This window comes from Carcharhinus amblyrhynchos, chromosome 28 (assembly GCF_965287045.1).
Source record: "Carcharhinus amblyrhynchos chromosome 28, sCarAmb.v2.hapA, whole genome shotgun sequence".
Lineage (NCBI taxonomy): Eukaryota > Metazoa > Chordata > Chondrichthyes > Carcharhiniformes > Carcharhinidae > Carcharhinus > Carcharhinus amblyrhynchos.
In genome coordinates, this window is record NC_137351.1 from 35,372,508 (window position 1) to 35,508,706 (window position 136,199).

General features: G+C 44.8%; 3 protein-coding genes across 3 annotated transcripts; all 3 read right to left on the reverse strand.

Moving 5' to 3' along the window:
• Positions 1-1,228: 1,228 nt before the first annotated feature.
• On the reverse strand, positions 1,229-40,871 carry chsy1 (chondroitin sulfate synthase 1). Its single transcript, XM_080214096.1, has 2 exons — positions 40,098-40,871; positions 1,229-6,881 (listed from the first exon to the last, which is right to left on the reverse strand). The coding sequence occupies exons 1-2, from the start codon at positions 40,830-40,832 to the stop codon at positions 5,289-5,291; spliced, it is 2,328 nt and encodes a 775-aa protein (XP_080070222.1). The 5' UTR covers positions 40,833-40,871; the 3' UTR covers positions 1,229-5,288.
• Positions 40,872-46,929: 6,058 nt separating this feature from the next.
• On the reverse strand, positions 46,930-66,034 carry selenos (selenoprotein S). Its single transcript, XM_080214309.1, has 6 exons — positions 65,954-66,034; positions 61,191-61,334; positions 58,243-58,349; positions 54,550-54,639; positions 54,363-54,426; positions 46,930-47,475 (listed from the first exon to the last, which is right to left on the reverse strand). Exons 1-6 carry the CDS (start codon positions 65,994-65,996, stop codon positions 47,396-47,398), a joined length of 528 nt encoding a protein of 175 aa, XP_080070435.1. The 5' UTR covers positions 65,997-66,034; the 3' UTR covers positions 46,930-47,395.
• Positions 66,035-76,648: 10,614 nt separating this feature from the next.
• On the reverse strand, positions 76,649-117,064 carry snrpa1 (small nuclear ribonucleoprotein polypeptide A'). Its single transcript, XM_080213988.1, has 9 exons — positions 116,965-117,064; positions 114,048-114,195; positions 113,883-113,961; positions 103,533-103,579; positions 95,564-95,666; positions 92,961-93,040; positions 92,555-92,630; positions 88,336-88,429; positions 76,649-77,055 (listed from the first exon to the last, which is right to left on the reverse strand). The coding sequence occupies exons 1-9, from the start codon at positions 117,044-117,046 to the stop codon at positions 76,994-76,996; spliced, it is 771 nt and encodes a 256-aa protein (XP_080070114.1). The 5' UTR covers positions 117,047-117,064; the 3' UTR covers positions 76,649-76,993.
• Between the last annotated feature and the right edge of the window lie 19,135 nt (positions 117,065-136,199).

Genomic DNA, 136,199 nt, shown 5'->3' on the forward strand with positions numbered 1-136,199 from the left:
AACCTCTAACGAGTACAAGCCTAGTTTATTCAGCCTCTCCTCATAGCTCAATCCCCTCAACTCTGGTATCAGCCTAGTAAACCTCCTCTGCACTCCCTCCAGGGCCAAAATATCCTTGCGCAGGTGCGGCGCCCAAAACTGCACACAGTACTCCAGCTGCGGCCTCACCAATGCCCTATACAGCTGCAGCAAGACCTCCCTACTTTTATATTCAATCCCCCTCGCAATGAAGGCCAGCATCCCATTCGCCTTCCTGACCACCTGCTGCACCTGCAAGCTGGGTTTTTGCGACTCATGCACAAGGACCCCGAGGTCCCTCTGCACCGTCGCCTGCTGCAGGAATGTATCCCCTCTTGCCTACATCCTTCAGCCATGCGTTCACCTCCTTAATCTTCTTATCCCTTTTCCAATCTGCACTTGTAATAATCCAAAAATTATAAGTTGTTCTTTAATTTAGCTCCTGACTGCTTTTCAAACAGGACATCTTCCCTGCATTAATAATCCCAACAGGAGATCACAATGACTGGATCTTCCTCCTTTCTCTCTGAGCTCAGTTTGAGTTCCTGCCCTTTGGAGAAAGTCAAGTACCCACAAATATTAAGGTCCCTGACTTGGTCACCTTGCCATTGCGTCTCTACAGTAGTCATCAGTTTATATATATTTATTTCTATTTGTACTGATAATTAATCCAGTTTGTTATGACTGCTACACACATTCAGATATTGGGCCTTTAGTTCTGGCTATACTATTTTTGCAGAGTATCTGCTGGTGCACTCACTCTCGTATACTCTGTCCTTTCTTGTCGTGGCTTGATCAAAATTTCACATCCAGCCTAACTCGTCATCCTGCACATATTTTGTGGCTCCGTATGTTTACCTGGGTTATTCCTTTCATTCTTTTGAACAATTCCATTCAACCCCTTTCAACTGGCACTGGGGAATCTGAGCTTAGCAGTAAATATTCTCCAGTGTTGTAATAGCTCTCCGATAAACATGGAACACAAATCTGCATGTGGTATCCCTGAGAAAGTAAACTTTCAATCACCATTTTTAAAAACTCGTGCTCTTTCAAGATCTTCTACACCACTCTTATGTTTTGGCACTTCTCTGCATTGCGAAATACGTCTTAATTGCAAAATTAGTTATTTTTGTCTTGTTTATCTGCCATCCTGTTTTATTCTTTAAGCTCCCAGCTTCTACTTTAACTTATAATGAAATCACAAAAGCAATAAAGTTTATCCATTTTTAATAAACAGTATGTACACCAATCCGTACACAGAAACTTTCAGAACTTTATCAGTTAGAAGATGGAAAACAATTAACTGATAGTTGCTAAATTGCAACTTTCCTTAAAAAAAAATCAGTCTGTCAAACAAATCATTCCCGAAGGTGTGAATGATATGAAGAAAGCCCAGCCTCTGGCTGCTGCACAATATGGATCTCTCTGCAGTTCTGAAGATAGTTCAATTACATCAACCAGCAATAGTCATCCTATTGCAAAATTACAAACACATCCAATCTGAACTTGCAGAATCCCTATCACACAGACCCGCACAAATCTGTATTCTCACAGCTGCTTTTCAACTGCAAGTATGGCAGTATACATTCAGAACAAAAATTTGGTTCAAAAATGTTCTCCTTAAATCTTTTTAAAGCATTTTGTGGCAGGTTTACAATTAGTTCAATGGATGAGAAGAAATCTCACTAATATTCTCAATTACGAGCCTGTAAACATCAAATGACAAGACACTGCTGTGCGCGTGCAGCATTCTTCAACATGCAGGAAGCAATGGCAAAATAAAATACAACATCCATCACTTTGTGATTAGCTGGATAGATGTTGTCCTGTCTGTTTTTGCATTCTTTTCATAAGATATGGGCATTGCTGGCAAAGCCAATATTTGTTGCCCATCCCTAATTGCCCTTGAACTAAGTGGTTTACTGGGCTATTTCAGAGATAAATTAAGAATCAACCACATTGCTATGGCTCTGGAATGATGTGTAGACCAGACCAGGCAAGGATGGCAGATTTCCTTCCCTAAAGGGCATTAGCGACCAGATGGGTTTTTCCAACAATCATGGTCACCATCACTAAGAGTAACTTTCAAGCTCAGATTTTATTAAGTTCAAATCTCACCAGCTATCAGAATGGGATCTGAATCCAGGTCTCCAGAATATTAGTCTTGGCCTACAGGTTAGTTCAGTGACTGTATCACTACGCCACAACCTTTTCTTAATAATATAAACATAATTTGGTTGTTCAAAAATATTTGTGTTTCTAACATGTAAACACATGGTCCAAAACTGAGGGGTCAGTTGAAGGATTTGGAGAGCATTAAGAACAAGGAAACAGAGATCTTGGCACTCAGCAGACAATGGGAAATTCAGTAGTGTGTAGGTGCACTAATACAGGTTTCTGTATTCATCACACAATATCACCATCAAGAATTATAGAATAGTTACTAAGCACAGAAATGCTTATTCTGTGCATGCAACTGAAATCTTCTCTCATTTGTTACTAAACATTTAACATATGGCCATGAGGATTGGATTCTGCCAGGTCCAGGGAAACTAGTTACCAAAGAACAAGGATCTAATTCCATTGCAGTGAGTAGTAGAGGACATCTTACGAGGGATCGGGGGGTGGATAAATGGTGTACAACTTGCACCAAAAAGTTGCTCAATAGTTTCATTAATTCACTGCATGTTTCTTCCTCACCGGTTGTCTGAAAACAAAAACACAAAACATGTACACATACCAAACACAAGTACCACACCATTGCAGGGAGTGGTTGAAAATGTAAATAATATTTGACAAACCATACAGCACTGGGTTAACTGGCTTTGTGCTGTTTTGGCAGCAGAGATGCTAGCACCTTGCCAATTATCAAAGAACTAGGCTCGAGCAGAATGTAACACTGCTTTACAGTAAACGGATCAGTCTTACAGACACACACAATCCACATAAGACTCCTTGCACATTGTGCAAGTTAGATACAAAACCAAACTGCATCCTGTGAAAATTTTAAGTGTACTTCCCACATTCAACAAAGGGCTAGCTTACATTCCCATCCACATTTAAAGAAAGAATGCAGTTCTTTGAAAAGGCTTTAAAAAATACACAAAAATAATTTAAATCTCAAAACTAGATTTTTTTCCCATTGTTTATATAAAGTGTTTTTAATGTTCAGGAATTGTCTCCTCATCTCTCTATAATGCTTCCAACAACTGCTGCTCCATCCAACATCAGCGAATGTGCTGTTGGGCCAAACCAATTTCTGTTCACCTTCAACAATATTCCTTAAAATAGGAGCTGCAATGAAGTCTATTCAAAAATAAATGACTGTTGGTTTGAGCTGGAGGCTCTCAAGGAAAGGAGTTGATTGAATCTTTAGAAAGGAGTGGAGCTGCTGCAGGGGGAGCTGGCAGCCAGGGAGGGAATTCTAAAGGTTCAACAGATGTGGAAGGACCAGTCATGGCAGAGAATATTGCCGTGACCATCTGTGCATAAATTATCACCCAGCAATGATCTAGAGAACAATCAGAGGACAGTCTCTGTGAGTAATACCACAAATAGAAAAGGTCTGTGACTGGTGAGTATTGACCTGGTCTAGAATGGTGTACACTACACACGGCTCTGGCACTTTAGATGGCCCATAGCACAAAACCTACTTTCAAGGAGTTAAGGGTTATGGTGAGCGGGCAGGTAAGTGGAGCTGAAAAGATCAACCATGATCTTATTGAATGGTGGAGCAGGCTCGAGTGGCCAGATGGCCAACTCCTGCGCATGGTTCTTATGTTAAAGGCATGTGGATGGGTGGAGTGATGAAAGGCATTCTCACTCCTTCTCCAGTGCTGGAGAATCTGAGTCTTAAAGAATGTTCAGTTACTAGATGGAACTTATACATTGTAAAAATTAGGAAATGTTATAGTAAAAGAAATTTGTTCTAAACTAAAGCCACATCTTAAATGCTACTCTATTGTAACTGCTGGAAATTATTTTTGAGGGGGCAGGGGCAAAGGGATGATGATGGAAGTAACAGCCGTCAGCAGGTGTAGAGCTGGGAGAAGATGCAAGTAGAGTGGGCCAGAGACACAATTATTGTTATTATTAGTGTGTACAATCATTAACAAGCCAATCAATAGCTTCCGCTGTGGCTAAACGGAGCTTTTCTGAGCCCTTGCTGATTGTTGTCAGGGGGCAGTCTTCAGTGACTGAGGTGCACCATAGCCACAGTCAGGGTTCTCTGCAAAGACTTTGGCCAGTGTGGAAATGGGTGAGGTGCGTCCAATGTTGGATGGCAGGGTGAAGCCAGGTGGGCGAGCTGTGGGAGACATGAGAAAGTAATTTTTAATGGTGGTGTGTTGGTTCCATTCCTGCTGCCATTGGGCCTCTGCTGCTATTCCTTGGCACAGCAGTTGTAGCAATACAGATTGGCATGATGGGAGGGGAACAGCGGCTGAATTAGTCAGGTCCCCGTGTAGCAGCAGGCAGGAATCTTTTCCAGGAATTTTCTTGTTGCAATATCACTCCTTACTTGAGGGAGTGGGATGTTGCTGGGATTGGGAGCCAGGGGAATTGAGTTGACCAGAGGATACCCAAAATGACGCACATTGTTGTGCTGAGCTGGGTATCTATAAGACACAATAGCAATCTTGGACCATCAGAAGAACATATTGAATCAGATGCCAATAAGGAAATGGAAATGACAATATAAATCCTTGGAAAACATGGTCACTGTATAAAACGCCACAAACACTGGTAAACATCCAGGAGACTTGTTAAAGTCAGCACTTGATGCAATTTTGTAACTCAGTATATTCTGACTGAGAAAAGGAATGAAGTGAACAAGTCCTGACTGCTTATCTGCAAATCAGAGGGTAAAAGTGATGGAGCCACAACACTGCAATCTCCAGCTGTTAGAAATGGCCAGTTGTTTCAGAAATTTAAATATCAAATTTATTCACATTATAGGTTAGATTCAGAAAGTTGAGCAGACATTCTCCTCTCATTGAGGTTGGTGACCCCAGTTACCTCCCTGCTCTTCTAACTGGAGACAGTCACGTGCGATCATCTGTTTCTCCATTCTGGTCCAGCCACCCTGCACAGTTAAACAGGGTTAGTGTGGCCAGAAATGCTGATGTGAACACTCACAGTTTGTTTTAGTTCAAAGTAAAATGTCCTTTTGCTTGTAAGACACATTTATATACAATACATCCCAACTGCTTTAATCAAACAATAGAAACATTAAAAAAATAAATTATAGAGTTCTCCAGCCTAGCTGGATGTTAGGCTGTCCTCTTTACATCACCATGTTTGCTGCTATTGCTCAGACCAAGTCTGTGTTTCTCCAGCCACAGCTCTGCCAACTGCTGTGTAGAGCCATAGGTTGAGGCTTTGGAGGCCACACACATCTTAAGTTGTTTGGATTCCAGATTTGGGTCACAATAGATTGAATGGTAAATATGGACAATTCCAACTTCTTGACTCCTGAATGGCTTTAAACCAACTTGAATGAATTTGTTGAAGAGATCGACATCCTCCATGCCCCAGCCCTGGATAGAGACATCAAAGCCACCAGCAAGCAGAAGGTCACTCTTGTAAACACATGCAATCCCAAACCCATAGTGTCTCCAAAACCCGGTCTGTATTGTGAAGACGTAATTGTCATCATTGGAGACTTTGCCTGTGTGTACAATCTTTGGGTCATACTGGGTGAAGATAATGGGAAAGTATGCTCCTTTCCCTTGCTCAGTATTATGTCTACAACGCTGCAGAAAATCCACTGTAAAAATCAAGTCAACATCACAAAACAGAAGCAGAGAATCATTACTAAATTGGGCAGAGCCAAGTTGGAGAGCAAGAGCTCTGGAAAACTCCCCCACCACAGGGAGCAGCTGTACGTCTGCTTTGGGATATTTCACCCGATAGTCTCTCATTAGTTCCACTTGTTTAGTTTTGTCTGGATTAGAATCTGAATTGAACAGTAAAATAACCAATTTGACATTTTGATTTGAAATCAGGCAAGTCCTTTCAAAGTTTTCCATGAATCTGACAAACATTTCAAAGCGGCCAGACAATGGGACCAAGATATTGATTTTCTCATCTTTGGGCTCCTTGGGCCCAACATTTGTGGCTCCAACTTGGAAAGGGACAAATATCTGGAGAGGATTCAGGAGAAAGGAGAGAGATCTGGCGTTCTTATTTATTTTATTGGCCAAACCTTTGGCATCAATCTCTTCATGTTCAGCAAACTGGACCTTGCTGAAGGTTTGCTGCAGGTAAGCGTGTCTTCTCACTGGGACAGTCATCTTTTTGCCCTTGTGCTTTTTATAGAGAAGTAGGAGATCAAGTACATATTCTGCTCCATACATAGGGTTAACCCTTCGGTAACCATACTGAATCTCTTTGAAGTCAATAATCCGGCCTCTGGTCTTGGCATTTGCGTTGATCATTTCCATCACCTGCATGATAATGTCATCTAAAGCTTCTTTCTGAGAGGCATCTATCCCTCTCCGTGGAGGCTGTCCATCAAAAGCTGAATAAAGATGTTTTCCTGTCAGGAACTCCCACTCCAGCACCTCTCCCCTGTGATGTGGTTGGAATCTCATGAATGAAGGTGGGATTCCCAACTGAAGGTCATCTTTACGAAGCTCTGAGTTGCTATATCTGCCCATCAGCACAACCTCACGGTGAAGCTGGATAGTGCGGTGACGAAGCTCCGCAATCTTGCGGCTCAGCATGTAGCTGTGGAGCCGGTACTGATATTCAGGACTCTTGTTGGGGTGTAGCGTGATTGCCCGCTGGATCTTGCTGTTATGTAGATCTTGGATGTAGCCTTTTTTATTTTGTTCATAGTTTTCATAAAACAACTGCTGCATCTGTATAAGTAAAAGGAACAAAATACTCAGGATACAGATATCACACAATGTGTTTTCTCTCCTAGCCCCAAGATGCTAACTCTTGCCTCAATGTGGATCTAGTAATCACATACCAATGCCTACCTCCCATGGTCATTGTTTGATTATTTAAGCATTGATGCTGGGTGCTGCAAGCTTTTCGGCAGTGGGAATGGAGAACCTGGGGCAGGGAAGAGTTGGGGGTGCAGAAGGCTGGGGGGGGTCCTCATAATCAAGCACAATCCTGGGTTAATTTTTGGTCACATCCCAGGACAGGTGGGAGGTTCACTCAGAATGGAACCCACAGCTTAAACTGTCAAATGGAACAAGTGGAAGTGTTAGCTCAGCCAAAGACAACCATGGCTCAATCGGAGTCTCCTTCTGCTCAGGAGCAGATCAGAGGTGCAGCAAACTGAATTCGAGAAGTCAATGTTCAAAGCTGGTGCACTCACTGTCAATGTTGATTTATCAAGGTGCTAAAACGGCTTCTTATTAACATTTTGAACCAAGATGTAGAGTGTAAACACAGGTTGTGATTGTACACAGAGCAAGGAGCACAGCATTTGGTGAGGGGGAGGAGGAGGAGGAGGAAGTGTTCAGTCTTGTTTTTGACACTAGCAATTGCTATTAAAGCTCAGAACCTGTAAGTAAAACTAATAATTTAAACTATGTAAATTATCTAAATAAGCCACAATTAAATGACTTTAAATTTCAGTAGATTGAAAACATGGGACAAAGTTACAATGAAATGATAGTGCTGGAGTTTCATTGATCTGCATATGGGAATTTATGGAGGTGAGCATTCAGTTCAGAGTAGTCAAGCTGGAACTAGAGATGCAAATATTGATGAATCAGGGTGGGGTGACTGCCTCCTAGGTCAGAATATCCAGTCACACACCTAGGGCTATGTAGTGGTTTAAATTTGATTGGTGGTCAGGTACAGGAGGGTTTAACTGTGACTGGAGTGGGTTAAAGCTTCATTAGAACCTGGTTCCAAACATGGCCAAAAGAGCTGAATATCAGGGCAGAGGACAGAGTGCAATGGACCATGCAGCATCAAGGAGCCCTAATAAAACTGAAGTCTATGGGAATCAAGAGGAAAACTCTCCACTGACTGAAATCATTCCTAGCACAAAGGAGAATGGCTGTGATTAGAAGTCAATCATCTCAGGCCTAGGAAATCTCTCAAAGAGCTCCTCAGGACAGAGTCCTAGGCACAACCACTTCCAGCTGCTCCATGAATGAGCTCCCTTCCATCACAAAGGTCAGAAGTGGAGATGTTCGCACAATGTTCAGCACCATTCCTGACAGTGAAGCAGTCCATGTCCAGATGCATCAAGATCTGGTCAACAAACCTGTCATGCAAGCTCCAAGAGAGAATTCAACGGCATTACCATCACTGAACTGCACACTACCAACTCAACAATCTTCAAATTCCCCTCCAATCCACACACAACCCTGGCTTGGAAATGTATCGCTGTTCCTTCAGTGTTGCTGGATAAAAGTTCTGGAACTCCCTCCCCAACATCACTGGGGGTACACCTAGACCACAGGGACTGCAGTGGTTAAAGCAGCAGCTCCTCACTACCTTCTCAAGGGTAATTAGGAATGGGTAATAAAAATGCTGGCCTAGCCAGCAATGCCTGTAAACCATTTAAAGGATAAAAAGAAATGGAAATAGAAAAGTTGGATATGAACAACAGGAAGGAAATGTAGAAACTTGATGCTAAATTGATGAAATGCTGGAATAAAAGATAGTGAGGGAAGAGAACAGGATTGATACAAAAAAATGTTCACATTTCCCACAAAAAGTTGAGGACAGTGGCCAAGCTTCAATACTAAACTGATCATAGTTGTAAAGTTTTTAACTTAAAAACAAAGTCAACCTCATTTGGTGATCTCGAGGCAAATACTCTGCTGGATATTTCACAGAATGGAATAGATGCTGATCAGGTGCATGGATTACCATATACCCAACGTTTATTTTAATTTGCACTATTTGAAGGTGTCACTAATTGAGGCCATTTCACAGATGGATATACAACTGGTGTTGGACATTGAGTAACCTGGGAGTGATCCAGATTGAACAGAGTACATACTACCCATTCAGCAGCTTCATGATGTTTTGCTGAATTGAATAGAGGACTACAGCTCACAAAAGTTATATTTTAATGGAAGTTATCATGAACACCTAGACGCATGCACTGGCCATCTCTCTAAGGACTGCAGCCGTATTTTAAACCCTCATGGTGTCGATTTTGGTGCGATATATGGTGACAACCATTATGGAATCTGGGACATTAAAACAATACTTACACATCAACACAGTAAATGTGTGAAATGAAAAGTGTCTGTCACCAGGTGAGAGGTGAGATTGCTCACTCCAGTGAAACTGGAGAATGTGGATATAGACGGCGAGCATAGCAGTCTTTTCCCATTCTTCAGTTGCACATCTTTCAAACAGGCCTGCTGGCCTCAACCATTACACAATGAAATACTCACTCTCTCTCAGGTATCGGTGATGATAGCTGTAATCATTGCTCCTGAAGGGAAGAGTCATCTCTGGGTCTTACTTTGTAAATTCTATACACAAAGAGCTAGGGATATGGATAATCGAGTTGTGGATTAGTACTAGGCGCCGTGACTGGGTAAACTCTGCATCACAAGATGAAGTTACACCTTTTGAAATTAGATTTTGTTACATGTTGAGAGAATAAAGCTTTTTTTTCAATATTTTACACCAGGGCTTGTGAAAATTTAGAAGTCTTGGCCTGAAAGAAGCTCCAGAGCCTGGGATCGTTTGCAAGCAAAAATCTACTGACTTTCAATTACGAAGGGATTAAAGGCATACACCTGGAGTTAAGATGCAGACCAGCCAGTCAGATAGGGGAAAGTGGGAAGCAAGAAGTTGAAATGAGTAAAGCAAGAGAGAGAATGATGAAAGGCAAGGGAGCAATGTAGGGAAGCAAGAGCCATTTTTCAGGAATGTCACCAGGGGCTTTGTAATAGAACTGCATTCTAATGATTAAAGTTGAAGAGAAAGAATACATTTAATATTGGGATTTGAGCCATCAGGTGATGCATGTTTTACTGCCATCGATGCCAATCAGTGACAGGCATCACACAGTTACAGGAGTTACTGGATAAACATCAACACTGACAAAACTTAATCAGAAGTTGCAATATGCTTGAGATGGAATGATGCCACCCATTTAAGATATCTAAATATTTTATGTATACGCTCTCTGACCCCCACCCACCCCCAATTCACCAAGTGCAACTGAAGTTCTATCTAATTAAACAGCTACAAAGTAATTCCGTATTTCCATTACAATTTGTGTGTCCACGTTTAAAATGGAAGCTCAGCAGTCATTTCATTGGCTTTGTTGTACTGCTCCAGCACTCCATTGTGACAAACTGGTACTGGCATTATAAACACTGAAGGGAACTTTTTTTTAGTGTAAATGCCACAAGTGTGTAGATTATGTGATTACATGTGGCTCAGGTGGATTACATGTGGATTACATGTGGCACACTCACCTCAATCACAGGTTTGACTATATAATCCAGGCTGACAATGCAGTACTGAGCACTGTCTGAGGAATTTATTCTGCTCAAATTTTCTACAACAGTAAAAACGTGTGTGTTTCAAAATATTGTCATCATTAATTACTCTGAAATATCTCGAGGTCATGAATTGAATTATATAAATGCAAATTCATTTTCAACAAATCCTGGAAGTGGTGATTAATAGCAAAAACTAGATTTTTGTATAACAGAAAGCTGAAGTACTTGGGAATTTTTCTGAAGACAATTTGATTCAGACAGATCATTATTAGTCCACACGTTCTTAGGTTTTGCTGACAAGATAGGTGGCAGGGTAGTTAGCACTGCTACCTCACAGCAATAGGGACTCCGGTTCAATTCTGGCCTCAGGTGGCTGTCTGGAGTTTGCACATTCTCCCTGTGTTTGTGGGGCTTCCTTTGGGTGCTCCGGTTTCCTCCCACAGTCCAAAGATATGCAGGTTAGGTGGATTGGCCATGCTAAACTGCCCCTTTGTATAAGGGGGTATTAACAGGGTAAATATGTGGGACTACACAGATAGGGGCTGAGTGGGACTGTTTTTGTTGCAGGCTCAAAGGGCTAAATGGCCTCCTCCTGCACTGTAGGGACCCTATGATTGAAGACAGACATTTACATTTTCACAGTAACTTCATTGTAGTGTTAATGTAAGCCTACTTGTGACACTAATAAATAAGCTTCAACTTTAAAACTACCCATAACAAAAATAGTGCATTGCTGAACTTCTGCTGCCCACATGAAGGTGCTCGGGTACTCAGGAGAGACAGCTCAAAAATTCAGTGACTCAATTGCAAAAACAAGGGTTGTTTGACCTTTCAAACAATGTTACATTGCCAATTAACACACGTCTAAAGCAATTATACAGTTCAGAGTATGCTGGCTGAGAATAAGTATCTGATAAAACTTTTAAAATTGCAACACATTCCCCTTATGTGACCTCAGGTTACATAAAAATGCTGGAAAAATTACTGCCCTGCAAAGAAATACATATTTCAGCAATTGCACATGTCTGGGTTCAAAGAGGAAATGGTTAATTATTGGGGACAACCGTTGAGAAATTATGTCACTGAAAAGCTGTAGGACCTGATTTTGTAAATAAACCCTCAAATTAAACCAGTCCGACCAAACAGGAAAAGCAAACAGAAAGCATCCAAGAACAACATGCAACGTGACAAAGAGCCGGATGCTGGAGGGCCACCCCCGAGTACAGACACGCCTCACACAATATGGTCTCCGGCAATCCCACTAATAATTGGCAACCTTCAACCCGGAAGTGCTTCCTTGGAGATGAGGTTCAGCTGCAAATTCTTAGAATTCATTATAAAGTAGATCACAGGCTCATTTCATTGGATTTGTTGTAGTGTTCCAGCACTCCATGGTGACAGGCTGATAAACAAATATTTAAAGGAACTCCCCCCACCCCTGGAACCAGTGGTACATGTATGTAGATTATGTAACGACATGTGGCTCAGTTAGGATAATGCATTTAGCTCCATCACAGAATTGGAGCATATAATCCAGGCTGACACTAGTGCAGTGCTAAATTGGTGCTGTTTGAGGGATTTACTCTGCTCAAATTGCACTGTCCACAACAGTGAAAACATGTATCCAACATACCGCCATCAATTATTTTGAGATATCCCGAGTGTTTCCAAACTTCACTGGATTTGTTGCAGTGCTCCATTGTGACAAACTGATCCAGGCATTATAAACTGGTGAGTGCGCTATTATGTATATTTGCGCCGACTGTTTCCACTAAAAAACGTTCCCTCTAATGCCTGTCCCAGTGGAGAGCTGGAGCACCAAAACAAATCCATAAGGAAAAGGGCAGAAGATTGAGTGTGAAATCGTGAAGGGTGTTGCAATCCTGTGTGGGTTACTGGCTTTGTGGATTATGACCAGGGCCGTACAACAAACCCACAGGGGAGTTTCCCAGAAGATTGGAGAATAGCCAATGTTGTTCCTTTGTTTAAGAATGTACGACAATCTGCCTCAGTAACCTAAACCCCCTTTTCCCTGCTTACACAACCATGAACTAGGCTATGTGCCTTAAAGAATAAAGAAAATTACAGCACAGGAACAGCCATTCGGCCCTCCAAGCCTGCACCAACCATGTTGCCCATCTGAACTAAAACCTCTCCAATCCTTCCAGGGACCATATCCTTTTATTCCCATCCTATTCACGTATTTGTCAAGACACCCCTTAAAAGTCACTATCGTACCCATTTCCATTACCTCTCCTGGCAGCAAGTTCCAGTCACCCACCATCCTCTGCGTAAAAAATTTGCCTTGTACATCTCCTTTAAACCTTGCCCCTCGCATCTTAAACCTATGTCCCCTAGTAGACTCTCTCACCCTGGGAATAAGCTTCTGACTATCCATTCTGTCCATGCTCCTCAATCTTGGTAGACTTCTACAGGTTGCCCCTCAACCTCCATCATTCCAGTGAGAATAAACCCACATTTCTCCGACAACTCACAGCTAATGCCCTCCATACCAGGCAACATCCCGGTAAATCTTTCCTGTACCCTCTTCAAAGCCTCCACATCCCGCTGGAAGTGTGGCAACCAGAATTGAGCACTATATTGCAAGCATGCCTAACTAAGGTTCTATAAAGCTGCAACATGACTTGCCAATTTTTAAACTCAATGCCCCGGCTGAGGCAAGCATGTCGTATGCCTTCTTGACTACCTTCTCCATCTGCATTGCCACTTTCAGTGATCTGTATACCTGTACACCCAGATCCCTTTGCCTATCAATACTCTTAAGGGTTCTGCCATTTACTGTATATCTCCCATCTGTATTAGACTTTCCAATCTGTACTAGACTTCACATTTGTTCAGATTAAGCTTCATAGAACATAACAGCGCAGAACAGGCCCTTCGGCCCACGATGTTGCGCCGACCAGTTTTTTTAAAAAAAACACTGACCCACTAATCTAAACCAATCCCTTTTCGTCCATAAACCTATCCACGGATCTCTTAAACGCCCCCAAACTAGGCGCATTTACAACCGCAGCAGGCAGGGCATTCCAATCCCTCACCACCCTCTGGGTAAAGAACCTACCCCTGACATCCGTCCTATAACTACCCCCCCTTAATTTAAAGCCATGCCCCCTCGTGCTAGCTTTCTCCATCCGAGGAAAAAGGCTATCACTATCCACCCTATCTAAACCTCTAATCATCTTATATGTTTCAATAAGATCCCCTCTTAGCCTCCTTCTTTCCAGCGAAAACAACCCCAAATCCCTCAGTCTCTCCTCATAGGACCTCCCCTCCATACCAGGCAACATCCTGGTAAACCTCCTCTGCACCCTCTCCAAAGCCTCCACGTCCTTCCTGTAATGTGGGGACCAGAACTGCACACAGTACTCCAAGTGCGGCCGCACCAGAGTTGTGTTCATCTGCTACCTCTCCGCCAAGTCTCCAACCGAGTCCTCATCGCTATCCGCAATTCCACCAACCTTTGTGTCATCCGCAAATCAAATCAGTTACATTTTCCTCCAAATCATTTATATCTATTACAAATAGTAAAAGGTCCCAGCACTGATCCATGAGGAACACCACTAATCACAGCCTTCCATTCAGAAATGCACACTTCCACTGCTACCGTGTCTACTTTGACTGAGCCAGTTTTGCATCCATCTTGTCAGCCCACTTCTGATCCTGTGCGACTTCACCTTCTGTACCAGTCTGCCATGAGGGACCTTGTCAAAGGCCTTACTGACGTCCATGTAGACAACATCCACTGCCCTACCCTGATCAATCATTCACTTCCTCAAAAAACCCGATCAAGTTCGTGAGACACAACCTCCCATTCAGAAAAACCATGTTGCCTATCACTAATACGTTCATTTATTTCCAAGTGGGAGTAAATCCTGTCTCAAAGAATCCTCTCCAATAATTTCCCTACCACTGACGTAAGACCTGTAATTACCTGGATTATTCTTGCTACCCTTCTTAAACAAAGGAACAACATTGGCTTTTCTCCAATCTTCTGGGAACTCCCCTGTAGCCAGTGAGGATACAAAGATTTCTCTCAAGGCCCCAGCAATTTCCTCCCTTGCCTCTCGGTATTCTGGGGTATATCCCAGATTCTATGTCAGTTATTATAGGGTTCTACTCTGATGATCCTTGTTCCCATATGAACCACAATAAGACAAACTATAAGTCGTAAGTATTTACTACTTTTCTGACCTTATTCACTACTTACCAATCAGCTCTCTCGGACCCTCTATTGCTGCAGAAGGACAAGGCCATTCTTGATGTAAGAAGTTGGAAAGCAAAAGAGAAAAACAATCAAACAGCTCTTCTTTCTCTTCCGCAATAAGTTCTCAATGTATTCCAAATTCCAGATACCCGCACTGACTCTGGCTGTCTCTCATTCAGGGCGTTTACCCACCCACTGCTCGTGTGCCAAACTCACTGATCCTGCACTTCCAATTGCCACCTTTCTTACTCACAGCTGAGAATACACATACACTAGTTAAGATTCAGTAGGAATCACCACCTACTGGCCATAATCTTCCAATTCTTAGAAATGATGTTCATGTGTTATGCCCTTGTTCAAGAAAGGGTGCAAGGATAAACACTGTAACCATACCTGTTTAACCTGAGTGTAAAAGCTTTTAGATAAAATAATCTGGGTTAAATTGTTACTTGGACTAGTGTAGGTTAAGGAACACAGTTAAACACAATTTGCAATAACAAGATTTAGTGCTTTTTGATGGGACAGAGAGTAATGAGATATGTATAAAATATAGAAAACCACACACACTCACTTGGCCCAACTAGTCTGTGCTTGTCTCTATATTACAAGAGACTCCTCCCATTGCTCTACTTCATCAGCCTACCCTTTTATTCCCTTTCTCCTATTTAGTATACAGTATTAAACTCGTTAGGAATAATCTAAATTATTTGCCTCAACCATCTCCTGTCCTAGCAAATTCCACATTTCAATGTCCAGGTAACAACTTCTAATTTTCCTACTGGATTTATTAATGATCTTGTATTTGCAGTCCTGACTTTTAGATTCTCTTACAAATGGAAACACTCTCACCACAATTACCAAAACCAGTCCCCAATTTTAATGAATTCCATTAAGTTTCTCCAAGTCTTTTTTTTGAAGAAAAGCACCTGTGCAATATCACAATAACTGTAATCTGTCTTTAAAATCCCAGTCTCTGTACCTTTGCTTCAGTGTTCTGATCTTTATATTACAATGTGTGGCTAGACCAGTGTCCTACACAAGGTGACAACAGGTTTGTTTAAGAAGTTGAGGCTCATGGAATAAAAGGCAGCACAGTGATACAGCACTGCTGCCTCACAATGCCAGGAATCCGGGTTCAATTCCTGACTTGGGTCACTGTCTATGTGGGGTCTGCACGTCCTCTCCTTGTCTGTGTGGGTTTCCCCAGGCTGCTCTGGTTTCCTGCCACAATCCAAAAGATGTTCTAGTTAGATGTATTGGCCATGTTAAATTCTCCCTCAGTATACAGGCGCCGAAGTGTGGCAACTAGGGGATTTTCACAGTAACTTCATTGAAATGTTAATGTAAGGCTACTTGTAACACTAATAAATATACTTCTAACTTAAAAAAAAGGGTCAGTATGGATATGAAGTTAGTTGGCTGATTGACAGGGGAGACAGTGTAGTGTTGAGCGATTGATTCAGACTGGAGGAATTCATAGAGTGGGGTGCCCCAGGGACATCTGCTTTTCTAGATTATGTCACCCTGGCCTTGGGTGTACAGGGCAGAATTTCAAAACTGGCAGATTACACAAAACTGAATCAAGGAGGAAAGTGTTGGACTCCAAGAGGGCATAAGACAGGCTGGCAGAATGGCCAGACATGAGCAAATGGCCTCCTTCTGTGCAGTAGCCATTCTACATCAAGGAAGACAGGATGGTCAGGAGCAATGTTAGCCCCTTGAAAACTGACAATGGTAATGTTATCAATGAACATCAGGAAATGGTGGACACCCCAAACAATTACTTTGCATCAGTATTGACAGCAGAGGGAATAGTCAGCTTGTGAGACATCCAAAGGAATCTAGTACTGAATCAGATTCAAAGAGCGACAAATTCCCCAGGACCAAAATTCATCCTGGACCTTAAATTAAGTAAGGTGAGAAATTGAGGTTATAGTTGGGATGTATATAAACTTCTCAATTTGAGGGCTTTTCCTTTAAGTTTGGAGATTGCACACGAGTTTGTTATTAAGAGACATCGCAAAACCAGAGAATCAGACAGTTAACCCAGCATCTGTTGTTGAGAGATTACTGGAGTTTATAATTGTGAGAACTTTTAGTTGATTATAGAAGGCCAGCATTGATTTGTAAAGGTTAGGTCATGTCTCTCTCTAGCTTCTACACCATCGCTACTTATGCCGTCAGACTCACTTTGTCCACAAAACCCAACCTTTGTGCTCTCTTGATCTCATTCTCACTGATGAACCAATCACTTAACTTCCTTTCCTAGTCCCCATGTTAGCTGGCAGTGTAAACAGTTCCTTCACTTTGGCACAGTTCACCTCGCCAGTTATAAATGGGCATTCCATTTCCAAATTCTCCAGTCCTTGAACCTATTGCTGCCTCTCAACGCCATGCTTGAACCCTTCAGTCTGTTGCCTCTCTCTGCCTCTACTATCCAGGTGTAGCTAGAGAATTTTCCATAACAGCTCTAAATCCTGCATCATTGTCTCAAGAGTTATCCTGAATCTATCCCAAGGCCCATCCTGTTTTCATCAACTTGCAATGCTTTGTCATCATCTACAGACAAAACTGTAGATATGTTCTTTATCCATGATGATGCTCAGCTCCACTGCTTGTCTTATTAGCTATCTGCTTCAACCTCCTGTAATTAAACGTGGGAAATCAAAGCTATAACTGGTGCCTACACCATCAACCCCATTTGCTTGTCCATTCCACTGCGCTGCAATTAAATAAACGACAACCTCAATGTTACTCACCTTCGCCCCACTTCAACCCATCTGCTGTTGAAACCCTCATCTATGCCTCCAGACATGACTATTTGAATCAGCTGTGGGTCAGCATTCCATCTCCACCCAAAGAAAATTTCAGCTCACCCAAAATCCCAACCCCAACCTCACCAAGTACTACTCACACATCGCACATGCATGCCGGCATTATTTTTAAACTCTTTCAAAGCATGTGTACATCAGTGACAAGGCCAGTAGCTGTCACCCTTCACTGAAGCTAATCCACCCAGTGCAAGTACAGCCACAGTACCAGGTGTTTGACCCAACAACAGTGAAGGAACATTGATATAGTTCCAAGTCAGGATAAGGTGGTTTTGATTTGATTTATTATTGTCACATGTATTAACATAGTGAAAAGTATTATTTCTTGTGCGCTATACAGCCAAAACATACCATTCATAGAGAAGGAAACAAGAGAATGCAGAATGTAGTGTTACAGTCATAGCCAGGGTTTAGAGGAAGATCAACTTAATGCACAGCAAGTTTATTCAAAAGTCTGACAGCAGCAGGGAAGAAGCTATTCGAGTCAGTTGGTGCGTGTCCTCAGACTTCTGTATCTTTTTCCTGACGGAAGAAGGTGGAAGAAAGAATGTCCAGGGTGCGTGGGGTTCTTAATTATGCTGGCTGCTTTGCTGAGGCGGTGGGAAGTGTAGACAGAGTCAATGGATGGGAGACTGGTTTGCATGATGGATTGGGCGACATTCACAATCTTTTGTAGTTCCTTGGTATGGGCTCCTGCTCCTGGACAGAGTAGGAGACATACCAAACTGATACAACCAGAAAGAATGCTTTCTATGGTACATAAAAGTTGGATAGTTATGGCTGACACACCAAATTTCCTTAGTCTTCAGAGAAAGTAGGGCTATTAGTGGGCTTTCTTAAATATAGTGTCATCATGGGGGGACCAGCACAGGTTATTGGTGATCTGGACACCTAAAACCTTGAAGCTCTCGACCCTTTCTAGTTCGCTTCATTGATGTAGACAGGGGCATGCTCTCCTTTACGCTTCCTGAAGTTGATGACAATCTCCTTCGTTTTGTTGACATTGAGGGAGAGGTGCATGGGAGGGGCTCCCATGCATACGCTGCCCTTGCCCAACTAGGAAGTAGAGGTCATGGGTTTGAAAGGTGATATCAAAGGCACCAGTGCTGGAGGGAGTGAAATGTTGAAGGTGGGTGAGTTGCTGACCAAAGAGGCTGCTTGGCATGGTTAAGATCATAGAACCCTACAGTGCAGAAACAGGTCCATCGAGTCTGCACCGAACACAATCTCACCCAGGCCCTATCCCCATATCTTTATATATCGTACCCAATAATCCCTCTAACCTCTGCTACCCTGGACACTAAGGGGCAATTTCTTAGCGTGGCCAATCAACCTAACCAGCACATCTCTGGACTGTGGGAGGAAACACACGCAGACACAAGGAGAACGTGCAAACTCCACACAGAGTGACCCGAGCCGAGAATCGAACCCAGGCCCCTGGAGCTGTGAAGCAACAGTGCTAACCACTGTGTTACCATGCCGCCCCAAGTCTTCTGCAAGTCTTGTGGGAGCTACACTCAGCCAAGCAGGCGGAGTTGTATTATATCAAACTCCCAATTTGTGCCCTGCGGATAGACTTTGGGAGCAGATGTGCTGCAGAAATCCTAACCTCTGGCCTACACTTGTAGCCACAGTATTTATATGGCTGACCCAGTTAAATTTCTGGTCATTGGTTACCACAGGACTCAGTGATGGAGACACTGCTAAAATTTCAAAGGGAGAGGATTGGATCCCTGTCTGCTACCTTTATGATGTGAATATTACTTGCCACTTATCAGTCTATGCCTGAATGTTGTCCAAGTCTTGCCACGTACAGATACAGGTTGCTTCAGTATAAGGAACTGCTAAAAGTGCCAAATACTGCAAATCTCATTCAGGATTGTATAATGGAGGAAAGGTCCTTGGTGGAAGCAGTTGAAGATGGTTGGGCTTCAGACACAACTGGGGAACTCCTGGAGTGATGCCAGGAGGCTGAGACGACTGGTCTCCAACAACGGCAACCTGAGTGCTAGGTATGACTCCAATCAATGCAAGAGTTTTGCCTCATTCTCTGGCTTCAGTTTTGCTAGTGCTTCTTGATGTCACACTTGGTCAAATGTTGCCCTGATGTCCAAAGGATCTCACACTCATCTCATCCTTGATTATTTTGTCCATTCTGTGCAGGAGGTCATTCGGCCCATCGAGTCTGCACAAAGTGAGCATCTTATCCAGGCCCAACCCCTGCCCTATCACCTAAGCAACAAATTTACCTCACTAATCCCCCTAACCTACCGATCTTAGGACATTAAGAGGTAATTTAGCACAGCCAATCCACCTAACCTTCGCGTAGAATCATCACAGGAATCACAGAATCCCTACATTTCAGAAAGAAGCCATTCCGCCATCGAGTCTACACTGACAACAATTCCACCCAGGCCTTATCCCTGTAATCCAGCGTATTTAATACACTAATCCCTCTAACCTACACATTCTGAGACACTAAGGAGCAACGCACCTAACCCATATATCTTTGGACTGTGGGAGGAAGTCCGCACAAACATGAGGAGAATGTACAAACTTCACACAGACAGTGCCCCAGCTGCGAATTGAACCCTGGTGCCTGGCACAGTGAGGCAGCAGTGCTAACCACCGTGCCACTGTAATGCCCTTTGGACTGTTTGTGGAAACCCATGCAGACACAGAAAAAATGACCAAACTCCACAGTCACCCAAGACCGGAGCCAAACCTCGCTACTGATAGGCAGCAATGCCAACCACTGTGCCCACTGGTACCAGAAAGATTGGCATTCTGGGATGGGCAGCCAGAGCCAAGTCTGTGTCACCATTGGTGGCCTAGATGTACAAGGTGACAGGAGAAAGACAGGCAAAGCAATAACGGATGAAGAAGTGACTGAACGCTGCAGAGCACTCAGAGGAAAAGGGGAAACCGCCAATATAGTTCATTTGAGTACCAACATGGGTGGGAAAAGTGGAATAAGGTCCTGCAGACAGACTTTAGGCACCTAGGAAGGCAACTAGAAAGTAGGACCTCAGAAGGTAGGACTTTCTGGATCACTCCCAATCACACACCAAGTATAGAAATAGATAGCGGCAGCAGGCACGAGAGTTTTCAGTTTCTGGAGAAGTTGGATAACAGAGCCAAGACCAATGTCCTCAAGGGATGGCTTGCTAGTGCTTTTGGGAGGACTTGCGGGAACATACAGAGCATGGCAAATGATGAGCTATGGGCCAAAATGACCATACAAAACAATGATGTTGTGGTGAGAAAGGGGATTGTCTCAAAAATAAAGGCAGAACTGGGTACCAAATATTCCTAATGCAAGATGCTCAGCAAAGGTAGGAAAAGAGGGGAAGGAGTGGATAAAAGCAAATTACTGCAGATGCAGGAATCTGAAACTAGAAGAGAAAATGCTGGAAAATCTCAACAGGTCTGGCAGCATCTGTGAGAAAAGAGCTGACATTTCGAGGAGAAAATTACAGTTGGTAGCGACAGGACATCCTAAAAGCATCAAGGATCTATTTGGTTAGAGTCAAGATGCAATAGAGATTCCATTACGTAGCTGGGTGTATTCCATAGAGATTGGTGCTGGGGGAAGACCCAAGTCTATGGCACCATTCATGGTTTAGGTGGACAAGGCAGCAGCAGAGAAGAGGCCAAGAAATACTGATAGGAGTTTCTATAATTAAAGGAACTGATGGGATTTCTGCAGCTGCAGGCATGAACCCGATACTTGGTATGCGCTCTCCCTAGATCAAGGAGGTCACTCAACAGCAGCAGAGCACTCAGAGGGTGGTGGGTGAGTGGGCGGATCACTGATATGGTTCACTTCAGTACCAACATGATTAGAAAATAGGAAAACTAAAAGGAAAAATATAGAGATGCACAACATTACTAAGCAGCTTCATATTAAGTTTGAAAGGGTGCAGGAAAGAGTGTTTCTGAAGTGTGTTCTGGACAATTTTCTTGACCTCACCCAATGAAGGAGACCTGAATTTAGGGAATGAGATGGTCAAGTGGATTTTTTTTATTCATCTGTGGGACATGGATGTTGGTTAAGTGGCAGCAGGTGACATTTGTAGTAAACAGTAATCACAGGATAAAAATTAGGTTAGATTATAAATGAAAATGGGCAAAGGATAATCAACAATAAAAATACTTAGGATGGACAATTTCAGTGAGGCAAGAATAGACCTGGTCCAAGTAAATCCAAATCGAAGATTAGCAGATAAAACTGTAATAGAATAATGGACCATTTTAAAAGAGAGTTCGGATACAATCAGAATCCATTTCCACAAAGAGGAAATAACACCAGAGCTTCCTAGACAGATGACAAGAGATAAAGGGCTGGATTTTGTAAAAAAAGACAATGGGTGGCCTTCCCACCTGACCCAAAACTGTTGGGTATTTTAAAGGAAGCATCAAAAATTTTGAGTGGCCATTAAGTGGGGATAGGCACATCAAACAGCAGATCCAGCATCTTTAGGGGGTGTCAGGCAAGTGGGTGGACTGATCACATGTGCCCATTAGAGGCATACCCTCCTCAAGGTCATGCTTCCCCCTTTACCCTCTCAAACTCAGCCTCCCACTCCCCTCATCAGAGCCCACCTGTGTGACCCTGGTGATGCTATGGACTTATCTCCAAGTTCAGGTCCTCTTTACCAGATCTGGTTCTAATTCCAATAGTGGTCATTGCTTCTGCTGCTGGGATTATCATCTGATTGGCAGGCAGGTCCCCAAAATAGGGTGGAAGTCTCACCTTAAAGCAATTAATACTATTATGGATCAAAGAGGATCATGAGAAGCGGCCTTTCCCAAAAATGGAATTAGCAGACATCCAGACAATGTCAGATGTAAATAACTATCATCTGGAAACAGCTTACCTAGATGATAGATGCTAACTTTGAGTAATGGAGTGAGAGATTTGCAGACAAGATACAATTGCTAGCACCTGCAGAAGCAAGCAGGCTAGTTTAATCTCTCAGGCAAGAGGACAGTTTAACATCTCACAGGAGATTAGCCTGAAGATGATGGTACGGCAGGGCAGTGTATGTTGAAAAAGTGCACAAAAAAAAAAATCAAGATACGCTCACTGTCATGGGAGAAGTGGTTATACCAAATTTGAATGTTGGCAGTCTTAGGAATAAACTTTCAGCAGAGGAAAGCTATATTATCACAGCAACCTAATTCAACAGTAGTATAAGTAGAAATATGCATTACTACAGACCAAGAAAAATGTGGGAGTTGTCTTTTCACATGAAAGTAAATGTAGAGGGACAGACGCAGAAAGCTGGAAATAGTTAGAATGAGACAAAGGAAGCGGTAGACATCTGACACTGAAACTAGGAGGAGGAAATAGACAGAGTACCTTGGGGTGAAAAGGAAGCTGGTTAGGAATACAAAGCTCATTATCACATTCCAAGATGCTTACGAATGAAGATGGACATTCAGCCCTTAATATAACCCTACAAATACCTCTTTCTTAACGATCCCATGATTTGCACCTCCCCAATCTGTTAAATCCATTTCAATGTGGTGAGATGATGTTACCAAATGTTCTATCTGACTTAGCTTAAACTTGCATTCCTTCCCCATGCCATTTCATACATCATTCTACGGACATCATTTCTCACACAAAGACTGGTTCTTTCTCTTTAACTCAGACCCGTGATTCTTCGCTATTCTACCTTCAGCACTTAAATGTCTCAGTAGCCAGAGTGCCTAACAGTTTGATCAAAGCTTCCTCTGACTTGCAAAGTTTTGATTATGAAGTTCACCATGCTGTTGGGGCCCTGTTCATATTGACAGCAGCACAGAGCGGATGCAAAGGAACATCCAGGTGATGGTTGAATAGAGCAGTCGGAGGCTACAACTTGGGACTAAAAACCATTGGAATACAAGCCATTCTGCCTTTTAATTAGACCACAGTAATCTGTACCAAATGCCTTCTACTCACCTTGGCTCCATGGCCCTTAATATGTTTTCTCCAAACTCAGTCAATCTCAATTATGAATTTTTCAATCAAGTCCCAGCCACAATCGGGGAGCAACTTACAGATTTCTATTGCCTACTGTGTGAAGTACTTCCTGACATAAACCTCCAAAAGGTCTACTCCTAGAATAACTTACATTTATAGAAGAAGATTTAACATATCAAAGCATACCCCAAGGCAGTTATGAGTGAGAGCAAGAGATCAGAACAGATTACCAAAAACTTGGTTAAAGAGGTAGGTTTTAAGGAGCATCTAAGAGCAGAGGGACAGCAACAGAAGTTTGGGGGAATTCCAGAGGTTGTCAAAGCAGTTGAAAGATCTAAAGGTTGGGCTTGTTTGATCTGAATATCCTGCAGCTTAAGAGGAATAGTTTCCATCCACCTTCTATAACCATCATAAAAACTTCAATTAGACCATCCTTTAATCTTCTATACTCAAGAGGATAAAAACCTAATCTATGCAATCTGTCCTCAATTATGTCTAGTAACATTCTGGTTATTCTGTACTGCATTATTCCCAATGCCAATATACCCTTCCTGGGGTGTGCTGCCCACAACTGAATATAGTACTTCAGACGGAAGTCTAATCAGAGTTTTGGTTAATGTGGCAAGAGACAAAGCTCAATAGAAACATTTAACTTTCATGGAGGTAGACCAAGTGTGTCTACCAGGCTGAGCTAGTGAAATTAAGCTGGACTGCTGTATTAGAGCAGGAGGAAAGAGTTTAGGATTCCTATACAGAACATGACACAATAAATACCAGCCATTTTAGAAAGAGGGAGACTGTTCATTACAACAATAAAGGGAAGGGATGCGACATGACAAGAGAAAGAAATGACCGAGAAATGAGAGCAAAATAGAAATCAAAGATAAAAATGCGAAGAATTTCTATAAATATACTGACAGGAAGCAGGTGAAAAATAGTGGATGATCCTACCCTGGAAGAATAAATACACAAAACTGAATTGTTTGTACTGTTCAAACCATGGACATCCTCCCAAATAAGTTATATTGCCAACAGAGGAAGAAAGCTCAAAAAAACAAATCTCAGATCAGAGAGTCATCTAAAAGGATTAAACATGAAATGAAAGCACAGCAGGCTGAAATGGAATTCACATGGGGGCTGAGGAAAGGGAGCTAAGCCGCCCAATGATCCTGACTGCTGCTATTAAAGGAATCAGAATCACGCACAACACTGCCTTAGGTTTGGAAAAGAAGCCCACTGCCCTCCACCCCAAATTACTGCCCATCAGGTGGTGGTTTAGAGCTGCTTTCTTGAACAACTGCAGTCCTCGTCATATAGGTACATCCACAGTGTTGTTAGGGAATGAGTTCCAGGATTGTGACCAAGTGGCTATCCTGCTGCTAAGTGACGTTCTAGTTCAATGTGTCAGGTCAAACCAAGTTCAAAAAGTATTCCAATGACTTCAACTGCTTGCTTTTTCAGCTGATTGTTCAAAGTTCAGCTTCTTACTTTCCATTGGCTTAACTAAATTTTTTTTTGTTGGGAATTTTGGGGATTGTACGAAATCATCAGGGCGAACACGGTTAAAAAGGTGAAGGATAAGCAGAACATATTCCTGAAACAGCAAGTCACACGGACAGGGAGAGGGTGTGGTAAATCAAGGGCGTTTGAAAACAGTCAATCAGCAAACTTCTACCAATGTAGCGACTGATGAATTACAATATTTCTTTGAGAAAGTCCTTCACACTGCTAGAATCTGAAGACCACTGCACTAAAATGATGTTTCAATAAAAATATATTTCGTAACAATCAGGAAATGTATCCTTATTACCCATTCTCCAGTAATATTTCCTCAGAGTTGGTGGAGGTAGGAGACTGCAACCATACCTTTCACTCCTTGGGGCAGAAACTGGGGCTTCATAAGCAGCTGTCAACCTGACAGGACTTTAGGTGTGCCCATTTAGACCCTTTCCCAACTAAGCAGAACTTCAAAGGGACAGGACACAGGTTTCATCTTAAAGTGATCTGTATAGCAAAACTCCATGGCCAACAGCAACCAGATATTCAGATCCCACAACCAGCTGAGTGATTCTTCTACAATTCCTTACAATAGTCTATTCTCTGACTCATTGTGAGTAATGCTGAATATACCAGCGTTCATTCTCTCAAGGTCAGTAATACTGAACGAGAGAGTAGTTGGAAATAAGACCAGCTAAAGTCAATGTGATTCGAAAGCAATGCTGTGTATATGGCAAATATATTTTATGATTAGATGATTGTATGGTGGTGAGCTAAAGCGAGAAAGGCTGGATGAGAGGCAGACATTAAGCACAGAGTTTAACTGCCTAGTTTAGCACCTCAGTGTATGGTGCTTCTCACTGGGAAACTGTTCCGTACTAACCGACAGCAGAGTGCAAAGGATCCCCATTCCCAGCTTGAAGTCAAATTAATCCCAAAACTTCCACTTACCGTCTCGTGTTGAGAGGCTAGGCATTAAGATTTCATCCCCATTGGATGGGCATAACAGTCATAGGACCCAGCCAGCCAATGAGCATCACCATGGAACTGACTGCTGTTGGCAATGACCTCGAATAACAGTGAGCACTCAATCTGTCCGTTTATTGTATGATATTGGACACATATTAGTGTCTGCTGGGACACAAATATTGGGGATTAAAATCATACTAGAGGAAAATATCTCATGGAGTTCTGAGAGCTGTACTCCAGCGCCATTAAAGGTCCGATTTTAATGAATGCTCAGTTTAAAAAAGTTCAAACAAATAATAGCCTTAACCATCCAAAAATTACCATGTGTCAGAATGTTGTTTGGAACGAGGGGTGGTGAGTGATATTTCTACACAGCTAGAAAAAAAAAATCAAACCAAATATAAACTGCATCGTAGCAATGAGATGCAATTTACAATGAAGAATATTACCAAACATGTTGTGCCAAATTGTAACAGTGGTGATTAAAAAACTTAGTGCAAACCCAAAATTATAACAATTAGCCCCAGAGTCAGAGAACGCAATACAAACCTAGCAGTGTGATAAAATTGAGGCACTTCTCAACAGCTACTTCTGTTTTCATTGTAAATATTAGTGTCCCAACACCCCAGAGATTGTCCTGGCCTCCCCCATTCCCACAAAAGGCTCTTTTCAAGCAAGTTTCAAACTGAGTTACTTGATTACTCCCCTTGAGCAAAGAAAACAGAATCTACTCAGGTGGGAGTAGGCCAGAATTAGCAGTTTACTACGTTCAGTATCAGGAGTATGCGTACAGAAAGTACCTTGTTTTTTTGGTTGAAGTGTACAAGGTCTGTTTGTGCCAAGTACAGAACACAGAGGCTCCAGCGCCCCATGCCTCAATTAGTGCAGCTCACTTTTCTAGGTACATTTGGAGCGTTTCAGAGAATGCGAACACTTTGGGGATTTTTCTTCATGACTCACTAAATAAGTGAATTGAGAAGCATGAAGGAACAGACTGCACTGCAAGGTCCAGCCACTAGAGAGTCCCAGAGGCTTTACAAAGTGCCAGATTTAATGAAGAGTTGGCAACAATGATACAAATCAGTTAAAGCCTCAATAAACGATGATTGTAGAAAGGATAGAAGAATTCCACTGATCTGTGAAGCTAACAGCAACTTGAAGTTGTTCTATGACATGAGGCTGCAAGTAACTGCTTAGACCTTTTTGGTCATTATAAAAAGCATGAATAAATGACCTAGGTTTTATCAGAAATGAGTAGTCTGTACCCATTGCTACTATAGACAGAACTTAAGTATGTAACAGTACCATGGTTCTTTCTGGCTCATCACTTCAAACCTGTCCCTCCAATCTGGCTCCTTCTATTTTCATAAAGTCTCCCACGTCAGACCTAACCCATCATTTTTAAAAAAGGGCCTGTACCAGGGTCCACTTTTCAAAAGATCCCCTTCATCCCTGCCTAATGAGGAAGGGTACATCTGCATACAGAAAGTATTATTAAAGTCTGATTATTAAAGTATTATTAGAGTCTACAGAAGGATCTAGATAGGCTGGGCGAATGGGCCAGGAACTGGCAAATGGAATTTAATGTTGGCAAGTGTGAGGTTGTCCACTTTGGTAGGAATAATGGTAGGAAGGACTATTACTTACGGGGTGAAAAACTGCAGCATGCGACGGTGCAGAGGGACCTCGGGGTCCTTGTGCATGCGTCGCAAAAGCCCAGCCTACAGGTGCAGCAGGTGGTCAGAAAGGCAAATGGGATGCTGGCCTTCATAGCGAGGGGGATTGAATATAAAAGTAGGGAGGTCTTGCTGCAGCTGTATAGGGCACTGGTGAGGCCGCAGCTGGAGTACTGTGCGCAGTTTTGGTCGCCGCACTTACGCAAGGATATTTTGGCCTTGGAGGGAGTGCAGAGGAGGTTTACTAGGCTGATTCCGGAGTTGAGGGGGTTGAACTATGAGGAGAGGCTGAATAAACTAGGCTTGTACTCGTTGGAGTTTAGAAGAATGAGGGGAGATCTCATTGAGACATATAAGATGATGAATGGGATGGATAGGATCGAGGTGCAGAGGCTCTTCCCGCTCAGAAAGGACAGTAGAACTAGAGGGCACAGCCTCAAGATAAAGGCGGGGGGGGGGGGGTTTAGAATGGAGTTGAGGAGGAACTTCTTCACTCAAAGGGTGGTGAATCTCTGGAATTCTCTGCCTGTTGGAGTGGTGGAGGCTGCCTCGCTAAATATTTTTAAGACGCGGGTTGATAGGTTTTTGATAGGCAAGGGGATTAAGAGTTATGGGGAGAGGGCAGGAATGTGGAACTGAGCCACGACAGATCAGCCATGATCTTATTGAATGGCGGGGCAGGCTCGAGGGGCTAGATGGCCTACTCCTGCTCTTATTTCTTATGTTCTTAAAGCTTTGAAAACAAATAGTGTAAAATTGATATCCTTGCATCAGAGCCAGGTGGCATACTGGTTAGCACTGCAGCCTCACAGCACCAAAGACCCGAGTTCAATTTCCAGCTTAGGTCACTACCTGTGTGGAGTTTGCACATTCTCCATGTCTGCGTGATTTCCTCCTGGTGTTCCAGTTTCCTCCCACACTCCAAAAGATGTGCAAGTTAGGATTGGTCTTGCTAAATTGTCTCAGTGTCAGAGGTTAGCTAGGACAAATACATGGGGTTATGAGGATAGGGTCTGGGTGGGATTGGGTCAGTGCAGGCTTGATGGGCTAAATGGCCTTGTCCTCCTGTACTCTAGGATTGTACGATATACAAAGGACTATTTTCTCATGTAAGCTTACTAAAGCATCAAATTTTATGTACTTTCTCAACACTAGATTGACTTATTCTCAGGGACTAGATTTAAGACGCTGAGGCCAGCTACCCAAACCATGCCTTTGATTTTGGATACAAAACTGGCTCGGTCGAAGAAGATAGGGTAGGACTGAAAGGGTGCATTTCTGAATGAAGGGCTGTGACAAGAGGGGTTCCTCAGGGAGCAGTGCTGGGGCCTTTGCTGTTTGTAATATATATATATATATATATATATACACATACATATATAAATGATTTGCAGGAAAATGTAACTAGAATGATTAGTACATTTGCTGATGACACAGACTGATGGATTTGTCGACAGCGATGAGGACCATCAGAGGATACAGCAGGATATAGATCAGTTGGAGACTTGGGAGGAGAGATGGCAGATGGAGTTTAATCCGGACAAACGTGAAGTAATGCATTTTGGAAGGTCTAATACAGACAGGAAATATACAGTAAATGGCAGAACCCTTAAAAGTATTGATAGGCAAAGGCATCTGGGTGTACAGGTACACAGGTCACTGAAAGTGGCAATGCAGATGGAGAAGGTAGTCAAGAAGGCATACGGCATGCTTGCCTTCATTAGCTGGGGTACTGAGTTTAAAAATTGGCAAGTCATGTTGCCACTTTACAGAACCTTAGTTAGGCCGCACTTGGAATATAGTGTTCAATTCTGGTCACCACACTGCCAGAAAGATGACTTTGGAGAGGGTACAGAAAAGATCTACCAGGATGTTGCCTGGTATGGAGGGCATTAGCTATGAGGAGAGGTTGGAGAAATTTGATTTGTTCTCACTGGAGCAACAGAGGTTGAGAGGAGACATGATAGAAATCTACAAGATTATGCGGGGCATGGACAGAGTGGATAGTCAGAAGCTTTCTCCCAAGGTAGAAGAGTCAATTACTAGGGGTCATAGGTTTAAGGTGCAAGGGGCAAGTTTTAAAAGAGATGTACGAGGCAGATTTTTGTTTTACACACAGCGGTGGGTGCCTGGAACTCGTGCCGGGGGAGGTAGTGGAAGCGGATATGGTAGTGATTTTTAAGGGGCATCTTGACAAGTACATGAATGAGATGGAATAGAGGGATGTGGTCCCCAGAAGCATAGGGGGTTTTAATTAAGTCACAGCAGAATGGTTGGTGCAGACTTGGAGGGCCGAAGGGCCTGTTCCTGTGCTATAATTATCTTGCTCTTTACTCTAAATAAACCTAATCAACACATCTCCACAACTCAGACTAAACTTGCCAAATGCTGCTAAGCTGATTTGCTTCCACGTTATTTAAAGAATGGGGCTTAAGAAAACAAATCTTAGAACAACCAAGTGTGATAGGAGTTTTCCAGAACACACAAACGCATCACATTTCCTCCCCTAGAACCAGAGGGCACAATCTCAGGCTAAAGGGGAAATTTCTTCAGCCGAAGAGTGGTGAATCTGTGGAACTCTGCCGCAGAAGACTGTGGAGGCCACGTCATTGAGTGTCTTTAAGACAGAGAGAGATAGGTTCTTGATCAATAAGAGGATCAGGGTTTATGGGGAAAAGGCAGGAGAACAAGGATGAGAAAAAATACCAGCCATGATTGAATGGCTGAGCAGACTTGATGGGCTGAGTGGCCTAATTCTGCTCCTATGTCTTATGGTCTTCCCCAGTGTCAACTAAACAATATCCATAACACACAAGTTCTGTAGACAGGAAACATATGATTAATGCTACAACTTGTTTTTACTATTTTATTTGCGCTTAGGGAGTTTTCACAGTAACTGACAGAGGCACTGCCATGAAGAATGCACCAGGGGATTGTTAACTGCCAAGTTTTTGTTCAAATTCAAACCACACAGATTGATGAATTGATCAAGGCATTGTCATGGGGAATGAAGCAGGAAATGACTGTCCTCCAAGCTTTTTGTTTAATTGAAAATGCACAATGCGTGGACATGCTCCTTCTGTTTGCAAAGGACAGGGGCTGGCCAGCTTTTAGTATGCACATGTATTGCAAGCCTAACTAATATTCTTAAAGTAGTAGCCAGTGTAATTCTTCGCACAATCAGGATTGTTCAGCAAGTGCTGTCCAATTGCAGATCACATCTAACGCTGGACACGATGTCTGAGATTTGCAAACATGGACTGATTGCAACGGGCAAAATACTGACTATACCCAAACAGCTGAAGGGATGTGTGGTTTGATATGCTGCTAGTCAGTGGCACCACATCAACGTAAATTCATATACCATTTGAGAGAAGCGCAAATGTCTTTTTGGCTTGATGGCAGCATCCTGTTGGGAGAGAATATCACTGTATTACTGCCGCATAGCAACAGCTCAAAACAGCTAGCTTCACCTGTTGCTCCAATTTTTGAGACACCTTACCCTTTCAGGATAATGAGGTAGACTGAACACTTTTCAGGACTGAAAGTGGCAATCTTAGGCCTATGTGTTTGTACAATACATAGTGCGCAACGAGCTGATAAGGGCAATCATTATATCCTATAGAATAACTTTCAAATCAAGCTCACATGGTAAACAAATAGCTTTGGCCCCATTCTGTCCAATAATGCTGAGTAAATAGCTTTTCGCTACCTTGATTTAAGCTGAACTGCTAATTCGAACACTGATCCAACGATCAGTGCTCAAGTCAGCAACCTTCCTTTAAATATTACTTTCTGCAGGACACCCACATCCCGTGAAAGAATAGAAAAATCTGTCAACACGGGTCACAGTACCTTTCAGGGGATCACAGGAACAACAAGAGGCCAGCAAGCCACTTAATGGCTGATCTGTACCTTAATTCCATTTACCCCACTTTATTATCGCTCGGTCTTCAGAGTCTCATCCGAATTCCAGCATGCAGCTTCTCATGGGAAATTTCCAGTACCCTTTGTGTGAAAAGTGCTTCCTGATTTCTCTACCAGTGTTAATTTTAAAGATCATCTCTCTTCTTTCTGGATTTCCCCCAGAGAAGGTAGCTCCCTAATTTGCTCTATAGAATCCTTTAATCATTTTGAAACACTCTGGTCAGATTATTTAATCTTCCAGCTTGTGCGCTTTGTATTCATCACTGTTACTATCACAATTAGAATGAAGTTATTTCGTTCCCCACAATAACGTTTATTTGCTTAAATAAAGACTCAAATACAGTGAAAGCAAATTTAAAAAGTGTAGTTTTTCACTGAGAAATAAGTTCATTACTCATGTTTGTAAATTTAAATAAGTCAAATTTAAGCACTGGAATAAAGTTAAAATATAAACATGCAGTACAAGTTGAACTGCCTCAAGACAGAGTGTCTTTCACTCCTATCCACATCGAGGAACTGCACTGCATACTCAGACCGTGCAGAATGTTTTCACTGGGTTCCAAAACAAACAGCAGGCTAATTTCACAAGCTCATTAATGAAGGAACTCACATACACAGGATTAATCATGCTTTGAAATTTAGAAGATGAGAAATTTGTAATTTTCTGAAGTTACAAATTTCAGTTAGGAATGGAAAAGCACAAGACAAAGGATTGATTTTCAAAATCAATTAATATGTAAATTGCCAAATGGTCTTTATATTACCCAATCAGTAACAGTAATTTGGAGCAATGGTATGAGTAATTTGACAAGTATTCCATGAATGGTAGCACACTGGGAAATTCTGTGGAAGAAAGGGACCTTGATGAGTTTGTCCACAGATCTCTGAAGATAGAAGCGCATGTTAGTGGAGTGGTGAAAAGGCATGTGGGACACGTGCCTTTATCAATCGAGGCATAGATTAAAAAGCAAGGAAGTCATGTTGCAGTTTAATGGGACTTTAGTAAGGCCACAGCTAGCACACTGTGTGCAGTTCTGATTGCCACATTGTAGGAAGGATGTGATTGCACTGGAGGGAGTGCAGAGGAGATTCACCAGGATGTTGTTGGGATGGAACATTTAAGTAGGTTTGAGTTGTTTTCATTGGAGCAAAGAGTGTGGGCAACCTGATCGAGGTGTACAAGATTATGAGGGGCATCAGCAGAGTGGATAAGCTGTTCCCCTTAGTTGAAAGGTCAGTTATGAAGGGACGTAGGTTGAAAGTAAGGAGCAGGTGGTTTTTTTTGGTGGGGGGGGGTGGAAACGTGAGGAAAAACTTTTTTACCCAGAGGGTGGTGGTGATCTGGAATGCACGGCCTGGAGGGCGGTATGAGGTGAGCTGCCTCACATTCTTTAATTTCTAGATGAAATTTGGCACATTTTGGCCTTGGAGGGAGTGCAGAGGAGGTTTACTAGGCTGATTCCGGAGTTGAGGGGGTTGAACTATGAGGAGAGGCTGAATAAACTAGGCTTGTACTCGTTAGAGTTTAGAAGAATGAGGGGAGATCTCATTGAGACATATAAGATGACGAATGGGATGGATAGGATAGAGGTGGAGAGGCTGTTCCTGCTCAGAAAGGACAGTAGGACTAGGGGGCACAGCCTCAAGATGGGGGGGGGTGGTTAGAACGGAGTTGAGGAGGAACTTCTTCACTCAAAGGGTGGTGAATCTCTGGAATTCTCTGCCCGTTGAAGTGGTGGAGGCTACCTCGCTAAATATATTTAAGATGCAGGTTGATGGGTTTTTGATAAGCGAGGGGATTAAGGGTTATGGGGAGAGGGCGGGAATGTGGAACTGAGGCACGACAGATCAGCCATGATCTTATTGAATGGCGGGGCAGGCTCGATGGGCTAGATGGCCTACTCCTGCTCCTATTTCTTATATTCTTACACCATAACATTCAGCGGCATGGGCCAAGTGCTGGCAAATGGGATTAGGTGTCAGTCAGGTGTTTTTCAAGTGTAGATGCAGACTCGATGGGCTGAAGGGCCGCTTCTGCGCTATAAGATTTTATGGAGTCAATTTGCTTGATGTGGAATTAATTGTCTATCGTCCAGTCAAGCACAAATTGCTGGATAAATTCTAACTGGTTTAGTATAAATTTAATAACTAGCAGGCTGAATTTTAATTTCTAAAATGGGGATACATGAATTACATGCCACAGACTGCTCACACAGATATACTCATTTATTTTAAAGATCAAAATATAATTCCTGTTACAGCACAAAACAGAACAAAGTATTTGAGTCAATCCAAAGAGCAGGCGTTGAAAAACATACAAGTCAAAAGTAGCATAGCTGAGAAACAATCACAAACATAGAAACAAGGAGCAGGTCATTCAATCCTTCAAACCTGAACTGCCACCATTCAATATGATCATGGCTGACCCTCGATCTTGATGCCATATTCTCATTATATTCAGTAACTTGGCCTACCAGTTCTCCAAAGTAGAAAATTTCACATGTTCACTACCTTGAGCGAAGGAATGTTTCCTCATCTCACTCCCAAATGGTACCCCATACCCTGGGAATGCATCCCCTGATTCTAGATTCCCAAACATTCTCCGTGCATCTAGTTTGCCCAGTTGTTTGAAATGTATACATTTCAATCAGATTTCTTTCATCTTTCCAAACTCCAGTGAATATAGGCCCAGTCAAACAAATCTCTTCTCACGGACAGTCCGCCAACCCCACTGCTCTCCTTCTGTGGCAAGTATATCCTTTTGTAGGAAAGGAAATCAGAACCTCCTGAGTTACTGCAGTAAGACATCTCTACTTGTGAATGCAAATCCTTGTGCATGAATGCCGACAGGCTGCACCTGCCTCTTCACTTCCACTGACTGGTGTACAGGGACACCCAGATCCCTTCGTACAAGCACATGTCTTACATTATCACCATACAAATAATATTCTTCCTTCTCAGCTTTCACACCAAAGTGTATAACTTCACATTTTATGGCATCTGCCATTGTTTTCCCACTCACTCAATCTAAATCACCTTGAAGCCTCCTTGCACCTTCCCCACAACTCTCGATGCCGCCCAGTTTTGTCTTATCTGCAAACTTGGAAATGTTACATTTGGTTCCTCAGCCAGATTCTTTATATATTGTGAAGATCTGGGGACTAAACACTGATCCCAGTGATATTCCACTGACTGTCACTCACAAAAAGACTCATTTATTCCCACTGTCAGTCAACCAGTTTTTGATCTATGCCAATACATTACCCACAATCCCATGCGAAAACAGCCCATCAGTCAGAACATATCACATCAGGTTCTTGTTTCTAATGTTCAAATCAAGGCTTCAAATGCATTTCACAACTAATGCAAAATGCTGGGAAATCTGAAATAGAAAAGAAAAAGCTGGAAATATTCAGCAGGTCAGGCAGTATCTGTGGAGAGAAACAAAATTAATGTTGTGGATTGGTGACATTCCTAATGGTCCCACCCAAAAGTCCCCCCGTTGGATCAGAGCATTAGTTCTGCGTGCGCCCTTGAGGCACATGTTGCCAGGATGCCTCAGTTCAATTTAATAAAGGACTGGCACAACTTTATGGTCATTTGGGTGAGGGCTTTCAGCACAGCCCCTGAAACAGGTATCGACTGAGATGCTGTACTTCCAGCTACAATTGATCACTTTGATTTGACGCTCAGTTTTCCTCTTCAGCTACTAGAAGTATCATATGATGGTTTCTGAAAACGAATTAAAGAAAAGCCTTCACGTAATGGGTTTCCATCAGCAGTCCAGATGCTTTGCAGTAGCCTTTGGCTTTGCTCGTTGGACAGATTGTCCTCAAAAAGAGGATGTGAAATATTCGGTTTCACATCTCAAACGACTGATGCACAGGAGAAACAGAGAATCACTCCCAGTGCTATTTAAAATCGTTTAAGCTTCCCTATACTTACAACAGCTTGGAAACATTCTATCGATCCTGAGTTTGATTTAAATTCACTTCACCCAAAATGGAAATTGAGATCAGGAGTCAAACATATAGGAAGAATAATCAACTGGGGCAAGTGCTAAATTTGCCTCTGAATGTTTACCTGCACAAAAGGAACCACAAGGGAGGCTGACTTATGTATATAATGTGAAGCTGAAAATTTATTGCTGAAAAGAAAAAATTACATATTTGTTAATAACCAGATTACAGAGTTCTGGACTGGGTCAGTAACCTACATGGTTTACTGGCCAGCGCAAACACAATGGAATGGGGGTTTAAATTAGAGTCTGAAATGAACGTTCTACAGCTTTCTGCTTCAATATTTTTGAGTGGCTGTGTCCTCAACTGCACAACAAGCAGAGGGGGTGGAGCGGGGGGAGAATTTTTAAAAATGGTTCATAGAGGACAAGAACACAGCAGCACATGAACTGGAATGTCCAGTCTACTGGAAGCGCTTAGCAAATTTTGTGATACCTAATCCTGAACACCAAATCTTCCTAAATAATGTGTGGTAAATGCTAAACATCAACCATTCTACAGCTAATACACACAATGGTTAGATAAACTCTGGCTGTTCTTTGTGCTGCATCTAACCCGCACTCAAATAAATATCTTTAGAAACTGGGTGCCAAAAATCAAAGAGTAATTACATTAATTCAGCAACAAGTTCAAGACAATTAGAACTTAGAATAAATAGAAATTACTGTGGACTACAGCCCACATACACATGTATGCTGGAGGAGGTCAGATCAGAATCCCAGCTATCACATCACTGCTCAGAGAGTTGAAGTCTGCCTGCTCCTCTTCTGTCCTAAATGACTGTCACGGCCACACCCACTACATAAAGTGAGCAAGATAAAGGACCCTGGATGAGATGCAGTATTGCAAACAGGCATTTCGGCACCAATTATCTGTTAACTTGCACAGTTTACCTGACTGAAAAACAACTCAACTTTCAGGCAGCTGTCTAAACCCCAGTACACGTGAAGATTTATCGCCAATAACTGATCTTTTCACTGTTGGTAAAAGTGGCGTTATGCGTCAGTGCAGGACTTGCACATGTCCCCAGCCTGAGGATAAAACCTTTCAAATTTGTAAAAGTCCAAGCTCCTGATGGAATGACTGGTCACAAATTTAAAAGGAAGGTTTTACTTGCATGTCTATTCGTTGTTCTTTCTCTCTGCTCCTAGCTACAGACCCTGGCTGTAGTTTGATTTGCTCACACTGACATCTTTTGAAATATACACTCCACTGTCTATCATTTCTGTTCCTGGCAGAGGACTGTAAATGTAGCCCAGACCGTCACACAAACCAGCCTCTCATCAATTAACTCTGTCTACACTTCCCGCTGCCTCGGAAAAGCAGCCAGCATAATCAAGAACCCCACGCACCCTGGACATTCTCTCTTCCAACTTCTTGCGCCAGGAAAAAAAAATACAAAAGTCTGGAGTCACATACCAACCAACTCAAAAACAGCTTCTTCTCTACTGCCATCAGACTTTGGAATGGACCTATATTAAGTTGATCTTCCTCTGCATCTTAGCTAAGACTAACACTACGTTCCGCACCCTCCCATTTCCTTCTTCCCTATGTACTCTATGAACAGTATGTTCTGTCTGTATAGTGTGCAAAAAATAATATTGTATACCAATACATGTGACAATAAGAAATCAAATCAAATGACAGTTACATATCCACACTCCACATGTCAGTATATGATCCCACCCCCCCAGCTAGACCTGACAGAATCACCGGGCTCCACAGACTATATCAACATAGTAAATAATCAAGCATTTGTATACCTCCAAAAGAGTCGGAACCATAAACAGATACAGCAGTTCAGGATCCAACCTCAAGGCTGAACACTCAACTCCAAAAAAAAATCAGCTGACAACAACCCCTAGCCCAACATTTCATTGCAGCCTCTAGCCTGAACCTACCTCACACCCCATCCAATATCCCTCACACTGCATAACTGCCAAGTCATTGTCACCCACTGTAGCCAGATCACCAGCCCCCCCCCACTCAAGAAGGTGACTACAAACCAAAGATGGTGGGAAGGAGTAAGTATAAAGAAGGAGCAAAGACAACAAGGAAGGGTGAGCAGAAACGAGAATGACCGGTGTGCAGACTGTGCTGGTTTAGGAGGCTCAGTTCATCTGTACACCAATGGCCGATTTTGCATCCCGACACTGCTATGCATTTTAATCAGACAATCAGATGACTGCAACTAGTTCAGCTATACTTAATTTACTGACCATTGAATACTTGTACTGTGCAGTGGCTTGCCGCAATTCAAAGAGGATTCTCATGTTTCAGACTAAGCACTTCAATAAAAACTAACAGTCAATTCAAACAGCACGCTGAAGTGAAGTTTAGTATGGCAATGATGAACAGCAACCAGGTTTTCAGTCACAGGCAAGTCTAAGCCAACTTCCCCAGACATTTATACTGAAAAGCTACTGCAACACCAGAGAGTAGACCAGAGAGTAAATCTGCAATTTGCTGAAGAGAAATCCTCTCCTCAATCTGCCAGGTTTACCACAAACAAATTTTAGCCTTTTATTAAGACATCCAACGGAACGAATGTGATATTTCCAAGCTTCAGACACTGCAAACAGCAGGGAAACAACCAGCTTGTTAGACCAGCGTGATCATCCTAAACCCTCAGCAGGTTCATGGGAACAAAAGAACAAAGAAGAAAAAAAAACTAAAGCTGAGCAACACAAGTCAATCGAAATTTTATACATCCAAATGCAACACTGTGTAACTCAGCCAAAAAGTGACAAAGCCTCAAATACACCAGCATGCATTGTAAATGGGGAATCCGTAACCCCAGGGACTGCAGACTTGGGGTTAAATTGTACACATCCACCAGTGTGGCTGCTGTGGGGCCAGTCAGTGGATGTGACTGATTACGTGAGAAAGGAAATCAGCTGTTTAACGCCAATGTGATCGTAGCTGTTAGATGACACCAACTCCATTTATCCGCCATTTAATTAACAGAAATCAAATTATTCTGACATGTTCAGGAGGGTTTCCTGACACAGTACATGGATAAGCCTACAAGAGAAGCTGTACTCGATCTGGTACTGGTTAATGAACCTGGACAGGTGTCGGATCTCTCAGTGGGGGAACATCTTGGGGATAGTGATCATAACTCTATCTCCTTTACACTAGCATTAGAGAGAGACAGGATCAGGCAAGTTAGGCAAGTGTCTATCTGGTGTAAGGGGAAATATGAAGCCATCAGGAAGGAAATTAGACATGTAAACTGGAAAGAGGTACTCTCGGGAAGAAGTACCGAAGTAAGGTGGCAGATTTTCAAGGAATATTTGTCTAGAGTTCTGCACGACAACGTTCCGATGAGACAGAGGTTTTGGTAGGTTATGGGAACCGTGGTGCATGAACGTTGTAATTAACCTAGTCAAAAAGAAAAGTAAAGCGTACAAAAGGTTCAGAGAGCTAGGAGATGTTAGGGATCTAGAGGAGTATACGGCTTGTAGGAAGGAACTTAAGAAGGGAATTAGGAGAGCCAGAAGGGGTCGTGAGAAGACCTTGGCAGGTAAGATTAAGGAGAACCCGAAGGCATTCTACAAATATGTGAAGAGTAAAAGAATGAAATGTGAAGGAACAGGGATTATAAAACGCAAAGGGGAAAAGTTTCCTCAGTATTCACGGTGGAAAAAGATCTGGGCAGTTGTACTGCAGGCTTGCGGCGGACCAAAAAGATCGAGTACGTGGACATTAAGAAAGAGGATGTGTTGGAAGTTTTGAAATAGCATCAAGATAGATAAATCGGTCCATAGCTGTAGTTTGTGCTTGTGCTGTAGTTTTTCTATGTTGAAATTAACCCACAAAGAAATAGTTTCACATAGTCCCCCCAACATGTTGGGATTAGCCCCACGAAATACATTCATGCACAATCTTTGTAATTTAACTCTTGGAACACTTTTAGTAAATGCATGTTGCACCAAGACCAATATGTCCCTCACGATGCTCACAGCACTCCAGGTATGCTATCACCAAGGCACTGTGTAACTGAAGCACAACTTCTACCCACTTGTATTCTCAACTTAGAATCCCTATAGCGTAGGAGGCCACCGACAACAATTCCCCCCCAGACCTTATCCCATAGGCCTACAGATTTTACCCCCTAATCCCACAGATTTTATCTCCTATCCTTGTAACCTACGTATTTCAGGACACGAAAGGGAAATTTAGCATGGCCAATCAGCCAAACTCACTTGGACTTTTAGAAATAAACCTCCCCCCCTCTCCCCTGCAATTCTCAATATATTTGCGTCCATTCCCCCCATCCATCTCCCCTTACACCCCTCTCCCCCCCACCCCCCCTGTAATTCTCAATATATTTGTATCCATTCCCCCCCGCCCCCCTCCTACCTCCCCCATAGCCCCCCCAACTCACCTCCCCCTTAGCCCCCCCCACTCACCTCCCCCATAGCACCCCCCCCCCACTCACCTCCCCTTTAGCCCCCCCACGAAATTCTCCATATATTTGAGTCTATTCCCCCCACTCACCTCCCCTTACCTCATATGACCATACACACTGGACCCCGGTGAACCTGCGGACACAGCGGCCCACCTCCAGGTCCTCATGGGTGGTGTACATCTCCCGCAGGCACTGCCCGATGTGAGGCAGCACCCGGCGCAGCAGCTCCCGGCTCAGGATGACGCCCGGGCCGCCCATACAGAAGTTGTCCCCGGGCTCGAGTGCCAGCTTGCCGAGCTCGGCGGGGGTGCCCAGGCCGGTCTGGCCCAGGTACAGCGGCTGGCTGCTGTTGAGGCCTCGGAGGAAGCGCTCGAGTCTCTCGCCGCGGATGTAGGTGTCGTCGTCGGCGCGCACGAACCACTCGAAGTGCTGGAGGTGGCGCTCCGCCATATACTTCAGCATCAGGAAGGATTTCTTCTGCGGCGGGTACGAGTCATCCACCCCGGGCAGGGCGACCAGCGGCAGCGGCAGGCTCAGGTCCGAGCCCTCGCTGGAGAAGAACTCCACCCGGCCGGGGATGTGGCGGGCCCAGGTCCGCTGTGCGGCCAGCGCCCGGCTCCTCAGGTACTTCTGAGCGCTCATCACCCCCACGTAGAGGAAGCGCGAGTGCGAGGCCTCAGCCTCGGCCTGTCCCTGCCCGGCCCCCGGCTGCCCGCAGCCTCCTCCCCGCCGCCGGCGGCCGGCCCCGGGTGGCAGCAGCCGGGAGGCCAGAGCGAAGCCCAGCGCCAGGCCCAGCAGGAGGCCGAGCCAGGAGCGCCGGCAGCGGCCCGCCATTGCCGCCTCAGGCAGCGGGAGGAACGCCGCTCCGCCGCCGCAGCCAGCCCGCCATTGTCTCCGCTCCCGCCGCCGCCGCGCTGCCCGCCCGCCAGAGCCACCCGCCGCCGCCGCTTAAATAACCACGGCCGGCCCATACCCTCCTCTCATTGGCTGCTGCCCCGTGGCCCCGCCTCTTAAAGGAACCGTCACCCCCAAAGGAACAGTCTCTTAAAGGGACAACCACTTGACAGCCGCTCATAGAATCCTACAGTGCAGGAGTCTGTATCCATCTCCATGGAGTCAATACAGACCACAATCCTACCCAGGCCCTATCCCCGTAACACCGTACGTTTATCCTAGCTATTCCCCCTCACTAAACCCACACAGACATGGGGAGAATGTGCAAACTCCAAACAGTGACCCAAGCCAGGAATTGAACCCTGGCACTGTGAGGCAGCAGTACTAACCACTGTGTCACTGTGCCACCCAGGCTCTAACCAGACAGATTGAATTGCGTTGACGTAGCACCTTTCTCAGCATCTCCTGCAACTTCTGATGGTGACTGAGAAATAATTCTTCAATAGGGTAAGATAAAAGCAAATTACTCTGGATGCAGGAATCTGAAACAAAAACAGAAAATGCTAGATCTGCTGAGATTTTCCAATATTTTCTGTTTTTGTACCAAGATAACTCCCCTGCTCTTCTTCACGGTGTAGCTGAGGTTGTAGACAGGGTCTCAGTTAATATCTCATTGGAAAGACAGCACCTGCTACAGTGCAGCTCCCCCTCAGTACTGCATTGCTGCACTTGAATCAGCAACATTCAGGCACAAAGGTGGGTGTACGACTGAACCAAGACTAATGTCTGGGGAGGGCGGGAGTTTAAAACCTACACACCTTATCCACCTCCCCAAGGATTTTAAACCTCCACACGCTCATCTGTAAGAGTGATTGATCCGGGGACAAGGCTCATTGTTATCGTAACAGGAGGCTGCATAGGGGGCTCGCTTCCTGAACCCAACATTGCACCATTGACTCAAATATACCATTTTGATGATTCTGCAGGTCACCATAGTAACTTCAAAGTGACACTGGAGGATTAGGTTGAAATGCAGGATTTTCTAGTGCACGATGCTTTTCACACATTTTGACTGACCTCCCTTATTAATCTCTGATAGTCGTTAGTCTATCCATCCTACTAACCTCCACCTTCTCCTCACATTAACTAACCTGCTGCTCTGGTTCCCATTAACTATTATACTACCTGTAGTTTTACCCTATCCTTCTCCCTTGTTAAAGGAGGCTCACCGATGGTGCACACCATCGAACAGAGAAGCTTGGTAAAATTTACAATCCAAAGTCAGTTGTTTTTTGAAATCATCGTAGTGAGTTTGTTCAATCTAAACTGACAATTTAACTCCTCCAATCTCATTCTCACACAGGAAACCGAAGATTATCAGTTCCTTTTGATTAAACTGATACGCTTTGTTGGTTGCCCACGTGCCTATCCAATAACTGCTCGAAAGTTCCTAAAGTGTCCAACTCCAGTATCACAGCAGGCAGTGCGTTCCACACCCCAACCGCTACTTGCCACGAATAACTAAAAGGAACAGTCCTCTGAACTCTTTCATTTGAACTTTGAAAGTTTGATAAATGTTAACTAATGTTTGAGTGACCCTCTTGTTTCATGGATGTTTCTATTTTATCTGGAATGTCCTTATTTAAATTTCAAATATTTTGCTGAAACTTCACTCTCTGTTGCGCCTTTGGCTCAAAAATTGTTATTTTTATTCTGAAAGGAACTAATTCTTTACAAACTTTAAATTATTTTGAGTTATGTTGAAAAGCCAAGGCCTGATTCAAGAATGATTCGATCAGCCTATTGCCAGGTCACCACAACCATTATTTTTAAATCTGTGTGCTAGAGATATGAAAACTGGCTGCAATGCAAGAATAATTACTCAAACTGTTTACAGGAGAATGGGTCAGAAACCCCAGCAAAATGGGGCTGTTAATGGTGCAAGTCCCTTACTTCATCATGTTCTTCATGCTATTCAAGTCTCCTGAAACTATTCTTATGTTATTACGATACAAGTCCCTGGGAAGATTTTGCCAGAGTCTGAACTTGATGCATCTAATTCTAACATTGCATCAGCTTTTTATTAAGATAATCATGGAGCCAGAGTTCTAAGTCAAACTCCATTCCATATGATTCCTGTTAAAGAACACTGATTCTTTTTAAATGTGTCATCCCTACACGTTTCCCCTTTTAATTATGTTGATTACATCCAAACTAAGGTTACAAATAGTCACGTGTAACTTTTTTCGGTATAATTTTGATTTTGTTTTTAAAAGCATGAAGCTGAAATCTATAATTTCATGAACAGCATATTCATTCCAAATATACCCCCCTCCCCCCAGGGCTAAGTCAGCTGTGGGGGTTGGTGTGGTTCACAGCCGTTCTGCGTGGCAGTGCAGAATAGAGTTTTGCCATGTATTTACTGCCGAATGTATAAAAATAGCAATCTTTCAATTAGTTCTGCCTCCCCTTTAAATAGTGTGGCAGGCCTCAAACAGCAGTATAAACTCCAAGGGGCCCTCAATCATACATTTAAAGGAGCCAATACTAGCAAAACTGCTTGAACCAAGTTCAGTTTTGTCCTCACTAATCAGACAAGCCATGGAACCATTCAACTCATTGTCTCTCTGCTTGTGCAATGTAAACCTGATCACAGTGACCTCTTCTCTCTCTGTCTTTCCTCACAGCTCTTATTCAAATGTTTATCCAATTTTTCCTTAAAAGATGTGATTTCAGTCTCAGCCACTCCCTATGAAGAATTCCAAACTTCAAACTGCACGTAAAGACTATTCTAACTTCTCTCCTCATTCATTTCCTGACAGTTTAAACTTGGTGTTCCCTCATCAGTGCCTTACCAAAGGGTTGAGGAGATTGAGAGATGATCTGGTGGAGGGCTTTACAATGATAAAGGGATTTGATTGTGTAGACATAGAGAAATAATTTCTCATGGTGGGGAATCTATAGTGGGGACACAATGTTACATTTAAGCTATGCCATTAAATCAGGAAAAACATTTTCACTCAAAGGACTACCTGGAATCCTCCCTCCAAAAGACCTTGGGTGCTGGGGTTGAATTTGTAGACTCAAACTGACAGCTTTTTGTTGATTAAGGACATAGCGTTAGGGAACCAGAGAATGGTGTTAAGATATTGATCAGTCACCAAGCCAAGTTTTTTTGAATCGATGTGACCATTGATTGCAATCATTGTGCACCAACTGTGAAAATTTCCTGATGGAGAGAGGACATTAAGTAGTAAAGGCAGAGTCAGTAATCCCAGTACCAGACAGATCAGACTAAAGCAAGACAGACAGCAAGGGAAGTCCAGAGTAAACTGCATGCATTTCAATGCAAGAGGCCTGATGGGAAAGGCAGATGAACTCAGGGCATGGATGGGTACATGGGACTGGGATATTATAGCTATTACTGAGACATGGCTGAGGGAGAGACGGACTGAATGTTCCGGGTTACAGACGCTATAGGCAACATAGAACAGGATGAGAGAGAGAAAGGGAGATTGCACTTTTGATTAGGGAAACATCACGACAGTGGTGATGGGGGATTTATCCAAGAGTTCAGCCATTGACTCTATATGGGTAAAACTGAGAAACAAAAATTTGTTAGGATTGTACTACAGGCCCCCAAATAATCAGCAAGAAATTGAGGAGCAAATATGTGAGGAGATTACAGATAGCTCCAAGAAAAACAGGGTGGTAATAGTCGGGAATTTTAACCTTCCCAACATTGACTGGGACAGGCATAGCATCCGGGACTTGGATGGAGAGAAATTTGCTGAGTGTATTCAGGACAAATTTCTCATTCAGTATGTGGATGGTCCGACTAGAGAGGGAGCAAAACCTGACCTCCTCTTGGGAAATAAGGAAGGGCAAGTGACAGAAGTGTTAGTGAGGGATCACTTTGGGACAGTGACTATAATTCTGCTAGTTTTAAGATAGCTATGGAGAATGATAGGTCTGGCCCAAAAATTAAAATTTTAAATTGGGGCAAGGCCAATTTTGATGGTAACAGGCAGGAACTTTCAAAAGTTAATTGGGGGAGTCTGTGAGAAGGCAAAGGGATGTCTGGTAAGTGGCAGGCTTTCAAAAGTGTGTTAACTAGGGTACAGGGTAAACACATTCCTGTTAGGGTGAAGGACAAGGCTGGTAGAAGTGGGGAACTCTGGATGACTTGGGATATTGAGGCCCTGGTCAAGGACGTGGTACATGACACACATAGACATGTGGATCCCTTGAAGGAAATAGAGGGTGTAGGAGTAAAGAGAGAAATCAGGAGGGCAAAAAGGTGACACAAGATTGTTTTGGCAGATAAGGCAAAGGAGAATCCAAAGAGCTTCTACAAATACATAAAGACCAAAAGAGTAACTAGGGAGAGATCGTCTTAAGGATCGACAAGGTCATCTATGTGCAGATCTACAAGAGATGGGTGAGATCCTAAATGAATATTTCTCATCAGTATTTCCTGTTGAGAAAAGCATGGATGTTATGGAACATGGGGAAATAAATAGTGATGTCTTGAGCGGTGTACATATTACAGAGGTGGTGGTACTGGAAGTCTTAAAGTGCATCAAAGTAAATAAATCCCAGGACATTGTGGGAGGTTAGGGAGGAAATTACAGGTCCCTAGTAGAGATATTGTATCGACAGCCACAGGTGAGGTGCCTGAAAATTGGAGAGTGACAAATGTTGTGCCTTTAAGGGCTGCAGGGAAAAGCCTGGGAATTACAGGCCGGTGAGACGAACATCCGTAGTGGGTAAGTTGTCAGAAAATATTCTGAGAGACAGGATCTACAGGCATTTAGAGATGCAAGGGCTGATTAAGGACAGTCAGCATGGCTTTGAGAGTGGAAAATCATGTCTCATTAATTTGACTGAGTTTTTTTGAAGGGGTAACCAAGAAGGTCGATGAGGGCAGTGCAGTTGATGTTGTCTACATGGACTTTAGCAAGGCCTTTGACAAGATACCGCATGGTAGGTTGTTGCATAAGGTTAAATCTCATGGGATCCAGGGTGAAGTAGCTAATGGGCACAAAATCGGCTTGATGACAGAAGCCAGAGGGTGATTGTAGAGGGTCGTTTTGTAAACCGGAGGCCTGTGACCAGTGGTGTGCCTCAGGGATCAGTGCTGGGCCCACTGTTATTTGTCATTTATATTAATGATTTGGATGAGAATTTAGGAGACATGGTTAGTACGTTTGCAGATGACACCATTGGTGGCATAGTGGACAGTGAAGGTTATCTAGGATTGCTACAGGATCTTGAACAATTGGGCCAGTGGGCTGACGAATGGCAGATACAAGTTTTATTTAGATAAATGCAAGATGATGCATCTTGGTAGACTGAACCAGGGCAGGACTTACTCAGTTAATGGTAGGGCACTGGGGAGAGCTACAGAACAAAGATCTAAGGGTACAAGTTCATAGCTCCTCACACACACCTACACTGGCTTGTGCACACCCATCGACAAGAGCACCTGACAAAACATGGACATCTACTAAAAGACACACAAGCACCACACGAGGTTTCTAAACAATAAAGGAAATAAGTTGTGTTTTAACAGTTTGTTCCAACAGGGAGAACATGGGATCACCATTTTAAGTTATATAAAGCTGATCTAGATCAGATGTCAAGAGACAGTTCTTTCCCCAAATATAGTGAAGGTCAGAATAGGCTTGTGAGATTTGCTGAATTATTTCAACTCGGGTTGGACATGGGCTGGTCATCACCTCATTCAAAGTGGCTTTTACAGGGATTTCAGGGCCAGAGTGACTTGCTGGACCAATATCGATTGGTGAGATGGACAATCATTTCTCCTCCAAATGAGCCTGTGCTTTTATCTGGTTTTTCACCTCTCGCAAGAGATCACAGGGTTTTAGAAGGAGTGAGCTATGTGTATTGTGTGTGGCAGGCATTGTGGATCAGAGGGTTCTTGACATTGTTCATGCATACTCACAGGTGTCTTCAATATACATTGTCTGACGTAGAGACATCTTTTCCTATAAAGGTATGACTGCTTCATCAAAACAGGACGTTGTACATTTATTATATATCAAGATGAAGAAAATAAATACATTTTAGTCATTTCACAGCCAGAATCTCAAACATATTTAAAGCTTTTAATCTTTCGCCAAAATAAAATAAACTCAGACATTTTGATATTTAAAAGCAAGGAATGTTCACGTTACACAACTATTTACTGCCACTATCCATGTCCATTCTCAGACATCCTCATTGGCTGGGCTGCCATTTATAAGGATGGCATCATTCATAGCTGTCAACTTCATCAAGTTTTAGTTAAAATCAAAATAATAATTTTGAGAGATCTGATTCTTTTCATTAATAAAAAGTGAATCCTGAAAATCAGGTGTGCCTAAAGATTAATCAAAGCAGAATAAAATCACAACTTGACCAGCTTCGGTAACAGGATAGTGCATCGCCAACTGTGGTCAGTGCTGACTCTAGGAGTGGCCATTGACCGACCTTTAACCTCATGCCCCAGAAGATGGTCCCCTCCGACCTGGTCTCCAGCTACAAGAACCTCCACCATCTCCCGTCAGAGGATTAAAACCTACAAAATCCAACAAACCATCTTTGTTATTTCAACATTTTAATCAGAAAAGCACATTCTGTAATTCATCCATTTGACTCGTTCACCAGGAGGACCTGTTGTCCAAACTGGTAGATATTGGTCCTGCTCCTTGGAGAGATCCTACATTTAAAGGAGGGATGCAGAGATAAACCAGGGAGCTGACCAGCGAGTCTCATGTCAATGGCAGGGAAACTAGTAGAGAAACCTCTGAAGGAGAGCATCCATCTCCAATTGATTAGGGATAGTCAGCATGGCTTTGTTAGAGAGAGGGTAATGCCTAACAAAGGAGCTGACTAGGTGTGTAGACAAGGATAGTAGAGTCGGTGTAGTTTATATGGATTTCAGCAAAGCCTTTGACAAGATCCCACATGGGAGAGTTGTAAAGAAGTTAAATTCACATTGGATACAGGGTAATTTGATAATGTGGATTCAAAATTGGCTCAGCTACAGGAGGCAGAGGGTGATAAAATGCTGCTTTAATGACTGGAAGCCAGTGTCCAGTGGTGTACCACAGGGATCTGTGTTGGGCTCCCTATTATTCTTCATTTATATAAATGACATTGATAACCATGTGATGGGCAGAATTAGTAAGTTTGCAGATGACACAAAGATTGGCTGGGTAGCTAAGTGAGGTGGAGTGTCTAGGGCTACGAGAGAGATAGAATAGTCAAATGGGCAGATAAATAGCACATGGAATTTTACCCTGAAAAGTGTGAGGTAATACACTTTGGAAGGAATACTCTGACCAGAAGGTATTCAATGAATGCTAAGACATGAGGAAGTTCTGTGGAACAAAAGGACTGTGGCGTGTTTGTCCACAGATCTCAGACACAGGGCGTGTTAGTAGGCTGATGAAAAGACATATGGGGGTGCAGAGCAGATTCACCAGGGTGCTGCCTAGGATGGAAAATTTAAATGATGAAAAGAGGTTATACAAGCTCGGATTGTTTTCGTTGGAGCAGAGAAGACTGAGGGGCGACATGATCGAGGTGACCTCAATCTCTGCACACACAGACCCGCCCGCACACACACAGACCCGCCCGCTCACAGTCTCCGCACACACACAGACCCGCCCGCTCACAGTCTCCGCACACACACAGACCCGCCCGCTCACAGTCTCCGCACACACACAGACCCGCCCGCTCACAGTCTCCGCACACACACAGACCCGCCCGCTCACAGTCTCCGCACACACACAGACCCGCCCGCTCACAGTCTCAGCACACACACAGACCCGCCCGCTCACAGTCTCCGCACACACACAGACCCGCCCGCTCACAGTCTCCGCACACACACAGACCCGCCCGCTCACAGTCTCCGCACACACACAGACCCGCCCGCTCACAGTCTCCACACACACACAGACCCGCCCGCTCACAGTCTCCGCACACACACAGACCCGCCCGCTCACAGTCTCCGCACGGAGAGACCCGCCCGCTCACAGTCTCCGCACACACACAGACCCGCCCGCTCACAGTCTCCGCACGGAGAGACCCGCCCGCTCACAGTCTCCGCACGGAGAGACCCGCCCGCTCACAGTCTCCGCACACACACAGACCCGCCCGCTCACAGTCTCCGCACACACACAGACCCGCCCGCTCAGTCTCCGCACACACACAGACCCGCCCGCTCACAGTCTCCGCGCACACACAGACCCGCCCGCTCACATTCTCCGCACACACACAGACCCGCCCGCTCACAGTCTCCGCACACACACAGACCCGCCCGCTCAGTCTCCGCACACACACAGACCCGCCCGCTCACAGTCTCCGCGCACACACAGACCCGCCCGCTCACAGTCTCCGCACACACAGACCCGCCCGCTCACAGTCTCCGCACACACAGACCCGCCCGCTCACAGTCTCCGCACACACACAGACCCGCCCGCTCACAGTCTCCGCGCACACACAGACCCGCCCGCTCACAGTCTCCGCACACACAGACCCGCCCGCTCACAGTCTCCGCGCACACACAGACCCGCCCGCTCACATTCTCCGCACACACACAGACCCGCCCGCTCACAGTCTCCGCACAGAGAGACCCGCCCGCTCACAGTCTCCGCACACACACAGACCCGCCCGCTCAGTCTCCGCACACACACAGACCCGCCCGCTCACAGTCTCCGCACACACACAGACCCGCCCGCTCACAGTCTCCGCACACACACAGACCCGCCCGCTCACAGTCTCCGCACACACACAGACCCGCCCGCTCACAGTCTCCGCACACACACAGACCCGCCCGCTCACAGTCTCCGCACACACACAGACCCGCCCGCTCACAGTCTCCGCACACACACAGACCCGCCCGCTCAGTCTCCGCACACACACAGACCCGCCCGCTCACATTCTCCGCACAGAGAGACCCGCCCGCTCAGTCTCCGCACACACACAGACCCGCCCACTCAGTCTCCGCACACACACAGACCCGCCCGCTCACAGTCTCCGCACACACAGACCCGCCCGCTCACAGTCTCCGCACACACACAGACCCGCCCGCTCAGTCTCCGCACACACACAGACCCGCCCACTCAGTCTCCGCACACACACAGACCCGCCCACTCAGTCTCCGCACACACACAGACCCGCCCGCTCACAGTCTCCGCACACACAGACCCGCCCGCTCACAGTCTCCGCACACACACAGACTCGCCCGCTCACAGTCTCCGCACACACACAGACCCGCCCGCTCACAGTCTCCGCACACACAGACCCGCCCGCTCACAGTCTCCGCACACACAGACCCGCCCGCTCACAGTCTCCGCACACACACAGACCCGCCCGCTCACAGTCTCCGCACACACAGACCCGCCCGCTCACAGTCTCCGCACACACACAGACCCGCCCGCTCACAGTCTCCGCACACACAGACCCGCCCGCTCAGTCTCCGCGCACACAGACCCGCCCGCTCACAGTCTCCGCACACACACAGACCCGCCCGCTCACAGTCTCCGCACACACACAGACCCGCCCGCTCACAGTCTCCGCACACACACAGACCCGCCCGCTCACAGTCTCCGCGCACACACAGACCCGCCCGCTCACAGTCTCCGCACACACACAGACCCGCCCGCTCACAGTCTCCGCACACACACAGACCCGCCCGCTCAGTCTCCGCGCACACAGACCCGCCCGCTCACAGTCTCCGCACACACACAGACCCGCCCGCTCACAGTCTCCGCACACACACAGACCCGCCCGCTCACAGTCTCCGCACACACACAGACCCGCCCGCTCACAGTCTCCGCACACACACAGACCCGCCCGCTCACAGTCTCCGCGCACACACAGACCCGCCCGCTCACAGTCTCCGCACACACACAGACCCGCCCGCTCACAGTCTCCGCACACACACAGACCCGCCCGCTCACAGTCTCCGCACACACACAGACCCGCCCGCTCAGTCTCCGCGCACACAGACCCGCCCGCTCACAGTCTCCGCACACACACAGACCCGCCCGCTCACAGTCTCCGCACACACACAGACCCGCCCGCTCACAGTCTCCGCACACACAGACCCGCCCGCTCACAGTCTCCGCACACACAGACCCGTCCGCTCACAGTCTCCGCACACACACAGACCCGCCCGCTCACAGTCTCCGCACACACACAGACCCGCCCGCTCACAGTCTCCGCACACACACAGACCCGCCCGCTCAGTCTCCGCGCACACAGACCCGCCCGCTCACAGTCTCCGCACACACACAGACCCGCCCGCTCACAGTCTCCGCACACACACAGACCCGCCCGCTCACAGTCTCCGCACACACAGACCCGCCCGCTCACAGTCTCCGCACACACAGACCCGTCCGCTCACAGTCTCCGCACACACACAGACCCGCCCGCTCACAGTCTCCGCACACACACAGACCCGCCCGCTCACAGTCTCCGCACACACACAGACCCGCCCGCTCACATTCTCCGCACACACAGACCCGCCCGCTCACAGTCTCCGCACACACACAGACCCGCCCGCTCACAGTCTCCGCACACACACAGACCCGCCCGCTCAGTCTCCGCGCACACAGACCCGCCCGCTCACAGTCTCCGCACACACACAGACCCGCCCGCTCACAGTCTCCGCACACACACAGACCCGCCCGCTCAGTCTCCGCACACACACAGACCCGCCCGCTCACAGTCTCCGCACACACACAGACCCGCCCGCTCACAGTCTCCGCGCACACACAGACCCGCCCGCTCACAGTCTCCGCACACACACAGACCCGCCCGCTCACAGTCTCCGCACACACACAGACCCGCCCGCTCACAGTCTCCGCACACACACAGACCCGCCCGCTCACAGTCTCCGCACACACACAGACCCGCCCGCTCAGTCTCCGCGCACACAGACCCGCCCGCTCACAGTCTCCGCACACACACAGACCCGCCCGCTCACAGTCTCCGCACACACACAGACCCGCCCGCTCACATTCTCCGCACACACACAGACCCGCCCGCTCACATTCTCCGCACACACAGACCCGCCCGCTCACAGTCTCCGCACACACACAGACCCGCCCGCTCACAGTCTCCGCACACACACAGACCCGCCCGCTCAGTCTCCGCGCACACAGACCCGCCCGCTCACAGTCTCCGCACACACACAGACCCGCCCGCTCACAGTCTCCGCACACACACAGACCCGCCCGCTCACAGTCTCCGCACACACACAGACCCGCCCGCTCACAGTCTCCGCACACACACAGACCCGCCCGCTCACAGTCTCCGCACACACACAGACCCGCCCGCTCACAGTCTCCGCACACACACAGACCCGCCCGCTCACAGTCTCCGCACACACACAGACCCGCCCGCTCACATTCTCCGCACAGAGAGACCCGCCCGCTCACATTCTCCGCGCACACACAGACCCGCCCGCTCAGTCTCCGCGCACACAGACCCGCCCGCTCACAGTCTCCGCACACACAGACCCGCCCGCTCACAGTCTCCGCACACACACAGACCCGCCCGCTCACAGTCTCCGCACACACACAGACCCGCCCGCTCACAGTCTCCGCACACACACAGACCCGCCCGCTCAGTCTCCGCGCACACAGACCCGCCCGCTCACAGTCTCCGCACACACAGACCCGCCCGCTCAGTCTCCGCACACACACAGACCCGCCCGCTCACAGTCTCCGCACACACACAGACCCGCCCGCTCACAGTCTCCGCACACACACAGACCCGCCCGCTCACAGTCTCCGCACACACACAGACCCGCCCGCTCACAGTCTCCGCACACACACAGACCCGCCCGCTCACAGTCTCCGCACGGAGAGACCCGCCCGCTCACAGTCTCCGCACACACACAGACCCGCCCGCTCACAGTCTCCGCACGGACTCGCCCGCTCACAGTCTCCGCACACACACAGACCCGCCCGCTCACAGTCTCCGCACACACACAGACCCGCCCGCTCACAGTCTCCGCACACACACAGACCCGCCCGCTCACAGTCTCCGCACACACACAGACCCGCCCGCTCACAGTCTCCGCACACACACAGACCCGCCCGCTCACAGTCTCCGCACACACACAGACCCGCCCGCTCACAGTCTCCGCACACACACAGACCCGCCCGCTCACAGTCTCCGCACGGAGAGACCCGCCCGCGCACACACAGACTCGCCCGCTCACAGTCTCCGCACACACACAGACCCGCCCGCTCACAGTCTCCGCACAGAGAGACCCACCCGCTCCGTCTCCGCACACACACAGACCCGCCCGCTCACAGTCTCCGCACGGACTCGCCCGCTCACAGTCTCCGCACACACACAGACCCGCCCGCTCACAGTCTCCGCACACACACAGACCCGCCCGCTCACAGTCTCCGCACACACAGACCCGCCCGCTCACAGTCTCCGCGCACACACAGACCCGCCCGCTCACAGTCTCCGCGCACACACAGACCCGCCCGCTCACAGTCTCCGCACACACAGACCCGCCCGCTCAGTCTCCGCACACACACAGACCCGCCCACTCACAGTCTCCGCACAGAGAGACCCGCCCGCTCAGTCTCCGCACACACACAGACCCGCCCGCTCAGTCTCCGCACACACACAGACCCGCCCGCTCACAGTCTCCGCACACACACAGACCCGCCCGCTCACAGTCTCCGCACACACACAGACCCGCCCGCTCACAGTCTCCGCACACACACAGACCCGCCCGCTCACAGTCTCCGCACGGAGAGACCCGCCCGCTCACAGTCTCCGCACACACACAGACCCGCCCGCTCACAGTCTCCGCACGGAGAGACCCGCCCGCTCACAGTCTCCGCACACACACAGACCCGCCCGCTCAGTCTCCGCACACACACAGACCCGCCCGCTCACAGTCTCCGCACACACACAGACCCGCCCGCTCACAGTCTCCGCACACACACAGACCCGCCCGCTCACAGTCTCCGCACACACACAGACCCGCCCGCTCACAGTCTCCGCACACACACAGACCCGCCCGCTCACAGTCTCCGCACACACAGACCCGCCCGCTCACAGTCTCCGCACACACACAGACCCGCCCGCTCACAGTCTCCGCACACACAGACCCGCCCGCTCAGTCTCCGCACACACACAGACCCGCCCGCTCGTTCCTCTGTACAGGAACATTGATCTTCGAAGCTGAATCAGAATCAGACTCCATTCCTGCTGATCCACATCATCACCTGGAGATAACTGTTCTCCCATTGCCTGCTGATGTAATAATTGTTATTCACAACTTGGCAGCTTTTACGCAGCTCTATGCCAATTTAAACGGATATGTTAGAAATATTTTGTTTCATTTCAGCAGCTTTAAAATATTGGTGTGTGTATTTTTCCTGAATAGAGTGTCTAATGTGAACAATGACCGTCAGCACTTACCAGCTCGCAGAGGCTTCTTCTCAGACTTGGGCTTTGCTGTACTCATTGTGGTGAATTCTGACTCCTGATTTAAACAAAAATAAAGAAATTAGTGCTGTTATATTAGCACTGCCAATCCAGATTAGAAAGCAGCCATTATAAACATCTGACTCATAAATAATGACAAAACATAACAAGATCACATTACAGGATGTGGGCCTGTCCTCTTCCGGGAGCTTTTCCCTTCTTGCATATTTTCCCAAGCTTCAATTTTCTCTCTCCTTTTCTCTTCTTCAATCTGCAACGTAATAACAAGAACGTCACACAACAACCATTGCACCACAATTGTTTATTCTTCATTTCTTCCTTACTCTCATACTCTATTCATAAAACCTTAGTATAGGGGCATAACTATAAGGTTCATGGTGGGAGATACAGGAGGGATGTCCAAGGTAGATTCTTCACTCAGAGAGTGGTTGGGGTGTGGAATGCACTGCCTGCTGTGATAGTGGAGTTGGACACTTTAGGAACTTTCAAGCGGTTATTGGATAGGCACATGGAGCACTCCAGAATGATAGGGAGTGGGACAGCTTGATCTTGGGCTTGGACATAGCTCGGCACAACATTGAGGGCCGAAGGGCCTGTACTGTGCTGTAATGTTCTATGTTCGAAAAGCCAAATTGTGATTATAACACCAGTACTGATCTGTGCACTGACCGAGTCCTTCAGTTTCTCCGCCTTTTCCGTTGCCTTTGCAATTTTAAACCAGTTGCAATTTTAGACCAGTTAGTTTTACTTCAGTGAGGGGCAAGATATAAGAATCAATCCTGAGAAACTGGATAAACTGTCACTGACATGAACTAACCAGCAATAATCAGCATGGCTTTGTTAAGGGAAGGTCATGCTTTACAAATTTGATTGAATTCTTTAACTGACAGGGTGGATCAATAAAAGTAGTGCAGTGGATGTTGTCTACATGGATTTTAGCAAGGCCTCTGACAAGGTTCCACATGGCAAACTGGTCAAAAGAAGTAAAAGCTTATGGGATACAGGGTAAGGTGGTGAATTTGACCCAAAGTTTGCTTAGTAACAGGAAATAAAGGGTAACAGTCGATGGCTGCCCTTGCAATTGGAAAGCTGTTTCAAGTGGTGTTCTGCAGGAATTGGTGTTTGCACACTTGCTGTTTTATATATTAATGATTTGAATTTGAACCTGGAGGCACAATTTCAAAATTTGTAGATGACAAAACATGGCCATTTAGTGGATAATGTATTTGATTTGTCACATGTATTAGTATTGTGAAAAGCATTGCTTTTTTGCATGCTAGACAAAGCATAACCATACATAGGGAAGGAAAGAGTGTGTAGGATGTGGTGTTACAGTCATTGCTGGGGTGTTGAGAAAAATCAACTTAATGCAAAGTAAGTGCATTCAAAAGCCTGATGGCAGCAGAGAAGAAACTATTCTTGAGTCAGTTGGTACATGTCCTCAGACTTTTGTATCTTTTTCCCAACTGAAGAAAGCGAGAGAATGTCCAGGGTGCGTGGGGTCCTCGATCATGCTGGCTGCTTGGCCGAGGCAGCGGGAAGTGTAGACAGAGTCAATGGATGGGAGGATGGTTTGAGTGATAGACTGAGCTTCATTCACAACCCTTTGTAGTTTATTGCAGTCTTGGGCAGAACAGGAGCCAGATCAGGCTGTGATACAACCAGAAAGAATGCTTTTGATGGTGTATCTGTAAAAGTTGGTGAGAGTTGTAGCGGACATACTAAATTTCCTCAGTCTCCTGAGAAAGTAGATGCATTAGTGGGCTTTCTTAACTCCTCATGGAGGGACCAGGACAGGTTGATGATGATCTGGACACAAAGACTTGAAGCTCTCGACCATTTCTACTTCATCCCATTGATGTGGAGAGGGGACATGTTCTCCACTACGCTTCCTGAAGTTGGTGACTTTTTTTTTGTTGACATTGAGGGAGAGATTATTGTCATCACACCAGTTCACCAGGTTCTCTATCTCATTCCTGAACTGTGTATCGTCACTGTTTAAGATCTGACTCACAACAGCAAACTTGAAAATCGAGTTGGAGGGGAATTTGGCCGCACAGGCATGAGTGTAGCAGGGGGCTGAGGACACAGCCTTGTGGGGCACTGGTGTGGAGGTGATCCTGTTGCCTATCCTTACTGATTGTGATCTGTGGGTTAGAAGTCTAGGATCCAGTTACAGAGAGAGGAGTTGAGCCCAGGCCATGGAGATGAGTTTCGTGGTGTTGAAGGCTGAGCTGTAGTCAATAAATAGGAGTCTGGCATAAATATCTTTTGTTATCTAGGTGTTCCAGGGTGCAGTGCAGAGCCAGGGAGATCTGCTGTGGACCTGTTGTGGCGGTTGGTGAACTGTGGTAGATCCAGGCAGTCTGGTAGGCAGGAATTGCTTCGTGCCACTGACAAACCTTTTGAAGCACTTCATAATGATGGCCGTCAGAGCCACCAGACAATAGTCATTAAGGCTGACTTTTCTTCAGTACTGGGACGATGGCCGTCATCTTGAAGCAGGTAGGGACCTCAGACTGGAGTAGAGAGAGAGGTTAAAGATGTCCCCGGACATCTGGACCAGTCGCTTTCTGTAGGTTGACTTCTGAGAAGGCCACTCCAATATCAGCAATGGTGACCTCAGATACAGATTCGTACAAACTTTCGGGATGGAGGGCATGCTCTCGCTGACCTCTTGCTCAAAACAGGCACGGGATGCACTGAGCTCATCGGGGAGGGGGTGCAGCAGAGCTGGTGATTTTCCCTGCCTTCACCTTGTAAAGGAAAGCTGGAAGCTCCGAGCTGATGTAATTGGGTTGGTGGAGTGGGCATGAAAGTGGCAGATGGGCGTTCAACTCTGGTAAGTGTGAAGTAATGCATTTGGAGAGTTCAAACAGTAAAAGGGAATATACTGAGAGGGACAGAAAAAGTGAGAAATCTTGGTGTGTAAATGACAGGTCCCTAAAGGTAACAGTGCAGGCAGACAAAGTTGTAAAGAGCGCATATGGAATGTTCTCCTTCACTGGCAGGAGTATATAACGGTGAAACTGTAAAGTCACTGGTGAGGCCACAACTGGACTAATGCAGTTTGGTCACCGTATTACAGGAAGGGTGTAATTGCTCTGGAGAAAGTGCAGAGGAGATTTACTAGAAAGTTGCCAGGGCTGGAGAACTGTAGCTACGAGGAGAGATCGGAACAGAGAAGGCTGAGGGGTGACACAATCCAGGTGTGCAAAATTGTGAGGGGAGAGTAGACCTGCTTCCCTTGGCAGGAAGTCCAAAAACCAGGGGACATAGATTCAGATAAGTGGCAGCACATGTAGAGGGGACATGAGGAAAAACATTTTAACACAGTGGTGTTTGTCTGGAATTCGCTGCCTGAGTTGGTGGTGGAGGCAGAGACTCTAAACTTTGTTTGAAAAGTATTTGGAACTGCATCTTAAATGCTGTAAACTACAGGGCTGTGGGCTGGGTGCAGGGAGATGGGATTAGAAAGGGCACGGGGGTGTATTTGGGTCAGCATGGACAGGATGGGACAAATAGCCCCCTTCTATGCTATATCAGTTCTATGGCTTTATCCATCAAAGTCCATTTCAAAAGCCAGAATTGACTTTGCTGACACTAGTCTTTCAGTCTGTGTTCTCCAACATGGCCAAGCACAACAACTCACTGTTAAACCAAACTTTCTCCTCAGCTCCCCCACTACCCCCCCCCCCCCTCTCTCTCTCTCTCAGGACCTTCCTGCTAACCAAAACATTTTTGTGTCTTTGGTAAATTTTGAAAATGTGTTTCCTTGTACTGAAAGGATCAGCCACCTGTACCGGGTCAATCACTTCACCAGCAGTTTCTCAGTGATTCTCGGCACCCTTACCTCTCTCTGCTTTTCTCGGTATTTAGCTGCCTGTGCATCCAGCTCCTGTTGCATCCGTTTACGAGCAGCATCCATCGCTTCCTGCCGTCTCAGAATTAATGATGGTTCTAATCTCAAACACAATCAAACAGTTCAATATGCTGTATACGTGAAGCAATTTATTCAAAAATGTACTTCCAGCTTTAATTCAGTAACAGGTTTTCTGACTGTCAATGTTACTCAAAGAACAAAACAGCCCGGGAAACAGGCCCTTCGGCCCAACGAGCCCACGCCGTCATTTTAACATCACCAGTCCCCCCCCCGCTCCACCCATGACCCTTATCTATGCTTACAGCATTCCACATTGAGGGAAACTAATTTAGGGACAATTTATTACCTCCAATCAGCCTAAGAGCACATCTTTGGGGTGTGGGAGGAAACCGGAGCACCCGGAGAAAACCCACGCAAGCACGGGGAGAATGCACAAACTCCCACAGACACCGGCCCAAATCCATGTGTCTGCACAGCAAACAGCGATAGTCACTGAGCTGTCATGTAGTCTACTGTACAAATAGCAAACACTCATAGCACAGGTAATCTCTGCCTTCTTTGAACTCGGTCAAAGATAATTAAAACTCAGGAATTAAGATGACTTTTGATTCAACCACCCAAAAAGATTTTAAAGCCTCCCTCTTCACCCTAAATCCAATTGGTTCAGGAACTCTCTGCTGTATTGGTCACTCTATCATCCATCATAAAATGCAAGGCCAATTGCTAAAAAACAAAAAAAATCTGAAGACAGAAAATGGGGTGAAAATCATTGGATTCTGAAGATGAATCTTTGATCTCAGTTTCTATATCACTCTCTATTGAAAGGCCACACAGATTTGAAATGTTTCTCTTTCTCCACAGATGCTGCCCAAGCTGAGTTTGCCCAGAATATTCTGCTTCTTTATTGTTACCATTGTTTTACTTATATTGAAGCTAATTAACTCTTCCAGATTTAAATAGAAAGTGAGAAATAAAAGCAAAATACTGCGGATGTTGGAAAACTGAAATAAAAATAGGAAATGCAGGAGAAAGCTCAGCAGGTCCGAGAACATCTATACATTTGGACAAGGACTGTATCAGTATGAGTCATAGCAAATGGTGCTGATGACTGCACATCTCTACTTTTGACCTTATGACGGAGGCAAGATCGTAGCTGAAGATGGTTGGGCCTAGGACACTGAGCACTCCTGCAGTGATGGGACCTGCATTCGATTCCCGGCTTGGGTCACTGTCTGTGTGGAATTTACACATTCTCCTCGTATCTGCATGGGTTTCCTCCGAGTGCTCCGGTTTCCTCCCAGTCCAAAGATGCATGGGTTAGGTTGATTGGCTATGCTAAAATTGCTCCTTAGTGTCCTGTGATGTGTAGGTTCGAGGGATTAGCGGGTAAATATGTAGAGATATGGGGGTAGGGCCTGGGTAGGGTTGTGGTCGGTGCTGACCCTCTTTCAGCACTGTAGGGTTTCGATGACTCTACGAATCATCCAGTCCGCACTTCTGGCTTGTTAGACTGTTACAAACGATGCAACCTTACCTTTTGCACTGATGTGCTGGGCTCTTCCATTGTTGGGAATGAGGGAATTTGTTGAGTGTCCACCTCTAGTGAATTGTTTAGTTATCCATCGCCATTCGTGGCTGGATGTGGCGGAACTGCAGAGCTTAGACCTGATCCATTGGTCGTGGGACCACCTAATTCTACTACTTGCTGCTTTTTCCATTTGGCACACAAGTAGTGCTGTGTTATAGCTTCATCAGGCTAACAACTCACTTAAAGTATGCCTGGTAACCCCAGCATGTCCCCCTGCACTCTCCATTGAACCAGGGGTGATCCCCTGGCTTGATGGTAATGGTTGAGTGGGGGATATGCCGGGCCATGAGGTTGCAGATCGTGCTGGAGTACAATTCCGCTGCTGTTTGATGGCCCACAGCGCCTCATGGATGCCCAGTTTTGAGTTGCTATCTCGGTTTGAAATCTATCCCATTTAGCTCGGCAGTAGTGTCACACAACACGATGCAGAGTATTCTCAATGTGAAGAGGAAACTTCTTCTCCACAAGGACTTTGTGGTGCTCACACCTACTGATAGTGCCATAGTGCCATGGACAGAGATGCATCTGTGGCAGGGAGGTTGGTGAGGATGAGGTCAAATATGTTTTTCTCAGCACCTGCCGCAGTCCCAATCTGGCTGTGATGCCCTTTAGGACACAGCCAGCTCAGTGTGTGGCGGTATTACTGAGCCACTCGGTGATTGAGATCCTCACCCAGAATGCTTTCTAAACCCTCACCATCCTCAATACTTCTCCACGTAGTGTTTAATATGGAGGAGTCCTGATTCATCAGCTGAGGAGGAGATTGGCAGTAATTGGAAAATCAGCAGGAGGTTTCTTCGCTCATGGGGTCCAGAGTCAATGTTGAGAACTTCCAGGGCAACTCCCTCCCAACTGTATACCACCACTGCTGGGTCTACACTGCCAGTGAGACAGGACATATCCAGAGATTCAGCCACCTTGCTGTGGATCTGGAGTCCAGACCAGGTAAGGAAGGAAGATTTCCTTCCCTGAAGGATATTAGTGAACCATTTGGAATTTTTTTTTACAACAATCGACAATGATTTCACCATCAGCATTACTGAGTTGATTACCAGCTGCTGTGATGGGATTTGAACCATGTCCTCGGAGCAATAACCTGGGATGGGGGCGGGGGGGGGGCGCGGTTATTGTCCGTCAACATTACCACTGCTTCCAACCCCCACCTGATTCTGCTCAAATTGCAAAGTTACAAATTCATAAAATAATTCAGAAGTACATGACTGATCCCAATCTCAAATCTATTATTTCAAAATGACAAGTTCAAAACATTCAGAAAGATCCAGTGCTGACAAAAGCAACATCTACTCAGAAATGGAAATAAACTTTGTACCAAGCTGGGCCTCTGAAGCCTGGGTCCGCTTGTGGCTTCTTGACTGCAGCATCCTATTGATTCTCTGCATAAGAAAATAGACGGCAATGGAGCAGAAGAGGATGTACCAGCCATATTCAGACAGGACGTGCAGCACCTGTGTCGCTGAAAGAAAACAAAATAAATTACAAACACTGTACCCAGCCGTGAAAAGGTACAAACACCCGATCTCGAGTCCGCACAGTACAGGCTTCCTGCAGCTGTCAGTTTGCTCAGATCTGCAACTTCCGCAGTATCCCTGCAGGTGAACATAAGAACATAAGAAATAGGAGCAGGAGTAGGCCATCTAGCCCTTCGAGCCTGCCCCGCCATTCAATAAGATCATGGCTGATCTGTTGTGGCTCAGTTCCACATTCCCACCCTCTCCCCATAACCCTTAATCCCCTCGCTTATCAAAAACCCATCAACCCGTGTCTTAAAAATATTTAGCGAGGCAGCCTCCACCACCTCAACGGGCAGAGAATTCCAGAGATTCACCACCCTTTGAGTGAAGAAGTTCCTCCTCAACTCTGTTCTAAACCGTCCCCCCTTTATCTTGAGGCTGTGCCCCCTAGTCCTACTATCCTTTCTGAGTGGGAAGAGTCTCTCCACCTCTATCCTATCCATCCCATTCATCATCTTATATGTCTCAATGAGATCTCCCCTCATTCTTCTAAACTCTAACCAGTACAAGCCTAGTTTATTCAGCCTCTCCTCATAGCTCAACCCCCTCAACTCCGGCATCAGCCTAGTAAACCTCCTCTGCACTCCCTCCAAGGCTAAAATATCCTTGCGTAAGTACGGCGCCCAAAACTGCACACAGTACTCCAGCTGCGGCCTCACCAATGCCCTATACAGCTGCAGCAAGACCTCCCTACTTTTATATTCAATCCCCCTCGCTATGAAGGCCAGCATCCCATTCGCCTTCCTGACCACCTGCTGCACCTGCAGGCTGGGTTTTTGCGACTCATGCACAAGGACCCCGAGGTCCCTCTGCACCGCCGCCTGCTGCAGTTTTTCGCCACGTAAGTAATAGTCCTTCCTACCATTATTCCTACCAAAGTGGACCACCTCGCACTTGCCAACATTAAATTCCATTTGCCATTTCCTGGCCCATTCGCCCAGCCTATCTAGATCCTTCTGCAGACTCTCCACACCCTCCGCACAATTTGCCTTTCCACCAATTTTGGTGTCATCAGCAAATTTCGACACCCTACACTCGGTTCCCTCCTCCAGATCATCTATATAAATGGGAAATAGCTGAGGCCCCAGCACCGACCCCTGGGGCACTCCACTAGTCACCGTCCGCCAATCCGAATAGCACCCATTGACCCCCACTCTCTGCCTCCTATTTGACAACCAATCCTCTATCCACGCTAACACCCTACCCCAACTCCATGCCCCCTGACCTTCTGTAATAACCTCTTGTGAGGTACCTTGTTAAACGCCTTCTGAAAATCCAGAAAGACCACATCCACCGGCTCTCCTCTATCCACCGCCCTAGACACATCCTCATAGAACTCCAGTAAATTTGTCAGACACGACTTCCCTTTAAGGAAACCGTGTTGCGTCTGCTCTATCAAGCAGTTCCCCTCAAGATGCCTCGCTATTTCCTCCTTGATGACAGATTCTAACATTTTACCTACAACATTTTACGTTAAACTAACAGGCCTATAATTCCCCGCCTTTTGCCTGGCACCCTTCTTAAACAACGGCATAACATTAGCCGTTTTCCAATCTTCCGGCACTTCCCCAGAATCCAGCGACGTCTGGAAAATAACCTCCAAGGCATCCACTATCAGATCCGCCATTTCTTTCAGAACCCTCGGATGCATTCCATCCGGTCCTGGGGACTTGTCCACAATCAGCCCCTCCAGTCTGTCGAGCACCACCTCTCTAGTAACAGTAATGTCATCGAGACCCTCCAGCCCTACCACCTTTCCATCTCTAACATCCGGCAAATTATTCACGTCCTCCTCCGTGAAGACCGAAACAAAAAAGTTATTCAAGACCTCCGCCATATCCCCATCCCCTACCACTAAGTCCCCCTTCTCATCCTCTAAGGGACCAACATTCACCCTAGCCAGCCTCTTCCTTTTTATATATTTATAAAAACTCTTGCTATCCTTTTTTATATTAAGTGCTAGCCCAGCTTCATAGTTTCTCCTACCCTTCTTTATCAACTTCTTTGTCAATCTTTGTTGACATTTAAACCTCTCCCAATCCTCTTCTCGCCCACTACTCTTAGCTACTCTAAACGCCTCCGCTTTTAATTTAACACTTTCCCTCACCTCCTTCGTTATCCACGGCTTATTACCTCTCCTCCTACGGTCCTTTTTGACCATCGGAATAAATTTCCGCTGAGCACCAAGAAAGATCTCCTTAAAGATCCTCCACTGCTCCTCAGCAGACCTACCCTCCAACACGCTCCCCCAGTCCACATTCGCCAATTCTTCTCTCATCCTACCATACTCCCCTCTGTTCAAACAAAGGACGCGTGTCCGGGAACCCACTTTCTCCTCCTCCATCTGCACCAGAAACTCCACCATACAATGATCACTCTCCCCAAGAGGATCCTTCACCGCAAGGTCCCTAATTCTACCCGCCTCATTACATAACACCAGATCCAAGATAGCTCGCTCCCTTGTCGGCTCCAACACACACTGTTCCAGGAAACTATCCCAGCAGCATTCCAAGAACTCCTCCTCGAGCCCACCGCATCCAACATGGGTTAACCAATCAATATGCAGATTGAAATCCCCCATAACCACGGCCGTCCCATTCCTGCACGCCGCACTTATTTGTGCGTTAACAGCCCGCCCCACCTCCAGATCATTATTCGGGGGCCTATAGACCACACCCACTAGCGTCTTCCTCCAACACCAGGATTCCAGCTCCCAATCCCACCCCCTTCTGAATTTGGGATGAGAAAGTCCTCAAGACCTCTTAGTTTCTCAACTTATACGGACAAAGTGTTAGAGTAGATACACGCCCCAAGCCCACCCGCTGCCCCCACCCCCTGCTCTCCTTACCACCTCCTCCCCTACTCGCCCCACCCCATGTACTGGTATGGGCTGAATGGCCTGTTCCTGTGCCACAGTGACCCCATGACACACGATCGACACAAAATCTATACACAGAACACGTGTTATTGTACGAGATATTGATCTGAAAGTTACAGTCTGAGCCAAGAGCAGATACTCGGTTACACTGGATCCCAGTCACTCAGTAACTTGGATTGGTTAACCCTGACACAACTCGATCCCTGCAGAGCACCCTACCTCCCCCCCCCCCAACTCTGTGCATCTCCACCACCTACACCCCTCTCCATCCACACCCACCTCCCTCTCACACCCACACTCACTCTCTCTCCCACCCCCACCTTACCTTCCTTCTCTCCCACCCCCCAGCCCACCCTCTCTCCAACCCAACTCTTTCCCCCCTTCACTCACCCTCTCTCTCTTTCCCTCTTTCCCCACCCCAACGCTATACCATTCCCCTCCCCAACACACTCTCTCTCCCCCCCCATACCTGTCTCTCTCTACCCCCTCCCCCCTGTACCTGTCTCTCTCTACCCCCTCCCCCCGTACCTGTCTCCCCCTCCCCCCCCGTACCTGTCTCCCCCTCCCCCCCCGTACCTGTCTCCCCCTCCCCCCCGTACCTGTCTCCCCCTCCCCCCCGTACCTGTCTCCCCCTCCCCCCCCGTACCTGTCTCCCTCTCCCCCCCCTCCCCCCCCGTACCTGTCTCTCTCTCCCCCCCCTCCCCCCCCTGTACCTGTCTCTCTCTCCCCCCCTGTACCTGTCTCTCTCTCCCCCCCTGTACCTCTCTCTCCCCTCCTCCCCCCCCTGTACCTCTCTCTCCCTCCTCCCCCCCGTACCTCTCTCTCTCTCCCCCCCCCCCTCCCCCCCCGTACCTGTCTCTCTCTCTCCCCCCCCCTCCCCCCTGTACCTGTCTCTCTCTCCCCCCCCTCCCCCCTGTACCTGTCTCTCTCTCCCCCCCCCTCCCCCCTGTACCTGTCTCTCTCTCCCCCCCCTCCCCCCTGTACCTGTCTCTCTCTCCCCCCCCCTCCCCCCTGTACCTGTCTCTCTCTCCCCCCCCCTCCCCCCTGTACCTGTCTCTCTCTCCCCCCCCCTCCCCCCCTGTACCTGTCTCTCTCTCTCCCCCCCCTCCCCCCCCGTACCTGTCTCTCTCTCCCCCCCCCCTCCCCCCCGTACCTGTCTCTCTCTCCCCCCCCTCCCCCCCCGTACCTGTCTCTCTCTCCCCCCCCCTCCCCCCCCGTACCTGTCTCTCTCTCCCCCCCCCTCCCCCCCCGTACCTGTCTCTCTCTCCCCCCCCCTCCCCCCCGTACCTGTCTCTCTCTCCCCCCCCCTCCCCCCCCGTACCTGTCTCTCTCTCCCCCCCCCTCCCCCCCCGTACCTGTCTCTCTCTCCCCCCCCCTCCCCCCCCGTACCTGTCTCTCTCTCCCCCCCCCTCCCCCCCCGTACCTGTCTCTCTCTCCCCCCCCCCTCCCCCCCGTACCTGTCTCTCTCTCCCCCCCCCTCCCCCCTGTACCTGTCTCTCTCTCCCCCCCCCTCCCCCCTGTACCTGTCTCTCTCTCCCCCCCCCCCCCCCTGTACCTGTCTCCCTCTCCTCCCCCCTCCCCCCTGTACCTGTCTCTCTCTCCCCCCCCCCCCCCCTGTACCTGTCTCCCTCTCCTCCCCCCTCCCCCCTGTACCTGTCTCTGTCTCTCCCCTCCCCCCTGTACCTGTCTCTCTCTGTATTTCTGCTTCTTTTTCGGGCCCCTCCATTGCTGCACTTCCGGATCAAACTGAACTTCCGCTTCTCTGTCCAATCAGCGGCGGCGCTGACGTGTCCCAACCTTCAGGGAAAGTTCAGCGCCTTAAAAGGGCAACGTGTTTGGAGCGTGTGGACCCCACAGCTGGGCAGGGGCCTCAGTCTATAGTGTTAGTTTGGGGACATTCTCAAAACCCCTTCCTGTGCCACATCTCCCCCACCAACCCCGCAGACAAATAGCAGGACACAGGATATTCTACTGTGAAATGCTTCACCACATTCCTGATGGTGACAGAATCTGAGTAGTTATACAAGGAGATCATTCATCCTACTGTCTATATTCTGGCCTTCTGAAGGAACATTCATTACAGCCACTTCCCCACCTTCTCTCTGTCACCTCTGTTCCTTGAGGATCTCAAATGAACCCCACAGACCACTCTCGGGCAGTATGCTTGGCCTTTATTGCAAAAGGATTTGAGTACAGGAGTCACAGTGTCTTGCTGCAACTGTAAGAAGAGGTGAGACCTCATAGATCCCTACAGTGAAGAAAGAAGCCATTCGGCCCATCGAGTCTACACCGACAACAATCCCAGCCAGGCCCTATCCCATAACCCCATGTATTTACCCTGCTAATCCCCCTGACACTAACAGTCAATTTAGTGTGGGCAATCCATCTAACTACACGCAGACACAGAGAATGTCTGTGTGGAGTTTGCACAATCACCCAAGGCCAGGATTAAACCCAGGTCCCTGGCATTATGAAGCAGTGTCATTGGAGTATTGCGCACAGCCTTGATTTCTAAAGGGAGTTCAATGAAGGTTCACCAGATTGTTTCCTGGAATAGCAGCATTGTTCCATAACAACAAGGAACGGTATAGCACAGGAACAGGCCCTTCGACCTTCCAAGCCTGTACCGATCATGATGTCTGCCTAAACTAAAACCATATGCACTTAGAGTCCGTATCCTTCCATTCCCATCCTATTCATGAATTCGTCTAGTTGCCCTTTAAATGTCACTATCGTACCCGCTCACACCACCTCCCTGGGCAACACATTCCAGACATTCACCACCTTTTTGTAAAAAAACTTGCCTTGAGCTCCTGAGCTTTTCCCCATGCACCTTAAACCTATATCCCCGAGTACTTGACTTTTCTACCCTAGAACAGAGCATCTGACTATCCACTCTGTCCAAGCCACTCATTTTGTAAACCTCTATCAGGTCACCCCTCAACCTCTGTCATTGCAGTGAGAACAAACTGAGGTTATCCAACCTCTCCTTCTAGTTAATACCCTCCAGAACAGGCAACATCCTGGTAAACCTCTTCTGTACCCTCTCCAAAGCATCCACATCTTTCTGGTAGTGTGGCGACCAGAATTGTACACAATATCCTGGAATGAGGCCTAAGGTTCTGTACAGATGCAGCATGACTGGCCAATTTTTATACTCAATGTCCCGACCGATGAAGGCAGACATGCCGTTTCTTTCTTGACTACCTTATCCACCTCCATTGCAACTTTCAGCGATCGGTGGACGTACATGTCCAGATCCCTCTGCCTGTCAATACTCCCAAGGGTTCTATCATTTACTGTATAATTCCTACATCCATTGGACCTTCCAAGATGCATTATCTCACACATTAAACTCCACCCGCCATTTCTCTGCCCAAGTCTCCAGACTATATCTTCCTGTATCCTCTGACGATCCTCTTCACCATCCGAAACTCCATCAATTTTTGTGTCATTGCGAACTTGCTAATCGGACCAGCTACGTTTTACTCAGAATCATTTATATATACTGCAAACAACAAAGGTCCCAGAACTGATCCTGTGGAACACCATTAGCCACAGCCTTCCATTCAGAAAATCTCCCCTCTATTGCTATCCTCTGCCTTCTGTGGCCAAGTCAGTTCTGTATCCACCTTGCCAGCTCTCCTCTGATACCGTGTGACTTCATCTTTTGTACCAGTCTACCATGAGATACCTTGTCACTCCCACCTGTGTAAACCTGTCTCTAACTAATATCAGAGAGAGTGAGGAGAGTGGGGTGAGGATATTAACACAGTAAATGAGGAGCAGTGGGGACATTAATGTATTGTCAGTTTAGTTTAAACACTGCTGAATCATACTCATTAATCTGTGTTCATTACTCTTCTCACTGTATTCTGAGGTCATTACGATGCACCATTCGTACCCCTTCAACCTGTCTCCCCAGCAGCACTGACTCTCACCTCTCAAAAGCTGTCCTCTCCCCACTTTGATTTTATTCTTCATTTTGTCCAACAGCTTAACAAGAAGCTGTCTCTCTTCCTTTCAGTCCTTAAGGAAAGCTGCTCCAGCAATTTGCTGACATCAAAGCCAATCCGAGTCTCTCCACACCTTCCTGTTCCTCTGACCCCATTTCTTCTTCTAGTCCCATCCTTTGCTGTGTATTCACTGTACCCTCTGAACTGCCGCCTCTGATGCAGGACGTTCTGTAATCAGCAAAGGACTCCATCCTCACCTCAACAAATTTCAAAATCAGCACATTGCTGAACTCTTATTCCATCACCTCCATCTCTGGCCTGGCTAGTGTGGTGGTGCAGTGGTTAGTGCTGCTGCCTCACAGCAACAGGGACCCAGGGTCGATCCCAGCCTCATGTCACTGTCTGTATGGAGTTTGCACATTCTTCCCATGCCTGTGTGGGTTTCCTCCAGTGCTCCAGTTTCCTCCCACAGTCCAAAGATGCGTGGGTTAGGTGGACTGGCCATGCTAAATTGACCTGCGTGCCAGGGGAATTAGCAGGGAAATGAGGGTTACAGAAATAGGGCCTGGATGGGATTGTGGTCGGTACAGGCTTGAAGGGCTCCTTCTGTACTGTAGGGATTCTATGCTCACTTCTTTGGGCAGTTATCCTCTCCCCCCTCCCATATTGGATCCTTTCACTCACCGCCAGTGTTCTCCCCCCGCCTCGCTCCTGGACCTGCTCTTGATGGTTTCGTTGAGAACTGCCAGCGTCACATTGCCCTTTCACAATTTCCTCATCCCTCTCACCCACTCCGGTCTGTCTCCCTCTGAACTTGCTGCACTCCATTCTCTTCGGTCTAACCATGACCTTGTGATCAGAGCTGCTGGCAAGGGTGGTGCTGTTGTAATCTAGCGTACTGACCTCTTCCTCACAGAGGCTGACTGCCAACTCTCGGACACCTCTCTCCCTGGACTATATCCCCACCACCGAAGATCAAGCCACTGTTTCCAGGACAGTTACTGACCTCATTCCCTCTGGAGATCTTCGTCCACAACCTCCAAGCTGATAGTCCCTCAACCCTGCACTACCCTTTCTCCCACAATCCACAAACAGGATTGCCCTGGTAAACCCATTGCATCAGCCTGTTCCTGCCCCACAGAACTCATTTCTTCCCATCGACTCCATTCTCTCTTCACTTGTCACTTCCCACCTACATTTGTGATTCCATGGATGCTGCAGCAACAATTTCCAGTTCCTTAGACCTAATCACCTCCCCTTCACTCTGGATGTCTGATCCCTCTGCACCTCCATCCCTGATGAGGAGGGTTTAAGGGCTCTCTGCTTCTTACTCAGAGACCTGACCAATGCGTGTCCACCATCACTCTCCTCCTTTTGGCTAATCGTTAAATAATTTCTGTTACTAAATAATTTCTCCTTTAACTTGTCTCTCTACCTGCTGATAAAAAGTGTTGCCATGGGTACCTGCCTGGGCCCCAGTTACCCTATATTTTTATAGGTTATGTGAAACACTCCTTGTTCCAGTCCTACTCAGGCCCCCTCCCACAACTCTCTTTCAGTTACATCGATGTCTGTATCAGGGCTGCTTCACGCTCACACCTGGAGCTGAAGAAATTGATCCATTTTGCTTACAATCCCACCCCTTTCTCACCTTCACGTGATCTATCTCTGAAACATCCCTTCCCTTCCTTGACCTGTCTCCATTTCTGGTGATATACTGATCACCAACATTCTTACAAACCCACCAGCTCTCACAGTTACCTCGATTACAGCTCCTTACTCCTAACTCCCGATAAGGACTCCACCACATTCTCCCAGTTTCTCCACCTCCATCATATCTGTTCCACTGATGTCATCTTCAAAAATGGTGTGTCTAATTTGTCTACTTTTCTCCTTCACCGAGGTTTCCCTCTCACTGTGGTTAACAGGGCACTTACCTGGGTTCAACCCATCTCCTCGACTTGTGCCCTCAGCCCTTCACCTCCCTCCCAGAAACATGATAAGGGTCTCCTTTATCCTCACTTTTCACCCCGTCAGCTTCCGCCAGCTCCAGCATGACACCATCATTTCTGCCACCCCAGCCATTAGCATTCTGCAGAAACCTCTCCCTCTGAGACACCCTGGTCCACTCACTATCAACCTCCAATTCCCCATCCCCTTCTCATGACACCTTTTCTTGGAATCAAAGAAGTTGCCATCCTGCCCCTTTATCTTCTCACCAAGTCCCAAGCATTTGTAGCACCTGAAAATCTGACCATAGAATTTCAATGTCTGTTGGCTCTGTCGCAGGTATTAGCTTGTATCACAACTTCTGCCTCACTCCCTTCCTCCTGAAGAATATTCTGCACCCTCTGTACTTTACCCTGGCCATGATGTGGAGATGCTGGTATTGTACTGGAATAAGTACAATAAGAAGTTTCACAACATCAAGTTTATTTGGTAGCACAAGCCGTAAGCTACCGGAGCGCTGCTCCTTCATCAAGGACATTAACGGGGCATATAAAAACAAACTCAATTTACAAAATAATGGTTGGAATCTGAGTCTTTACAGGTAATCAAGTCTTAAAAGTACAGACAATGTGAGCAGAGAGAGTATTAAGCACAGGTTAAAGAGATGTGTATTGTCTGCAGCCAGGACAGTTAGTGAGATTTTGCAAGCCCAGGCAAGTCATCTGGGTTACAGACAGTGTGACATGAACACTGTCTGTAACTATAATGTCACATTATCGATAACCCCCCATGACATGCCTGGTCTTGCAAAATCTCACTAACTGTTCTGGCTGGAGAAAATACACATCACTCATTGTCTGTACCTTTAAGACTTGATTACCTGTAAAGTTTTGCATTCCAACCATTATTTTGTAAATTGAGTTTGTGTCTGTATATGCCCTGTTTGTGAACAGAACTCCCACCCACCTGATGAAGGAGCAGTGCTCTGGAAGCTTGTGGCTTTGTTATGAGACTTGTCTTTACCCTGGCATCAGGGAGGTAGCCCATCATGCAGGACTCATGATGTCAGTGACAGAAATGACTGCCTGGTTCCCCTAATTATTGCAATCTCCATTTCTGCTTATTGCTGTTTCCCATGCACTCTATACTCACTGATACCATGGTTGGAACTGCACTCCAAGTTCCAATGCAGAGTAGCGGTTTAAGTGGCACAAACTTTGAAAATTCAAGTATTTTCTCCCCTTTGTTGCTCTACTGCATGGCCACTTATCCTTGTCTTCTGTTGCCTGCCCACTGGTGTGGAGATGCCTGCGTTGGACTGGGGTAAACACAGTAAAAAGTCTCACAACACCAGGTTAAAGTCCAACTAGTTTATTTGATAGTAAACCCACAAGCTTTCGGAAATGCTGTTCCTTCGTTTGGATGAGTGGAAAGTTCTGATCAGAGAAAGGCGTATAGAGGCACAGTTTACAGAATACTGAATAGACTCACATTCTAATCAGTATTCTGTAAACTGTGTGTGCCTCTATACGCCCTTCTCTGATCAGGATCTTCCACACACCTGACGAAGAAACAGTTTCCCAAAGCTTGTGGGTTTTCTATCAAGTAAATTGGTTGGACTTTAACCTGGTGTTATAAAACTTTTTACTGGGCTGGCCACTGACCCAGGAAAAACACACAGTCTCCCCAATGCTGCAGCGACTTCCATTGCTGAACTCAGTTTGCAGTTAGACACATTGAATTTGAATTTATTTATTAATTAGTGTCAGAAGTAGGCTTACATTAACACTGCAATGAAGTTACTGAGAAAATCCCCTAGCCACCACATTCCAGCGCCTGTTCGGGTACACCGAAGGAGAGTTTAAATATGGCCAATGCACCTACCCAGCCTGTCTTTTGGAGTATGGGAGGAAACCGGAGCACCTGGAGGAAACCCACACAGACACAGGGAGAACATGCACTCTTCACAGTGACCTAAGCCAGGAATTGAACCCAAGTCCCTGGCGCTGTGAGGCAAACCCATACACTTCCTACAAAAGGTGGCTCTCCCAGAACATAAAAAGTTTACATGTTGCAGATAATAATTTTCAAAGCCAAATGTACTTTTGGAATTTAGTTACACATTATTTAAACTAATATTAAGTCCTGTCTCTCGACCTGCTGTTATTAATTCTGTAGAAAGGTCATATGGATTTGAAATGTTAACTGTTCCTATCTCCACAGATGCTGCCAGATTTGAATTTTTCCAGCATTCCCTGTTCATGATTCACTGTTATACTTATCTGATTTTCTTCCAGCCCCTATTTTAAAATGAATATATCTAGCTTAGAGAGGTAGAACAATACTCACCAAATAATCACTTACCCACTTTCTTCTGTTGTCACTTTTTTGTGTTGCTTTTTGTAGTCTTCACCACTGCAACCATTTCCTTTGTTCTAGGTATAACTCCAGCCAATATGGATCTTGCCTCCATTTCCACAAAGCAATTTTACTCGGGTTCCTTGATGTCATAGTCAAATACTGCCTTGATATCAACGGGAGCTGTTCATCTCACTCTGAAATACAGATTTTTCCCCTCCTCAGTGTTTGGACCCAGGTTATAAATAGGTCAGCAGCCAGGTAATCCTGGTGAATCCAAACTGGCGGGCAGGTAATTGTTGAGTAAATGTCACTTGATGGCATCATTGACACCTTTCCATCGCATTGATGTTTGAGAGTAGACTAATGGGGTAATTGGCCAGGATAGATTTGCCCTGCTTTCTCAGGACAGGAAACATCTGCGGAATTTTTACTTGTTTAAAATCTTGCTAACTTTTCCAGTTTCAACACAAGATCAACATAAAACATTAACTCTGTTGTCTCAACTGCTGGTGTTGTGAAGTTAGTATTTGTAAAATTATAACAAAAATCGTAAAAATGCTAAGAGTTATAAAATTGCATTGTCTGTTAAAAAAAGTAGCTTTTTTTGCTATGCTTAGAGTGAGAAGAGATGGAGGCACAAATGCAAGTACACAGAGACCCAAAGTGAAGCATTGTATTGAGAGGCTAGGCAGTAGCATTGCCACGACAACAGGTGGTTTTTGAAGTTTGCCCTATTTAAAATAGGCATTTGAATAGCAGCCTATCGGATTTGAAATTGATGTTTTAATAACCTGTAAACCAATCCTACTGTGGGGGTTTTATGTCATAGGGGATATAAAGGCCACAGCTCCCAGCCCAAGACTGCCTGCCAGCAACTGCTACCAATAGCAACTGCCTGCCAGTGTAACAGCCACATTTATGTCTTAAAAGAACATAGAACATAGAACATAGAACATTACAGCGCGGAACAGGCCCTTCGGCCCACAATGTTGCGCCGACCAGTCTTATTTTTAAAAAAAAACATTGACCCACTAATCTAAACCAATCCCTTTTCGTCCATAAACCTATCCACCAATCTCTTAAACGCCCCCAAACTAGGCGCATTTACAACTGCAGCAGGCAGGGCATTCCAGTCCCTCACCACCCTCTGGGTAAAGAACCTGCCCCTGACATCCGTCCTATAACTACCCCCCCTTAATTTAAAGCCATGCCCCCTCGTGCTAGCTTTCTCCATCCGAGGAAACAGGCTATCACCATCCACCCTATCTAAACCTCTAATCATCTTATATGTTTCTATAAGATCCCCTCTTAGCCGCCTTCTTTCCAGTGAAAACAACCCCAAATCCCTCAGTCTCTCCTCATAGGACCTCCCCTGCATACCAGGCAACATCCTGGTAAACCTCCTCTGCACCCTCTCCAAAGCCTCCACATCCTTCCTGTAATGTGGGGACCAGAACTGCACACAGTACTCCAAGTGCGGCCGCACCAGAGTTGTGTACAGTTGCAACATGACGCTGCGACTCCTAAATTCAATCCCCCTACCAACAAACGCCAAGACACCGTACGCCTTCTTAACAACCTTATCTACTTGATTCCCAACTTTCAGGGATCTATGTACACATACACCTAGATCCCTCTGCTCCTCCACTCTATTCAAAGTCCTCCCGTTAGCCCTATACTCAACACATCTGTTATTCCTACCGAAATGGATTACCTCACACTTCTCCGCATTAAACTCCATCCGCCACCTCGCGGCCCAGCTCTGCAACCTGTCCAAGTCACCCTGCAAACTTCGACACCCTTCCTCACAATCTACCACACCTCCGACTTTGGTGTCATCAGCAAACTTACTAATCCACCCAACTATACCCTCATCCAGATCATTAATAAAGATTACAAACAGCAGTGGCCCCAAAACAGATCCCTGAGGCACACCACTTGTAACCGAACTCCATGATGAATAATTACCATCAACCACCACCCTCTGTCTCCTATCTGCTAACCAATTCCTGATCCAAGTACCTAAATTACCACCAATCCCATACATCTGCATTTTCTGCAGAAGCATACCATGGTGAACCTTATCAAACCTTATCAAAGACTCATTTCAATCATAAAGGTACCAACAGAAAATGGAAGTAGTCAGCAAAGACAATAGAAGATTCTGGAAGATGACAAATCTTTCACATTCAATTTTTTTTGGTTAATAAGTGGGAATTGTAATTATCTAAACAGCATTCCATTAGAATAATGTTTTATTTGGTTTGTTAATAGTTTAGTTAACTTTTATTCACTGTTAGATAAATAAAATGTCACTTGTTTTAAAGAGCCTCAGGTAGATATTTTGATTTGACCACTAAAAGCGGAAGTGCAGATAATAGAACATAGAAAACTACAAACAGGCCCTTCAGCCCACAAGTTGCGCCGATCACATCCATACCTACCAAGCCATAGAACTACCTGTAACTTCCAATGCCATTAGATCCCATGTACTCATCCAGAAGTCTTTTAAAAGACTCCAGCGAATTCGCCTCTACCACCACCGACGGCAGCCGATTCCACTCACTCGCCACCCTGAGTGAAAAACTTACCCCTGACATCTCCTTTGTACTTACTTCCCAGCACCTTAAACCTGTGTCCTCTCGTAGCGACCATTTCAGCCCTGGGAAATAGCCTCCGAGAATCCACCCTATCTATTCCTCTCAACATTTTATAAACCTCTATCAGGTCGCCTCTCAACCTTCGTCTCTCCAGGGAGAAGAGACCGAGCTCCCTCAACCTATCCTCATAAGGCATGCCTCCCAATCCAGGCAACATCCTTGTAAATCTCCTCTGCACCCTCTCAATAATCCCCCTTCTCTCACTCACTAACAGATTATGAAGGGAGGTACTTCTGAGTAGCTGAGTGTTAGTTTTCAGAGAGGAGATCAACCTACCCCTCGTAACACTGGTTATTTCCAGCATTTTATATTATTTTGATTTAAGAATAGAAGAGGTAAGGGGGCCATTTAGCACCTGCAATCTGCTCCACTATCTTTAAATTTGATTATACACTTATGACTGTGTGGCCAAATTCCCCATCAACTCGATTTTTAAGCTTGCTAACAACATCACTGTAGTGGGTCGGATCTTAAACCATGACAAGACAGAGCACAGGAATGAGATAACAGAATCTGGTGAACTGGCTCGAGAACAATCTTTTCCTCAATGTCAACAAAACGAAGGAGATTGTCACTGACTTCAGGAAACAGAGGAGAATATGTCCCTTGGCTACATCAATGAGGACGAAGTAGAAACGGTCAAGAGCTTCAAGTTTTTAGGTGTCCAAATCACCAACAACCAGTCCCCATGCCGACACTATAGTTAAGAAAACCCACCAATGCTTCTACTTTCTCAGAAGACTAAGAAAATTTGGCACGTCAGCTACGATTCTCAGCAACTTTTACAGATGCATCATAGAATGCATTCTTTCTGGTTGTATCACAGCTTGGTATGGGCTCCTGTGCTGCCCAAGACTGCAAGAAACTACAAAGGTCATGAATGTAGCCCAATCCATCACATAAACCAGCCTCCCATCCATTGACTCTGTCTACACTTCCCACTGCCTTGGCAAAGCAGTCAGCCTAATTAAGGACTGGACATTCTCTCTTCCACCTTCTTCTGTCGAGAAAAAAAAATACAAAAGTCTGAGGTCACATACCAACCAACTAAAGAACAGCTTCTTCCCTGCTGTCAGACTTTTGAATAAATTTGCCTTGCATGAAGTTGATCTTTTTCTACACCCTATCTAAGACTAACACTACATTCTGCAGTCTCTCGTTTCCTTCTCTATGAATGGTATGCTTTGTATAGCGCGCAATAAACAATAATTTTCACTGTATGTTAATGCATGTGACAATAATAAATCAAATCAATGGCTGCCCCCTTACCCTGAAACTGAGGAATGTTCCAAATATCTGTCTTGTAAAATATATTATAACATTTTATCTTTTAGCAAAATCACTTCATTCTTCTAAACTCCTGGGGTATTAGCCCCATCTCTCGATCTCTCCTGTAGCAACTCCTTTATCCCAGGCACCTGTCAGAACCGAAATGCAGAGTGACATCGCACTACATTTTTAAAAAAGTGTTTATTATCAAAACTCGCTGGCAAGCAAACATTTACAATCTGAACATGATAATTACATTGTTGAAGTGAATTTACTGCTCAATTAGGATAGAAATGCAACACAAGTCAATATTTACTGCAGTGAGTACTGACCAATGTGGGCAGTGATGCCTCTGGATGTATTAGCAGCCCAGAACAAGATGCAGAAATTCAACAAGGCTCCAGTTGAGACCGGAGTCCGCCTATCAACACACTTAGCACTCCCGCCATTCAATAAAACCGGGAAATCTTCTCTCCAAACTGGGACCCGTGAAACAGGAACAGTTAACACAAGTACAGAGGGAAACATTAGTTGCCATTAGTAACAGGATCCTCTTCCATCTCTTCCTCCTCAACCTCATCAGCAGGACCTGCAAAGTCACACAGTAAATCATTCACTCGCTGTTCGTATTTGTTCAAGGCTAAATCAAACATTTATTCAATTATTAAAATTACTTTTGATTTGACAAGTTTTTGAAAACAGCTGTAAGATTTGCAGAGTGGTTCAGTCACATAGCAGCAAGTAAATTCTACCATGGGAACATAAATCAAAAAGCTGATTTAATGTGACCAGGTTTCTCACTCTGGGAGCAAGCTTGGACCACTTATTCCATTACTCAAATACAGATTTTGCTTCAGTTATTTAGGCAAAACTTGTGTAGTGTCAGTTAGCAAAGGGACACAAAAAATAGGAGCAGGCCTTTTGGCATTGAGCCTGCTTTGCCATTCAGTAAGATCATGGCCATTCTGGTTGAGGACTCAACTCCTGCCAGCAGTTTCACTCGCTTACAGCTCAAAAAGTTGCCTAACTTAGCACTAAGTACATTCAATAACCACCCTCCACTCTGTCTGGAAAGAAGACTGTGAATATTGATAACCCGGTAAGAAGTTCCTCCTAATCTCGCTCTTAAGTATAGAAACATAGAAAATAGGACATTCGGTCTTTAAAGCCTGCTTCTCCATTCATTATGATCATGGCTGATCATCCAATTGAATAGTCTGATCCTACCTCCCCCTCCCTCCCACATCTTTTGATCCCTTTCAGTCCCAAGAACTGTATCTACATCCGTCCTGAAAACATTCAATGTTTTGGTCTCAACTTCAGTGACTGGTGTACGAGGACACCCAGGTCTTGTTGCATATTCCCTTCCCTAGTTCACAGCCAGGTAATATTCTGCCTTCCGGTTTTTGTTTCCAAAGTGGATGACCTCACATTTGCCCACTTACCCAACTTGTCCAAATCACACAAACATCTCTGCATCCTCCTCACAGCTCACTCTTCAATCCAGATTTATGTAACCTGTAAATGAGTGATCCTTATTCTAAATCTGTGTCCCCTCGTTCTACATTGTCCAAGGAGAAACATCCTCTCAGCATCTATTCTGTCAAGCCCTTAAGAATCTTGTTTAAAAATGATCACCCCTCATTCTACTAAACTTCAACTTTCCTCATAAGATAACCTCTTCATTCCAACAATTAAGTGGACTTCCTCTGAATTGACTCCAATGCAACTACTTTAAATAAAGAGGCCAATACACTACACAATAGTCTAGCTGCGATCTCATCAATATTCAGTTTTATTCCTTCAATGGATGTGGGAACTGTTGGCTGGGCCGGCGTTTACCATCCGTTCCTAATTGCCCACTAACTGAGTGGCTTGCTAAGCCAATTCTGAGTCAACCACATTATACTCCATACTCCTTGCAATGAAGGCCAACATTCCATTTGCCTTCCTAATTACTTACTGACCAGTATGCTGACTTCTTGTGATTGATGTACAAGGACACCCAGATCCCTCTGTACCATAGCATTCTACGGTCTTTATCCATTTAAATAATATTCTGCTTATCCATTCTTTCTGCCAAACTGCATTTCACAATTTCCCAATTACGTTCAGTCAAATTTTTGCCACTCGTTTAACCTTTGCAGACTTTATTACATCCCCCTCAACTTGCCTTTAATTTTTTTTAAACCATTTTCCTTACTCTGTGCCACTAGCTGCCGCACCGTGTATGCTGTATCCCTTTCTAACACACTGGTTATCATAATTCACATTGCTACGCTGCAATATTGTTTGTCCTTTCACTATTTTTCTAACTTTCCCCACACCCAAACCCATCAACTATTTACAACATAAGAAATAGGAGCAGGAGTAGGCCATCTAGCCCTTCGAGCCTGCTCCGCCATTCAATAAGATCATGGCTGATCTGAAGTGGTTCAGTTCCACTTTCCCGCTTTCTCCCCATAACCCTTAATTCCTTTGCCTACCAAAAACCTATCTACCAGTGACTTAAATATATTTAGCAAGGTAGCCTCCACCACTTCAACGGGCAGAGAATTCCAGAGATTCACCACCCTTTGCGTGAAGAAGTTCCTCCTCAACTCTGATCTAAACTGCAACCCCCCCCCCCCCCCCCCCCCCCCCGGCTTATCTTGAGGCTGTGCCCTCTAGTCCTGCTGTCCTTTGAGCGGGAAGAATCTCTCTACCTCTACCCTATCCATCCCCTTCATTATCTTATACATCTCTATAAGATCCCCCCTCATCCTTCTAAACTCCAACGAGTACAGACCCTGTCTATTCAGCCTCTCTTCATAGTCCAACCCCCTCATCTCCAGTATCAGCCTAGTGAACTCCCTCCAAGGCCAAAATATCCTTGCGCAAGTGCGGCGACCAAAACTGCACACAGTACTCCAGCTGCGGCCTCACCAGTGCCCTGTACAGTTGCAGCAAGACCTCCCTGCTTTTACATTCTATCCCCCTCGCTATAAAGGCCAGCATTCCATTCGCCTTCTTGATCACCTACTGCACCTGCAGACTGGGTTTTTGTGACTCATGCACAAGGACCCCCAGGTCCCTCTGCATCGTAACATGCTGCAGCTTTTTGCCCTTTAAGTAGTAATCCCTCCTACTATTATTCCTGCCAAAGTGGATAACCTCACACTTGCTAATATTGTACCCCATCTGCCAGGTCCTCGCCCACTTGCTCAGCCTATCCAGATCCCTCTGCAGACTTTCCACACCCTCCGCACAATTTGCTTTTCCACTCATCTTTGTGTCATCAGCAAATTTCGACACCCTACACTCAGCCCCCTCCTCCAGATCATCTATATAAATGGTAAATAGCTGAGGCCCCAGCACCAATCCCTGCGGCACCCCACTAGTCACCAACCGCCAATCAGAATAGCACCCATTGATACCAACTCTCTGCCTCCTATTAGACAACCAATCCTCTATCCACACTAACACCTCACCCCCAACTCCATGCCCCCTAACCTTCTGAAGCAACCTTTTGTGCGGCACCTTATCAAACGCCTTTTGAAAATCGAGAAACACCGCATCCACCAGTTCCCCTCTGTCTACCGCACTAGTCACATCCTCATAGAATTCCAATAAATTCGTCAAACATGACTTCCCCTTAACGAATCCGTGCTGCGTCTGCTCTATCAAACAATTCTTCTCTAGGTGCCTCGCTATTTCTTCTTTGATGACGGATTCAAGCATTTTTCCAACAACAGACGTTAAACTAGCCGGCCTATAATTCCCTGCCTTTTGCCTGCTACCTTTTTTAAACAGCGGCGTAACATTAGCCGTTTTCCAATCTTCCGGCACTTCCCCGGAATCCAGCGAAGTTTGGTAAATAATCACTAAGGCTTTTAACTTAAAAACTCTGTTGTATTACAAGGACAGTGGTTCCAACGAATTTCAAATGAAGGCCAGCCTAATGGAACAGCTCCCTCTTTTCCCAGTACTTGTGTCCCATGAAACAAAACCCATTTGTCCCACACCAAACTTTGACCATACATTCAACTCTGATCACATTCACTCTGTGCTAATTTGCTTGTGACTCAGATAGTAATCCAGAGATTATTGCCTTTGTCGATCTGCTTTGTTATTTAACTACTAGCTGCTTATATCCCCTTAGCAGAATCTCTTTCTTAGTCCTACCTTAGCAAAAAGGAATTGGTGGCTCACTCAGGACGTCAGGTATAATATTAGATTTAAAAAAATAATGTTGCAAAAAACAGTAGCAAGTCTGAGGATTGGGGTGTTTTAGAAACCAGCAAGTCGGAAATACTTAAAAAAAAGACTGCAAAAATCTTTGTAAATTTATAAAGGAAAACAGCAGATAAAGAAAACGTTGGTTCCGTAGCAGCAGGGACAGGGAGAAATCATTCTGAGGAATGTGGCAGTGACAGAACAATGAACAAAGAGGGTGTGTCTGTCCATACTCACAACAGGAGATACATGTTCAATTCCAGAAACATACAATAACTGCAGGCTAAAACAAGTGAGAAAATCAGTGAAATTAATAACAGCAGAGATAAAGCATTGAAGAAATTTAATCTGACAAATCCCCAGGACCAAACAGTCTAGAGAGATAGTGGATGCAATGGCTATGGTTTTCTAGAATTCCTTAGACTCAAACAGTTCTGTCAGATTGGAAATTGGTAAATGTTATACCACTTTTCAAAAGGAAAGAGAAGAGTGAACTAGAGACCAGTTCACCCAACATCAATTGTTGAAAAAAAATGCTGGAATCTATTGAGAGTCTTAAAACACGTTTAATGTAACTAAAGCAAGTTAATATGGTTTCACTGAAGGGAAATCCTGTTTGACAAATTTATTAAGGTTTTTTGATGACATAACTCGCAAGATAGATAAAGGGAAACCAACAGATATAGAATATCTGGTTTCCAAAATGGCATTTAAAATGGTGCCTCATAAAAGATTACTAGGAAAATAAGAGCTCATGAAATTGGGAGTAACACTGGATCGAAGATGGGTTAATGCATAGAAAACAGTGGGTATAAACAGGGCTTTTCCAATTTGGTAGCGAATAATGGAGTGCTGCAAGAACCAGTGCTTGGGCCTGAGCTATTTACAATCTATATTAATGACATAGATGAAAAGAGAATAATGTAGCTAGGTTGATAATACTAAACTTGATGGAAAGATAAGCTGTGGGGAAGACACAGAGGCTGCAACGAAACATGGGGGCAACAAGGTGGTAGAAGTAGTATAATATCAGGAAGTGTGAAGTTTGGTCACAAAAATAAAAATGCAGAATATATTTTGAAAGGTGGAACTTGCAAATGTCCATGTTCAGAGAGACTTGGGTGTGCTTGTATAAGGAATGCAGAAAGTTAGCATGCAAGTACAGCCCGGAAGGAAAATTGAATGTTGGCCTTTATTGCAACAGAACAGGACAAGAATACCATTTGCAGTCTTGGTCTCCACATTTATGAAAGGATGTACTTGCATTAGAAACAGTACAGCAAAGATTCACTAGATTGGTCCCTGGGATGAGGTACCAGTGATGAGAGGTTGAGTAAACTGGGATTGTATTCTCTGGAGTTTAGAGAATGACAGACAACCTCGTTGAAACTTATCAAATTTTGAAGGGGTTTGATAGGGTGGATGTTGAGACATTAGATTCCCTGACCAAAGGAAACAAAGACAGACACCTTGCCTCAGCATAAGGCGCCAATCATTTAAGAGTAAAACGAGGAGAAATAGTTACTTAAAAGGTTGTAATTTTTGGAATTCTCTATCCCAGAGTTATGGATGTTCCAGTGGTGAATACATTCAAGAATGAGGCAGATACATTTTTGATCTGAGGATTTTAAGGGAAATGGGGGGCAGGCAGGAAAAAGAGTTAAAGCCCTGAACCAGCCGATACTGTACTGAACGATAGAGAAGGCTTAATGGGCCGTATTGTCGACTTCTGCTCATTTATTTTATGTTCTAAAGATCAAGAGGCTGGAAGATTTACCTGGCTTTGGTAAGAGGAAGGAACTTCTGAGGTAACCTTCACCATGAAAATTAATTCAGGAGTTGTACTTGCCTGAATCAGAGCAGCTCCAACAACACTGAAAAAGTTTTACACCATCCAGGACAAAGCAGCCCACTTGACATACCTTCGCTCACCAGTGAGGCAGAGTGGCAGCAGTGGGTACCATCTTTCATAGTCCAGATTAAAATCCTGGAACTCCCTCTGCCCCCAAGCTATACTGTGGGTGTATCTGTACTTGGAGGTAGCACCTTTTCAAGGATAATTAGGGATGGGTAATAAATGCTAGCCTAGCCAGACACACCCACATCCCGTGAATGAATTTTTAAAAAATATAGCCCAACTAGAAATGTAAAAAAAAGAGCAAACTATCAGGAGCTGAGAATAACTTTGAACTGAGTCTTGAAGTATCGGCTCAAGGAACACAATGTGTAACTGTGGAGGGAGATTAGTCATTGCAAAAACGTTTCAATACTATGGAGTACAAGTTGTCCACTGAAATTGTGTTTTGCCAATGTTGTTTTAAGCATGTTAAAATTTGAAATAGTCTCATGATCCTTCCAGTTGGTTGTTGGAAATTCAAATGACTAAAAGGTGTTAGTCTCTTCAGTGTCTGAAACACCACATACGTTTCATGTTGTATTTTGAAGCTACTCTCAGTGTTCCCAAGTCCAGGTCAGTGATAAATTATCAAAAAGAATGGCAGTCCGAATGCCAACTCCTGAGTGACACCACTGCATACTCCCCTCAAACAACTGTACACTGCTACTCTGTTTTCTATCAATTCTGTACCCATGCTGTCACTGTCCCTTTACTCCCATGGACATGTACTTAATCAAGTGGTTTTTACACAATATCAACCCTATGTTACTTCAAAGAATTAAAATCAAGTTTGCCAAATAAGATTTGGCTTGAACAAATTTATGTTGACTTTTGTTTACTAATCCTTATTTTTACCAACTCCAATTAGAATTCCTACAGTGTGGAAGGAGATCATTTGTTCCATCGAGTCTGCACCAACAACAATCCCACTCAGACCCTATCCACATAAGCCCACGTATTTACCCTGCTAATCCCTCTAACACAAAGGGTCAATTTAGCATGGTCAACCATCTAACCTGCAAATTTTAAGACTGTGGGAGGAAACCAGAACACCCGAAAGAAACCCACGCAGACAGAGGGAGAATGTGCAAACTCCACACAGACAGTGACCCGAAATTAACTGAAGTCCATTATCACAGTTACTGCACCTTTGGCAATTTGCTTATAAATATGCTCCCCTATCTTCCCATTATTTGATGACCTGCAGTCCACACAACCAATAAAGTCTAACCATCCTGTTCAGTAACATCGAGGGGTTTGTACTGAAACTGGGAAGCTGTCTCCTGACTATTAAAGCAACTGCCTGGTTTACTCATGGAATCATAGCCAATGTGTCTAATACCACAATCACCATCTCAGGCTGTGTTCTTTCCCAATAGCACAACAGACCCAGTCAGTTGATGGCACACTGGTAAACTGTCAGATGGGACTTGCCATGGGAGTCCGCAACACGGACCGCAGACTCCATGAAGTTTCATGGCATCAAGTCAAACAGGGCAAGGAACATTGATGAAACAATATTCCTTCATATTGAACATTAACTGAAGAACCACTGAAGGTGGCAAGGGCACAGAACTTCAATTTCCATCTCCAAGGCTGCTTGATAGCACCACCATAAACCAGGGTTCTGAAAGATCTATCAGTCGTAGGTGTCATTTTGCAGATGACGGATCCAACAAGGGGGAATGACATACTAATTTGTCCTCAATCTACTTAAGCAGATGCACATCTAAAAAAAACTTAAGGGATGTCAGCTTCACAGGCTAGGACAGCATTCACTGCCCATCCCTAATTACTTGTCGAAGGTGGTGAACTGCATTTTGAACAGCTGCAGTCCATATGGTCTATGACAGTATTGGCGAGAGTGACTGGCACACAGTTCTTGGAGATGAATCCCCACCTTCCCTACCACCATGCTAAATGGGAGTAAATTTTGAACAGATCTAATGTCTCAAAACTGGCCATCCATGAGGCACTGCTCGCCATCAGCAGCAGAATTGTATTCAACAACAGTCATTAACCTTTTGGCCTGACATATCCTTCAGTCTATAATTACCAGGGGGCAGCATAGTGACACAGCTGCCCTCAGTGCCTCACAGGGACCTAGGTTTAATTCCCAGCTTGGATTGTTGCCTGTGCGGAGTTTGCACATGCTCCATTCTGTGTGGGTTTCCTCTGGGTGCTCCGGTTTCCTCCCACAGTCCGAAAGATGTGCTGGTTAAATGCATTGGCCATGCTAAATTCTTCCTCAGTGTATCCGAACAAGCCTTCGAGTGTGGTGACTAGGGAATTGTCACAGTAACTTCATTGCAGTGTTAATATAAGCCCACTTATGACACTAATAAACAAATGAAAAAAAACAAGACAAGGAATCAACCTTAGAAGATATGGGAATCAGTAGAGACAAGGCAAGAGAGAAAGATATTGATATAAGAAATTGAACAGAAAGAGGCAGAATGTACAAATCCAAGAGTAAATCAGCAGATAAGGCTAGAGATTACAAAACAATAAAAGGACAGAACCAAAGTGTCTTATCTGAATGTACGTAGCATTCGAAAAACGGATGAACTGATAGTAGAAATAGAAATGAGCAGGAACAATCTGGCAGCCATTGCAGAGACATTGCTGCATGATGACCTAAATTGGTGCCTGAAAATTGGAAGGTTCATGACATTTAAGAAGGTCAAGAAATTAGGTTAATAAAGGTGCAGTGACAGATATTTAAAGTTAATGTTTATTTATTACTCACAAGTAGGATTACATTAACACTGCAATGAAGTTACTGCAAAATTCACCCAGTCGCCACATTCCGGTGCCGGTTCGGGCCAATGCACCTAACTAGCGTGCGTTTCATACTGTGGGAGGAAACCGGAGCACCAGGAGGAAACCCACACAGACACAGGCAGAACGTGCAAACTCCATTCCGACAGTGACCCAGTGACAGACAGTGGGAATCCAGGTCCTTGGCGCTGTGAGGCAGTAGTGCTAATCACTGTGCCACCGTGTTGCCCCAGAGATATAAAGAGATATTTCAGAATACAAGAAAAAAATTCCAAAGGGAGCACCCACCCAAAAAGTTAAAGAGTATCAAACTTAAAGAAAAAGTATATGATTGTGCAAAGATCGGCAACAAGTCAGAAGATTGGACAAAACAAAAAAGCAACAGTGAGCACTGGTCCTATAGAAAGTTAATCTGGGAAATTACTAATGGAATTAAAGGAGATGGCAGGTGAATTGAACAGGTATTTTGCATCAGATTTCACTATAAAGGATACAAGTATCATAGAAATTGCTGTAAATCAGGAAATGCGGGGGGGGGGGACTCAGGAAAATTACAATTACCAGGGAAGTGGTACTGAACAATGGCTAACAAATCCCCAGGTCCCAACAGACTTAAGCCTAGTGTGATGATACTCTGCCTTTAGTAAATATACTGGAGAACACGTTTCTTGTAAGATGTATGTTTGTAATTCAGATCTGGTTTGCAAGGTGCTGATTTGTCTAAGAAATCTTTTAAATTAGCAGCTGGAAGAACAGGATAAGTTCCTGGGATGTTTGTTTTAAGCTAAACTAATGCATTTGTGTTTACTTAGGTCTCTCCTGGGGTTTCAGAGTAGAGTTGGGATTAGGTTGATTGACAGGGATAGAGTCATGTGCTTAATGGGAGGAGCTAAGCTTGCAGGGAAGATAGTTTTTCTTTCTTTTTTAAAAGATTTTTAAAACAAGCAGTTACTGCCTGGGTCTAAAAGAAACAAGACATCTCTCTCTCCAGAACTATTCTGGAACTGTTGACCTAGGTATAAGCAAGTAACCTATGTTTTGCTGACTAATTTTAAAGGAAGGGTTTAAGTCTACAAGAGGAATATTGCTTGAACTGGAAATCAGTGAGAGATTTGCGGATAAGAATTGTATCTTGTCTTGTTCAATTGTTAAAAGTCAAGCTAATTCATTTGTTATAGTTAAATTGTGATCTTAAACTAAATTTGTTAAATGTTTTCTGGTGTGTCAGTAGAATTGTGCCTGGAGTGAAACAGCATATCCTCCCATTAATGCAACAATTGCAAATTGTTGGGGTCTTGTCTGACTTCATAGTACGCCTTGAGCTTCTGATCCTACCCTAACATTATGGTCTTAAAAGAAATGGCTAATGAGATGCATAGGTTTTAATTTTCCAAATACCCCTAGATTCAGGGAAGGTTCCATTAGATTGAAAAATAGCAAATCTAACTCTTTTATTCAAAAAGGGAAGGATACAGAAGTCAAGAAACTACAGGTCAGTGAACATCTGTCAAATGTTAGAAGCTAATTATTAAAGATGTTATAGTAGGGTGCTTGAAAAAATTCGGGGTAATCAGAGTCAACATGTGAAAGGGAAATCACATTTAATCAAAAATCACGTGTAACCAATTTATTTGAGTTCCTTGAAGGGGTAACATATATTGCGGATAAGGTGCCACATCAAAGATTGTGAAAATAAAGCTTAGTGTGTAGTGGGTAACATTAGCATGGATAGAAGATTTTCTAGCCAACAGGAAACAGAGTTATTTGTCAGATTAGCCAATGTAACTTGTCATCTGCGGCAGGGGTGTGCTGGGACATCAACCTTTAAAAATTTAATAAATGACTTGACTGAAGGGACCAAAGGTATGGTTGTAAAATTTGCTGATAGTACAAAGATAGATGGGTAGGTAAACTGAAAAGAGGACATGAGGAGGTTACAAAGAGATGTAGATAGGTTAAGTGAGTGGGCAACCTATATGGGAAAATGTGTAATTGTCAATTTTGGCAGGAAAAATAGAGCAGCACATTATCTAAATGATGAGAGAGTGCAGTGCTCTGAGATTCAGAAGGATCTAGGTGTCCTATTGCATGAATCATAACAGACTAGAATGCAGGTGCAGCAACTAATTAGGAAAGCCATAGAAGATCATTAAGAGGAATTGAATACAGAAGGACAGAGGTAATGCTTGTTGTTTGGGGCACTGAGACCACATCTGGAATACCATGTACATTCCTGATCGCCTTATTGAAGGAAGAAATACATGTACTGGAACCAGTTCAGAGAAGTTTACTTGACATCCTGACACCTTGCCTCTCAAACCTATCAAATTTATTTAAATACTCAATGTTAGTTAACCTTGAACATGGACACTGGTCCCAGCCTTGCTGAGGTTTAACTGGTCCATCGTGTCCACAACTGGTCACAAACATGTAAAAGGAATCTTTCCCTCATGTAGCCACACAATACACATCTTACTCTACTGCAAGTAATTCAATAATTATTCCTTTTGCAATTTTGCTGCTGAACATACTCATGACCTCTCAAAACTATCTACAGGATCTCAACCCTTTTCCAAGCTACATCACTGGTTCCAGAATGCACCATGTCTTCTGGTCTTTCCCCTTTCCCACACCAAGCGTTCTATACCCACAGATATTTGCTCCGATGGACTCGGTTGGAAGATAGCATCAACATTTCTAACTGCTGAATGGGAAACTTCCTAACAAGCCATTAATAGTTCAATTTTGACTTTGCAACCCAGCAGTACAAGTGAGACAGTCTGCTCTGATACACCAACCCAAATGCACGATTGTGGTTTGGGTTTTTTCGGCTCCGAGGCACGGAATTATGCCTCAAAGTACGAGAACAATTGGTAGACCATAACAGAACCATACTACGTTGACCATGGATAAGAGTGGCTTTAGTGGCCAAATAGCTTTTCCTTGCTTTAGAGTTTCTCTCTGCCAATCACTCACCAGCCTTCCTGTCCCTGCCTGGGATTTGTCCAGCCTGCAGCATGCCCTTCAGTTTCTCCACCTCAGCCAGCGTCGATGCATTTGCAATAGCATTCTGCAAATCAAACAGAGGTACTTTAATTCGTGAAGCATTTCGATTTCAGAGTACTACCGGTTCAAGTGTTTTGATATTCCTGAAACCTTCAGCCTTTTCACACACACGTTAAATCACTACAATGTATAAGTTTAAGTATTCCAGCTAAAACCTCCATAACAAGTGTATGACATACATAAAAATATAAACAACTATTAAAGACTCATTCCGTATTAGAAAAGTAGCCAGTTTGACCTGGCGTATACCTTAAAAACCATTAACGTGAACAAACAATAAAATACTCAGTGAATAAGAAACTAGGAGAGAAGCTAATATAAATGGGGCTGGTTATGGATGTATTGAAAAGAAGAGCAGGCCAGAATTGACATGGTGAGGACATCAGAAGGATGTTAACCTTTAAAAAATATTTTGATGAGTACTTGAAATATTATAACATTTAAGCATATGGGACAAGTGCAAGAAAATGGGACTTGTTCCCCTTTAGTGGTAATTATTGTCAGTGCAGACTCAAAGGAACTCTTTTGCATTGTATGACTGACTCATAACTAGACATCTAGTGAAGTCACCTGGTGACAGAAAAATTATTTTGTTTATCTGAATTAAAGAACTGCTGCTAATAGGCTAGAGCCTTTTATGGATTGGTTAAAAACATCTGTCCTAAAGGTATCCTCTGAACATTTTAGTCTTTCTGAATTTAGAGTGGCCGTGTGTCTTGACAGCCTGAAAGGAAAGCTGTCTGTCTCTTCTGAGTTACATACAATCCAGAGTGAGTTAATCTTCCATCAGAAATTTCCCATCAAAATAACATCTGCATTTATGAATGCTTATAAAGTTGTGACAAGCAAGTGTTATCAAAGGTAATGTTTCAAAGGTCTATCTGAAAAGAATTCCAGATTGGCTGTGACCAGAATGCTGCTCGTTCAACAGCAACAAAAGCTTTTCAAACTTTATCCTATTTTAAATAAAAATATTCAGACTCCAGCATCTGCGAGGAGCATGTTTGTTTTGTGTTTGAGGGAGTGTGCATTGGTGTTTTTTGTTTTTTTTAAAAAGGGGGGGAATTGTTACACTTTCAAATTACAAATTGTATATTAGTCAGTTTGTTTTATAATAAATCAATATGTTTATTGAAAGAAGTCTAGTCCTTTCATGCTGAGTATAGCAGTAGCAAAGGTAAACAATTGGCCACTTTGGTGATTGAATTAAACAGTTAGATCTGTTATCACCTATGGAGGAGTGGGGCTACAATCAACTGCGCGCTCCTCCCATCCCAGTTATACCAATATGTGCTATAGCTTATTGGTGAGCCCATTGAGAAAAGTGGAAGAGCAAATACATTAAAGGGAGATTAACCAGACAGATAGGAGGCAGAAACATAGTATAAGAAATATAAGAATGAGAGGGTACAAATACCATAATAAACACACTTGGGGGTTTGGAATTAGTCTTGCAGAGGTTTGAGCAGTTAGGACAACCTCTGCACAAGTTGGTAGGTAGTCTCATGGACACTGCATTTAAGGATTGTGTTTTATTATATGAGTGATAGAACATAGAACATTACAGCACAGAACAGGCCCTTCGGCCCACGATGTTGCGCTGACCAGTTAAAAAACAATGACCCTCTAACTTAAACCAATCCCTTTCCATCCATAAACCTATCCACGGATCTCTTAAACATCCCCAAACTAGGCGCATTTACAACTGCAGCAGGCAGGGCATTCCAATCCCTCACCACCCTCTGGGTAAAGAACCTACCCCTGACATCCGTCCTATAACTACCCCCCCTTAATTTAAAGCCATGCCCCCTCGTGCTAGCTTTCTCCATCCGAGGAAAAAGGCTATCACTGTCCACCCTATCTAAACCTCTAATCATCTTATATGTTTCAATAAGATTTGATAATAAAGAATATTAACCAGATGTCTCTCAAAGTACAAGAACTAAATGGCAAGATATCTGGTAATTTGGGTTAATACTTGCAGACTGAACAGGGGTGATCTGCAAAGCATTCACCCAATTTGCATTTGGTCCCCCCAATGTAAAGACGACTGCATCATCTACAGTATACTAAACTGAAAGAACAAGTAAATCATGTTTCATCTGAATGCAGTGTTTGGCACCCAAGACACAAGGGAGGGGTAAAAGGGTGGCTGATGCATCTCTTGTACTTTAATGGGGAGGGAAAAAGCCATTGCAAGTGATTCAAGAGGTATCAGAGGTAAGGGTTCTTTTGGGAAGGGGATGGGAAGATATGTGGTGATGGCATTTTATTGGAGTTGGTAGAAATGGCAGAGGATGATCTGTTGAATGCAGAGCTTGTGGGGTTGTTCTGGGAAGGACAAATTGAGAAATGCAGAAAATGGAACTTGTACTCCATTCACTGACTCCAAGTTCTTGCTGTTTTGATTTTCCACCCACTCAAATTTCAGATCATACCCACTGTGCCCTTTTTTAGGCAGCAGCTCATTGTGATTCTGCTCGTAATATTTGCATCTCCTCTAGTTTCTTCACTTGCTGCATTCTCATTTCTCTTTTCCTAAGATGTTTTTGTCATTTAACCTCCATTTTCCAATCTCCACTTTTCCTGCCTTGTTTAAAAACTGTTATATCTCTAAGTGCTCAGTTCCGATGAAGGGTTAATCTGAAACGTTAATTGCTTCCCTCCCCAAAGACACTGCTGGACTAACTGAATATTTCTAAAGTTTTGTTTCTATTTCAGAGGGACATAGAGAAAGTACATCATTTAGCCACTTCAGCTTGTTCTACCATTCAATGAGATCATAGCTAATTTGTAATCTGGCTTCATGGCCGATGTCCTGCATCTCTTAATTTAAAATTTACAGTTGAACTACTATCGATTATCATTTGCAGAACAGAGTTCCAAACTTCACCAGTGTCTTAAGCGTTTGCTAATTTCACTCCCAAAAGGCTCTAATTTTTAAGACACTGTCTCCTAATTCTGAACTCCCCAACCATGGGAAATAGTTTTTATCTATCCAACCTATCTGTTCCTCATTACATCTTGTAAACTTTGTTGCTGGGTAATTGCAACAGCCATTTTTCCTGAACCACGCTCTCCCCAAGTGCACCAATTCTCTCTACACCCCTGCATCAATCCCCAATGCCCTATTTTCACTCCACATAATAGAACATAAAACACTACAGCACAAACAGGCCCTTCAGCCCACAAGTCGAGCCGATCATATCCATACCTACCAGGCCATAGAACTATCTGTAACTCCCAATCCCATTAAATCCCATGTCTCATCCAGAAGTCTTTTGAAAGACCGGAGTGAGTTCGCCTCTATCACCACCGACGGCAGCCGATTCCACTCATTCACCACCCTCTCTGAGTGAAAAACTTACCCCTAGCATTTCCTCTGAACTTGCTCCCTAGCCCCTTAAACCTGTGTCCTCTCGTAGTGACCATTTCAGCCCTGGGAAATAGCCTCTGAGAATCCACCCTATCTATTCCTCTCAACATTTTATAAACCTCTATCAGGTCGCCTCTCAACCTTCATCTCTCCAGGGAGAATACACCTAGCTCCCTCAACCTATCTTCATAAGGCATGCCTCCCAATCCAGGCAACATCCTTGTAAATCTCCTCTGCACCCTCTCAATACTCACACTCCAAAGATGTACAGTTTAGGTGGATTGGCCATGCTAAATTGACCATTAGTGTCAAGGGGATTAGCAGGGTAAATACATGGGGTTATGGCGATAGGATTTGGGTGGGATTGTGGTCACTACTGGCTCAATGGGCTGAATCGCCATCTTCTGCACTGTAATATTAAAGGATGTTGAGCAAATAAGAGTCAGTTATGATCTAACTGATAGCAGAATAGAGCCAAGGATCCAAATAGCTGACTCCTCTCCCTCCAATCCATCATCTCTGATCTGTGCATAGTAGCACAGCTGCCTTACAGTGCTAGGGACCTGGTTTTGATTCCCATCTTGGGTGACTGTGTGGAACTTGCACATCGTCTGAGTGTCTGCATGGGTTTTGTCCCACAATTCAAAGACGCGCAGGTTAGATGGATTGGCGATGCAAAACTGCGCCTTACAGCCAAAGATGTGTAGATTAGTGGGACCCTTTCACATGTGGAGCCATTGTATGCATAGGTACCTTAATTGCTTCTACTTCGGGAGCAGAAGGGCCAGCTTTCTTCTTCTCTCCTGACAACCCTGCACCTGGTGTGAAACTTCAGAACAAAACACAAATCATTTAGTTATTTATGGGTTCCACAAAAATCTTCTCTGGACCTTTAAAGCCACAAAGCCGAAAAACCAGTGCAGTATCTGATCTTTTCATAAACTGATACATTTCACAATGCTCCACTGAATGGAACATTACTTGAAATAGCTTCCCTCAGAAACACCAAGGCGCTGAAACGCCAGCATTTTAGCAGAATGATCAATTTCGAAAGACTGAACCTGCCCTGCAATTTAACAGGCTGATTTTCACCTGACAATAAACTCCAACCGTGTTTCTGAGGTAAGAAATCAAGTCAAATTTAGTATCTGTATCTTACGTCTTTGTTTTCTTGGTTATATCCTTTGCAAGTTGCGCCCCACGTTTGCCTTTGAACATTCGATCCGCTTCCTGACGTTCCTGTGGCAATACATCACATCCAGTTACAGTCAAACTGATTGACTCTTTCCAGTTGAGCAACATCTGCCCAAATTACACAATTCTTTACTTTAAGGAAAAGGACCAGACTGGATTCCCAGGAATGTATGCCCCTTGTACATATTTAACAAGGTGGGCAGAGTTTCAATGTCCTTTTTCATTAGCAGTAAAAGTGAGCGTGCTGCAGCTCAAATAGGGAAACAGAAAACAGATTGGTTGTTTCTATTGGGGTAAAAGTTGCAGTTATTGCTTGAACTCAGGAAACATTTGTAGAACTATGGAGAAAGGACACAGAACTGTGACTCATTGAGTTGTTCTAGTAGACAGCTGGCACATTCGAAAGGCTGAACAGTTTCCTTCTGTGCTGGAACCTTGAATGAATCTATGCCATGATTGCATGAGGCAAATATAAAACTTGCCAATAATCAGATGTTAGTTAACGTTTACACTAGTAAATCACTTCTGCCCGATTAATGCAACTTGCATAAGAACACTGTACTATTAACAGGGTCAGACATGGCAAAAATCACCTTAAGATGAGATTTTAAGTTAGCTTTGCCAAATCTGCCACAAAACGTGTGGCCAAAATCTATCCTCACAGGAAACAATTATACTTCAGAACATTTAAACACTGCTTCACATGACACATTTAATTCAAGGCACTGAGCATATTTTAAAGTCAACACATATTAAAAACACTTGTCTTAACACTTTGCCTGAATGTTTCATTACATTGAAGACACTGCACAGAGGCAAGTTTCATCCAGTGAACATCCAGTGTTCACTTTATTCCCAAGATTATCTGCATATTTATTCAATAGCTTGACTTTAGGCATTTCTGGGAATTATGTACAAGCAGTACAGAGGGTGGAGACTGCAACATTCCAATGCTCAGAATGCACACAGGAAGCAACGTCACAATCCAGTTATTAAACTTAGCCAAAATGGCATTAAACCCGGTCTCTGATAAAATCAGCTGAACTGACCTTTTTGATTGAAATATTTGGAAAAGCAAAACAGCAAAAAAAAGTTATCAAAATTTCAGTCTGTAATTTTATGATAAATTTGAACCATATCTTGGGTCAGGTGCAAGCAGATAAGAACGATCAAACAATTCGAAACCAGCATCATTGTCTTGAGTGTTACCAAGAACATGATACAGCAGGGCTTTCTGTTGGATGGACTATTTCCAGCAGTTAGAGACTCAGCTCGAGAGCTCTGCAATGAGGAAAAGACTTTCAATGATGCAACTGCAGAGAGACAGTGCAACAACAGCTACTACAACAATCAGGATGGATGGAGAGTAGAGAGCACATGCATTCTGCAGTTCCACTTCATCCACATTAAAACTTTAGGCTAAAATCCAGCCTATCAGACAGATGATATCTTGAGTGGTGCAACCCAGGCTGAGCGTGAACTGTCATGGAGGCAACTCCTTAAACTGCTACAGGAAATGACATCCTTTGTACAATTACTGAGCTGTGAACATTGAGTATGATCACTGCGCAGGACAGAATGCCTGTGTGACTGTACCATTTTCAACAGCAGCTAGGCACTTTCTTTTTTCAAGTTTGACCTTCTTATCAAGTGCAATATTGCACGCAAAGCTGAAAAAGTTGAATCTGATACAAAAGGTCAAAACTGTAAAAATAAACCATTGCTGTACAAATATAGATATATCATTGTGTCAAGCTAAGTTGGACCAGCAGAATAGGTGAATATATAAATATATAATGTTGATATATATCTTGTGTGCAGATACGTGGGTCACCGAAACATGGCAAGGCCAGTTCAAGAATTATTTGTTTTGTAATAAGGGACAGAGCATAGGGACAAGAGTGAATGTATACAAAGCTCCAGTTGGAAGCATTTACAATTTGGGTGTCCCATTATCAGGAAGACACAGAAGCAATGGAGCACCAGCATTAATTGGGATGTGAGGCCTGACACAGGCAAAGGTATGGACCATTCTGATACAGTAAACAGGAATAAATGATTTTCACTGGTCACAGAACTATTATGAGGTCCAAATTTAAGATCTAATAAAAATTTAAGGTAGGTTAGTTGAGAAATCAAACTTTGGAATTCACAGCAACAAGCTCCTGTTGAAGCAGATTCTTCAAGAACTAGAAGCAGTTTTAAAGGCAGGAATACTAAAGACTGTAGGAAGGAGAGTGAGTGAGTAGAAGTGGGAAATAATGGAGAAAAACCCTGATATAGATGTGTTTTATTGGATATTTTTAATCTAGTAGGTTTAGGAAAATTCAATAAAGATGTTCTGTATTAAAGTAGTGTTGGAATAGGGGAACCAGAAGTAGCAGAGATTTTTTTTTCCTTATGCCCATAAATTTCAAAAGAAACACTTGTTATGCTCCTGTCTGCAAAACAATATTCATCAACTACAAAGACTTTTTTTCTAAAATTAAATCCGATTCCACAGAAACAATGTTTTGCAGGTCTGAAGTTGTGACCAGAATGCATTGCTGCAGTCAGTCTAAATCATACCTTCAGCTTCACTTTCTGGAAATCCAGGACTCTGACCTGTGGGACTTTGTGGATCACATACAGACGATAATGTTTCTTGCTTGTTACTGGGTTTCTCAGGAGGCTGTAAATAAACCCAGTTCTTCAATTAAACACATTTGCCTCAAACTTATCTAACTACAGTCAAACCTCACCAAGTGGAAGGGATAGAAAAGAAAGACTTGAATTAATATACCATCTTTTCTGACCATACACTTCAAGAGTGGTCTTTGTTGTAATCTAGGAGTCATAGCAGCCAATTGGCACACACTGTTAATGATGTTCAGAGGGGTAAATATTAACCAGCACACCAGGGAAAACTCCCCATTCTTCTTTAGAACAGCGTCATGAGATCCTTTACATCCATTCAAGCATGGAGTAATGCCGCAAGGAAACAATGGCACTTCTGGACAATGAGTTACTCCCACAACACTGCACTTTGGGATGACTGACTGAGGACAATAAGCTGCAAAATTTACTGGCAGCAAATAACATCTGAGATTCTTGAGATGAGGAATTATGTAGTTTTAGCAAAAGGGTACCATAGTCGTGGGAGGGAATGGCACAGTGGTATGTCACTCAACTAGTAATCCTGAGCCAGAACAACAATCTAGTTCAAAGTTTATTTATTAGTCACAAGTCAGGCTTACATTAACACTGCAATGAAGTTATTGTGAAAATCCCCTAGTCGCCACATTCCAGCGCCTGTTTAGGTCAATGCACCTAACCAGCACATCTTTCGGACTGTGGGAGGAAACCAAAGCACCAGGAAAAAACCCATGCAGACACAGGAAGAACATACAAACTCCACACAGACAGTGGCCCAAACCGGGAATTGAACTGTGTCCCTAGCACTGTGAAGCAGCAATGCTAACCACTGTGCCATCCCCAAATCCCACCAGGACAGATAACACCCAGACCCTGTGCATGAATTTTGAATTGAAAAATGATAATGCTGCATGACTCATAGAAATTGTAGAATTTGTAAAATACTTCTCAGTCACACAGTGTGGAAAAGTTCCTTCAGCCCATTGAGTTTGCATGGACAATAACTACCACTGAAGTCACACTAATTCCCTTTTCCAGCACCAGTCTCATCTCCTTGGATGTTATAATGTCTCAAGTGCTCAAATACTTTTCAAAGGTTGTGAGGTTTCCAGCCTCCATTGCTTTCCCTAGCAGTGCATTCCAGATTCTCACCACCCTCTGATTTTTTCCCCCCCTCAAATCCCCTCTGAATCTCCTGGCCTTTGCCCTAAAACTATGCCACCTCATGATTGACCCCTCAACCAAAGGGAACAGCTGCTTGTTACTCACCCTGTCCATACTCAGAAACTTAGACACTTCAATTATGTCCCATCTCAGCCCTCTCTGCTCTAAACAAAGCAATCCAAGGCTATCCAGATTCTCCGTATAGTTCAAAGGCTTATTACTTCGTCCAAAGTGCAACATCACGTCACTGCTCCACTCATCTGACCAACTCATCTATATTTTCCAGCAATCAACGAACTTCTTCATTATTAACCACCCTACCAATCTTGGTGTCATCTGCAAACTCGCTCATCATTCCCCCATGCTATCATCTAAATAATTTAAGGGTCCCCATACTGAACCTTGTGTTATACCACTGGACACCAGCCTTCTACCACCTCCCATTGTGTCCTAATACTAAGCCAGTTTTGGATCCATCTCGCCAAGTTTTCCTGAATTCCACGTGCTGCAATCTTCTCAGTCTCCCATGTGGGACCCTGCCTTTGCTAAAATCCATATCAACTGCACTTTCCTCATCTACACACGATCACATTTTGAAAGATTCTATCAAATTTATTAGGCATGAACACCTTCTGACAAAACCATGCTGACTTTCTCTAATTAACCCATGCCTTTCCAAGTGGAGATTAATTCTCTTATTCAGAATTTTCTCTAATAGCTTCCCTACCTGACGTGAGATTTAAGTCTGTAATTTGCAGGTTCCCCTCTACCACCTGTCTTGAAAAGTGGAACCACATTAGCCATCCTTTGGTCCTCTAGCAGTTTCCCCTTGGCCAGAAAGGAATTAAAAATTTGTGTCAGAGCCCCTGCAACTTCCTGCCCCACCTCTCACTGGGATGCCATTTGTTTGGGCTTGGAGATCTGTTTACCTTCAAGCCCGTTGGAGTCTCCAAAACATCATTTTGTCTGTCAAATTATGCCAAGATCCTCTCAGTCTCCTTTTCCTGAATGAAGGCCGATGAGAAATATTAACACCCTTGTGGCTTCAAACCACAATATCGTGTGGCTTCAAACACAGACTGCCCCCTGGTCTCTAATGGGCCCTATTCTTTCATGGTTAATTTTTTCCCTTTATCCAGTCTTGAATTGTCCTCTAGGCCACTTCATTGGGCTGTTTCTATTGGTAGGGCAAACAATCATATCCCAAAAATCTTGTCAAATAGACAAGAAAATGGTGCGGGTTCAAGTGCTAGGCCAGAGGTTACCTTAATGTAAATATTATACATTTGTAAATATTAACCTGCAAGCATAGCATGGAAATGACAAAAGGGAAAATCATCCAACAGCCCAATGCTTAAGCTTGCTTACTTTATATCCTAGTAATAAGTGAGAGACAAAAGCAAATACAGGATTGGATGTATATGCTGGAAATATCTCTATGACTGTGTGAACTAAGTGCTTGGGGGGGCATTTGATTGCAGCGTTGTGCTTTGTTAAGTGTTGCAGTGCATTGCCGCAATTGGTACATTCCCGGGAACACAAAAGGTAAGAGCTGGAGTAGATCCTACACGCCCTGAGTCTGCTCCACTATTCAACACAATCATGGGCGATACTCAACCTCAACTTCACTTTTCTACCGGTTCCTGATATTCTCTGGATATCAAGGAAAGCACTCCAGCATAAAAAGCTTCCAAAACTTCATTACAACTTCAGCGAAGATGCTTGTCCTCATCTCAATTCGAAATTAATGCCCCCTTATCCTGAAACTCAGTCCATGTTCTAGATTCCCCAGCCAGGGGAAACAACCTCTCAGTATCTACCCTATCAAGACCTTTCAGAATCTTGTCTGTTTCAATGCGATCACCTCCCCTTCTAAACTCCAGGGAATATAGAATTTACTCTGACTCTCATCATACAACAATCCTCTTATTCGAGGGATCAACTTAGTAAACATTTGCTGCACCACCTCCACTGCAAGTATATCCGTCCTTAAATACATACACCAAGACAGCACTCAGTACTCCTGGTGTCACTTCAAAGGCTGGGACAATTGTAGCAAAAATTCTTTATTCTTACAGTTTATCTTTATTCAATAAAAGCCAATATGCTTTCTGGGCCTGCACACTAACTGTGTGTTTCTTGTACGGGTACTCCCAAACCCATCGAAACATCAACATTTACATCTTATAAAAAGATATTGTTCTTCCAGTTCTACAACTAACTCCACATTATTGTCCACTCAATCTGTTTGTATCCCTTGGCTACCTCTTGTCCTTCTCACAGTTAACAGGGTTTTGTATCGTTCTAGCATAATCTCCCTGCTCATATCTTTAGGCCACAACCACTAAAGAGAAGCATCCCTCATGTCTTCCTATCATGCTTTCTTCAGGGAATTATAAACATTGCGGGTTAGGTTGATTGGCCTTGCTAAAAATTGCCCCTGAGATGCATAGATTAAAGGGATTAGTGGGTAAATGGTTAGGGCCTGGATGGGATTGCGGTTGATGCAGACTTGATGGGCCAGATGGCTTCTTTCTGCACTGTAGGGTTTCTATGATGATTGTTCCTCAGCTTTTTGAAATCATATCATTTGCTATCTATGCCCTTGTCTTGTCATCCCAGTCCTCATACGTCAGTGGATTAAATTCTATTTGATACTTTTGTGAAACAATTATATAAAAAGATAATTTTCTGCCTTTAATATTTAACTCCACACTAGAGACAGGATGCTAGAGTCCTTAAACAGCAGCACCCCAAATGGTGCAGTCAAGTATCAAGGGAATATTAAATCAAATCAAAACAGAACTCAGCAAACGTGATAACTCAGGTACTTTGTTAATGTTCCTAAGAACCCTTAGGAACATTAGCAAAGAGCAATCTGGGCATGCAAAAGTACAGTTGCCTAAAAATGGTAAGGTGATTAAGGAGGCATGTGGCATGGTTGCCTTCATCAGCTGGAGTACAAGAATTGGCAAATCATGTTGCAGCTATGTAAAACTCTGGTTAGGCCACATTGAGTATTTTGTGCAGTTCTGGTCACCACACTACTAGAAGGACGTGGATGCTTTGGAGATAGTGCAAAGAAGGCTCAACAGGATACTGCCTGGTCTTGAGGGTGTTGGCTATGAGGAGAAATTGAATAAACGAGTATTGTTTTCACTGGAAAGACAAAAGCTGAGAGGAGACCTGATAGAGATCTACAAAATGATGAGGCATAGACAGGGTGGATAGTCAAAGGCTTTTACCAAGGGTGGAAAATGTCAATTACAAGGGGGCACAGGTTCAAGGTGAGAGGGGGAAATTTAAGGAAGATGTGTGGGGGAAGTTTTTCATGCAGAATGGTGGGTGCCTGGAATGTGCTGCCAGAGGTGATAGAATAAGTTCAGTTAGGGTATCGTGATCGGCACAGGCTTGGAGGGCTGAAGGGCCTGTTCCTGGGCTGTATTTTTTTGTTCTTATTATCCTATGAGTCTCTCACTCTCTCAAGAGTATTCAGTAGATGAAGCTCAAACTGCTCAAGAGCCTACACAAGGCAGCTTTGGCCCACATATCAAGGCGGTGCGTAGTGAAATATTACATTTCAGGGATGGCACAGTGGTTAGCATTGCTGTTTCACAGCGCCAGGGACCCAGGTTTGATTCCCAGCTTGGTCACTGCCTGTATGAAGTTTGCACCTTCTCCCATTGTCTGCATGGATTTTCTCCAGACGCTCCGGTTTCCTCCCAGTTGGAAAGATATGCAGGTTAGGTGGATTGGCCATACTAAATTGTCCCTTAGGTGTCAGTGGAACTAGCTAGAGTAAATGTATGGGGCTATGGGATACAGCTTGGGTGGGATTGTGGTCAGTACAGGCCCAATGGTCTGAATGGCCTCCCTCTGCATTATAGGAATCTAGAATTCTAACATAACCCTTTCTACTGACTCTTCTTTGGATTCAAAAAGTAACATTGCTTCACCAGTTTTGAGCACAAAGGAAAAACAAGTAAACAGTATTTTGGGCTTTGTTAATGAGGATATAAAGTGCAAGAACAAAGGAGTCATGTTGGACTTGCACAAGACACTAGTTAGATCTCAGCTGGGATACTGTGTACAGTTCTGGGCGGCACACTATAGGAAGGGTGAGAATGCATTGGGGAGAGGGCAGAAGAGGTTTACAAGAATGGTTTCAGGGATGAGAAACTTCAGTTATGAGGATAGACTGGAGAAAAGGGTAAGAGGAGACTTACTCAGGATATTCAAATTCATGGTCAGTAGATAGGAGAAACGTTCCAACTCAAAAGGATCGAAAATGAGACTGCTCAGGTTTAAAGTGATTTACAAAAGAAGCAAATGTGATGTGAGAAAAAGTTTCTTCACACAGAGTGTAGTTCAGATCTGGAACCACTGCCCGGAAGTCTGGTGGAGGTAGGTTCAATCAAGGCTTTTAAGATTACTTGAATAGAAACAATGTTCAGGGGTATGGCATTAAATAATGCTGCCTACTTGGAGAGCCGGTGCAGACATATTGAGCCAGATGACCTCCTCCTGCACTGTAATAAATTTGCGATTCAAACTTGTGCTGCATTCATCATTAACAAATACCAATCAAGTAGAGAGTGATATCTCAAACTCGTTTTCAAAAGCAGTTTTATGATTTCACAGAAATTAAGTAGTACCAACAATCTCCAAGTTTTCCCTGCAATGCAGGTCGAAGCCCTTCCCATCTTGGGGGGTTATAGTTGTCGCTGAGTGACAGCTGGGTACGTACAAACTGTGCCAACTTGCTGTAAGAGGTACGGGACAATGGTGATCTGCAGAAAGCTCTGTTGTCTCACAGAATCATAGAAATCCTACATTGCAGAAAGAGGCCTTTGGCCCATTGAGTCTGCACCAACCACAATCCCACCAAGGCCCTACCCCCATATCCCGACACATTTACCCGCTAATCCCCCTAACCTACACATTTCAGGACACTAAGGGCAATTTTAGCACGGCCAATCAACCTAACCAGCACATCTTCTGGTCGCCTCACTATAGGAAAGACGTAGAAGCTATTGAAAGGGTACAGAGGAGATTTACAAGGATGTTGCCTGGACTGGGAGGCATGCCTTATGAAGCTAGGTTGAGGGAGCTGGGACTCTTTTCCCTGGAGAGACGAAGGTTGAGAGGCGACCTGATAGAAGTTTATAAAATGTTGAGAGGAATAGATAGGGTGGATTCTCAGAGGCTATTTCCCCGGGTTGAAATGGTTGCTACGAGAGGACACAGATTTAAGGTGCGGGGAGGAAAGTACAGAAGTGTTGTTAGGGGTAAGTTTTTCACTCAGAGGGTGGTGAGTGAATGGAATCGGCTGCCGTCAGTGGTGGTGGAGGCGAACTCGCTGGGGTCTTTTAAAAGACTTCTGGATGAGTATATGGGGTTTAATGGGATAGGGGGTTATAGATAGGTCTATAGATTGGTAGGTGTTGATGTGATCGGCGCAACTCGTGGGCCGAAGGGCCTGTTTGTGCTGTAGTGTTCTATGTTTGATCTCCTTAGTCCCACATTCCACCCACAGCAAAGAAACTTTGCCCTGAAGCCCGCACTAGAACCCAGTGATCACTTCCTACCTGGGTTTTTGTAGAAGAGTATGCTGCTGTCACTGTGCTCTAGGTGAGGCCTCACAAAGCTGTACTTGCAGTCAAGGTATCAGTGGAAAGCTTAGCAGTTGCACCAGCCTTGCTGATAGGTTGGTGTTGTTGCAGGAGAATAAATGCAGCAACAATTACTAGCACTGCCATCTTAGCATGGACAGTGGCTGCGTCCAGCCAATGCAAGGCCAGGTGTTGCAAACCTCAACCTGCTCCCAGCTTTGGTCACTTTGGAAGTGACAGCAGTGAGCGAAAGCGAGCAGATCTACAATCCAAAGCTGGAATTCTGCCATTTGGCTGAAATTTTTCAGCACTATGCATTTATTTTTGTGCTCAGGTCCTGGTGTGAGATTTGAACCTATAAACTTTCGGCTCAGTCCAGAGTGCTACTCACTAAGAACACAGCTGGCATAGAACTAGCCTGTAATACAATAAGGCAACAGCTTTGTAATGGTTCTGCAACATTGAGATGGAGGATGTAGAAAGCTACAGTAAAAGAAATGTACAGAAACCATGAATGTACAGTACTCAATCCAACAAAGCTTAGAACAAATGGTGAGAATAATAGCGAAACTTAAACATCCATTGTTTTGTACTGTGAAAGCATTTAATGTAATTATAAGTTAGTGCATGGACTAGATCAGGTCATTAGAATACTGTAGGCCAATGTGGAGTAAGCAGGATGCTTGTTCAGTTTAAAGGAATTTAACCAAAGGAATTGTGTGGGAAGAATGTCCTGTAAAGTGTATGTGATGTAACATTGCCATCTACTGGTCTCAGAATTTCAGGAAAAATCTCCCTAATGGATTAAATTGGCGATCTGGCACAATTCCATATTACCTCAGTCCTACGTGGAGGCCCCGTAACTTTAGAACTTTATTTCACTGTAAGAAATGTCTTCCTTGAACCTGTCAACCAGTAATTACAGGTTTTATACAATTTCAGCTTCTGGCAGATACCTCACACAGTGGAATAGCAAATGCATTCATAAACACAGGCTAATTACAGCACCATGCTTACCCTAAATACTGACAGTCATCACCAGCAAAAAACAGATTGAGAAAACCTGTGACAGGGGCTGTTCCACTAACATCATGCCTTGACCATATTCTCATAGAAACAACACTCACCTCAGGAATGTAAGGGTCTTGATAGTTGAAAGTGTGTCCAGATCTCCCTAGAGGGACAGAAGAATAATATTGGAACAGTTCACAAACAGGCTACAGTATTTTTATATGGGGCAAAAGATGAATCAGGGGAACTGAAAAAAGCTATACTGACTAGCTGCTACACATAGGAACAGGGAGAGGCTATTTAGCCTAATGAACCTGTTCCACCATTATACTAGACCATGGCCAATTACCCACCCTGATTCCATAACCCTCAATTCCCTTGCCTTGCAAAAACATCAATCCCATTTTGGAAATTTTCTATTGCCTTCCAAACTGAACGACAGATTTTTGTTGGAAGGCTCCAGATTTTCATCATGTGATGAAGTCTTCCCCACAATAGCCTGGCTCCCTTCTTCTGGATTCCTCACCCGAGGAAATATGTCTCCAGCATTGCTGAAGAGAGATGTTTTTGGAGCTTTTACATCTTGCGCTCCTCGTGGCAATTTGCAAGAATAGCAAAAATTTTAAAGTGAACAACAACTTTTACTGCATGAGAAGAGTGATTGATTGGCAAATGGACTCTGACAGAGGCACTGCACTTGTTACTGATAACAGACAGTAAAGTACCGAGCTTTGTTTAAATTCAAACATTGCAGATTAACTCTGATTGGTTCATTCCCCAGGATAATGCCTTGACCAGAGAATGGCTGGCACCTAGTTTGTTTAGTTGAAAAAGGTGCAATATATCTACATATTCAGCCTACAATAAAAGGGGCCATGTGTGTTAATATATGCTGCTTTGAGTAAGTAATTGAGCCACACTGCAAGCCTGACTGATAATATTACATTGCGCTAAGCATTAGACTGATTACCATTCAGGACTGAATACCCAATCACAGAGTCGTCACATCTAATATGTTGGATATTATGTTCTCAATTTTACACACGTGGATTAGTTGGATACGGTCAGTATTTGACCTGTGCATACAGCTCAAGGCTCTTTGATATGATATGCCAATCTTTGGGACCTACAACCCACATACCTGGCATCACTGGCACAAATTCACCACATTGCTCATTTGTGTGATAGGCAGAGTGTCTTTTTGACTTGATGGCTGCATCTTGTTAATAGTGAATGCCACTCAGCTACGGTGCGGCTGTGGTGTGAAACAGCTAGCCGTTTCACACCACAGCCACTTGAGCAATCTTTTGCTCAACATTGTGAGACAAGTTACCCTTCCAGAGTGACCTCAGCTGGACTGGGCATTTTTCAGGACCAAAGCGGACAGCTTTACGCCTGTTCACAATGTACGGTGAACAATAATCAGATCAGGAGAGCCATTATCCCACAGGTGTTTGATGTACCTTATTTCAGCATCAAACTTCCAGTGAACAAATAGCTCAGGTCATGCTTACATGGGCACTGGACAACCTTATAGCATGTGCAACTGTAGGAATCCCAATGCATGTACTGACCAGTGAAGATGGTCAATCGTAGAGAACCCCCTAAGCAGATTTCTCAGTCAGCGTGTCAAGGAAAGGGAGTTCATTCTCTGTGCCATTTCAAAGGTGAATCCAAGTGAAAGATGGAGTCCATTAAGAGGTACAAGAAACATCTTACACCTAGCTGCAGATTTAAATACAGCAAACATATCTACACATGGTAAGTATGCAAGAGGTAGGAGGTTAATTGTCATTCCATCGAAGACTCCTCTCTCGTGGAACTTACAGATGTAGCAAGAACTGAGCCTAAAGACAATCCCATAGCAACACCATGTCTTTGGGTATACATGGTGTCATTAAAACTGATTATGCAAGTTGCTGAGTTCATAAGTTTGATGAATACTGATTCACACAATGGTGATGGGTCTAGATCTTCACGATATCGTGCCTTGGTACATACGTCTATGGCTCCCTCGAGCAGTACATTGGCGAATAGGCTCATAACATCAAATCAGCATTTGGACACAGCAAATCTATATGCAAACTCTGTGTAGACTTTGCAAATGGGAAGGCATCATTCACAGTTTGCAGAAAACTTGCTCAAAATTGACTGCAGCAACTCAATCATTTGGCCGATTCATGTTGTATTGAACCAGTCATTTATAAAATAGGGTGTAAAGGTACATCACTTCTGTATCTTGGACAGCCCATACAGGTGTGCACTGTAAGCTGTGAGGCCAAACCCTGCCACGTACATTACCCGGGAATTATTTGTATGTCTATTTATATGTCTTGACATCAAGATTCACAAAAGCCAACTTCAGAACTACCGCAATCGATAGTGCGATTAAAACAATCAAATTTTCCAGAGTGCATAAACTCAAGGCTGCGCTCATTTTTATTTCCAAAAGAATTGATAATGTTAAAATGAGACAGTACCACGATTGAGCAAGCGATGATACAAGATGAGATTGAAACTGTGCCCTACACTCAAGTTTGATCTGAGGAGCACAAATTCCTTTCATTATTTGATTTGATCTGTTTTTGCCACTGCATTGCTTCAATATCATCTGGATATAAATTGTTCCATTGGAAAGACGCACCATGGGTTCATGAAGGGCAGGTCATGTTTGACTAATTTGGTGGAATTCTTTGAGAATATGACATCTGCGGTGGATAATGGGGAACGGGGAACCTAAAGAGGTGATTAATCTGGATTTCTAGAAGACATTTGAGGAGGCGCTGCACCAAAGGCTGCTGCATAAGATGAAGATGCACGGTGCTACAGGTAATGTATTAACATGGATCGAGGATTGGTTAACTAAGGGAAAGCAAAGAGTGGGGTAAGTGGATGTTTCTCTGGCTGGCGATCAGTGGTGTGCCTCAGAGATCAGCGTTGGGGCCACAATTGTTTACAATTTACATAGTTAATTTGGGGACCAAGTGTAGTGTGTCAAAATTCACAGATGACACTAAGATGAGTGACAGAGCAGAGGACACTAAGTCTGCAATGAATATAGGTAGATTAAGTGCGTGGGCAAGTGTCTGGCAGATGGAGTACACCACAGTCATCCATTTTGGTAGGAACAACAGCAAAATGGACCATTATTTAAATGGTAAAAAACTGCAGCATGCTGCTGTGCAGAGGGACCTGGGTGTCCTTGTGCATGAATCATAAAAAGTTAGTTTGCAGGTTCAGCAGGTGATTAAGAAGGCAAATGGAATTTTGTCCATTGTTGCTAGAGGGATGGAGTTTAAAAACAGGGAGGTTATGTTGCAGCTGTATAAGGTGCTGGTGAGGCTGTGCCTGGAGTACTGTGTACAGTTTTGGTCTTCTCACTTAAGAAAGGATATACTCCCCTAGAGGGGATGCAGAGGAGATTCACTAGGTTGTTTCCAGAGTTGAGAGGTTGGCTTAAGAATGAGGGGAGATCTCATTGAGACGTATAAGATGATGAATGGGATGGATAGGATAGAGGTGGAGAGACTCTTCCCGCTCAAAAAAGACAGTAGGACTAGGGGGCACAGCCTCAAGATAAAGGGGGGGCGGTTTAGAACGGAGTTGAGGAGGAACTTCTTCACTCAAAGGGTGGTGAATCTCTGGAATTCTCTGCCCGTTGAAGTGGTGGAGGCTGCCTCACTAAATATTTTTAAGACGCGGGTTGATGAGTTTGATAAGAGAGGGGATTAAGGGTTATGGGGAGAGGGCGGGAGGGTGGAACTCAGCCGCGACAGATCAGCCATGATCTTGTTGAATGGCGGGGCAGGCTCGAAGGGCCAGATGGCCTACTCCTGCTCCTATTTCTTATGTTCTTATGAGGGAAGACCAAGTAGACTGGGGCTATACTCATTGGAATTCAGAAGAATGAGGGGAGAACTTATAGAGCATACAAAATTATGAAGGGATAAACAATACCTGCTAAAAACACACCCACAGTGCAAGCTTACTTAAATGGAAGAGGTTTGACAATGCAATTAACCTTAGCAGCATCAACTTATTCAGAGAAAATCATGTTTAACAAACATGCAGGAGTTTTTTTGAGGGGGTAACAGAGAAGGTTAATAAGGGTAGCGCTGTTAATAAGATGTATATGGATTTTAAAAGACATTGATTCAGTGCCATACACAGCCATTTGTGTGAGCAAAATTCAAGCTCATGGAATAAAAGGGAAAGTAGGCACTTGGATAAGAAATCGGCTGAGTGATTGGAGGAAGGTTTGTAATCCCCAGGGGTCAGTGTTGGGATCCTTGTTTTTCCTGTTATTTATTAATGACCTTGACTGTAGTGTGCAGGGCATGATTACAAAATTTGCAAAGGATACAAATATTGAAAGCATTGTCAACTGTGATAAGGAGAGTCTTGAACATGTTGGTGGATTGGGCAGACATGTGGTAGGTGTAGATCAATGCAGGGCAGTGTGAGGTGATTCACACTGGCAGGAAGAATGTGGATTTGGTATAAAGTAAAAGGAGAAAGGTGCATAAGTCATTGAAGGTTGCAGGGCATGTTAAGAAAGCATCTAATGAATCATATGGTATCTTAGATTTTATTAATAGGGACATTGAGTACAATAGGTCGTCATGTTGAACTTGTATAACACACTAGACGTCTTCTGGAGACTAGATCTGGTTCTGGGCGATGCACTTGGTGGAAGGATATGAAGACATTGGAGAGAGTACAGAGAAAATTCACAAGAATGATTCCTGGGATAAAGAATACATTGGAGAGATCAGGACTGTTTTCCTTGGGAAAAAGGCAGCTGAGAAGAGACTTGACAGAGGTATTCAAAATCCTGAGGTGCATGGATAGGGTAGAAAGTTCCCTCTCAAGTGAGCATCAAGAATTAAAGGGAACAGATTCAAAAACGAATAGTGAAATATGTGAAACTGACTTCTCCAAACATATGGTGGCAGCTACAGGGCTCACAGCACCAAGGACCTGGGTTCAATTCCAGTCTTGGGTGACTGTTTGGAGTTTGCAGGTTGCAGGTTCTCCCCATGTCTGCGTGGGTTTCCTCCCACAGTCCAAAAATGGTTAAGTGAACTAGCCACAGTAAATACACAGTTACGGGGATATAGTGGAGGGGAGGACCTGGTCTTCCGGAAAGGTGATGGTCTAGTGGTATCATGGCTAGATTATTAATCCAGAAATTCAGTTAATGTTCTGGGGATCCGGGTTCGAATCCCGCCATGGCAGATGGTGGAATTTGAATTCAAAAACAAAATCTGGAATCAGGAATCTATTGATGACCATGAAACAATCGTCCATTGTTAGTTCACTAATGTCCTTTAGGGAAGGAAATCTGCCATCCTTACCTGGTCTGGCTTACGTGATTCCAGAGCCACAGCAAAATGATTGACCTCAACAGCCCTCAGGCAATTAGGGTTGGGCAATAAATGCTGGCCAGTCAGCGACACCCATGTCCCACGGATGAATTTTAAAAATGACTGGTTTGAGTGTGCCCCCTTCAGGCCAATGATGCACAGCAAGTTCACATTGGTCCTTGCCTACAAGGACTCTGGGATTATTGATAAAGAGATAAGTTTGCCCGAGGTAAGCCTTGCCTGGAGTTGACAGTTGACAATAAACCAGACAATGCACACACACCAAAAAGGCAGCCAGGGGCAGGCACACCGGCGTACACAGGTTGCCCAGGCAGCCAGGGACAGGCACACCGGCGTACACAGGTTGCCCAGGCGGCCAGGGGCAGGCACACCGGCGTACACAGGTTGCCCAGGCGGCCAGGGGCAGGCACACCGGCGTACACAGGTTGCCCAGGCGGCCAGGGGCAGGCACACCGGCGTACACAGGTTGCCCAGGCGGCCAGGGGCAGGCACACCGGCGTACACAGGTTGCCCAGGCGGCCAGGGGCAGGCACACCGGCGTACACAGGTTGCCCAGGCGGCCAGGGGCAGGCACACCGGCGTACACAGGTTGCCCAGGCGGCCAGGGGCAGGCACACCGGCGTACACAGGTTGCCCAGGCGGCCAGGGGCAGGCACACCGGCGTACACAGGTTGCCCAGGCGGCCAGGGGCAGGCACACCGGCGTACACAGGTTGCCCAGGCGGCCAGGGGCAGGCACACCGGCGGACACAGGTTGCCCAGGCGGCCAGGGGCAGGCACACCGGCGTACACAGGTTGCCCAGGCAGCCAGGGGCAGGCACACCAGCGGACACACATGCTCTTCTACTAGAATCAATAGCAGTTTGTAAGCTGAACAATGGTGTTCTTTTTAAATGCTTAAAGTGTACCATGTTTCAAAGATGCCTCTGTGCCAGCAGGGATTGGGGAAAAAAAATCATGATCCCAAAGTTGGAATTCTGCCAAAAATCAAATTTCTCATCCCTATAAATCTGCCTTGCTGTGAGCTGAACACTGGGACATCCAGACTTTCAAAGCTAGAATACAAAGATGCGGTAAAAATACTGAGTCCACAATACAGAAACAGGAGTTATACATTAAGCCAATAAAAGATAGTAAAACAATGCAGTGAATAAATTTAATTAAGTTATTGAAAAATATGTCATTTGTATTAGTTAAATGTTGTTTATAAACTTAGTCACTGAAGTAAATTTGGATTTTGAGTCAAAGTTCCACACGGATCTCATTATAAAACGTTTAAGGACGTCATTGGTGTTTCATCAGGATTATTCTATTCTAGTTATTGACAGGTGCTCGAGGAATGAGCAGTGCTCACAAGTGTCTGCCAGGAATTCTGGACAATTAGATAATTGTTGCAAGTTACTCCTTGGATGCAGGGGCCCAGGTAAAGAGAAAACAAAGCTGGATACCTGATCAGCTCAAACTCTTTTCCAATCAGATAATTTCCCCAATTAATAAGAGACAAGACTAAAGAAATCTTTAAAATCTGAGTCTGAAGTAAAAAAACAAAATGGAAAGAAGTTGCATTACAGAGAGAGACTGAATAGGTTAGGACTTTATTCCCTGGAGCGTAGAAGAATGAGGGGAGATTTGATAGAGATGTATAAGATTTTGATGGGTACAGATAGAGTGAATGCAAGCAGGCTTTTTCCACTGAGGCAAGGGGAGAAAAAAACCAGAGGGCATGAGTTAAGGGTAAAAGGGGAAAAGTTTAAAGGGAATATTAGGAGGGGTTTCTTCACACAGAGAGCGGTTGGAGTGTGGAACGAGCTGCCGGATATAGTGGTAAATGCGGGGTCACTTTTAACATTTAAGAAAAACTTGGAGGGGTTCATGGATGAGAGGGGTGTGGAGAGATATGGTCCAAGTGCAGGTCAGTGGGACTAGGCAAAAAAATGGTTCGGTCTGTTTCTGGGCTATAATTTTCTATGGTTCTAAAGGTGCATTTACACAGACCTTTATCATTTCTGAGCATCCCAAAAACACTTTACAGACAGTGAAACATTCTTGAAGAGCACAGTTAGAAGTCTCACAACACCACGTTAAAGTCCAATAGGTTTATTTGGAACCACAAGCTTTCAGAGCGCGGCTCCTTCATCAGATGAGCGGAGAGGTAGATTTCACAAACTCAGCATACATATTAATAAGTCTCAACACCAGGTTAAAGTCCAACAGGTTTATTTGGTAGCATGAGCTTTCGGAGCATTGCCATGGGGACCAAATTCGCACCTCAATATGCTAACATCTTCACCACACAGGACCTTCAGCCAGTGCTATACACTAGATATTGATGACATTTTCTTCCTTTGGACTCATGGCAAACAATCACTGAACCAACTACACAATGACATCAACAAGTTCCATCCCACCATCAGGCCCACCATGGACAACTCTGCGGAATCGACTGCATTCTTGGACATACACATCTCCATCAAGGACGGTCACCTCAGCACTTCATTGTACCACAAGCCCATGGATGACCTCATGATGCTCCACTTCTCCAGCTTCCATCCTAAACACATTAAAGAAGCCATCCCTATACACAGAATCTATCAGATGAGGATCACAGACACCTTCAGACGGTGAAAGATGCCCTCATAAGAATAGGATATGACCTCAACTTATCAATCGACAGTTCCGACACACCACAGTGAAAAGCTGCACAGGCCTCCTCAGAAGACAAACATGGGACAAGGCAGATAGAGTACCCTTTGTCATCCAGTACTTCCCTGGAGCGGAAAAGCTATGACATCTCCTCTGGTGTCTTCAACATGTCATTAATGAAGACGAACATCTCGCCAAGGCCATCCTTACACCTCCACTACTTGCCTTCAAACAACTACACAATCTCAAACAGACCATTGTATGCTGCAAACTACCCAGCCTTCAGGAGAAGGGTGACCACAACACCACACAACCCTGCCACAGCAACCTCTGCAAGACATGCTGGATCATCTCATGTGAGAACACAGTGCTCTTGTGACTCGACCAACATTGTCTACCTGATACACTGCAGGAAAGGATGTCCTGAGGGATGATGCATTGGCGAGATCACGCAGACGCTACGACAATAGATGAATGGCCACTGCACGACAATCACCAGGCAGGAGTGTTCCCTTCTTATCAGGGAACACTACAGCAGTCATGGGCATTCAGCTTCTGATTTTCGGGTAAGCTTTCTCCAAGACGGCCTTCATGACACACAACAGCGCAGAACAGAAACTGATAGCCAAGTTCCACCCACATGAGGACGGCCTCAACCGGGATCTTGGGTTCATGTTACACTCTGTCACCCCCACGACTTGCCTAGACTTGCAAACTCTCACTAACCATCCTATCTGGAAACAATTCACATCTCTTTAACCCGTGCTTAACGTTCTCTCCATTCACACTGTCTGCACCTATGAAGACTTGATTACCTGTTAAGACTCACATTCCAACCATTATCTTATAATTGAGTTTCTATGTTTTGTGAACAAAATACTTCACTCACCTGATGAAGGAACAATACTCCAAAAGTTCATGCTACCAAACAAACCTGCTGGACTTTAACCTGGTGTTGTGAGACTATTTACTGCGCCTATCCCAGTCCAACGCCAGCAACTCCACATCACAGCATAGAAAGACAAAGACAATCGCAAGATAATGGTTGAAATGAGAGTCTTTACAGTTACAGACAATGCAAGTGGAGACAGGGATAATCACAGGTAAAAAAGAGGTTGTGAATTGTCTCAAGCCAGCACAGTTAGTGAGATTTTGCAAGCCCAGGCCAAATGGTGGGGTTACAGAGAGTGTGACATGAACCCAAGATCCCAGTTGAGATTGTCCTCACGTGCGGAACTTAGCTATCAGTCTTTGCTCAGCGACTCTGCTCTGTCGTGTGTCAGGCCACCTTGGAGAATCAAATCAGCTTCAGATCAGAGGCTGAATGCCCTTGGCTGCTAAGTGTTCCTGACAGGAAGGGAACACTCCTGCCTAGTGATTGCCGTGAGATGTCTGTTCATCCATTGTCGTAGCATCTGCATGATCTCGCCGATGTACCACACTTTGGGACATCCTTTCCTGCAGTGTATGAGGTAGATCATGTTGGCCGAGTCCCATGGGTATGTACCATGCACCTGGTGGGTGATGTACACAACAACACAGAATTGCCAGAGGCTGACAGCCAAGTTCTTGCACGCATGAGGACAGCCTCAACCTGGATCTTGGGTTCATGTCACAATATGTGTAACCCCCACTATTTGGCCTGGACTTGCAAACTCTCACTAACTGTCCTGGCTTGAGACAATTCACACCTCTTTAACCTGTAATTATCCCTCTCTCCACTGGTCTGTACCAGTAAAGACACGCACTCCAACCATTATCTTGCAATTGTGTCTTTGTTGATCTGCCGTGTTTGTGAAACCTACCTCTCCACTCATTTGAAGGAACAGCCCTCCAAAAGCTCGTGATTCCAAATAAATCTGTTGGACTTTAACCTGGTGTTGTGAGACTTCTTATGTACCCACCCTAGTCCAACACTGGCATATCCACATCATTCTTGAAGAGCAGTCACTGTTGTAATGTCAGAAATACGGCAGCCAATTTACACGCAGCAAGATCCCACAAGCAGCAATGTAATAACGGGCAGCTGTTTTTGTGACATTAACTGAGGAACAAATATCGATCAGGCACCATGGAAAATGTTCCATGTGTGACTTCAAATGGCGCAAGTCTTTACTAGAGAAGGGGCCTCAAATTTAATATTTTGTCCAACAATGGCACATTGACAATGCAGCACTCTCAGTACTGCACTGGGAAGGTCGGTGTACTCAAGTGTCTGGAGTGGGACTTGAACAAACAACCTCCTGACATGGAAACGGGAGCACCATCACACACAGCAACAGAGGAACAATCTGTTTCAATTACTTCCGTGCAAACTTTTCAAATGCAGCAGGAAAGAGATCATAGAGGAGGCAGAGTCATTGGGCACAGGAGGGCATGAGTTTTGCAGCATTGTGTTGACAGGACTCAGTGGCCACATTTCACAAAGGCAACTTACCAATTCCAGTAGGTTGTTGTTGGTGAGTATCAATTCCCGCAGATTGGGCAACGCCTGCTCAAGGCCTTCACCTATCCGACTACAAAAAGAGATATTTTACAGACTATTCAACTCAGCTCGCCGGCACCATTCACAGCTCTGAAAAGCGAGGGTCTGAACACTCACCAGATGCGGTTGTTGTTGAGCAGGAGACTCTTTAACCGCCGCAGCAATGGAAACCCATCCAGTTTACGGATCTCATTGTCAGAGAAATCAATGCAATCAAATTGATCAAGAGTTGCTCCCAAATTCTCCACAACTGGGATTTTGTAACCTGTAAACCAGCAAAAACCGTCAGAGCCTAAACAACAACAGACATACCAGCAGGCAGTGAGTGCAGCAGAGCCAGGACTGGTGGTGGGGTGTACGGGGGCGGGGGGGGGTTAGCGTCTGAGCTTTGGCACTGCTCCACTATTCATGATCATCCAACTCAATAGCCTGATCCCATCTTCTCTCTTTATCCTTTGATCCCCTTCGTCCCAAGTGCTATATCTAACTGCTTCTTCAAAACATTTAATATTTTCTCCTCAACTGCTCACTTTGGAGCAAATTCCATAGGCTGACCACTGTCTGGGTGAAGAAATTTCTCAACCCCGTATCCTCAGACTATGACTCCTGGTTCTGGACTTCTCCAGCATCAGGAACATCCTTTCTGCATCTATAGTGTCTCGTCCAGTTTGAATTTTATGAAATCTCCCCTCATTCTTCTGAATTCCAGCAAATATAATTCTAACCGGCTCAATCTCCCCTCACACATCAGTTCCCAATATCAGGAATCAGCCTAGGAAACCTCTACACTCCCACCACAGCAAGAATATCCTTCCTCAGATAAGAACACCAAAACTGCACACAATACTCCAGATGTGGCCTCACCAAGGCCCTGCATAATTGGAGCAAGACATCATTGCTCCTGCAGTTGAAACCTTTTGCAATGAAGGCCAACATACCATTTGCCTTTTTTAACTGCCTGCTGACTTGCATGCTTACCTTCAGTGTCTGATATACGAGGACACCCAGGTCTCATTGCACATTCTCCTCTCCTAATTTATGCCATTCAGATAGTACTCTGCCTTCCCACTTTTGCTAATGATGTGGATAATCTCTCATTTATTCAAACTATACTGTATCTACCATTCTTTGTCCAGTCATTCAACTCACCCAAATCACTGAAAGGTCCCTGTATCCTCCTCACAAATCACCCAGCTTTGTGTCATCCGCAAACGTGAAGATATTATATTTAGTTCCTTTATCTAAAGCATTAATATACAGTGAACAGCTCAGGTCCTCATACTGATCCCTCCATTACCCCACTGATCACTGCCTTTCATGTGGATAAAGACCCATTTATTCCAACTCCGTTTCCTGTCTACCAACCAGTTTTCTATCTATCACAGTGCACTACGCCCAATTTCCTGTGCTTTAATTTTTCACATTAATCTCTTACACGAGACTTTGTCAAAAACCTTCTGAAAGTCAAATAAACCACATTCATTGGATTCCTCTTGTCAACTCTTATTAGTTACATTCTCAAATTTCAGTAGCTTTTCCTTTCATGAAGCCACGCTAACTGTCTGCTCCTGCCACAGTTTCCCCAGTGTTTTGATATTAAATCTTCGATAATGTATCCTAGAACTTTCCCCACTACCAATATTAGGCTTATTGATCTGTAATTCCCTGTTTTCTCTCTACCTCCCTTTTTAAATAGTGGGGTTACATTAGCTATCCTCCAATCTGTAGGAACAGTTGTATAGTCTATAGAATCTTGGAAGATGACCAATGTATCCACTATTTCTCAGTCCACTTCCTTAAGTATTCTGGGATGTAGATTAGCAGGCCCTGGGGACATATCAGCATGTAATCCCATCAGTTTCTCTAGTAACAATGATTTTGTTCAGTTCGTCTCTCTCATTCCCCAACATTTCTGGTATCATGTTTCTGTTCCCTTTGTGATGATGTAACAAAAGTGTATATTTAGTTGCTCAGCCATTTCTTTCTAAATTCCCCTGTTTCTGACTGCAAGAGACCTACCTTTATCTTCACCAATCTTTTTCTCTTCATATACCTTTGAAAGTTTTTGCAGTCCACTTTTATATTCCCCATAAGAGGAAAATTAGAATACGAGTGCAAGCTTTTTAGTTTCTTTAGTCCTGTACTGAATTTTAAATTGTTCCCAATCCTCAGGTCTGTTGTTTGTTTTGGCCAATTTTAATGCCTGTTTCTTGGATCTAATCCTGTCACTGATTTCCCTTGTTAGCTTGGTTTCCAGTTTTACTTTTGTACCAGATAGAATAAACAATTGCAGCAGTTCATCCTTACGCTCCTTTAATTTCACCATTGCTTATTCACTGTCATTCATTTAAGTAACCTTTCCCAATGCATCATGCCTCATGTCATTGAGGTTTCCTTTTAAGATTCAGGATTCTCATCTCAAAATCAACTCCATCACTCTTCATCTCAATGAAAAATTCTATCATGCCACAGACAATCATGGCTAACAGGTCTCTCACTAGATTACCAATTATTCTTATCTCACTCCATGATACCCATCGCTGTCTAATGCCTGAAATATATTGGTGTATAAAACCATCCCTCATCCAGGAATCCCTCCTCCAGACTGTTATGCCTGATTTGATTTGCCAAATCCATATGCAGATTAAAATCACCCATAACTAAGATGTTCCTTTATCACATGCATCTTTAATTTCCTGTTTAATGTCATTCCCCACATTGCCACAGCAGCTTGAGTGTCCATATACAAACCTCAGCGTTTAACTCTACCCAGATTCCACATTGTTGGAGTTAAGATCCTCATTATTGTGTTAAACCAGCAATTGAACTCTACCACCTTTTCCTTATTCCCTTCCTGGACACTGAGTGCCCCGGGGCTGAGTTCCCATCCCCGCAGCATCTCTCCATAATCCTGAGGAGGGAGAAGGGCCTACATCAGGCAGGGGAATTAGAGCCGCTTTGGGGCTCACTGTTTCCGTCGGGGTTTGTTCCATGAGCCGTGGGACAGAGGCCCAGCACACGCCATATGTCTCACCTCGCAGGTCCAGCTCTCGGTCCCGCACCGGGTTGGTGTATTGAGCCGCCAACTCGATAAGCTCCGCGGTCAACTTCACCATGATGGCCCTCACTCCCACACTGCCCCGCGCCTGCCCTTCGCCACGCCCTCACTCCCACACTGCCCCGCGCCTGCCCTTCGCCACGCCCTCACTCCCACACTGCCCCGCGCCTGCCCTTCGCCACGCCCTCACTCCCACACTGCCCCGCGCCCTCACGGTCCCGCGCCTGCCCTTCACCACGCCCTCACTCCCACACTGCCCTGCGCCTGCCCTTCGCCCCGCCCTCACCCCCATACTGCCCCGCCCCGCCCTCACTCCCACACTGCCCCGCGCCCTCACGGTCCCGCGCCTGCCCTTCGCCACGCCCTCACTCCCACACTGCCCCGCGCCTGCCCTTCACCCCGCCCTCACTCCCACACTGCCCCGCGCCTGCCCTTCACCCCGCCCTCACTCCCACACTGCCCCGCGCCGGAAACAGAAAATGCCGGGAAATTTGAGCGGTTCTGACAGTTTCTGTGAGGAGAGAAGGTTCGAGTCCAGATGATCCTTTGTCAAAGCTAAAAGGCGTAGAAAGTGGGAGATATTTATACTGTAGGGTGAGGGAATGAAAGATGATTCATTGCCGCAGAAACAAGGGGAAAGGCTGCTGATGGCAGTCCGTAGAGAGGATAGAAGATGTGAAAGGCCGAACGGCAGAGAAGCTGAAATGGGTGGGGGGGGGGGGGGGGTGTGAGGGGGAGAGGGGTGTGAGGGGGGGTTGTGAGGGGAGGGGGTGCGGGAGGGGAGGGGGTGAGGCAGGGGGTGGGTCAGGGAGGGGGAAGGGGGAACAGATGGGACGGAGGTAGAATTTAGGAAAGGGGGAGAAAAGGTAAGGGAAGAGGGATGAAGTCGTGGGAAAGAGTGGAGGGGGGAGAACAAGAAGACAATAAAGAAAAAAGATCAACAGAAGTAAAAAATTAAATGAAATACAATGAAAACAAAGGGCAAATGGTGTGAAGTTGTTGAATTCGATGTTGAGACCGGATGGCTGTAAAGTGCCGAGCCGGAAGCTGAGATCCTCCAGTTTGCTTTGAGCTTCACTGGAACATTGTAGCAGGCCAAGGATGGACATGGGAGCAGGATCGTGTTAAAATGGCAAATAACAGGAAGATCAGGGTCCTGATTGCTGAACACCTTCAGTCTGTGTGCAATCACCCAGTCTCCATTTGGTCTCTTCGATATAGAGGAGACCACAGTTGGGAGTAGCGAACGCAATAGACCAAATTGAAAGGGGTGAAAGTGAAACACTGCTTAACCTAAAATTAAAGTTTTAAAGTTTATTAGCCACAAGTAAGGCTTATATTAACATCACAATGAAGTTACTGTGAAATTCCCCTCCGGCACCTGTTCAGGTCAACGCACCTAACCAACACAGCTTTCGGACTGTGGGAGGAAACCGGAGTACCTGGAGGAAACCCATGCAGACACGGAGAGAATGTGCAAACTCCATGCAGACACTGACCCAAGCCAGGAATTAAACCTGGGTCTGTAGTGCTGTGAGACAGCAGAGCTAACCACTGTGCCACCCTGTAACCTGAAATGAATGTTTTGAATCTTGGATGGAGCTTTTGTTTCTATGCCCACTTCTTTGAGCAAGTGTTCTCCCCCCTCCACAGATCCTTCCATGTGCCTCCAACATTCTGCCTCCAATTAGACACCTCCACCAGGACAATTACCTGCCCTCGATCTTTTCATTGGGAACTGTCGACAGGCTGTCTTAATTTTTCTGCCTCCCTCACCCATTCCAACCTTTCTTCTGAACTTTCCGCTCTTCGCTCCTTCAGGTCCAACCCTGACATTGTTGTCAAACCTGCTGACAAAGGGGGTGCTGTTGTCATCTGGCATGCTGACCTCAACCTCACAGAGGCTGAGCGCCAACTTTCAGATACTTCCTCCTACCTCCCCCCCTGGACCATGAGCATACCACAAAAGATCAAGCCTTTATCTCCAACACTTACTGATCTCATTTTCTCCGGATGCCTTCCCTCCCTGCCCATAACTTCTAACCTCAGTCTCCCATCCCTGGACAGCCCACTTCTACGTACTTTCCAGACTCCATCCTCACTCCTCGGGTCCATTCCCTCCCCACCTACATCCGGGATTCCTCTGATGCCCTGCGTCATATTGACAGCTTCCAGTTCGCAGACCCTAACCCTCTCCTATTCACCATGGATGTGCAATCTCTCTACATCTCCATCCCACATCAAGATGGCCTGAGAGCTCTTTGCTTCCTTCTTGAAAAGAGGCCTGAACAATTCCCATCCACCACCACTCTCCTCCACCTGGCTAAAATTGTTCTGTCTCTCAACAATTTCTCCTTTAACTCACCCCACTTTCTCCAAATCAAAGATGTAGCAATGGGTATTGCATGGATTCTAGCTACACTTGTCTTTTTGTGTGGTATGTGGAACATCCTTGTTCCAAGCCTACCCAGGTCCTTCCCACAATTCCTTTACCGATACATTGATGACTATTTTGGTGCTGCTTCGTGCTTTCGTCGAGACCTTGAAAAATTCATCAACTTCGATTCCAGTTTCCACCCCTCCATTGCCTTCACCAGGTCCTTCTCAGACACTTCCTTTCCCTTCCTTGACCTTTCTGTCTCCATTTCTGGCAACAGACTATCTACCAACATCCATTACAAGTGCACTGACTACCACCGCTATTCGGACTACAGCTGTTCACACTCTACATCCTGTAAGGACTCCATCCCTTTCAGCTCCTTTGCCTCCGTCGCATTTGTTCCGATGATGACACTGTCCAAAGGGATGCTTCCAATATGTACTCCTGTTTCCTCAACTATGGATTCCCATCTACAGTTGTTGACAGGGCCCTCAACAGCACGCGGTCCATCTCCCACGCCATGACCCTCGCCCCCTTCCTTCTCTCCCAGAGCAAAGATAGAGTCCCCCTTGTTCTCACATTTCACCCCACCAGCCTCTACATGCAAAGCATAATCCTCTGCTATTTTTGCCAATTCTAGCATGATGCCAGCACCAAACTCAGCTTCCCTTTGCTTCCTCTGTCAGCATTCCGCAGAGACCGCTCCCTCCAGGATAACCTGGTCGACTCTTCCATACCCAACTCCTCTCCCATCACTCATGGCACCTTCCCATACAATTGCAAAAGGTGTAACATCTGCCCTTTTACCTGTTCTATGCTTACATCCAAGGTCCAAAACATTCATTCTAGGTTAAGTAGTGTTTCATTTGCACCTCTTTCAATTTGGTCTATTGCATTCGCTGCTCCAAATGTGGTTTCTATATTGGAGAGACCAAGCATAGACTGGGTGATCGCTTTGCTGAGCACCTTCAGTCTTTGTGCAGTCAGGAACCCTGACCTTCCCGTTGCTTGATGTGGAGATGCCGGCGTTGGACTGGGATAAATACAGTAAGAATTCTCACAACACCAGGTTAAAGTCCAACAGGTTTATTTGGTAGCAAACGCCACTAGCTTTTGGGGCTTGCCCCTTCATTCAGGTATTACCTAACGAAGGGGCAGAGCCCTGAAAGTTTGTGGTATTTGCTACCAAATAAACCTGTTGGACTTTAACTTGGTGTTGTGAGACTTCTTATTGTGTCTTCCCATTGCCATTTTAACAATCCTGCTCCCATGCCCACACGTCTGTCCTTGGCCTGCTGCAATGTTCCAGTGAAGCTCAACACAAACTGGAGGAACAGCATCTCATCTTCCAGCTCGGCACTTTACGGCTTCCGGTATCAACGTCAAATTCAACTGCTTCAGGTGACTAGCTCTACCCCACCTCATCTCCTTTGTTTTCATTTTATTTAATTTTTAACTGTTCTCTACCTTCTATTTCTTTATTGTCTTTCTTCATTTTTCTTCCCCTCTACTTCATCCCCCTTCCTTTACCTTTTCTCCCCCTTTGCTTCCCCTTTTCTAAATTCTATCTCTGTCCCATCCATTCCCCTGCCCCTCCCAACATCTTCATTACAGTTTCTCTGCCGTTTGGCCATTTATTGTCTCTGTGGGCTGCCATTAGCAGCCTTTCCCCTGGTTTCTGTGGCCATGACTCATCTTTCATTTCCTCACCCTGCAGTATAAATATCTCCCACTTTCTGTGCCTTATAGTTTTGACAAAGGGATATCTGGACTCGAAACGTCAGCTCTTTTCCCTCCTTACAGATGCTGCCAGACTTGCTGAGATTTTTCAGCATTTTCTATTTTGCTTTCAGATTCGAGTATCCACAGTAATTTGATTTTATTCACTGTACTGTGCCCTCACTCCCACATTGCCCAGCTCCTTCACTCTGACACCTCCCCCTGTGGCAAGGTGTTGCTTTCTGGAATGTTCTAAATGATTCCAATAGAGGTGATTTTGAGGCCAATCTCCCGTTCAGACACTTGCTGATCTCCAGCTCAGTTTTCCTGCCCAAGCAGTCACAGCTCTGGGGAGAAAATTCCAAAGATTCACGACCCTTTGAATGAAGAGATTGCTCCTCATGCTGAGACTGAGAGTGTGTGTTTAGAATCACTGGAACAGGGGAAACAATCTCTGAGTGTCCGCCCTGTCAAACCCCTTCCGAATTTGTTTCAATCAGATCGCCTCTCATTCTCTAAACTTCACAGTATTATCTAAATGGAAACAGAATACAGCTGAGTGAAATATAAATTCACATGATGCAGAAGAGGAAGTGTGGGCCCATTGACCCCACACTGACACGTGGCCATTGACTTAATGACTATTAGCCAGTGGCTCTGACATCAATCATTATGAAATATTTGAAAGGTTAGTCATGGCGAAATGAATTCCTGCCTTCCAGGCTGCCTGGATCCAGTACAGTTTGCTTACCACCACAAAAAATCCACAGCAGATGCCATCTCCCTGGCCCTGCACTCAACCCTGGAATACCTAGATAACAGACACCTATGTCAGACTCCTATTTATTGACTACAGCTCAGCCTTCAACACTATTATTCCTTCAAAACTCATCTCCAAAGTCTGTGGACTGGTGTTTGGCCTCTCCCATTGCGAATGGATCTTAGACTTGCTGACCTATAGACCACAATCAGGTGACAACACCTCCTCCACGATCATCCTCAACAGCGCTGCCCTACAAGCCTGTGTCTTACTATACTCCTTATACACCGATGACTGTGGCCGAATCCTCTTCCAACTCAATTTTCAAGTTTGTTGATGACACCAATGTACTAGATCTCAAACAATGATGAGACAGAGTACAGGAAAGAGGTAGCAGCCAGAATTTTACTGGCACGCCTGTCTGAGGCTCATAAGATCATGTCCAAGGCCAACAGAGAATGCTGTTCTGTGCACCTCACCCTGATTTTGGGGAGGGCGTGCTGGCAAAATCAGGGCCAGAGAATCTGGTGAGCTAGTGCAATGACAATAATCTCCCCTTAAATGTCAATAAAATGAAGGAGATAGTCATCAACTTCAGGAAGCATAGTGGAGGACGTGCCCCAGTCTAAATCAACGGGGACGAAGAGGAAATGGTCGAGAGCTTCAAATTTGTAGGTGTCCATAGAAACTAGAAGCAGGAGTTGCCCATTTGGCCCTTTGAGATCATGGCTTGATCCCTTTAGCCCCAAGAGCTATATATAATTTCTTCTTGAAATCAGACATTTTGGCCTCAACTTCATTCTGTGGCAGTGAATTCCACACATTCACCACTCTCTGGGTGAAGAAATTTCTCCTCACCTCAGTTCTAAATGGTTTACTCCTTATCCTCAAACTATGATTCCTAGTTCTGACTTCCGCCTACCATCGGGAACATTCTTTCTGAATCTCCCCTGTCTAACCCTGTTAGAATTTTATAAGATTCGATGAGATCGCCTCTTACTCTTCTAAATTCCAATGAATATAATCCTAACCGACTTAGTCTGTCCTCATATGACAGAATTGCCATCCCAGGAGTCAACCTGGTAAACCTTTGCTCTACTCGCTCTATAGCAAGGACATCCTTCCTCAGATAAGGACGCCAAAACTGCACACAATACTTCAGTTGTGGCCTCACCAACAACCTATACAATTGTAGCAAAAGATCCCTATCCCTATATGCAAATCCTCTCGCTATGAAGGCCAACATACCATTTGCCTTCTTTACTGGCTGCTGTACCTGCGCGCTTATTTTCAGCAACTGATGCGCGAAGACTCCAAGGTCTTGTTGAGTACCCACCTCCCTCAATTTATACCCATTTTCTTCCAATTAATGCTACCTAAGTGGATAACTTTACATTTATCCACATTATACTGCATCTGCCATGCACATGCCCACACGCTCAGCCTGAATCATCACTGCACCCTCTTCATAGCTCACCGCCCCAACTTTGTATCATCTGCAAATTTGAGGATACTACATTCAGTTTCCTCTTCCAGATCATTAATAGATAATGTGAACAGTTAGGGTACAGATCCCTGCGACACCTGACTGCCAATCAGAAAAAGACCCATTTTTGCCAACTCTTTGTTTCCTATCTGCTAACCAGCTTTCTATCCATCCCAAGACATCACCTGCAATCCCATGTGCTTTAACTTTACACAGTAGTCTGTTATGTGAGACTTTGTCGAAAGCCTTCTGAAAGTCTAAATAAACCACATCCACTGGTTCTCTTTGGTCAATTGTACAAGTTACATCCTCAAACAATTCAAATAGATTCATCAGGCATGATTTCCCTTTTGTAAATCCATGCTGATTTTGTCTGATTATCCCATTATCTTCCAAACGCCGAGTTATGAAATCGTTGATAATGGATCTGGCAACTTCCCCAGTACTGACATTAGTGTCACTGGTCTATAGTTCCTTGTTTTCTCTAGTGGGCTCACATTAGCTGATTTCCAATCTACGTTAGCTACCTTCCAATCTGCAGGAACTATTCCAGAGTCCAAAGAATTTTGGAAAATAACGACCAATGGATCTACTATTTCCAGGGCCAATCCTTAAGCACTCTGGGATGAAGATTATTCAGGACTTGGGGATTTATCCACCTTCAATTCCATCAATTTCCCCAAAACCATTTCTCTACGAATGCTGATTTCCTTCAGCTCCTCATTAGAACTTGTTTCTCTCAGAACTTCTGGTACATTATTCATGTCTTCCTTTGTGAAGACTGAAGCAAAGTACAGATTTTAATTCCTCAGCCATTTCTTTATTTCCCGTTATGAATTCTCCCATTTCAGACCGTAAGACCTACATTCATTTTCATCAATCTTTTTCTCTTTACATATCCTTAGAAACTTTTATAGTCAGTTTTTATGTTCTCTGCCAGCATTCTTTCAAACTAAATTTTTCCCTTCATAATCAATCCCTTGGTCTTTCTTTGCTGAATTTTAAACTGTTCCCAATCCTCAGGCCAATTGCTTTGCCAATTTGTATGATTCTCTCTTGAATTTGAAACTATCTCTAATTTCGTTTGTAAGCCATGTTTTGGCCACAATTTCCTTATCACTCTTGCGCCAAACAAGTTCTGGAGTTCACCTATTCATTCTTTAAATGCTGCCATTGCCTGCTCTCTGTCCTTCCATGTTGCCCAGTCCGTCATGACCAAGTCATGTTGGTGTCCAAATCACCAACAAACTGTTCCAGTCCCTTCATGCTGAAACTAAAGAAAGCCCAAAAATGCCTCTACTTTCTCAGGAGGCTAAGGAAATTTGGCATGTCCACTACAACTCTCATCAATGTTTACAGATGCACCATGTAAGACATTCTTTCTGGTTGTATCACTGTTTAGTATGGCTCTTGCTCTGTCTAAGACCACAAAAAACTACAAAGGGTTGTGTACAAAGCTCAGTCCATCACGCAAACCAGCCTCCCATCCATTGACTCTGTCTACACTACACGCTGCCTCAGAAAAGCAGCCAGCATAATCATAAAACCCCTACATTGCAGAAGGAAGCCATTTGGCCCATCGAGTCTGCACTGATCACAATCCCATCCAGGGACTATTCCCTTAACCCCATCTTTTACCCTGCTGATCCCCTGACACTAGGATCAATTTAGCATGGCCAATCACCTAACCTGTACATCTTTGGACTGTGGGAGGAAACAGGATCACCCGGAGGAAACCCATGCAGACACAGGGAGAATGTGCAAATTCTACATAGTCAGTGACCCGAGGCTGGAATTGAACCCGGATCCTTGGCGCTATGAGACAGCAGTGCTAACCACTATGCCACCCCAATGGGACCAACGCACCCTGGACATTCTCTCTTCTACCTTTTTCCATCAAAAAAATACAAGAGTCTGAGGTCATATACCAACAGACTCAAGAACAGCTTCTTCCCTGCTGCTATCAAGATTTCGAATGGACCTACCTTGCATTAAGTTGATCTTTCTCTACACCCTAGTTATCTCTGTAATACTACATTCTGCGCTCTCTCCTTCTCTATACACGGTATGCTTTGTCTGTATAGCGGACAAGAAACAATACTTTTTACTGTGTACTAATACATGTGACAATAATAACTCAAATCACACTTACTTTAGTGCTTCCCAATTTATTCCCATGTATATCTCCATGTGATTGCAATAACTCTTTCAGGACATTTTGATTTTCTTCCAGAAATTAACTTAGTAATTTATCCCAATTTCTGATTACTTCCTCATTATCCAATCTAATTTGATGAATGTCATTTTCAGAATCACCTGGATTTTTCTTCACTCTAACAACCAACAACTAACACATCTTCCTTCTGTTTCTCTTCCCTATCAAATACCATTTTAATATACTAACATGGTGTGAGTTTTCCTTCTATCTGATTCTTATCAAATAATTCACCTCACTTAATTTTCTTTTGATTTGATAAGGCCCACTAAACCTTACTTTTAATAGTTCACTACCATTGGTATTAATACTCATACTTTATCCATATTAGCAAAGCTACAAACTTTTGATTTCTTATTTGTTTTTTTAAATCGCATGCTTGTGCCACTTTTAAATAATGCTTAATGAATTCACCAACCCTAGTTAATCTCTTCCTAAAATTTGACACATAATCCAACAACGTAGTCTCAGAATACTGACTCCCCAACTTCTCCTTAATCAGTTTAAGTGGCCTTTTTACCGCTCTTTTTGGCTAACCAAATAAACTAGAACAAACTAACAAAGGGACAAATTAAAAGGGGCAGCTCCCAAAAGGAGGTAGTTACGCCAAAAGCACAGAGCACAGGTAATTGGGTTACTGTCAGGTGAGGGAAGGGGAAAGGGCAGAACAGGGTTCCCCTGTGGCCATTCCCCACCACAATAGATATACTGATTTGGATAGTGTTGTGGAGGATGCCTTACCTGGGACAAGCTGCGGCAGCCAGGTCTCTGGGACTGAGTCTGGTTCTTCAGGAGGGAGGGTGGAAGAAGAGGAAAGCGATAGTGATAGGGGACTCGATAGTCAGAGGTACAGACAGGAGGTTCTGTGGTCGTGACAGAGACTCTCGGATGGTTTGTTGCCTCCCGGGTGCCAGGGTCAGGGATGTTTCTGATCACGTGCACAGCATTCTGAAGTGGGAGGGTGATCAGTCAGATGTCCTGGTACACATCGATACCAGTGATGTAGGAAGGAAGAGTGAGGAGGTCCTGAAGAGTGAGTATAGAGAGCTTGGTAGGAAGTTAAAAAGCAGGACCCCGAGGGTAGTAATCTCAGGATTATCCACTCACTTGAACACATTTTTGAAAAGTTCTATCAAATTTGCTAGGTATGACAATCCCTAATTAATCCATGAAGATCAACTGGAGATTAATTCTTTCCTTCAGGAATTTCTCTAATAGTTTCCCTACCACTGCTGATGTGAGACTCACCTGTCTTGAAAGGTAGAACCACATTAGCTGCTCTCCATTCCTTTGGCACTTCCCCTCTGGCCAGAGAGGAACTAAAATTTGCAACAGAGCTCTTGCAATTTCCTGCTTCAACTCCCACAACGGCCTGCAATTCAATTCATCCAGGCCTAAGGATTTGTATATTCTTAAGTCTGTCAGAGCCTCCCCATTTCCCATATCAAACTGTACAAGTTCTTCATAGTCCCTTTTCCTGAATTCAGTACCTATAGTCTCCTTTTCCTGAATGAAGATCGAAGAGAAGCATTCATTCAAAACGCTTCCAATTTCCTGTGACTTCACAAACAGTCTGCCCCCTATTCTTTCCCTTGTTAACCTTTTACCTTAAACATGTTTATAAAATATCTTAGAATTCTCCCTAATCATCTTGAAAGTTTTTCTCATGCTCCAAATTGCTCTTCTCAGTGCTTTCTGAAGTTCCCTCTTGCACTTGCTCCTTTTGGATTGCTAACAGTCTTTCTCCTCTTCCTCATCCAGTTCTAAATAGTCCTAGACATCCAGGGTTCCCTGAACGTATTGATCCTACATTTGCCCCTAAAGGGTAGATGTTGGATCTGTACTCTCCTCAGTTCCTTTCTGAATGTCTCCCACTGCTCCGTTGCAGATTTACCGCAAGGAGCTCCTCCCCATCAATTTTGGCCAGACTCTGCCTCATTGTAATAAAATCTGCCTTCCCCCCAATCAAAGGCCATCTTTCTCCTTGGCCATAACAAACTTGAAACTTGTGGTCGCTATCTCAAAAATGCTTCCCTACTGCGACATTAAACACTTTCATTCCCCAGAACAGATCCAGGTCTGCGCCATCCCTTGCTGGACCTTCCAAATATTGATTCAAAAAGCTCCCCTAGATACACTTCAGGAAATCCACCCCGTCTAAAGTTGAAATCCCCTACATGATTACCCGATTCTTACTCTTACACACACACACACACACACACACACACACACACACACACACACACACACACACACACACACACACACACACACACACACACACACACACACCTCTGTGAACTGTCTACATATTTGCTCCTCTATTTCCCACTGACTTTTTGGGAGCCTTTAACACACTCCCACTAATGTGGCTGCCCCCTTAACATTCCCTCGTTCTACCCACAAAGCCTCATTTGAAGATCCTTCCAAGATATCACCTCTCCTTATTGTAATAACCGGCTCCTTAATTAATAGTGCTACATTATCTCCCTATTAACACCCTCCTCTGTCTCATCTAAAGATCCTATAGCCCAGAATGTTGAGTTGCCAATCATGCCCTTCCTTCTACCATATTTCTGTGATGGCAATAATATCCATGTGTCAATCCACACTTTTAACTCATCAGTCTTACCTGTCACACTCCTAGCATTAAAGACTATCCAATCTTGTCTTACTCGCTTGACACTCAACATAAAGGAATTCACTCTGACTTGCCTCCTTTACTGTAGCATGATATGTTTCAATTTTACAAATATTCTGGGTTCCCTCCCCTTGTCAGGCTAGTTTAAACTCCTTCCAACAACACTACCAAATCTATTTGCAAGGATTTTGGCCCCAATGTGGTTCAGATGTAGACCATCCCACCTTTCCCAGAAAGGGTCCCAGTGATCCAGTAATCTAAAACTTGCACCAACTCTTGAGCCATGCATTCATCTATCCCACTTTCCCATTTCTCTAGCACATGGCACTGGGAATAATCCAGAGATTAAACCACTGAGTTCCTACTTTTTAATCTGCTGCCTCGTTCCCTGAATTCTTGATGCAAGACCTCATTTCTCACTTTGCTCATATCATTGGCACCAACATGTACCACGTCCTCCAAGCCATCACCAACCCCCCCCCGCCCTTTCAGGATGCCCTGCGGCCATTCTGTTACATCTTTGACCCTGGCACCAGGGAGGCAACACACCACCCTGGAGTCATGTCTTCAGCTGCAGAAACGCCTGCTTGCTCTCCTGACTAAAAAAATCCCATATTACTTTTCCTTTCTTCTCTCCCCTTTGTGATTGACCTCCCAGCCAAGGGGAACAGCTGTTCTCTACTCACCCTGTCCATACTCTTCGTAATCTTATACACCTCAATCATGTCTCCCCTCAGTCTTGTCTACTCTAAAGAAAACAATCCAAGCCTATCCAATCTATCCTAATAACTCAAATGTTCTATCACAGAAACATCCTGGTGAACCTCTGCTGTAAGCCCTCTAGTGCTTCCTATAGTAAGGTGACCAGAACGGCACACAGTACTTCAGCTGTGGCTTTGTACAACTCAACATTACCTCCTTGTTCTTATACTCTATGTCACAATTGATTGAAGCAAGTGTCCCATATACTCCTCAGTTATCCTATTTATGTGTTCCTCCAAATTCAGGGATCTGTAAATAAGTACTCCAAGGTCCATCTGATTTCTGAGCTTTCTCAGTGTCCCACCATCCATTACGTACTCCCTTGTTTTGTTTCTTTGTAATCCAGCGATTACAATCATTGAGTTTCTGCTTTTTAATCTGTTGCCTAACTCCCTGAATTCTTCCCCCCACCTCCCATACACTCAAGCTGGTGCCAGAAGCTTGGCTCTGATTGCTCTCCTCTGAGGTCACCAGCATCCTCATCAGCTTCCAAATGGAATACTGGCTAGTGAGCAGCTCTGGTGGTCACCCATTCCCTTCTTTCCTCTAGTCCCTTGAGCTGTGATGTCAGCACCTCTCTAAACATGCTATTGTTGTAACTCTCGGCTTCACGGATGCGCCGCAGTGTCTCCAGCCGCTGCTCAAGCTCTGAAACTCTGAGCTCCAGCTTCTGCAGTTGGGAGCACTTTGTCACACGTGGTCATCTACTTGTAGCGTCCAGGAATCCATACATAAGACAAGCTACACATTCTACTCGGCTGATCTCACCTGACATGTCTTTAAATTTACAATTAATGAGTTAGACAATAACAAATGTAGTTAGAGATAATATGTAACACATTCCTAATAAATTATGGGGTGGAATTCTCCAGTTATGCTGGTGTAAAAGCTGGAAATTCCTGCCTGACCATCAATGGCGTTTCACATTCTCTGCAACACATCTGCCAAAATTCCAGTGGTGGACGGGATGTGCGAATTCCAGCCAATATGTTTCTTTTAGCTTCAGCTATTTAAACACAATCCCTAATATCAGTTACTCACATGGTCTTTAAAGTTTGATGCCACCATTCCAATGCTCCCCGCGATTCTGAATGGTATTCAGTTGACTGAAATTGCTTTACTCCTAAGCTATCCATAATTTTCCTAAATAACTTTGATGTCAAATTTGATCCCTGAGCTGGTTGTATTTCTGTGGGCAATCTGTATCATGGAAAATATTTAATCCTGTGGCTTTGTACAACAGTGGGTGGCACAGTAGCAAGCACTGCTGCTTCACAGCTCCAGGGTCCTGGGTTCGATTCCTGGCTTGGGTCACTGTCCGTGTGGAGTTTGCACGTTCTCCTCGTGTCTGCGTGGGGGTACTCTGGTTTCCTCCCACAGTCCAAAGACGTGCGGGTTAGGTTGATTGGCCATGCTAAGAAATTGCCCCTTAGTGTCCAGGGATGTGTAGGTTAGAGGGATTAGTGGGTATGATATGGGGGTAGGGCCTGGGTGGGATATGGGGGCAGGGCCTGAGTGCAGACTTGATGGGCCGAAGGGCCTCTTTCTGCACTGTAGGGTTTTATGATTCTTTTAGCTGTAATATTGCATAATGGAATGGCCTCCAGAAATCTGGTAGGCATATCCATGATCGTCAACAAATACTGATTCCCACTTTTTGTTTTAGGGAGGAGTCCTACACAATTACTTAGGACCCTCGTAAAAGGTTCCTCAAATGCTGGAATGGATATTAAGAGTATTGGTTTGATTACCGCTTGAGATTTTCCTATTATTTAACATGTATGACATCTATGACAAAATTCAACTTCATGCAGTCCAAGCCAATAAAAAAGTTTTTGTATTTTTTCTTGAGTTTTCATTATCTCTAAATGACCCCCTACCAGAACCTCTTGCAATACTTCCTTTCTATAATCCACCAGTAATACAACAGTGGTTAACGCTGCTGCCTCACAGTTCTTGTCTGTGTGGACTCTGCACATTCTCCCCATGTCTGCGTGGGTTTCCTCCGGGTGCCTCAGTTTCCTCCCACGGTCTGAAAGACGTGCTGGTTAGGTGCATTGACCCGAACAGGCACCGTAGTGTGGTGACTAGGGGAATTTCATTGCAGTGTTAATGTCAGCCTTACTTATGACTAATAAATAAATAAACTTTGATTTGATAAACTGTCTATTTTTCATCTACCTGAATATGTAAAGGTCTCCACTTCCTCATTAAGATGTCATTAATGATGAAGTAGCTTAGAATTGTATAGAAGAGTAGAATATAAAATATCATACAATCCCTACGGTGCAGATGGAGGCCATTTGGCCCATCAACCTGCACTGACAACAATCCCACCCAGACCCTATCCCCATAATGCTAGTATTTATCCTGCTAATACCCCTGACACTAACAGTTAATGTTAACGTGCTAATCAACCTAACCTGCGTATCTTTGGACTGTGGGAGGAAACGAGTGCACCCGGAAAAACACATGCAGACACAGGCAGAATGTGCAAACTCCACACAGACAATGACCCAAGGCTGGAACTGAACCTGGGTCCTTGGCGCTGTGGCCCAACAGTGCTAAACACTTTGTCACCATGACGCCTCCACCAGCTCTTGTTCTTTCTCAAACATCTGGTCAAAAATGGTTTCTGATAACTGAACCTCAGTTTCATTACCTTTATTCTTTGATTTCTTCTCCTGTCTGAATCTATGGCTTTTTGATCTTGCCACCACACAGTCAGGAAAAATCCCAGGGTATGCTTTCTGCTACACATCATTTGTACGATTTTCCACTGGCTTTTAAACCAGAGTAGGCATCACTCCCTCCTGTGATCCGGCTATATCATTACCCAGGGTAATCTGTACTCCTGAAAAAAGTAATTTCTCTATTACTCCTACCACCACTTCACTTTTCACTGGCTCTCCAACCTTACCTTACAAAATAACTCTTTTCTGGTAAGACACCTCCGAGCTACATATCTCTTCATCTCTCATCATTAAAGATCGGCTTGCAGCCGTATGTCTTAAAATCTTAATGTCTTTACTTTAATATCTTGATACACATGAAGTAAACCTTAACTACACAAGTAAATTCTTTAAAGAGACCTGGCTTATCAAACAATCCCTGAACATGCTGTATGTTCTTTTGCATTTCTTTAGCTTAACTATGGTTTCCTTTACTCTTAAACAAACCCCACTGGCTTATCCTGATTTACACCAAACTCTTAAAAAAAGTACCTGGATCTAAATTATAAATTACAGGGCTGTAGGCTGGGTAGGATTAGAAGATTCTGGGAAGTTGAGATTAGAAAGGGCACCTGGGTCATCTCAGGCTGGCATGGACAAGATGGGCATAATGGCCTCCTTCTGTGCAGTAACTTTTCTATGGTTCTATGGATTGAGACTACTTTCCCAATCACTCAACCTTTCCGAATATCCTCCCCAAAACAACACTCCTCTGTCCACACAACCTTCTCTACCCTTACCCCATCAACCACCCTTGCCACATCCCCAATCATCAACTGACTTTCCCAATCCATTCCAACCAACTAGCTCCCCCCCTACCACCACCCCCCCCCCCCCCCCCCCCACACACACATATTGTAACCAGTTAACTGACATACTTTTCTTCCTTCTGGCTCCTCCAAGTGACTGGACCTTTAAATCAACCTGCCTTATGGCAACTAGTTCCATAAGGTGTCTTCCATATCTGAAAGATGTCCAGAAGGCTTCACTGCACTATTCTCACATTGCCAGTGTTGGAAAGTCAGATGGAAAAGTTGTGATAAGTAAATAGGAGTGGAATGGTAATTCCACTGTGATTGGGGATATACGCAGTCATTCCTTGGGCTTGGAATGGAGTACAGTTTGTAATTATACTGTGCCTTTAAGAAATGTATTTGAGTCTTTTTTTTGTAACTGTCTGTCCCTGAGTCTGTATTCAGCAGCCCTGTATTGTTACTGCAGCAGCATAATTGTTCCTAGTTGCTAGGATGTTTGTTTTAATCTGGACTAATGCTGTTCTGCTGTTTTAGTGTTCTCCCTGAGGCTTTGCAATGCAGGACTTGATTAGATTGATTGACAGAAAAACCTGGTGACTGGGTGGGAAAAGCCAGGCTTACACAGAAAAATAATGTTCAGACTGCTGATTGGGATCTTTAGAGAGAAATCGTTTTCAATGTATCTTTTTCTCCCTCTGGAGTTGGAGATTAGAATCTACCAGAAAATAAGTCTCTTTCTCTGTGATTTTGCTGTTTGGAGGTTGATCTTTCTGAGGAACTTGTAGTATGAGAGTCAGAAGACAGTTGTCTGTCTGGGTCTCTGTCCAGCATCCAAGTGAGCATATCTGTTTTCGGTGCTAACTTGTTCTGAAGACGGGACTTGTGTCTATGGGGTACTGCTTACTTTCGAACTGTAGAGATAGCTAATTGTTAAGAATTATACCCTGTCATGTATTGTGCATTTCCAACTGGTAAAAGTTCTGCTGATTCTTTTTGTTACATCTTAACTGTTGGTAAAAATAAAGTTTGTTTTGATAAAAGCTTCATAGAGAGTCAATTGAATCATATCTGGAGTGAAACACCCGAAATCAGAAAAACTGGTGGTCCAGGTTAACTCCATAACATATCTTTGACTTTCTGATCTAGTTCTTAATAAATAGGGGGCTTGTCCGGGATTAAAATCTATAATTCCTTGTTTGGTTTAGGATTATTGGACTCAAAGACAATGAATGGTGAGTATTTATAATTTCCTCTCAGGTGTTGCATTGTCAGTTTACATAGGAAATGCCTTGTGGAATAATGGCTTTTTCAGTGGCTAAAATTTTCCGGGGAGAGGGGAAACCAAGTCAGTTAGGATTGTATTCATTGGAGTTTAGAAGAGTGAGAGGGTGGATCTCATAGAAACTTATAAAATTCTAGCAAGGTTAGGCAGGGTAGATTCAGAAAGAATGTTCCCGATGGTGAGGGAGTTCAGAGCTGGGGGTCATAAGTTTGAAGATAAGGGGTAAACCTTTTAGGAATGAGGTGAGGAGAAATCTCTTCATCCAGAGAATGGTAAATTTGTGGAATTCACTACCACAGAAAGTAGCTGAGGCCAAAAGATTGTGTGATTTGAAGACAAAATTAGACATAGCTCTTGGAGCTAAAGGGATCAAGGGATCTGGAGGAAGAAGGTATCAGGAAATTGAATTTTATGATCAGCCACCATCAAACTGAATGGAGGAGCAGGCTTGAAGGGCCTACTGCTTCTATTTTGAAGATTGCCCACATTGGCTTTGACCTGCATTCCTGTTTCTGGATCTACTGAAAGGTTGACCCAGTGTTCTCTAAGCCTGTAGGCTTTGCAGATGTCTATGTATGCAGGGAATGTACATGGATTGTCAGTGTCCATAGTTACTGCACAGTTAGATGTTCCAGACCTTTATGCTCTCAAACACTGTCTACCAGCCACAATGGCCTTGTGTCTGCATATGTCCTACAGCATGCTCTCCATGCTTTGTCCCTTCGGATTCTACAGTAGGTTTCCCTGGAATGCCTTAAGAGCAACAGGAGTAATAACCAGCTCCATAATTCATTCTGATAGTTCAAGAAAAGAGAAGTCTTGGGCTGGAATTTTATCGGCCCGCCCACCCGCCACAGGAATCAGAGCAGGCGAGGAGTGGACAGTGAGATGGTCCGTTAATCCATTGTCTTTTATTTTCTCTCTGAATTGGTTAACAAAATCACCCAAGCTCTCATCAGTTTTCTGACTATAACAGAAGAGTTCCTGGTGATGTACTCCAAAATTAACTTTAATTCTAAGCTGATTTTCTAATGTTGATCGAGCTTTGATGATGCCTTTGGTCGGCTACATTTAAATTGAGGTATGATTCTGTGCAGACCCTTGTTTCCTGTAGCAATCTGTCATTTTATAGTCTGCTGTTGATAGTTTCAAAATCAATAGTTTTAGTGCGACAATCATTCTGTAGCCTGAATCAATATTTTATTTTGTGTAATAAACACAGCATGGTCAGAAACCATTTTGAACTAACCTAGAAGACATCTTTTACAAAATGTTTTAATCAGAATTTTCAACTTTATATTCAGTAGGATACACAACAAAATTCCCAGCTTCAGCACAGTATAGAACGATCATAGATACACAAAGAAGACTAGCTAAGATCAATACAAATAATTCAAAGAATCAGACATTAAAATTCCTGCCATTATAGTCAGTACCTCCTTTTGTACAGATATTGAAAGGATAACAGAAAAAGTGTGAGGAATTGGAAGAACAGGAAAAGGCCATGAAAACAACAAAAAGTCTCCCAGGACAAGAAGCACTGGAAGGTACCATTGAGATTAGGGATACCCCTAAATGCAGCTCTCTACTCAAGGGAATGTCTGTACCTGGGGGGTCTAGGTGGGCTTTTTACAATCCAACATGTTCATGGCAATTTCTTTAATGGTTTTTATTTGATTTGGCTTGTTACTGTCACATATATTAGCATACAGTGAAAAGTATTATTTCTTGCTTGCTGACCAGACAAAGCATACCATTCATAGAGAAGAAAAAGAGAGAGCAGAATGTAGAGTTACAGTCGTAGGTCAGGTGTAGAGAAAGATCAACTTAATGCGAGGTAGGTTCATTCAAAAGTCTGACAGCAGCAGGGAAGAAGCTGTTCTTGTGTCAGTTGATACCCGACCTCAGACTTTGTATTTTTTTCCCTAAAGGAAGAAGGTGGAAGAGAGAATGTCCGGGGTGAGTTCCTTAATTATTCTGGCTGCTTCACTGAGGCAGTAGGAACTGTAGACAGAGTCAATGGATGGGAGGCTGGTTTGGATTGGGCGGCATTCACAATCTTCTGTTTCTTGCAGTCCCCCTTTCCCCTTCCCTTTCCCTCCTCTTGCGCCCCCCTCCCCCCTTGCCCCTCATACCCCTCCCCCACCCCTCTCATCCCCCTTCACCTCTCATACCCCTCCCCTACCCCCCCGATCTCCCCTCCCCTCTCCCTCATCTCCCCTCCCCTCCCTGATCTCCCCTCCCCTCCCCCTCATCCCCCTCCCCCTCATCCCCCTCCCCCTCATCCCCCTCCCCTCCCTCCTCCCCCCCCTCCCCTCCCTCCTCCCCCCCCTCCCCTCCCTCCTCCCCCCCTCCCCTCCCCTCCCTCCCCCCCCCCCTCCCCTCCCTCCTCCCCCCTCCCCTCCCTCCTCCCCCCCCTCCCCTCCCTCCTCCCCTCCCCCTCCCTCCTCCCCCTCAGGTGATGCATTTTGGAAGGAAT

Bases quoted from the DNA above. Each gene is read 5' to 3' on its own strand.
- chsy1 (XM_080214096.1), bottom strand. From the start codon at position 40,832: ATGGCGGGCCGCTGCCGGCGCTCCTGGCTCGGCCTCCTGCTGGGCCTG. The intron at 6,882-40,097 runs GTAAGGGGAGGT...TTACTTATACAG, and splicing joins AGTGTGTATGGTCATATGAG to ATGCAGCAGTTGTTTTATGA.
- selenos (XM_080214309.1), bottom strand. From the start codon at position 65,996: ATGGAGGGGCCCGAAAAAGAAGCAGAAATACAGAGAGAGACAG. The intron at 61,335-65,953 runs GTACAGGGGGGA...GTTTTCTTTCAG, and splicing joins AGAAATACAGAGAGAGACAG to CGACACAGGTGCTGCACGTC. The intron at 54,427-54,549 runs GTAATGTGATCT...TGTTTAAATCAG, and splicing joins AGAGGACAGGCCCACATCCT to GAGTCAGAATTCACCACAAT.
- snrpa1 (XM_080213988.1), bottom strand. From the start codon at position 117,046: ATGGTGAAGTTGACCGCGGAGCTTATCGAGTTGGCGGCTCAATACACC. The intron at 113,962-114,047 runs GTGAGTGTTCAG...CTCTTTTTGTAG, and splicing joins CTCAACAACAACCGCATCTG to TCGGATAGGTGAAGGCCTTG. The intron at 93,041-95,563 runs GTATGATTTAGA...GTATTGCCACAG, and splicing joins TCCAGAAAGTGAAGCTGAAG to GAACGTCAGGAAGCGGATCG.